Genomic DNA, 135,120 nt, shown 5'->3' with positions numbered 1-135,120 from the left:
TTTTTTAGGATGGATATATTTTTAGAATTTTGGTAACATTTTGGTGTTTTGTTGGGAGAAAATGTCTCCTTTGCAAACTTGCTTCATGTAAGGAAGGTACTTTAAATGTAGTAGCCACTGACATTATCTTATATTCTGACATCCACTGCCTCTTAACTTTTTTTAACTTTCTTGGGCTTTGGTTAAAAAAAAGAAATTAATGTCTATTGTATTCTCCATCTCCTGAGAAGGAATGTGAATAAAAGGAGAAAGTCTAATAGGTACTTTTGGACATTAAAGTAAAATGATAAATTTTATACAGGAATTAAAGTATCATCACGATCATTTTGTTAGAGGCCCATTTTAATCAGAAATAGCATGAAGACGAGTATAATCCAGCATTTTGGTTTGCATTCAGAAATCCAGTTTGTTTCTGATATTGTCTAATTGAATAGTATATGATCAAGTGAAGTTTTTTGACAGCAAAAGAAGTTGTTTTAATGTCTACTTGATATTTTTCAAAATGGAAAAGATGTATATATAAATTAGAAAATAATCAAATTAACATTTTTATTTTTAAAATTTACATAATATGAAGAGTTAACAAAGAAAATAAAATCCTCCATAATTATACCACTGTTGCCATTTTGATCAAGGTATCTGTATACATAGCTTTTCTTTTTATAAAAATGGGATCATGCTATATCTACTATTGTATAATTCGATTTTTTTAATTTAACATTATATTATGAGTAACTTTACATGTCAATAAACAATTCTACATTATCATACTTTTACATGGCTGCATAGTATTCTAATACATGCATTTATTATATATTTAAATATTCTACTGTATACCAAGCATGATGCTAAGTACAGGGCATGCAATGCCTGCATTCATGGTCCCTGCTCTCACTGGGCTTACAGTCTAGTGGAGGGAACAGATATTAAATAATCACAAAAATAAAAATACAATCATATCTCTAAGTAGAAAAAAAAAAAAAACCTGAGTCCTCTGAGAACCTATAATAGCAGTTACTGCTCCTGTCTGGGAGGATCAGAAGAGAATATGCCATAATTTAACCAATTCCCTGTTGATAGCATTTACAAAACTTGAAATGAAGAATGACATGATCAGTAAAATTTTCACCCTCACTTAAAGAATATGAAAACCGGGAGAATAGGAGCCTTGAAATGAGTGTGTAATCTATTCCCCTGATGGTCCAGCATCACCTGGTCAAGATGTTCTTTACATTTCTCAAAACAATCTTTGAGCTCTCTGTTCTATTCTAAATATCTGCCATTACCACTTTCTCTTTTGTCTTATTGAGAATTTTAAGGTTTTGCCTCTCGATGGGTGTAGGGCCTTTAGGAAAGGAGGATTCCCAGAGGGCCAGGAGTGCAGGCCTAGCAGGAGTGTTGATCCATAGGGCTCTACACATTGTTGGGTAGGTAATGGGTAGAAAAAGGCCTTTGCTGTATTCCTAAAGGTTGAAATTAAGGGGGAGAAACCAGAAAATTATAGTCCTTCACTAATGTGTCTGGAGGTTGAAAAGTACTATGTGTCCATGGGGGAGAAGCCAAAGTTACTGGTTCAAAATTATCATTGAGTGTGGCCAACAAGAAAATGAAGCTTCCACTCACTATGTAGAGCATTCCACCCATTTTGAAAAGGAAGCCCAGGAAGAAAGGAAGTTTGAAGAACAGAAGCCAAAATTGGAGTTAATTTCCACTGTATAGATCAAAATGTACCTTATCTTGGAAGATTCCAAGAAGTGGTTATGTAGGGATATAGCCCACAGGCCTGTTTAGGTATTTCCTGTGGTGTTCCAATCCCAAAGAGCACTAAATGGATTTCTTTGCTGACTTCTGGGTAAACTTGGGTTTGAGAAAGAGGTCATGGTGCTCAGCACTAGTCCACAATACCAGAAGTACAAACCTTTCCTCAAAATTGTCAAAGGCTTTTAAAACATTCACCCTGTAATTGATTAGCTAGTTCATTCTGCACATATTTAATTGAGTGTGTATTCAGATCCAGGCCCTGGGATAGATACAGTGGCTAGAGAAGAAGAAGACAGGTGAGATCTCTGCCCTCATGGCAGAACTTCAGTGACCAAGCCTTCACCAGAAGTGGGTCTGTGCCAACAATGTGGAGAAGAGTAGGGCGTTTAGAGCTGACCTATATTTCCAGTCAGTTCTTGGTGGGTTTGCTCCTTCCCTAAACTCTTTTCTTGCTGAGGCTGGATCATGTGTCTTTCTTTAACACTCTAGTCCTGCCTCATAAATCCTGCCTCACAAGCCATAAGATAGACTCCATCCTCTGGTCACACAAACCCAAGCCATTCAAGTTCTTGAAAATGTTATGTTCAGGAGTTGGTTTCATGGGACAAGAAACATAGACTACACCTGGATGACCCTGGACCATTTAGGGAGCAATCTGGGAAGACTGTACTGTCTGAGCATAATATTTTCAGAATGCACCTAAAAGAGCTTTTGATTACTATCAACGAGTATCTGTCCTCTGTGCTCACCATACAGTGGTAAGGAGGGAAAAATTGAGAAAAATAGAGACAATAATTACATGTGTCAGACATCATTAATGCACATGTTTTAATTCATTTAATGTCCTCAGCACCCCTACGAGGTGTGGTTATTATTATCCCTAATTTTAAAGATGAGGAAACTGAATCACAGATGTGGGGAAGTTGGGGTTCCTATCGCCAGGATCCTCACTGAAGTTAAACCACCTGATGATGTAACTGGCCTGTTGCTGGGCTGCCGCTTCCACACCTTAAGGCAATAAGCTATTATTGAGCTATCTAGAAAGCTTGGCCCATTGCTCTGGGCAGAGGCAGAGAGCTAGTGCTTGACCTACTGCCGGAGAACAAGCGGAGTACGGAGTAATAAACCCTTTCACCCCAAAGAATGTTTTGCTATCAGTTTCTTTGGTCACACTGAATCCATAGCGAACTTGCCTGGGGCTGAAACCCATTGGCAAGACAATTGGCGAAAGTCGGTAGGGCTCACTGTTGACCAAGGAAAAAGGCTGCCCTTATGGGAGGAGTGCTTCAGCGGGCTGCCTCTGTGAATGGGGAGACAGTGGATCGTCCCCAATGGGAATATGGTCTGAGGTGGCTTGCCTCCTAGAGGACTGGGCCCCACCCCAGGACTGGAAGCAAGTGGAGGTGACACCTGAGGCTGTAGGGGTGGCTCTTGGTACAGTAAGCAGATCCTTTGAGAAGCAGAGTGCCTGGAAGGCAGCGGGGACTGTGGGTTGGCTGCTTCTCACAGTCTTGAAAAGGTCTACAGAGGAGACCCAAGAAATGGTGCAAGAACATGAGCTGCAAACTTAAGTAGATTCCCTGAGGAGGGAAATGGCATTGTTGCAAGAGGCAGCATGAGAACACAAGCTGCAGACTTCTGTGGATGCCATGAGGAGGGAAATGGTATTGATGTGGGAGGAGGCAGCACAAGAGAACCGGCAGCAAGGTGCCATTGGAGACGAGAAGGCAGGGCTGCCAGGAGTTCTGAAGGAGGAAGAGGCCGTCAAGAAAAAGGATGAACTCCTGAGGGAAGCACAGGCGGAGGTGGCATGAAAACATCGGCTGCAAAGCATTGAGCTGAAGGTAAGAGACCTGAAGACAGACGTAGCATTGCTGCGAGGCACAGTAGAAAAGGTGAAGATTGTAGAAGAGGAGGCACTCGGGGGAGGGGAGAGAAAGGTGCCATCAGCCCCAGAAATTGAGGAGCTGGGGAAGGATGAAGGGGTGGTGCTGGAGGCACTGGACCCTCCTGTATTGAAAGCATGCCCAGTGGTTGTAAAGAAAATAAAGACCCAGCAGCTGAAAGTTCCCCAAGGAGAGGAGCAGCCCCTCCCCAGGTCGCGGAGCACTCTATGATCCACCCCTATACTCAGGCTGAGCTGGTGGATTTGGGCTCCCAGGTTAGGCAGAAGCCCTCCAAGTCAGTATCAGCTTGGCTCCTGCGTCTGTGGGATTTAGGGGCAGATGGAATTGCTCTGTCAGGATTGGAGATGGGAAAGCTGGCTTCCCTGACAATGCAGCTTTCCTTGAGGCAGCGATTACAAAATGCACATCAGACCCCAGGGAGTCACTCCCTCCTCAATTGGCTTATGGCTGCACTTCGTGCTGTGTGGCCCAATCTGGGTGATCTGCCATCCTCTCCTGTTAGACTGCAGACATATGCTGAACTCCAGCAGGTGCTACGAGAGCTAGGCATAAGAAATGTCATCTATAGTCCAGAGAATTGTAACCCAGATGAAGAGATTTTCACTACTGGGATGAGAAATATTGTACTTCAAATGGCTCCTACATCCCTCTTTGGGTCTCTAGTGGCCATTCTTTCCCCTCACTTAGGGCATCCCATAAGCAAGGTGACACGTACAGTAGCAGACTTAGGAGAGGCAGAAGCAACAAGAATCCAGAAAGAAATAAGACCTGTTACTCACAAGAAGAATTTACAGGGCCCCATGAAGGTTATGAGGACCCAGATGTGAGTTGATTTAATACGGGCAGGAGCAGATGTAAGGAAATTAGATGGAAAGCCCAATAGGATCTTACTAGAGCTATGGCAACAGCTGAAACCAGAGCAGCAGTTCCAGCCACTAAGACCAAAGAGGCAGAGGTCAGAGACAGAGCCACGAGTCTGGCTTGTGTGTTTGCAAGACTTCCTGCTGGAGGATGAGCCAACCTCACCTGAGCCCACACAGGAAGGTGATTGGGGAACATGGTTTGACTGAGGGAAAGGTCAAGGTACCTGCCCTGAGGGACCAGGGGGGAACCAGAGGCCACATGTTGAAATAGCTCTCCATTGGTCCCCAGTGAACCTACAACATGTCCTGGCTCTGGTGGACACTGGGGCTGAATGTTCACTGATTCATGGTAACCCTGAGCGGTTCACCAGGATCCCCACTATCATAGATGGATATGGGGGGAAGGCTATCAGAGTTAAAAAAGCCCAAATCCCTTTGGGAATAGGGCATCTACCCCCAAAAGAGTATGCTGTGTATATATCTCCTATTCCTGAGTATATTTTGGGGACTGATATCCTGCAGGGACTATGGGTGCAGACCACTGCAGGTGAGTTCAGACTGAGAGTACATGTGGTAAAGGCAGTTCTGCGGGGACATGCTAGGCACGCACCCATAGCTTTGCCTGTGCCTCAGCGGGTGACTAATACCAAATAATACAAACTGCCTGGAGGGCATAAAGAGATTGGAGAAACTCTCCAGGAGCTGGAAAAGGTGGATATTATAAAGCCCACCCATAGTCCTTTCAATTCCCCAGTGTGGCCAGTAAAAAAGCCAGATGGCTCCTGGCATATGACTGTGGATTACAGAGAACTGAATAAAGTCATACCCCCTATGCATGCTGCTGTCCCCTCTATTGCAGCCTTGATGGGCACCCTCAGCCATGAACTAGGAACATACCATTATGTGGTAGATCTTGCTAATGCCTTATTTTCCATGGACATTGAGCAGGAAAGTCAAGAACGAACAGTTTGCCTTCATGTGGGAAGGATGGCAATGGACTTTCACCATCCTCCCACAGGGATACCTCCACAGCCCCACCATCTGTCACGGACTTGTAGCCCAGGACTTAGCTATATGGGAGAAACCACCAATGGTGTGGCTGTACCATTATATTGATGATGTCATGCTCACGTCTGATTCTCTTTCAGATCTAGAAGGTGCAGTACCTAAACTGCTGCTACATTTACAGGAGAAAGGATGGGCTGTGAACAGCACCAAGGTTCAGGGACCTAGTTTGTCTGTTAAATTCTTGGGGGTCATCTCTGGTCGGGTAAGACCAAAGTTATACCAGAAGCAGTTATAGACAAAGTCCAGGCCTTTCCTACCCTCACAACTATAGCATTGCTACAGGAGTTTCTGGGTCTTCTAGGCTACTTTACAGTGTTTATACTGCACTTGGTGCAAATTCTGAAGCCCTTATACCAGTTGGAATGAAAGGGTGTCAGTTGGGACTGGGATGAGACATGTGCAACTGCCTTTCCATCAGCAAAACAGGCAGTCAAGGCTGTGCAGACCTTGAATGTGATAGACCCATCAAAGCCCTGTGAGCTGGATGTTCATGTTACTGAAGATGGTTACTGAAGATGGTTATGGCTGGGGTCTCTGGCAGCGGCTTGAATGAACTCGCCAACCTGTTGGATTCTGGTCACAACTCTGGAAAGGGGCAGAGGTACAATACACTTTGATAGAAAAACAACTAGCTGCCGTGTATCACGCCTTGCTGGCTACAGAACCCATCACTGGAATGGCCCTGATAAAGGTAATAACCACCTATCCCATCTTGGGGTGGGTACAAGACTGGACCCAAAAGCCAAGGAGTGGTGTGGCACAAACACCCACACTAGCCAAGTGGGGTGCTTACCTACAGCAGTGTAGTGCTCTCTCTAGTAGCCCCTTGAGTGAAGAACTCCCAACACTTGTTGGGGCCGGTGACATATACTAGTGAAAAGCAGGAAGAACTTGCTTTTGAACCATTAGTAGCAGAGAGTCCCTATCAGGAGGGAAGAGCCCCTATACCTGAAGATGCATGGTACACAGATGGCCCCAGACATGGACAGACCCCAAAATGGAGGGCCATAGCTTTCCATCCTAAGACTGAGACAATATGGATGGAAGATGGTGAGGGGAAGAGCAGCCAATGGGCAGAGTTGCGGGCTGTGTGACTTGTGATCAGCAAGGAGCCCTCCCCTATAGTTGTCTGCACTGACAGCTGGGCTGTCTATTGGGGCTTAACCCTGTGGCTACCAACCTTTTACCATACCAACTGGCTGGTTGGTCACCGACCCCTTTGGGGGCAAGAATTATGGCAAGACTTATGGGCCTGTGGTCAGACTAAAATAATTACAGTATACCATGTGATAGGTCATTTGCCACTGGCATCCCCAGGAAATGATGAGGCAGATAAATTGGCCCAGATACGTTGGTTAGAAGGAAAGCCTGCCTCTGATGTAGCCCAATGGCTACGTCAGCATTTATTGCATGCAGGGGAAAAAACAATGTGGGCTGTAGCCCATCAGTGGGGCTTGCCTTTGACCTTCGAAGAAGTTAGTAGAGCCTGGCAGGAGTGTGTTGTGTGCTCCAAAAGGGACTTACACTGAGTTCCACAGCAACATGGGACAATAGCTAAGGGGCCTATACCCCTCGTCAGGTGGCAGATAGACTATATTGGGCCTCTACCTGTGTCAGCAGGGTATCGGTATGTGATGACTTGTGTAGACACAGCTACTGGACTTCTGATTGCTTTTCCTACCCATTGTGCAGACGAGCACGTGACCAAAAGAGGCCTGGAGCATCTCTCTGCTGCCTATGGCCGACCACAGGTGATTGAGAATGAGCAGGGCACCCATTTTACTGGATATACACTGCAGGAATGGGTGTGACAGCTGGGAATCAAATGGAAGTTTCATGTGCCATACAATCCTACTGCAGCAGGCATGATAGAGAGGCACAATGGCTTGTTAAAATCTGGACTAATGTCACATACCAATAGTCTGCGGGGATAGTCAGTACACTTATGGACCGTGCTATGGCATTTGAATGAGAGACCCCGAAAGGGAGCTCTGAGCCCCGTAGACATATTAACACATATGGCTGCCTTCCCTGTACAACTGCAAGTACAAACCAAGGAAGAATCACTGAAGCTGAGGTTCAGCTACCAGAATAACATCTTGCTGCCAGCACCAACTGCACTGAACCCCGGAGACTCCATTGAATGGATGTGGCCTTGGACCTTTCGACACATGGACCAACGATGGCTGGCTCTCCTGGCACCTTGGGGACAAAGCCTGGAAGCTGGTCTCCTGTGTATTCCTGGAGTGGCCGCCAAAGGTTACAGTAGTATATCCTGAACGGCCAGAAGGTAAGAGGATCTTACCGGGAGTTTTGTTTTATCATTGTGGCCAGTGCATGCACCTCCAGTAGCACTTTATATAGACCCTTCAGTAACCCCCACAGGGAAAGGAGTAAAAGTATGGTATACTAGACCTGGAAGGGACCCCCTTCCTGTTACTGTCCTATCAGAGGACCACTCTCTTGCATGCATCCTACCTGAGGGACAAGATTTACCTATGTTGGTGACATTAAAATGTGTCCTATCACCCCCTAAAGTCTTTGTGGATTTGGAACCTTCTCTGGCTTGAGGATTATTATAATTTTTGTATCCAAATCTTGCTGTATCTTAATTTTTATTATCTCTAAGTTGTTGTTATCTTCTGTTGCTATTGTGGAATGTGGTTCCAGTGCTCCAGCTTTCTCACACAGGGACCATTGTGGAAGATTGAAAGCATGTAGACTGTAAGGCGAGAATCCTGGAGGGTGGAGGGTGGGGAAGTTGGGGTTCCTATGGCCAGGATCCTCACTGAACTTAAACCACCTGATGATGTAACTGGCCTGCTGCTGGGCTGCCGCTTCCACACCTGTAGGCAATACTCTATTATTGCGCTATATAGAGAGCTCGGCCCATTGCTCTGGGCAGAGGCAGAGACACTAGTGCTTGACCTACCACTGGAGAACAAGCCGGGTAATAAACCCTTTCACCCCAAAGAACGTTTTGCTGTCAATTTCTTTGGTCACACTGAATCCATAGCGAACTTTCCTGGGGCTGAAACCTACTCGCAAGACAACAGAGTTTAAACAATTAAATGTACATAGTTAACATACTCTGAAGATGTGTAAAACCTAAGCTAGTATGTCACACCTCATGCTCTATATGACCAGATTGTCCATAATTTTGTGCTGTTGGAGGACTAGGCTTAAAGTAAGAGAGTTTGTGTATGTCTAAGAGGCCTTAGCATTGAAATGTCCCTGAAGGCCCTGTATTGGTCTGGATAGGAAGGGCTTTTGGTGTTATAAACTCTCCAAAGCAGTGGTTTATTAAAGCAACATGATAATTCACAGTCAACCTCTTCAGCACTGCGTTATACCCTTGCCCAGGCCATTACTATGGATGTTGTGTAATAAGGTCTCTCCCAAAGCTCATACCTCTCCATATTTCCCTAATTTTGTATTTAAGTCAATCCATTAATTTGTTTTTTTTTCTGGGTTGCAGAGGACAAGGGAAAATGGAAGAAGGGCTTCTCTGGGTCTCAATTTATGCTAGAAAAAATAGGTCCTATAACTTTGCTCTAATATTGGTAGTGAGAAGCAAATCTGATAGCAGATCATGAGCAGGTTGCTGTGCCCTATTTAGGTACAAAAATACTAGGAAACCTGTATTACTGAGTGTCTGCTATATACCAGGCACCATGCCTAACACTTAACTGTGTCTCACTTTATTCTTTTGACAATGTTTCAGAGTAAGTACATCACTTAGGATTAAGTTAGGCTGCACCTAACAGGAACCCAAACCAATGGTGGCTTAAGTAACAACATCTATATATCTCTCATGTAATTGTCCTCAGTTGTAGGTGGCTCTGCCCCATTCAGTCCTTATGAATCTAGGTGCCTTCTGGTTCAGCTTTCTGTTCTGTCCCTGTGATATCACACCTGTTCTCACCATCCAGAACAGTGTTTGAGCCAGCACACCCACACTCCATACAGCAGGATGGATGGAAAAGGGGAAAGCTCTTCATTAAGGAAGATTCCCAGAAGCTGCTCTGGACACTGCCCCTTTCATCCCATTGACTATAACTTAGTCACATGGCCACAACTAGCTGCAAGATAAGCTGGGAAAAGACAGGCCATGTGTTTAGTTGAATATTTTGTTACTATGGGTGAAGGAAAGAATGGCTGTCAGGGGACAATTGCTAGTCTGTGCCATAGAAGATATCTTCTCCATTTCAGGTTAGAAAAGAATATATAAGAACTAAAGCAATTTCTTAATGTCACATTGCCACTGAAGTACAAGCTACGACTCAACCCAGGAAGGCCACTTCCTACTACATCGCATTACCTCTTAGCAACACAGCTGCTCTGACCAGCTTCTCTGACTTAAGCTAATTGTTTATTATTAGAGAGTAGATGGGTTAAAACAAATTAAATGCCTAAAGAAGCCCAGATTTTACTTTATCCTTCTCTAGGTCTCCTGTACATGGAGAAGGCTGACTTTTTTTTTCCCCCACTTATTTATTTATTTTTTTTGAGAGGGCATCTCTCATATTTATTGATCAAATGGTTGTTAACAACAATAAAATTCTGTGTAGGGGACTCAGTGCTCAATTCACAATCATTAATCCACCCCAAGCCTAATTCTCATCAGTCTCCAATCTTCTGGAGCATAACGAACAAGTTCTTACATGGTGAACAAATTCTTACATAGTGAATAAGTTCTTATATGGTGAACAGTACAAAGGCAGTCATTACAGAAACTTTCGGTTTTGATCATGCATTATGAACTATAAACAATCAGGTCAAATATGAATATTCGTTTGATTTTTATACTTGATTTATATGTGAATCCCACATTTCTCCCTTATTATTATTATTATTATTTTTTTAAATAAAATGCTGATGTGGTAGGCAGATGCAAGATAAAGGTAGAAAACATAGTTTAGTGCTGTAAGAGAGCAAATGTAGATGATCAGGTGTGTGCCTGTAGAGTAAGTGTTAATCTAAGCTAGACAAAGGCAATAAAACATCCACAGATGCAGAAGATTTCTCTCAAAACAGGGAGGGTGAGGTTCTAAGCCTCACCTCTGTTGATCCCCAATTTCTCACCTGATGGCCCCCCTGCGACTGTGCCTGTCTTAGGTTGTTCCTCCCTTGAGGAATCTTACCCGTCTCTGGCTAACCAGTCATCTTCCGGGGCCATACAGGGAAATGTAAAGTTGGTAAGTGAGAGAGAGGCAATATTGTTTGAAAAGGTTAGCTTTTTACTTCTTTGCAGATTTATGCCCTGTGGCTTTTATGCCCAGTATATGTCTTGAGGTATCTTTACCACTTGGAAGAATTATGATACTCTCTGACTCTCTGTAAGTTCGATATGAGGCACGAATTCTATTTAAGGGTTGTAATTAGGAAGGAAGAAGAAAAGCTATAGGAGTAGCAGATGGAAGAAAACATGGGAAGATTGATTATTTCTTTGACATATCTTCTTGTAGAGTAACTTAAGCATGTGTAGGTTTTAAACTATTAATTAAATTGCGTACACACATTAACATAATAGGAATACAGTTACATAACCAAAGCAGACCTACAATTACCAGCCATTTCCAGTGAAACCAAGAAAACCAGTTAGGTACCCTAGGCATTTGTGAAAACTTATCTATGATATGGTGGATATTGTGTTTATACAGAGGATCAAAGTTATTAAATGCCTAAAGAAGCCCAGATTTTACTTTACAGATTGAACTTGAACAGTCTTGAGAGAAATCAGACAAATTAAAACAACCCATTCCTGGGGACTGTTCACATCCCATATGTTCTTTTAACAGTAGATAGTCTGTAGTCGTAAGATTTTGGAGCGCTACAACTTGCACTTCTCCTAATTCTTGGTTGAGTTCCAACAGTATAGATCCAGTCAAATTTGTTGTTTTACTGTATGCACAGGCCAGCTTAGATATCTCCTTCTTCATTCCCATGGAAAGTCCAGGAACTGGTGGGATGAGTGCAGCTACAACTGCAGCATCGCCTGGATCTTTGTTGAGGTTATTTGATGATCATCTTCTGGTATGACTCTTCCAGAGAGTGCTGATGTTGGAAGTTCTTCTTCATAGCGTATCTTAGTTCATTTTCTGGGTAGCCGAATTAGGCTTTGATCCTCTGTATAAACACAAACAGACCCTTTGCCCACACTTTGACATGCCCTTTATACCATTGTATAGAACTCATTGGAGGTCACCACACAGGAATTGCTTCTTTTTTTTTTTAAGAGAAAGGAATATTATCAGAAAAATGTACCTCCATAGCCGATCATCTGACACCCTTTAAGTGATCAAAATTAAGGATATTTAAAGCATGCATTAATCATTGATTTACAGTTAGTTTTATCCAATGAGGGAGTAACCCCCCTTTTCTTTCTTTTTTTTTTGTTGTTATCATTAATCTACACTTACATGAAGAATATTATGTTTACTAGGCTCTCCCCTTTACCAGGTCCCCCCTATAAGCCCCTTTACAGTCACTGTCCATTAGCATAGCAAAATGTTGTAGAATCACTACTTGTCTTCTCTGTGTTGTATAGCCCTCCCCTTTCTCCCACCCCCCCATGTATGTTAATCTTAATACCCCCCTTCTTCATCACCCCCTTATCCCTCCCTACCCACCCATCCTCCCCAGTCCCTTTCCCTTTGGTACCTGTTAGTCCATTCTTGGGTTCTGTGATTCCACTGCTGTTTTGTTCCTTCAGTTTTTCCTTTGTTCTTATATTCCACAGATGAGTGAGATCATTTAGTATTTCTCTTTCTCTGCTTGGCTTATTTCACTGAGCATAATACCCTCCAGCTCCATCCATGTTGCTGCAAATGGTAGGATTTGCCCTCTTCTTATGGCTGAGTAATGTTCCATTGTGTATATGTACCACATCTTCTTTATCCATTCATCTACCGATGGACATTTAGGTTGCTTCCAATTCTTGGCTATTGTAAATAGTGCTGCGATAAACATAGGGGTGCACCTGTCTTTTTCAAACTTGATTGCTGCGTTCTTAGGGTAAATTCCTAGATGTGGAATTCCTGGGTCAAATGGTAAGTCTGTTTTGAGCATTTTGATGAACCTCCATACTGCTTTCCACAATGGTTGAACTAATTTACATTCTCACCAGCAGTGTAGGAGGGTTCCCCTTTCTCCACAGCCTTGCCAACATTTGTTGTTGTTTGTCTTTTGGATGGCAGAGAAGGCTTACTTTTATCTGTTTGTTTTTCTTTCTACTCTTGTCCTCTTTGGAATGCCATCAGTACCACTGCCTAAAAGGTCAAAATTTGGGGGATATGAAAATGCTGGTACTACCTGTTGCCTTCATTGTTCAAGTTTCTCTCCTCTTCAGCCTGAACCTGTACTTTAAAGTGTGACAGTCAGGACTCTTTTTCTTATAACTGACAAAAGCCTAATTCTCACTGGGCTGGGTTGTACACCATGGGAACTCGGTCCATCTATCTGCTCAGGTATATCCATTTCAGGTATGGCTGGATGCGGGCCTTAATACAGTTAAGACAAACTCTATTTCTTTTTCTCTCTCATTTGCTCTCTCCCCATATCTGCCTCTACCTCTGTCACTACCTCTCTCTCTATCATCTCTATCACTCTCTCTGTCATCTCTCTCCATCACTATCTGATCTCTCTGCACCACTTGGAACTCTGTTCGTCTGTGCTGATTTCATCTCAGGCAGGCTCTGCCAACATGCTGACAAAGATGCCTACCACCACCCAGGTTTACATTTCTCAGAACCCATGTTGTTTCCACTCAAAATCCCACAGAGTTTTCACTGGCCTGGCTTGGTTCTGATGCCCGTCAGTGTGGGCAGGAGAGTGCAATATTCTAATTGGCCAGGCATGAATCTTACTGTCACCTTCGGAGCCTAGGGGTCAATCAGTCCCATTCGAACACATGAACCAAGAATGGGGAACTGGTAGAATTTCTGAGCAAATAAAAAATAAGAAAGAAAGAAAAAGTGAGATTTCCTGTGCCACCTCATATTAAATAATGAATGTTTTCTAAGAGAGTTCTTTGAGAACTTAAGTAGGGAGGAAGCTGAGAGGTGGAGTAGGGAGAAGGAGGCAGATACAGAAGATGCTACATTGTTTGGTTGTTGTGATTCCAAGATTTTATAGTATCTCTAACAAAGAATATTTGTATTTTCTTCCTAGTTTTAGTTCAGTGTTAATGAGAAGAAATTTTCCTCTCAAACTTCAAATGGTGTAGTGTTGACAATTGTACTGATGTTGTCAAAGTACGAATTACTCATTTTTAAATATTTTCTATTCATCTAATCTTAAAATGTTTGCATGCGAATCTATTCACTAGCTTTTGTGTTTTGCTTTTATACTGGTATGTTAATTAAGGCAGAAGAGAAAAGCCTAACTTACATTTCAAAAGCCAGTCCTATGGTCAAACAGAATATTAACAGAAGCCCATGGTTTATCATAGGGATGTGCATCAAAAGAACAAAAGACCAACATTTGAATTTACTTGACATATTCCCCAAGATATCTTGGTCACCAGGTTAGTCTGAAACAAATCCCTTCCAAATTTTTCAGCAAAATCCCCAGCCATCCTTGTACCTCTTCCATGTGCTTTCTGCTCACTTTAAGCACCTACACAAACATCTGCCCAGCTCTGTCAAAGCGAGCAGATAACTTTTAGAAAAGACAAGGTGATTCAACCTAGGGATCTTTAATTTCTCCCCTTTTCACCTCAAAATCCTTATATTCTCACACTTCCCTTTCTGAGGAAGATGTGGGTCTCCAGCAAAAACCAAACTTCCTGCTTTTTATTATTAATTCCATTTCTCCTTCCTGATCTTTGCTGTTTAATCCCCTTGCCCCATTTTGGTCCTTCAGTTTCTTCCTCACATCCAGAACTGTACCAGCTTCACTCCTTTGGCATATTAGTTAAAATTTGTTTCTAGTTCTGCATGGAGGAGGTATTGGAGTCTGATCCCAAACTCCCTGAAAATTATTTTTAAAAAACTTTTTGTTGATAATCGTGGCAGGGTACTGCTGTGTGTCTAGAAATCCGTTTCTTTCTCCTTCTGGGCACATACTTATTTTCCAGCCTAGCCTGCCACCAGGAAGGGCCATGTCATTTATTTCTAGCCATTAGAATGGGGGCAGAAGTAATGCAGGACATTTCCATATGTGGCCCATAAAACCTCCTAAGAGAAACCTCTGTACTCTCCTCCCCATAGCAACCTTGAAGCCTGCCTGTTGAAGGCAGAAGCCACATGGATGGCAGGAACCAGCATCCTCACAGGGCTCAGTGGAGCCAAACCCTCCCCTCCCCCAGCTGGTAGGTTGGGATGTGATGCAAGTACGAAATAAACTTTTAGTGTTTAAGATATGGCTGTTCTGAGATTAATCTGCTATTCTAGTTAGTAATACCCTAACTGAGCTGTCCAATGAGATAGCCACTAGCCATATGTGGCTATTTGAATTTAAATTTGAATTAGTTTTTATAGCTATTGACCAACTGAAGTGTGGCTAGCATAACTGAAAAGCTGGTTTAATCTTACTTATTTAATTGTAATTAATTTAAATGGACACATGTGGCTCGTGGCTACCATATTGAACACTGCAGATATAGAATATTTCCATCATCACAGAAGATATTATTGGATTTTGCATAACTAACAAAATAAATATAGAGAGAGAACTGTTCTTATTTTTAAAATAATCACCTCCTCCCAAAAAACTCTCTCTTTAATGCTTATTTCCCTCTGTCTAAAAGAAGTCTCAAAACACTCCTTTCTCATGTTGCTCCCTCTACCTACCACCGCATGAAAAAACTTCCTGTCCTGCTCCTCTCTGCCTTTGCCTAACTTCTTAAATGGATGGTCTTGAACTCCTTGCCATCTGGCTTCCTTCCCCACTACTCACCTGTAATTACAGTGTGCTTGGCAAAAGCTTTGGCCACATCTCTCTCCCAGATGTCTTTTAAATAGCTCTCTCTCTATGCCCTTGTTTTCAATCTTTCACTCAGGGTCACTTGGGTGATATCTCATCAGACAGACCAGGTCAACCCTGAATTATTTATGTGAAACCTGAGATGGTTCATGTTATTATTGTTATCCCATCAAAATAACCAAGGGCTTTTTTGTTATAGAAGGTATTACCATTTAGGCAAACACTGAAGGTAACATGAATCCTTGATGTTTGTGAGCTCAGAATTAAATGGAAATGAATTCATTATGCGGCAGTTGCAGTGTTGGCAGAAGGGCTTTCACCATAAACTAATATGTGTGCCAGTCAGATTCTCGTGAGAGAACTCTAGGCCAACTTGCTAAAACTGAGAAGGGGAATTTGGAGACAGTCCAGAGGAGAGCCACACAAGCAACCAAAGCATGACAAGAATAATTGCAGTTCCATCATAAAGAGGCCATTTATATCAGGCTTTTACCAAGTACCATGTGGAATGTTACAATGCCATTTGTGTGTGTGTGTGCATGCCGACATTTATGTGTGCTTTTAAAGAATATAGGCATATTAATCCTTGTTAATTAACAGACCATCTTTGGAAGGGCACACAGTAAACGGCAATAGTGAATCATCGAAGAAAACTAAATGGCTGGAGGCAGAATGGTGGGAGACTCATTATCTTTTGAGTTTCGTTCCAAGTGCTCATATTACCAATACAAAAAATATACACACTTTTTTTAAGTACCTGGAATTAACTCCTATCTATGAACGTTGAGAGTTAAATTTGAAGCCCCGATGCAGCAGAAGCTTGGGGAGCCTCTGTTGCCCAGACCTGTCCACACCTTCTTTTTTCTTTTTTCCTGAAGCATTTGTACCTTTAGTTTAAATATTTACAGACCTTAAAGTTTACTAGGTCGAATTTTTGTTATGCTCATATATAGTCACATTTCCAAATTTCTGCTTGGAACAGATTCATGAAATTCTATTAGATACTCAAAATGTGCAAGTCATGAAAGTGGAAGAACTAACAATAGGAATTACTTTTCAGGAGCATTTAAAGAGTTATGCCTGATAGTTTTGTAATTCCTATAGTGTAGCATTTTTGCAGTGCACAGAATGCACTCACATCCATTATCAAATAATCCTTTGCACAGAAGCTCCATGTGATTCTTTCTATTCTCAGCTTTGTCCATGAACTAAAATTAGAACTAGGCTGACATTACATTTCACTTGGTTACAGTCTGACTGAGGATTTTAATCACTTGGAGCCACACTGGAAACAATTCTCTGCAATCCACTCTTAGCTGATAATCGCTATTTTGGGGCATATCAGCTTCTGCAACCAAGAACAGTGGTAAGTATTTTTCAAAAAGAATTTTTCCCATTCTACGCATGTAAATAGACAGCTGATGATGCCTTTACTGTGTTTGTATTTGCTGGAACATACAACAAACTTGGAATTGAATTTAAAAGTCTCTCTGTGGGTTCTTAGTCACTCATGTGATTGTCATCCTCTCTGGAAGACAGGCTTCCCTACAAGTTAAGAAGCATGCCCTCTAAGATTGTATCTCTCTTGCTTTCTTTTGGCTTTGGGAAGCCAAGTCTCTCAGTCATGTCATCACTATACTTACTTCCCTGTCGTGTTACGTACTTTCTGTTATGATTAATCAAGGTAGAGAACAATATCCTATCCTGGAGGCAGAAATACATACATCATTATTGACTTGTTTATCTCTAAGGAAAATTAGTGGCTGTTATCAGAAAACTAATGGCTGAGCAAAGCTTAATGGCAAATGAGGAAATGAATTAGCACATGAATGGTTATATATGTCTAATAAAATACACATTTACAGGTAGATACTTCGGATTTTAAAAAATAATTTATTATTGATAAATACTTGACATTTGCTAAAATCTGGGACAGTAAATTGACTGTGGTAGACTCAGGAGGCTGGATTATCAGCATACGTATTCTAAGATTTCTTGGTGGCAAAAAGATCTTGTAATTTGTTCCCATGTAAACTCTTGCATGTGTTACTTAAGTCTAGGGACCGTTTTGTAACTATTTTCTGTGGTTGAAAATTATATATCCATCCTGCAATTTTAAACCTTTTTCTTCTGTAATACAGGTTTTCTCCCCCTCTGTCTCTCTGTCACACACCGAGTACTTTTAAAGAAATGAATAATTTGGAGGAGATTGATATGTAAAGCAATGTTCTCTACCCCATTTCTCTCTGAAACCCTAGAAGTAACTATTTTAACTATTTCAGGATTTAGCTTTCAGTGGTTATCTCCCTATTTTTTTATTGAAATATAGTTGATATACAATCATATTGGTTTCAAGTATACAACACAATGATCAACAGTTACACACATTATTAAATCCTCACCCCCTCTAGTGAGGTTACTATCTGTCAACATAGAAAAAGATGTTACAGAATCATTGACTATATTCTCCATGCTGTGCTACCATCCCTGTGACCATTTACATTATGAGATTTTTGTGCTTCGTTATTTCCCTCACTTTCCCCTCTCATCCACCTCTTACCCTTCCCCATGGTAATAATCCTCAGTCACTTCTCAGTGTCTATGAGACTACTGCTGTTTTGTTCATTCTATTTGGTTTGTTTGCAGATCCCATACACAAGTGAAATCAGATGGTACTTGTCTTTCTCCACCTGGCTTATTTCACTCAGCATAATACCCTCTAGGTCCATCGATGTTGTTGCAAATGGTAGGATTTCTTTCTTTTTATGGCTGAATGATATTCCATTGTGTATAAGTACCACATCTTTATCCATTCATCTGTTGATGAACACTGGTTGCTTCCATATATTGGCTCTTTTAAATAATTCATATTTCTATTTTTCTTTTTTCAAACTCAGTTACAAGCTATTTATTAACTTTTGACATTATCTTTGGAGCTTCATTATGAAAGATGTTGCTTAAGCTCACCTACATCTCACAGATTTATATCCCTATTCTCAGTTTTTCTCTTGATTGTAACTTTAAACAAATATTTAAATCTTTCCTTCTCATTCTGTAAAGTACGGACAGTATCCAATGACTCCCCACTTTGAAGATATGAGTACTGTTGTTCCTACCTTCTACTTCTCCACTTCCTTCTTCTGCATTCTATTAAGAATACTTCTATTTTTATATTTTCAAGATGTAATACTTTTATTACATTCTTCCTGGTTTTTTCATAGGTGAACTTATTTCAAAAGTTGATTTTCATCACTCAAGAAAGAAATTTTGCACCCTTAAGCAGTGGTAAAAAAAAATAGACTCCTTATTTCCCCCTCTGCAAAGCCCCTGGAAATCACCAATCTACTTTCTTTCTCTATGGATGTCTATTCTAGACATATCATATAAATAGGATCATGCAATATGTGGTCCTTTGTGTCTGGCTTCTTTCACTTAGCATAATTTTATTCCAAGTTCATCCATGATGTAGTGTGTATCAATACTTCATTCCTTCTTATGACCAAATAGTATTCTATTGTATGAGTATAGCACATTTTGTTTATCCATGTGTCAGTTGATAGCCATTTTAGCTATTTGTTTTCCATTTTTTGGTTATTATCAACATTCATGTACAAGCTTTTCTATGAACATGTTTTCATTTCACTTGGGTATAAATCTAAGAGCAGACCTTTTTCTACTTTGTACTTTCTATTTTTTCCTCTATCTTTGTTTTAGGTGTGCCTTTTATGAACAATGTGCAGGATACTGTCTTTTATTTCATTGAACAATCTTTGTATATTAACTGGGAGCATTTAGTAATCAGAGAAGTATAAATTATGATCATGATGAGATATCATTTTATGCAGTAGTGTGTTGGTAAAGGTCTACATCAATGGGGACCCTTACAGAGTTGTAGCAAGAGTATAAATGGGCATAATCACTGAAAAACAATTTGGCTCTATCTTATAATTTTGATATATGATTTTGAATTTAATTATCCATAATTCACATAGACTATGATCCAGCAATTCTATTCCTAGGTATATACTCAATAGAAATAATGCCACCTGAGCACCAAGAAGATAGAAGAACAGGAATTTTAGAAACATTATTGCTCATAATAGCAAAAATCTGTGACTTAAATGCCCACCTTCATTAGACTGGATAAATAAATTATGGTGTTGTCATACAATTTGGAGATCATGCTTTTCCTTTTTTATGGAGCTATATAGTTTCCCATGATATGCATGTACTATACTGATGGAAAGTTATTTGTATGAAAAACACTGAAGTGGATAATTTTGTAATTTGTCATTTTATAATTGAAAATATTTGAAGTATAAATTCCTACAAGTGTGAATGTGCATTTGTAAATGTGATGGATATTTACCAAATTTCTCTTCATAAAGAATACAACAATATATACAGCCATCTTAAGTGTGTGAGAGTACGTTTCCCTATACTGCTGCAAATTCTACTTCCTCTTTAAACTTTATACCTTTCTGTTTACCTTCCTTGCATTACAGGAATTCCAGTATAATGTTGAATAAAAGTGGCGACTGTGGACATCTTTGACTTCCTGAACTTAGAAGAAAATAATCCAATTAATTGTGAATTAAATTATTTCATTATTGCAAATATTATTTGCTACAAAATCAATGCCAGTATTTGTAAGGCAAAGAATATTCCATAAAATGGATCTACCATAATTTACATAACTTTTCTCTACTATTATTTTCCTCTCATTTCTGAGAGGTCACAATCCTCAATACTACATGTCCATTTGCAACTTATTTTACACAAGAGCAAACAATCCCAATATATTACACTTAACTGAATTCCAGTTTGTGCACATAGCATCTAGATTAGGTAGCTATCCCAAGATGCCTGTCATAATTTATATATCCATTATTTAGCCATTTTCCTATAATTGGGCATGAAAACTAGTTGTGGTTTTTCATTATTGTGAAATATTTAGTAACAAAGGAATTAGACGGCATCAATTCCCACCTCTGCCACATATTAAATATGAAACCCTGAATAAATCACCCATCTTCTTTAACGGTCAGTTTTCTCATCTGTGTATTAGAGACAATAAAAGTACCCATATCATGGTATTTTTATGAGAATTATTATTATATAGCATGTAAAGTGTATAAAATAGTTTTAGGAACATGGAAAGTGCTCAACAAATACAAACTATTTTAATCATTATGATATTCAATGAACGTTCTGACACTGTTTTTTTCCCTCTGGGTATAATTAGATCCTTTCTCAGATGACATCTGTGATTTAGCTATTCAGAACTTAATGAAGTTGGTGAGTCTGTAACAATGTGGAGAAATCATGTCAGACAATGTGGTTTGTACCGGGGCTGTCAATGCTGTAAAGCAAGTCTGGGAAAAAAGAATTAAGAAACTCGATGAAGACCTGAAGCGAGAGAAGGAATTTCAACAGAAGTATGTTATAACATATTTACTCTTTTGCATTATTAAAAATTCATAACATCATCATGACAGAGAAAAGCATTTATTAAACGATGTATTATTGAACTTGACAGAAATTTTTATTTACTGAAAACTCAAAATACACTGAAGGAAGCATCTGACTCAAGTGTGGCTATGTGATGGGTGCCACAAAAAATATAAGCGTCTGTGAAAATAGTAGTGTCTTATGCCTCATAGGAGTCTGCTCAACAGTCATCGAAGTTTGCTTAGTATCATTTAGTCTACTTTTCAGTGATTATTTGTTAAACATTATACTTCCTAGTGTCTAAAACAACATCTGGCAGTAGAAGGCACTGTAGATTTGAATAGCTGTTGAGTTCAACCAGGCCCCCTGGATTACCTAATTCCTTGATTTGGGCTATAGTTAAATAGTTTGCCTCTCATTTCCTCTGCTTTCTTGATATCTGGCTACTCTCCTAGTCGGATGTCTACAAAGTATTGTACATATAACTCCCTCACAGATTCCATATAACTCCCTACAATTCTTGTTCACTGGGTCTCTTTCCAAACATTAAATGTTCTTGTGTCTTACAGTATATAGACAAATACCAAACCATTATGTTCTACACCTGAAATAAATATAAAGTTACATGACATTATATCTCAATTTAAAAAACAGTCTTGTGTCAGCAAATAATGGAAAATCCAACTAAAAATGGCTTAACCAGTAGAGAAGTCTTGAGATAAGGCCATTGCAAAACTTCAACAGCTTTAAAGACTCACTTCTTTTCATCACTTTCTACTGCTAACCTCAGTATGTAAGTTTGGTCCCCAGGCTGGCTTCTCTCAATGTCACAGGATGACTAGTTCACCTCCAGGCATCATTATGTTATCAGGAGGGTGGAAACTATTTATTTTCATTTCTTTAAGAATGAGGAAACCTTCCTCAGGTCTCCTAGTAAACCTCTCCTTTACCTCTCATGGGCCGGAATTGGGTCATTTGTACTCCCTAGCCTAGTTATCTTTGAGGGGATTGAGACTGTATGGCTGCTTCAGACAAATTAAGATTTATATCTAGGTTACTTGGAGGAATAGAAAATATTTGAAAACAACTGGTATTCTCCCAGCAAAGAGGTGGGAGGTGGGGGGATGGTAGTAATTGATAAGCAAGTATTCTTGTCTGCTAACTGTCTGTAAAAACAAAAATATCTGAATGGGGAGGGACCGTTCTTCCCAACCAAAGCTGATAAAGATGATAGTGATATGACAATGATAAAAGTAGCAGCCATTCAATGTGCACTTACTGTTACTAGGCATTCTGCTAGTGCTTTATTTGCACTACCTCGTTTTAAATTCTCTCAACATGCTGAAAACAGTATCATCATAAGGATTAGACTGCATTATGAGAGAAGGAAAACCAAAACAATAGTGCTTTAAACAAGGTATGTTAACTTTCCTGGGAAAGTGATCCAGGGCTGGAATAGCACTTCATTGAGTCAGACACTGAGGCTTTTATCTGGTTGCTCAGCTGTGCCTGGCTTCCATTCCTAGAGTCACCTCATGGCTCCAAGTAGGTACACCAACTGAAGCCATCATATTTGCTTCCATCTAGCAGGAATTTGCACATACTGCTACTTCTGCTAACATCCCATTGGCCAAAGCTTCACACGGCCGTCTGTGGCTGCAAGGGAAGGTGGCTAAATGAAGTCTTGTGCCTAGTTAAGTTTAGAGATCTTATTATTGAGTAAGAAGAGGAATAAGAGTTACTGGGGGACAATAAACAGTATCTGTCAAACATAGGTACTATTATTTTCTCCATTTTAAAGATGGAAAACCTGAGGGATAGGCCTAAGTAACTTGTCAAATATCACACTACTAATAAATGTGGAACTGGTATTCACACTCAAGCAATCTGACTCAGTAAGCATTATATTCACCACAGGTGTTACATTTCCCTAGACTGGATCTCTTTATATAAAACTACTCTTATGAAACCTATTACATTTATATTATATAGTTATGATAAACTTGACTATAGAGGACCCTTAATAAGTCCTATCCATTCTTTTAACAGTGGTTAGGAATTAATTGGTTCTAAACTCCTGTATTTCACCTATTATATTTGTCTAGTTAAGAATCATTTAATTTCGGCAGCTTCAAGTTTTCTCTGTACAAAACAGGCAAGGGGTAAAAAGGGAAAGAATGTATCTAATGCTTCTTTTTTTAGCTACAAGTGGCTAAAGATTTAGCTCAAAAAACTTAAATTTTAAACAGAAATTGCCCTAATTGTCTTTTGATGCCAAGCTACCTTAAAGAAATCTAGCACTTAGGTAGAAGTTGGTGTGACATTTGGGAAAAGCTTTAGACTATAATAAAAGGGTTTTAGAGGAAGTAGAAAATTCCTATCAAAACTTGAAAAAACATCAAGCTTAAAATAAGCAGTGTAAGACTTACGGAATTTTGGAGCGGGAAGAGGCCTTAGCCATTATTTAATCCAAACTCCATATTTTATAGCCAAGACACACAAAGGTGATATGTTTAGCCCATGGTCTCTGAGTTAAGTGATACATTCTGGATTTAGATCATAGATTTTCAGAGCCAAAAAGAATTTAGGAATCATGGAAAAGATGTAAATAGACTTGTCTAATAATAGTTAACTTTACTGTAAACTCACTAAGGGCAGAGCTTTTGTATCCACAATGACCATCACAGTATTTGGCACATGATGAATGTATTATGAATTCTTTAACTGCAGTTGAAGGTTAGGGAATAAGGCACCTAATTGCACTTGTCATTAAATCTTGCTCTGAAATAACTATAGCTTTTAGTGAGCAATAAGTAATTAATAATCATTATGCCTATTGTTTGTATAGTTCTATTATTATAGAAAGTAAATAATTGAATAGATGGCATTATACATTTGTCTTAGTTAACCACACCTATCAGAAGCTTAGCTGTTCAGCCTAGAAGTCCACACAGCCATTGTCACTCTGCACTTGTTAGCAGATTAAATTTCAGACAAGTAGCAGATGAGAACACACAGTCTATAGGAATATTTTGCAAGCACACATATAAACAGCATATATATTTCACTTTTAGAGATCTGTTCACTATAAAATCCTCACTGGAGATCAGTTAATACACTAAAAACATACATTAACTCTCAATGTCAAGAGGTTTTTGGCAAATAAATATTCAAATTAATTAAATCTATATTCTTTGATGACTGCTTCTAAGTTCTTTATTATGTATCATTCTAATAGGTTAAATTATAAAAATTTCAAGTATATAATTATTCTTTCTCTATTTTTCATACAGAAGAAATTTCCTAGTAAAGAAATAGAAAATCTTTTGTAACATTTTGCTAGTCATTTTTATTACTTGGTATTATTCTTACATATATTTGCAATGAACAAAAAAATCAATAGGCATGTGCTACAGAATAACAAAGATTTTGTTCATTTTTATATCTGGAAAACAAAATCTGGATAAAATTGGAATGTGGTAATACAGAATTTAAATCTGAAGTTGAACTGTATTATTTGCAAGGCAGCAAAGAAATTTATTAAATATCTATGATATTTAAATATTTAATAAATGCAAGTCAAAACGAGATACCACTTCACACCCATTAGGATGGCTATGATAAAAAACATGGACAGTAACAAATGTTGGCAAGGCTGTGGAGAAATCAGAATCCTCAAGCACTGCTGTTGGGAAGGTAAAATGGTGCAAGCAATTTGGACACAATTTGGCAGTTCCTGAAAAAGTTAGAGGTATGATACGACCAAGCAATTCCACTCCTAGAAATATATCCAAGAGAAATGAAAACATATGTCTACACTAAACCTTGTATAAAAATTTTCACAGCAGCATTATACATAACAGCCAAAAAATGGAATAAACCCAAATGTCCATCAACTAACGAATGGATAAGCCAAATGTAGTATATCCATAGAGTGGAATGTTATTTTTCTATAAAAAAATAATTTACAGACATACTTTGGAGATACTGTAAGTTCAATTCCAGATACACCACAATAAAGCATATTTTGCAATAATGTGAGCCAAATGAATTTTTTAGTTTCCCAGTACATACAAGTTATGTTTACACTCAAACCTATTAAGTGTGCAGTAGCATTACGTCTAAAAAAAATTTACATACCTAATGAAAAAACGTTAACCATCATCTAAGCTTCCAGGAGTTGTAGTTGCTGATCACACAGACCATAACATATAATAATGAAAAAGTTTTAAATATTGGGAGAATGACCAAAATATGACAGAGACACGAAGTGAGCAAATACAATTGGAAAAATGGTGCCAAATAGACTTGTTTGGCACAAGGTTTCCACAAACCTTTGATCTGTAATAAATGCAGTATTTGCAAAATGCAACAAAATGAAGTTCAGTAAAACGAGGTATGCCTGTATTGATACGTTACAGCATGGGTGAACTTTGAATGATATTCTGCTATGTGAAAGAAGCCAGACACAAAAGACCACTTACTGTATAACACCATTTATATGAAATGTCTAGAACAGGCAAATCCATACACACATAAAGTAGACCAATGGTTGGTAGGGGCAGGGGGAGGGAGAAATGGGGAGTGATTGCTAATGGATATGGAGTTCCTTTTTTGAGTGATCAAAATGTTTTAGATCAGATAGTGGTGATGGTTGCACAACTCTGTGAATATACCAAAAATCACTGAGTTGTATACTTTGAAAGGACTAATTTTATGGTATGTGAATTATATTTCAATAAAGCTGTTACAAAAACCCAATGGAGAGTTACACTCTACAGGAATTTAAAAATAGGGTGATTTATGATACTAATCATATTTATTATTCTTGCAAAATGAATTCCTGTCTGATTTCCAGATACTATTGATCATAAGATTGGTTTTGATGGGTCACATTTTTATGTGAAAGTGAATGCCACCTGTGTCATTACCAATGACCTAAAATGATTTCCTGGTCTCCTAGGCTAGTGCAGATCTGGGAAGAACGAGTAAGCTTAACCAAGCTAAGAGAAAAGGTCACTAGGGAAGATGGAAGAGTTATTTTGAAGATAGAAAAAGAGGAATGGAAGGTAAACTTTATAGAAGTATTTTCTGTATGTATTTTTTTCTATCGCATTCTGTGGGAGAGTTGCGAAAATGATTCTGAGACTGGGTAAGACTGGAACAGTTACAAATTCTAATTACAATAATAGTACCAAATGAATTTGGACAATGTGAACAACTGAAAAGAAACATAACTTCACAATTTACTTTTGCAAAGATTAAATCAATTTGCTTCAACTCTGCTTGAACTTAAGTGGTTTGTAGTATTTCTCCTACTAATCCTTCTGATAGGCAATTTCTCATTTTCCATAAAAATATGGTCACTTGCCTAACAAAAATCATAAAAGCTTTTCCAAAGCAAAGTCTCAGTTAAAACTTCAGAAAATGGAAATGGATATTAATTTTTTTCTCAGGCCCACCACCTGATTCATCTTTCTCTTTCACACACACACACACACACACATACACACACACAAACAGCACATGGTTGCTTAATTACATTAGGTATACTCTAATTTTTACAAAGGCCTCTATCTCTTGAGTCAATATTTGTTTTCATATAATAGGTATATTTAGGTAGAGAGCTAGCTCTTTTATTTTCTCTTTGGGCTATTTTAGGCTGAAAGGGAAAAGGCATAGAGTTCAGAATCGCTGAAACTCTTACAATCCTTAAATTAAAAAATGTTCTCTTTAACTTTTATAAAAACATTTCAAACAGAAGTGGAAGAGTTTGAATTATTGACTAAAATGACTTGGTTCTCTATGATTTCCATTAACCACCATATTCTCATTTTCAAAAACATATGTACTGATAAAACCTGATACAACAGAATTTTTAGGACATAGCTCTTTGCGTGTGCACTATTGACCAAAATGTTATTTTTGTTTATTCTATTATGAAAATATGGAAAAAATATCCCAAAATTCTTTTACAAATAAAATATCTCTACCCTCATTCTTCAGGGTGGCATGATATTAAAATAATTGAAGTAATATAGTAATTCTGTCATTTCTTTTACTTGCATTAGACCCTGCCTTCTTCTCTACTGAAACTGAGTAATCAGTTACAGGAGTGGCAACTTCATAGAACTGGTTTGTTGAAAATTCCTGAATTCATTGGAAGATTCCAGAACCTCATAGTGTTAGATTTATCTCGAAACACAATTTCAGAGATACCCCGAGGAATTGGTAAGGAAAATTGCATTTATATTCCTTTGTTTTTTTGTTGTGAATTTTTTTGGACACGTGTTATAAAGACCTCATCTTTATACAGCCTGAGTCTTGAGAAAATTCTAGACACTTATCTAAACTGAAGCTTCTGGGGAATCCAGATGAGGTTTCAATGCTATAGAAGAAATAATTAAATATTTCTCCTTGGAAATTATTGTTGTGTAGGTTTTGGAAACAATAATGCTTGTTTGGTTACTCCTCCTAGAGGAGAACAGGTTGAAGGCAAGGAAGAAAATTAGATTCTTCAACTGAGAAAAAAAATCCTCAAATGGAAAACTAGTGAGGACATTGTATAGCTAAAACAATGAGAAAAAGAAGCTTTTGCTGTAGCACTGATAAACCTGCTCCTTAACTGAAGGGGCAGGACACATAGCGGGAAAAGAATGGGAAAGGGTGAATTCGCCAATGCAAAACTGGCAAGTAAATTAGCCATAATACTTAATAACTGGAAACACTGTTTTATATCCATCTGCTCTCTACTGTGTTTTATTTTTTGTAGGATTGCTCACTAGACTTCAGGAACTGATTCTTAGTTACAACAAAATCAAGACTGTTCCCAAGGAACTAAGTAACTGTGCCAGCTTAGAGAAACTAGAACTTGCTGTTAACAGAGATATATGTGATCTTCCACAAGAGGTCAGAAAGATATAAATGCTTATGATTTTATCTTCCGTCTGGTACTAGTTCAATTCTAATTGTGTGATTGTTAAAAAATAACACTGATGAAGAAATGCTATCAATTTTATCTCAGGAAATATTTAGTGAAAACCATTTCCTATTATTATAATGCATGTTTTTAATTAGACAAAGATTGATTTAGTGTAAAAGATACTTCTATAACTGTCACGGTACTGACATCATTTGTTGGCTAGACTGAACTCCTTGAAGACCAGAGAGTCTTATTTCTATTCCCAGAATTGAAGGCACAGACTAGGTTGTAGTTGTTACTTAATAAATGCTTAATTAATGAATAAATGATTATCCTAAAGCACAATATGGTGACAGAAAAAGTTTACTAGTTGGTTTTTAGAGTGGTCAGCTTTTGAGGTAAAAGTGTTAGACATGAATTTCTCAGTTTAGGAAAAGCATTTCTTTGCTAGTTTCCTAGGCTTTACCAAGTAAAAGCAAGTCAATGGGCTTGGGAAGACGTCAAACTTTGATTTAGTATGATGCCTTATTATTGGTAAAACCAAACCAATCATAGAGATACAGACATTTGTATGACTTTTCAAATGTATATAATGCTCTTAGAATCAGCAAAGGAAATTTCCAAGGTTTTTTGCCTTGAAAATAACGACTACAAGATAGAGGTTGTGAAAAATAATAAAACTCAAAAGGACTATTCCCTTCTCCTACTGTATCTTGGTGAGGTATGTCAAATAAGTAAACATGTCACCAATAATTGTTGCTCTTGCAAGTGAAACATAGTTTCTAATCTTTTTCTCTTATAATAGTTCAGTTTAATGAAGTGCATGCACTTCTGATAAAAATGAAGACCAGTAGGGACAATTTCTTTATACCTACAAGAGGGCCAGTATTTTATTTCTAATTCTTGTCATTCCATTTCTAGGATTGGTTCTGTCACTAAAAAGCTCTGTGAATTGGGCATTGTCTCTTAATCTGTCTTGATCAAATTAAGGTCACTTTCTTCACTTAAATAAGCAGGTTTTACTGGAACAAACACTGACCTGAGGAAAAGAACAAACTTGTGCCAGGCAGGTTCTGTAAACACTGACACTTGGTTATATAAATTTTCTTCGAAGAGGTAATATTCTATGAGAGTTTATCAGGATGTTATTTAACTTTATTTTTAATTTGTTGTGGACTACTATGACTAAATGAAGCCCAAGGAAAATGTGGACATTCCTTGATGTGAAATATCTCCTTTACCAATGTGAACGTGCTAGTGGTTTACTTTGTGCACATTCATTTTGAAAAATCTTGCTTTTCTCTTCAGCTCAGCCATCTGTTAAAACTTACTCACCTTGATCTGAGTATGAACAACTTTACTACAATCCCTCCTGCTGTGTTGAACATGCCTGCCCTTGAGTGGCTTGACTTGGGAAGCAACAGACTTGAACAACTTCCTGATACTATAGAAAGGTAAAATAAAAAACTTTTATGGTACCAACAGATGTGTTGAAGCTATCTTTGATAAATAAAAAATAAACAAAATAAAGGGACCCCAAGCATAATCACAATAGATTCATTTAGTTCTAAATTTGGCTACTTTGTAGCATCATATTTTCATTTACTCCAAATAAGTAAAGGGGTTTTCGGAGGGGAAAAAACTGACTGACTTCCAACAAATTGTCAAGAATATGCTACAATAACATTGCTTAGTGCATGCCAGGCACTACTGAGCATTTTACTAGTGGATAAGGAAACTAACAGAGGAATATTAGCTAAATTTAGGAAGTTAACTAAATCAAGATCACAGTAGGTGTGAAACCTAGGATTCAAGCCTTGGCAGACTGGCCCCAAAGTCCATGCTGTTAACTATTGTGCATACTTGCCTTGCCATTAGTGGGCATATTAATAATTTTATTTTTCTCTTAAGACTAATTTATTTAGATAATATTTATAGAAGTTCTTTAAAAAATCCTATGAGGATAGCGAAGAATTCTAGAATACACTCCATTTCCACTACCATATGATGAGACCTGTGCTGTTGAGGGTAACTCCCAGATTAATTTCCGTAATAATCAGGTAATGTGAAAGCAGTTAATGCAATAAGGTATACTGGTTAAAGGAGATGCTATCAAAGATGACATCTACTTGATTTTTAGGTTAATAAGATCCAGGATTTTCATACTCTGTAACTAACTGCAGAAACCTTTTCTAATTCTTCAGAATGCAAAATCTACATACACTGTGGCTGCAACGGAATGAAATAACATGCTTGCCAGAAGCAATCAGCAATATGAAAAATCTGGGTACTCTTGTTCTCAGCAACAATAAACTGCAAGATATTCCAATGTGCATGGAAGAAATGACCAATCTGAGGTATAAATTGTAGACACAAGACTGACCTGTGCCTTTCTGGCTGCCTGACAAATATAGAGAAATTATTATTCAGATTTGAAATCTTATTCATGTGAATGAATTCACTTAAAAATCTTTTCCAATTTGAAACTCTTTAACTTATAAATAGGATTAATTTAATACTGGTCTAAAATATTCAATAAAGAATCTTTGAAACTAAAGCAATATTGGGATTTATCAGTTTTAAGAAGTACTCTCTGTTGATGACATTTCCCTGAATGTCATCTTTATAACTGCTAACAAACCTTACCCATGATATAAAAACCAAAATCATAAGTGATTATTTTCATTCTAAATAACAAGTGGATAAGGCAATTATGTTATAGAGAGCAAATGTAACTTAGTTCTAAGTTAACTATCAGAAGTCCCTCAAATGTCTCTTTCCAAAAGTGAGTGTAAGACCTAAGAATTTGCACCAATCCCACTACTTCTGTAACAAAATCATTCATTTATTCAGATTCAGCAACTACTAAACTGTACTAAATCAAGATACACTGAAAGACAGAAGCAAGCCTATGAAATATGCAGAAACTTTATTAATTGTATTAATTATACATTTTAGATGCATTAGGATTGCTCTTAGAAATTAAATTGCACCATATTAAATATATGCTATAGACCAATAGTTGCTTTTACAAGCTTTGAAGTAAGTTGCCTAAAGCTAATATTTTTTTCTTCTAGAAAAGAAATTTAAAAGATTCTTGGGATGTATCACATCTTACCAAAGTGTTATTGAAACTAGTTAAAAAACAGTAATTTAGTATATTACCATTTGAGCTCTCTCCAAGAGGATACACACTACCATGGCACCTATAAAAACACTGTTGTTTGGTGAACTACTAGGTTTGTCAACTTCAGAGACAACCCACTGAAACTGGAAGTAACACTTCCTCCCAGTGAAAGCACAGATGAAGAGGAGGAACGGGAATTATTTGGTCTCCAGTTTATGCACGCGTACATACAGGAATCACGAAGAGCAGGTATGAGATCTGCATATAGCACAGGTTAAACATTTTATTTGGTAGAGTAAGCATATACATATGAATTCCTTTATAGATTTCTTATTCCGTATTAACTTTCCTGTCAAATTCTGTTCTCGTGGTCAATATTGTGGGAGGAAAAATAAGTGATATTTAAATCTGTTCACTATTTTGAGAAAGATAATGAAAGTTGTAAAGATTGAAAGTCTTTCTAATGAAGTCAGGAAACAAGTTTTTTTGGTCATGCCGTTGAAGCACAACCACATGAAGATGTGATTCTTTTTTTTTTTTTTTTTTTGGATGTGATTCTTAAAGCTGAACTAACTCATTCTAATCAGTTTGTCATAGATATCAGTTTACTCATGAGCACTATCTTCCCCATTTCGTTTTTCTACAATCCACAAAAGCAAAAAAATTCTTTGCCAAGGAATGAAAAATATAAAGAGAACATAGATTTTCAACCAACAGTTAAAATGTGATATTTTGATATATAGATTTCAATCACTTAAGTCTCTGATAATTTAGAGATTAAATGCCTTTTTTAAAAAACTAAGGAGTGTTTAACACCAAGATTAGGGGAAGAGGACAAAGAGCACAATTTTATGTTAATAAAAACAATGGAACTATAGAGTAGAAATCATGGTTTTATAATTCACTAAAATGTGAGTTTTTGAGTTAAAAGGTAGAATTTAATTACATCTTCAAATAGTTACTAATAATGCATATAATCTGAACAAACAATGATAGTGTTTCAGCTAGAGGAAATAATTTTTACCTACATCCAATGGAGGATGCTTAGGAAATAGTCATCAGATCTGTGTAGCAAGGTCACAGACACAATAGCAAGGAAGATTGGAGTAAGACAAGTAAAAAAGTTGTAGTAGTTTGGGGCCCGGTTTTTGATAGCAGAATATATCTATTTAAATTTAAGACAAGTAGAACAGAATTGATAACTGAATAGAATTAAAAAGTCAGTCCAGAATGAACTTAGGGCAACTGGATGGATGGTGATGCTGAGATGGGGAATTTAAGCACAGAAGCTGGTTTGGTAAGTGGAAGATGTTGTTCAGTTTTAACATAGTGAATTTGATGTACTCATGGCACATGCAAGAAGAGGTAGTTGTGTAGATAAATCTGAAGTTCAAGAAGGGGCTTGCAAATTCTGTAGGCCAAGAAATAGCTATTTCTCAATGGTATCTTAGGATTGCTCTTAGAAATTAAACTGCACCATATTAAATATATGCTATATATTGTATTTAATATACTGATGTTATTTATCATGATATTCTTAGGTAACTTTTTATCCTGTACGTCTGTGATTACATAAATTATAAATTAGAAGCCTTGCCCATTTTTAGTTCCTGGCCTTTCTACTTCAATCTCACATGTTTTATGAGATATAGCATATATTTAATATGGTGCAGTTTAATTTCTAAGAGCAATCCTAATGCATCTAAAATGTACAATTAATACAATGAATAAGCCATTTTCTCATGGTATCTTAAGGAAAATAAAACAAAGTTGGGGAAAACAATGATCTTGACCTCTAGGTGTCTTGTTGAAAGACAAGCTTATTTTTCCATAAAGTACATGGTAACATTGTCTGATATATATTATTAAGCTAAATGGTCACAGGAGTGTATCAGTGTAATTCTTGACTGTATATATGTATGTGTGTGGATGTTTTGTGAAACATAACTGAGATTATGCCTGTTGTAGAATATTTTTTATTTTGGGGCATATATTGTTTAATGATGCAAAACAGATTATATGACAAAAATTAGGATCAGGTTAATTACTGAATGATACATTATCTTCATTTATGGTCTCTTGATTGGGGGCATGAGCAACATTTTAAAAAATAACCTTACTTTAACTACTTTAATAATATTTGACATAAAACTTATAATAACTTCCTTTATTAACATTTGACATAAAACTTGAGAAAAAAGTTTATGTATTAAAAAATATTAAAACCAAGACTGCTTGGTATTAAAAAGATTCATGAATTAGTATTATTAACAAAAGTTAATATTTTTTGAGTACTCTGTGCTTGGAAATGTTCTAAGCATTTTATATGTATTACCTCGTTTGATACTCACAACCCTGTGAGGCAGGTTTCATTATTGTCTTCATCATCCCCATTGTAAGAAGGGTAAACTGAGGCACTAAGAGATTAAGATGTTTCAAGTTCATACAGCTGAGAGGTGGTAGGTTTGAGATTTGAACCTAGCTAGTCTCATAAAACATGTGAGATTAAAGTAGAAAGGCCAGGAATTAAAAATGGGCAAGGCTTCTAATTTATAATTCATGTAATCAGACATATAGGATAAAATGTTACCTAAGAATATCATGATAAATAACATCAGTAATTCTGGATCTTTGTCTTGGCAAATGTACCAATAACTAAGACAATATTTACAAATAACAGCAGCAATAAATCAAGGATAAGATGAGGAAAAGAGTTAATACTCCTACTGTATGTTTGGTTTAATATTGCTTGTGCATAGAAACCACTTAAGAGTTAAATGAGGTCTAAATATGAGGTTTTTGTTTTCATTATCTAATTTCTACTTTATTGCAAATTATGTTCCCAAACAAGAGAGAATATACTTATATTTGTACTTAAACTTGTAAAAGTGGCCTGTTCTAATTATCAGAAGTTATTTGCAAATTTCAGTTTAACTTGTGAATTAAGTTTGTAAGTATCTTTCTGTAAATTCTAACTAGATAATTATCCAATAAGAAAATGAAGTGAAATAGCATTTTTCCTTGAAAACATCTCTTCAGTTTTTGTGTTTGTCATGGACAATTCTGATACTATATAAATAGTTATGGCTCTGGAAATCTGGAGGTGAACTCGTCGACTGATTTGAACATCTCTGAATTTGTCTGCATTAGAAAAAAATCACAATTGATTATCTTTCCAGATCTGTATGGGCAAAAGAATCCCTAATAAGCCTAATTCTCAGACTCTTGTTACCAACTGACAACTGATCATCCTATTTTGAACTTGAGAAGTAAAAAGTATTAAATAAAATCAAAGGAAAATAATTTCCAAAATAGAAATTTGCATTTTTTTAATGCAAATTGAAAGTTAATGTGCTAGCTATCTGTTGATGTATTGTGTTTGTTTCAGATAACCAAGTCAATTGTTCAACTACTGTATCAATCTCTATAAATACTGATGAATAATATAATTCAAGATGCACTGCTGAAGAGGATTACTTTAAGAATTTGGTGAATTCTCCAATGTTTAGACTTCTAAAGTTAAAAACAAAGCTATTATGAAAAGTTCAATGAGGCCACATTTTTTAAAGTTCATATTACCTGCTATTTGAATTATATTTTCAATATAAAAATACAATTAAATTTTTTTTTTGTGTGTGTAAGACAGATGTTGGTCAAATTACTCTTCCATTAAGTAGTTGTTTCTGGTGATGAAGACTGATTTGGTAAAGCAGTTAACAATACATTTTCCAAAGACACCAGAGGGTCTGTATAATATTGTAAAGCAGGATTGAATCCTTTTTGCTGTAAATACTCGATTCGGCCTTGGTCAATCAACAATTTACAAAGATGCCCTATTTTCTTCTTTTCTTCAACAGTAAGAAACCTAAACCAAATAAACACACATACAATATTGTTAAAATTTTTTAGTTTATAAAAAAACTATTCTAGTCTCTTCTATTTATTGATAAGCTGCTAAATAACCCAAAATATACTAGGAGCTATGTCTCATGCTTCCAAGATGCATTTTGTTTATGCCCAATAAAAGTATATGTATTTTAATTTATTCTAAAATTAGATGGTAAAATTTATTTTCATGAATACATTTTTTGGTAATACTTATCTAAAAAGAAAGTACAACAATAATAAAATATTTCTGCTCTGGTGTTGCATATTTCAATGTAGTCACTTACCCAGACAAACTCTCAGTGCTGGCATCTGTGATTTTGTATCCTCCATCATCGTGCTCTTCACTGTCATCATTCTGATGATCTTTTCTCCTTTGGGTAATATTTGACCCTTCCAAAGACGTTCTTCGCATCCCACAAGTCGCCCAACTACTCATTCGCTGGAAATAGTGGAATTCCACTGCTCCAAGGCCTAGAACCCTGAAATATTCTTTGCCCACATAATGTCTCCAATCACACCTGTGGTGACAACAGAGTGCAATAACAATGCCAGCCACAGGGGTCCACTTCTCTGGGACATTTTTTTCATTTCTTTCCTTGGCCAAAGTGTTAATTTCTTTTTCTGTTTTATCATTCTTTATGCGTTTGGCTAAAGGTTCTTCATTCCTTTCCTCACAACTGGCAGCATAGGTTTCAACCAAACACCGTAATGCAAGATCTGCGAACACAATTATGTGGCCCCCCCAAACCACATCGTCTTTAAAAATAAATATTTTTTACAGTTATTAAGCAGTATGGATTTTAAAATCCCAGCAACAAAAAACTACTTAGCTTTATACTTGCAATAATTCTTCCATGAATTACCAACTTTGTTTTTATTTGCTCCTTTCTCATTAGCATCTCATTTTCTCTAATGATTTAGTCTGCATAAAGTCTACTTCCTAAAAAACTGTTTGAAGCTTAAGATCTACAATTTGTATAGACTTGTAGTTCAAACACCCTTATTGGCTCTTATTTCTCCTACCCTGAGGAAATGACTTGTATAGAAAAAATTATTTACACTCACATGGCAGGAAAATTTTGAGCTTAGGAAACTCAAAGAAAGAAATAAAGAATAAAGGCTTCTGCTTAGATTGGTGTTAGGTGTCAGTTCTGAAATATAAGATGTTCAAAGCAAATAGCAAGCTGAAGAGTAAAGAATGGGGTCAGATTGTGGAAAGCAGGCCTCCCTGAGTAGCTTACAGTATTTAAGCATTCATTCAGCAATTAGTTACTGAATGCCTTTCATGTGCATGGCCTTGTGGATACAATGATGATTATACACATAAACTAAGAGGATGTACTCCATATTAAAATGAAAACCTTATAGTACATTTAAAAAATAAATCGATTTTTGCTGACTATGAGTATTTCTCACAGAAGACTGCTATAATGTTGGCAATATTGGAAAGACTCCAAATGTATGCTGTAAACCCCATATTGTCTGTCTGATTAGATTGGCATGCTATGACTATTCAATCAAAACCTTATGTATTTAAAATTTTTATTACCCTAAGATGTCACCACTGACAATTAAATGATCTGATTTTCACTAGTAAATTTAATTCAATATATGAATTTAAGTCAACAAACATTCTTGGGAACCTATTATTTGGGGAAAGTGATAGTTAATCTATTGTTTCATAAGTTATTATTTTCTAAAAAAATATATATTCAGCACGATTATCATTTAAATATGAAGGAGGGATTAAACGATTCCCAGACAAGCAAAAAAATATATATTCAGTCACTGTTTTATTTATATTGGACTTAAGTAAATGATTTTCAAAAATGTGAATAACCTAAAAAATTATTAAAAGAATGAAGATACATCATAATCAGAAGGAGCTTCAGCAATCTATCTCAATCTCTTCTTTATGGAGAACCTAAGGGACAAAGCCATATACCTGGAAAGGGACTAGGAAACACAGATAATTGGTGGCCAGGATTATTTACTCACTCAAACATTTACTGAGTTTCTATTACATGTCAACCACTGTTTTAGCACACTCCCTGTTCAAAAAATTCACAGCATAGTGGGAGAATTAATATATATAAACAGATAATTAAAATGCAATAAGGTAAAGATACGTAGAGATAATTATGATAAACACTAAGGAGGAGTACCTTATTTGGGAGGCTTCCTGAAAGTGGTGACAGCTGAGCTAAAGGATAAGTATGAATGGACCAGTTTAGAAAATGACACAGCACAGTACATAGGAAAACTACACTGAGTTTGAATTTGCTGACCAGTAAAGCTGGAGGCAGTAAGTGGCAAAGAGAGGAAGGCAGAGGCCAGATCAAGACTAAGATGTCATGATAAAGGGCTTTGACTTTATGCTGTAGGTAACTGGGAGCTCCTGCAGTGTTTTAAGGGGAAAGACATGCTGCATGTAGCAAATAGGTCTCAAAGTTAGTATTTAAAAGATAGGTAGTGAAGGAGCCCATGAGAGAAACAGAGAAAGAATGTCATAGATGTTGGGGAAGAACCAGGAAAGAAGAGTGTCTACAAAAGAGAAGAAAACAATTTCAAGAAAGGTAAGCAGAGATTGATTTCAATAAGGTATGATGATGTAATACAGGTAGAAGGCAGACAGAGTGAATCAAGGAAGGAAAGTATGTGGAACAAACAGAAATGGCCAATATAGATTATACTTCTGAGAAACTTGGGTTAGATGGGTAGGACTAAGGGAGTATGCCTTTTTCCCTCCCCAGGATAGAACTGGCTTAATTCAGAGCCTTTTATGAGGGTTAAATGAAATTAAGGTAGCATGAAAAGTCATCTAAAAACAATGAAGGACATCACAAATACATAATAATCAAAGCCATTTCCAGCCAACTTGAAAAAATGTCTTATGGAGGCTCCAAGTCCCCCATATAGGTAGATAATGAAACTAGCAGGGCCCAGGGAGAAATGTAACAATAGTTAACATCTACTGAGCACTAACATGCTCGACACTTTACATGTAACCTGGTAAAGTATATATTACTATCCCTACTTTACTAATAAGATAACCAAAACTTAGAAAGGTTAAGTATTTGCCAAGGTTACATAGCAGAGCTGAATCCTCGATAATCTAATTTCAAAGCCCACACTCTTTCTACTTTATCACCTGATGGGTTGAAACGCTAAGAGAAGCCATCTTAGATTTTTCTAACATTCTTTTTTTGTTTTCCCTAGAATCCTAATACACAATCATCTTCTAATGAGCGAGATTTCAGAGTCTTCCCAAGCAACTTCTCTAAAAAAATATTCTGGAGTTTAATCATACATTTCCCATGATTCATTTCCTTTTGGTTGAAATATAACCCACAGAACTTTAAGGTCCCATATGATGCAGTATTTACATATAAAACTCTTAATTTATCCTGCAAAATGGCCATAATGAGCAGATAAATAGAAAAGCTCTATATCTGCTGTAAAACATGGCCAGTGTTATTATGAAGATTAACCAAGTTATAAACTTAAGTGATATAAACTACTCAAAAGACATTACTTAAATGGTTGGGACCATGTTAAGCTAAATTTTAATGTACTACTCTAGACATTGTGAGTATATTTACATACCTGTTGCCATACCACACAGATGCTTTCCAATTCCTACCACAGGTAGTTTTTCTTTGCTTAGTAAAGGAATCTTACCTGAAATAAAAGGAAATGAGAACAAAGTTACCTCTCTTATGAGATAGGCACTGATGTCTGTGGCCTACCAAAAGACAGAACTAATTAGAATTTTTGAATTTTATAGCTGAAAGAGACTCAAACAAAAAAATCTCACTTTATGGCTTAGGAGTAAGCAGCTCACAGATGTAGTGACTTGGTAAGTACTACAGATCGCTCCTGACACAGTCAGAATTAAGAGTTAAAGTTTCTTTATTTCTCTTGTCCTTTTCATCCCCCCTTGTCCCAGGCTGGGTTCCTCTTAAGTGTTTCTTGACTCTTAGGCCAATGATACTTCTTCTCTGTTGACTTAGGACTTTCCTTTGTAGAAGACTTATTTTGCTAAATATTATTAAAAGATAAAAGAACTCAACACTTTCCCTACTAAAAGATTTATTCTGTATAAATAATATATTAGATATGAAGAATATAATCAACACATATAAAATACTGTATTCAATATTACAATCAAATTATAATAGAGCTTTTAATATATCTTGATGATCAAGAGTAAGATATTATCTTAGATTTTTACACTGTTCTGAAAAAAAAGAAAACATTCCTAACAGTCCTGCCAATGTAAAAAACAAAGTCCACAAGGTAACGTAGTAAGATGTAGCATATCACAGTTATGGCTTCCTTTTTTTTCCCTATTCATTTTCCTTTTTCTAAGATTCTGAAATGAAAAGTATATTTCTTCCTACAAATCCAGCTACAGCACCTAGCACATGAACTGCCAATGGAGGTACTTGGTAAATATTTCAACTTTTCTGTAGCTTGCTTTCAAATGTTGTTATCTAGTAGGAGAAATCAATACCAAGTAAAATGGTTTGCCTAGTCAAGGAATACAGAGGTTTAAATTAAGGTGGTTCAAGAAACTGAACATCAATTAGCGTAAAAAGAAAGGATGTCTAAGAAAGCCCTTCTGCTTTTCTGCTTGAAAATTACTTCATTTCCTCTCTACTTCTCTGGATTTGAAAAATAGGGAAGATGAACTTCTGGGAAATGATGGAAGATTGAATACAGGCATCTAGTTTACTCCCTTCAAAAACTCCACCAGAATGAGAATAAAAGGATTTTTTTAAAAGGCATAAACTCACAAGATTGGGAAGAAGAGAAAAGGAGACAGAAGTAGAAAAGACTGATAATCAACTAAATTTACTCCACAAATCTCCAAAATACTCAGAAATTGAGGGTATCAGGTACCTCAGAAATAGAGCTGAGGTAGCTATAATAAAAAACACTGGTGGAAAGTCTATTAAAGAAGCATTCAGATCCCCACCTCATAGACACTTGGCTTTCCCACTTGGTAGAAGACTAGGTTTATTCTCTGGAGCAAGTGAACAGGAGGTTAATAGATTGAAGGACAATAATAAGTTGAAAACTGAAAAAACAGCAAAGTTGGTAAAATAGCAGGATTGGGTGAAATGTGCATACTGATCCACCTAGCTCTTGTTCCCCACTGGGTCCCCACTGGTCACCAATGTTGGCAAATAAACCTCTACTCTGTAGGTAGGCAATCAGAAGAGTCTTCTCTAGGGAATCTGACAAGCCCAAGAGGAAAGATCCCATCTCAGACACATCACCCCCAACTGGAGCTCAGCACCAACACCTCCACCAGAAGACCCAGAGCTCTCAGTGTCTCTAAACTATGACCACACCATCAAGGAACACCATGTTTGAGGGCAGCCTCAAAGCTGAAAGAGACACACTAAAACAAATGGAAAAGAGCAACTTGGTGAAAACAGATTATAAAGGGAGAATAATTCTAAAAATACCATTAATTTCTTCAGAAAGGATATTGCAATTATGAAATAAGAGAATAGGATACAATTATAAAGGTAAATTCAGAGAAAACTATCTTAGAAATTAAAACTATGATAGAAGAAATTGAGGATATTTTAGGAAGTATAGAAAAAAGACCAAAAAGATATAAAACAAGAGAAGTCAAGAAAAGTAGAAAATCACCACTCTAGGAGGTCTAATAACTAAAAGTTATTCTATTACAGGAGAAAAGCAAGCAAGATTTCCCAGAAAGCTGAGAGTACTAGAATCTCCAGATCAGGATTTTTCATCCTTGGCATTAGTAACCTTTTGGTCCCAATAATTCTTCATTGGAGGGAGCTGTATTGTACCGTGTTCGATATTTGGCAGGACTGGTTTAGCAGGCTCCCTGGCCTATATTTATTAGATGCTGGCAGCATGACCACTGTTATGACAACCAAAAATGTCTCAGGACGACATTGCCTCTAGCTGAGAACTATAGCTATAAATCAGAGTCCACAAGGTGCCTAGCACAATGGATAAAAATATAAACATGTCAAGGCATGTCACTGTGAAAATTTAGAACACTGAGGACAAGGAAAAGAATGTACTAGGTTCTAGAAAGAGAAAAGCATACCATATGTAAGGGATCAGTACTCAGAATGGCACTAAACTTTTAAGCAATACTAGTGGGGTAAGAACTTCTGAAATTCTGAAGGAAAATGATTTTCAACCTGGAAATAGAATACCCAACCAAATCAAGTGTAAGAGTAAAATAAAAGATTATTTTCACACAATGCAAGGTCTCAAGTTTATCTCTAATGCATTGTTTCTCAGGAAGCTACAGGAGGAGGTGTTCTGTCCAAAGAAAGGAAGATGTGGGATAAGATGTGGAAAAAAATTCCAACCTAGAAGTGAAATCAATAGACAATGCTTGATAAGACAAGAAGCAGTTAATATAAGCCTGTTGCTAGAAACTTTAGGTAAATACATAAGTTCACCCATAAAAGGTGAATTTGGCTGTCTCTTCAGAGAGAGATATGGCAAGGCGGAAATGGCTGCTGCTTGTAGAACTATTTGACTCTAAAGCATATATACGTAACTTTAATAAAGCCAAAAGAGGAAAACAAAAAGGAAAAATAAAAGAGGGGAATGTTTCCAGTGAGCTCATTTATTAGACACTTCCTATTCTCTCCCTTCCCTAAAATGATTAATAGTAAATTCCAACATTGCAACCCAGAGAGGAAGGGAAGTCCTGTAAGGCCCCCTTTTACTCATATTCCAAAACTACCTTTAATCACTCGTAGTATATCATTTAATAAACTTTTATTTTAAACATCAAGAAAAACTGAACTATGGCAGGAGATTATAATCCACATTTTCATTGGTGTTTATATTTTTAGGAAGGTCACATGAAAGAGGGATTTTTCAAAATTAATGCAAATTCTAAATGGCAGTATTGAACTAGATTGTAGGTATGTGCTGCTTTATTAATCTTTCTCATTTTGGTTTAAAAATATGGAATGGGGGCACATAGTAGGCACAGAAAAGTCATATAGAAACTATTCAAGAATTATGGTAGACCACTTTTCAGTATGCTTAGTAAGCATTCAACACATAGCATAAAACCTTGTTTAAGGGTTACAACTTCAGAAAAGTAATATATTCAGTTAAATAACTTCAATGCAGTAGTTTATATATAAATGCTGGGTTGCTTCACAAGGCTTGATTAAAATCAGTGAATGGAAGAAATTGGTGGGATAATATTTGCATTATTTTCACTTTAAATAATATGAAAAACTACAAAAAGGTACAGAAAGGGCACTGAAGAATATGACGGAAGGGAGCATGTGAATATAAAATGTTGAGTTTACCATAGAGATGAGTTATTTGGTACAATTTAAAATTCTACAAATTGTCTAATACATATTAGCTAGGCAGAGACCTATCTTGTTCCTTTAACATTTTAGGTAGAGTCATGTTAACTAGGCAGAATGCTAGTGTTTGGTATGAATGGACTCACTAATTTAAGCAAGACAAAGAAGCACCATATTACCAAAACTCTTTATAAACTCTTCCCTAATAAGATACTTGATTTCCAGTTGATAATGGAAAACAGTTTTTAAAAGTTTTAACCTTAATTCATTTTACATTTGTTTAAATGTTAGACATAATAGTCTATATTAACAATGGATTAATTTTACTTTATTTTCTCTGAAGCACTGTTCTGCATGATTGTATTTCTAAGCAACCCTCAGAGTTTGAATTTCTATGATTTATGGTAGAGCAACTGAAAGTTATGCAACTTACTCAAACACAAGTGTTGAATATCAATTTGAAGTCTCTCAAACATTGAATCTTTCTTTCTGTGTTTGCCATCTACCTGTACAAACGGAACATTATTATAAAAATGGTTTTTTATATTTAAAAAAGCTTTATGAAAATAAAAACATTTCTATTTGTTTTCAAAATTCAGAGCAAATAATTTTCCATCTTATTTTTAATATTTAAACAATAGAACCACTCATTAAAAAATTAAAGATTGTAATATTCTTTGACAAAAACTCCAAAACACTGACACATTTTCATGAAGCTTGAAAATTTCATAAATTATTATGTAAACATTATTTTTTTAACTTGAAAAATTTTCAATTCACTGATGAAGGAACTAAGGTTCACAGATGTTATCTTAACTGAGATTATTTGCCAGCATCCTTATATTTGTCAGCCCCTAATCTAGTATTTTTGGCTTACTCCTCTTACTCTCCCTGAAAGATCACAGCTATCCTAATCTATATCCACATGTCTATGACTTACAAATCTACATTGTGGCCCAGACCTATTTGATATTCAATTGTGAACTGTAAAGTTCTACTTCAACAGCTAACTCATTCAAAACTGAGCTCATTACTTCCCCCTCCAAACCTTCCTCTTCTACCTTCCATATTCCCAACTCAGGGAAAGACACCTCTTCACTTAACAATAAATCACCAAGTCTCATGGCTTCTACCATCTTCACATTTCTCTTACTCTTTCCGTCTTCTCCATCCCACTGCAACAGCTTTAGCTCTTGCCCGTTTCTTACTTGGATTACTGGGTAATAATGATCTTATTATTAATCTCCCTATTTCAAGTTTCAAATTTGGCATAGCTGTAATGGTACTCTTAGGATGAACTTTTAAAGACCCCTTTTTATTTACTTTACCAACCCCTGTATGTTATTTCAAGATCTCTCAGCTGTCACTTCCTCCAAGAAACTTTTGTGACCTACACTAGATTGAGACTGGTGTTCTATTTTCATGCTCCAATAGCATCTGGTACTTACCATTATTTTAAGAGACTTGGCAGACTAAACCAAAATATTTGTAAGTCTGCCCCAATAGATGTAAGCTTGTTGAAGACAAAAATTAAATCTTGTTTCCACTGTATCCCTGGCATATAGCCAGATAAAGTCAAATTCCCTCCTTTACATATATATGAGACCGTCCATAGCCTAGTCCTCCTCTCCTGACTTATAAATGCTGACCTCTACCTCACACCACATATTACTATCACACAGAAATGTTCCTGTGTTTCTCTGTTTCAGGCATTTGGTCACACTATTCTTGCTTCCTAGAGTGCTTCTCAAACCCCCTATTTGGTAAACACTAATTCACTTTTCAAGATATAGCTTAAGCACCATCTTTTCTGTGTATTCATTTGCCATCCCTTCCCTGCAATACAACTTGTCATTCTCTCCTTTGAACCCACACTGTACTTTGTGCAGACTTTTTTGTATTTTAACACTTCTCTATTATCATTTATCTGCCTGTCTCTCCTTTCTAAATAAAAGTAATAAAGCGTAGTAAAACAGAGCATCATAGAATGCTGTCTTATTTGACTTTATCTACCCAATGTCTATCATGGTGCCTCGTGGTATGCTCAATAAATGCTTACTGAATAAATAGTAATTGGCAGAGGAGGGTTTAGGACCCAAGGCTCTTAAGTCCTAGCTTGAGCTTGGCTCTTTCCACATATTTTCTTGTCTCTGCCAATACTTTTAAAAACTCAGATCAGTGGACTATCAGAATTTATATTAAAAAATTTACCCTCAGGTTAAGTTATCAATATAATTAAAGCTCGAATTAAACACACAAAAACTCATTTTCTTTAAGAGACATGTTTCTGAGTATCTTTTTTCTTTCCTTTTGAACAGGAAAAGTGCAAATAAAGTTTGGTTACTAATATACTGCAATGGTTTCACTTACCTTGAATCTTGTGGTCACCTTCTCTACTAGGATGAAGTGAACTTTTTCAGCATCTTTTAAGGCAATATCAACCCAATGAGATAATTTTCCCTTGCCTGCTCCAAACTCAACAAAGCATCTTCTTGGACCAAGTAACTTTAATTTTTCAATGTTACCTAAAATAGAAGCCTGCAAACTTCACGAGATTATTTTATAAACTAGAGCAAACATATTTAGCTCAAATGGGAAAATAGCAAGGTAATTTCTACTACATAAGGAAGCATGTTCACATTAATAATTTTTGTTCGGCTTTAAATTTTTTGTTTTTAAATATTTATCACAAAGTACCAGAACCATATCCATGCCAAAAATTTTTTATATATGTTTATATACATTTTTGAAATGGAAAGATTCTGCACCCTCAAAGATAAACTAAACAAAATCTCATTATTAACTATACATAGAAAGAATAGAATGTTAGCTTTTGACAATGAACATAGGGCCATTTTTAGTAGAGTTACTATGGCCTAAACATACCTGCTGTTTCAGGTGTTTGGTTGCTGAATCACCATTTTTAGGATCACTAAGGGCATCATGCAAGGCTGGATGGGACATAATTTGATCTTTAAGTGTAGAGTTCAAACCTGTGCCAAATATAAGCACAATAGCTTAAGCAACCAAACATGAAACTGTAGGGCTGTGAATAACAGTAGCAACATATCAACTCATATACCACCTAATTACTCTAAAAAAAATTTACCTTGTAACTTTAGGCAGACTCACCTTCACTTGCTTTTCTCAATTTCTTAATTAAGCTTTCCAGTTGCTCTTCAGAGAGAGAAGAAATTGGAACCTATGAACAAAAAACGGGTGTGAGCTGGTCTGGGAACTAACCATCATAAAATGATTCTACAGGAAAATGCATTGTAAATTCAAAACAACTTATTTCAAACAAAAATTGGAACACAGCTTATTCACAGTATGGAATTGGCTCATAAATACCTTTTAAAATTAAATATTAAGTCAAGTACTTACTAGCTGTTCAGGTATTTCTGTTTCATCTTTTAAGCCTGCATTAATATCTTGAATAAAGAAATCCTTAACAAAAACAAAAGAAAATCGTAACAATACTGTTATTAACATGAAGCACTCACAAAAATTAAACTGAAAATCTGATGCTTCCCTTCTTCCCATACTCTGTACCTGCCACCCTCCCATCCCCTTATTCATTAAATAAGTATTGAGCACCTGTTGTGGTCCTTGTTTCATATGCTGAGGATTCACTAAACCAGTGAATATTACAGACAAAAATCTCTGTGTTCATGGATCTTATATTCCAGTTAGCTGGCTATCTGAATCAACATTTATAGTCTAAAGTAATTTCTATTTAAGTTTTTACCTGTCTAGGCACAGACTGAGGACTGTGTCAGTTTTGCTTATGGTGTTAAAGTAGCAACACCAAGTACCAACTATACATGGCTGTCGATCAGACAGGCAGCATAGCCAAAAACAAAGATACAGATATTACAACAGCATAGGTCTAATTTCTTCTATCTAAATAAAAAATAGAAATGTCCTATGACAATATGTTGTTTAAATTAACACAGTGAGATCTTTCTAGCCCATCTTCAGAGAGAGAGATTCTAGAACAGGTTCTAGATTGGCTTTGTCCAATACAACTTCCTGTAATAATGGAAATGTTCTGTATTTGCTCTGACCAACTTGGTAGCAGTAGCCTTGAAATATGTCTAGTGTGACTGAGGAAATGGATTTTCAATTTTCTTTAATTTTAATGAACTCCAATGTAATTATACATGGCTAGTGGCTACCATAATGGACCACGTAGATAGATGAATTAAACAGTACTGTTTCTACAAATCTTGTTTTAAGAGTCCAAACAACTCATGGGAGCTCCTGTTAAACAGATGGCAGAAAGGTAGTATGTTAATTGTGTTGCTATCTTTACCTACATGGATAATAGTGGAAACCAGTGATTAAGCGGAACAGGTGAAGACAGTAAGTATTACAATGTTTTGTTGGATGACTGGCAAAACTGTAATAGGAAATTAGCTATAAATATTATAATTTGATGTGCGCTTAGTTTACGATGGCTGCAAAGAGTGCTCCAGGTAACTTGTGTTGTGGACTAGGCTTTTAAATGTGAAAAGTATATTAGAAAACACCACCAATGTACGTTCATTTGGTAAACAAAATATTAAAAAACTGTAAATGGTTTTACAGAGTACAGCAGAATAGGGATAAGAAATTTTACCTACGTTCCAAGTTTCATATTATACATAGGTGTTGTGTCAATACTGCTCTGCATTTCTTTTCTCTGTCTCATCCCACTGCTTTTCTCTTTCCTTTCCACAGGTGTATTCCAATTTTAATAATTGATCTCTTCTCTCCAACTTTTCCCAGAACACATATTCCACTTGCTTGCTTTAACTGAGACCTGGCACTTAGGTAAGGAAGATAACCTCCATGCACACTTGAAAGTAAAGGCAATATTCTTTGTACTCAGGGGCTAACTGGGGGTGGTCATCATTTTTCTTTTACATATCTTTATGTAAGATTACTTTCAAGCTTATGCCATTTGGCCTAGTGGTTCTCAATTGACAGGCATTTGGAAACATATGGTGATGTTCTGTTACAAAATGACTGAGAGACAAACTCCATGGTTCTCACAATATTCTGCAAGTGCTGCCTGCTTATTGTACAGTATAATAAAGAAAGCTTATTTAAGGAACAAAAGGCAGGTTTCCTTAACTGTCCATTTAAAGGTTCTTTTCTGGACTAGTAGTTCTGAAGCTATAATTTTTTTTTACACATTTTTTTTTTTGCCAACAAATTGATGTCTTCAATCATCTTGTCTCTTCAATAAGAAAAATGCAGCTATCAAATGACAACTTTTTCAACTAATCCTCCAGTCAGCTGAAGTTTGTCTTAATTGTCATCCACCTTACATTCCTTCCCACCTGTGACATATATAATTTTTGCATTTGTCCCCACATACCTTTCAGAATAACTTCCAGGTTCCTAGAAAACCTCATGTGGTCTCTCAGCGTCTACCTTTGTACATATAGTTCTTTTCACCTAGAAAGACTCTTCCATTTCTTTGCCAAATTAAGACTCAGTTCAAGTATTATTCCCTCTGGGAAACCTTTCTTGACCCCTTGGATTTAATTTTAATGCAAGTATGTACTTTTATCACATGTGTACTTCTTACATTGATTTTATAAAATAATACCCATTATTTACCAGTTTACTTAACAGTGTGAGATCCTATTTTATTGAAATAAATTTAGTAGGCACTAAGCAAATTTTTTTGAATAAATAAATTGTGAAATTATTCTCTGAGCAACACTGATGCTGCATAAAAATTCTACTCTCTGAGTTAGGACCACAAATGGATTTTACAGTCTAGTCTGATGTCCTACACACACTCAAATACATTTACCCTATTCAAGCCTTCTGAGGCAAGAACATTAAATATTCATATTTGAAATCTACTAAGTATTTATAAACATTACATATCTCATGGTTCACCATTCCATTTTACTGATTAAACACTTACAGGTTTTGGCTTTTCTCTGGAGTTACATTTTTTCAAATGCTTTGCTAGTTGATCTTCATACACTGTGCTGAATTTAAAGAGAAAATTACTAAAATAAGACTTGTGACAATTACTGTTTCCAGCATAGAAAAATCCTCATCTGACCCATTCTTACTGTTTTGTATCCAAAGGACACAGGATTCTTTTCCGATCATTTTCCTCCTAATAAAGAAAAAGGATGTATTAATTTCAATAAAATACCAAGTTCACTACTTACTAGATATAACTTTGTATAAATGTAAGCTTATACATTCCCCAAACAAGGTAAGGAAACCTTAAAAGGACATTAATAAAACATAGGCAAAATCAGGTCATAGAGTGTAACAAACATCTCCAACGTGGCTAATTTATGTATATATGAGAAAATGCTGCTTTGAACAACAAAGGTCTATAGCTTCAAACTAGTTATAGAGAAGGAATACAGAATTTCATATGCAATTTTGAATCTACGGTAGCATTGACTATAATACTATTATTTTAGGTATCATGAAGAAAGGAAAAATGCTGCCAATTAAAATTATGACATGTCATTGATTTTAAGATGCATTTTGATTTCAGATATTAAAATATGAGAAAAAAGTATCTTAGAAACAACAAAATACGGCACTTCAACCATGTGGAACATGGCCATATTCTATTGGCTTTGCAGCTTTTTAGTAGAGTTACATCCTATTTGTTTCAAAGTTACATGGGTTTAACTACATGCACAAGAAAAACATAAAGGAAAATTAAGTATTGGCAATTCTACCCAACATTTATACAAACCTGTATGTAACAGGATAGTATAATAGTTAAAATGTCTGGTCAGCCAGAGTATCTAGGAATGATTCTCAGCTCTAGCTATCAGCTTCTAACTCTATGACCTGAGGTAGGCTTATTGCCTTATCTGAAAGATGAGAATAATATGCCTTACCTCCTAAGGTTTGCAAAAGTTAAGTTGGCTAATAGTTAAAAAAAAAACCCACTTAGCGCGGTGCTGGCCATATAGTAAATGCTAAGGGTACACTGTTATTAATAACAATTGTTTTTACAGTTTATTTTAGTTCTGATGTGTTTCCAGCACATCTACAAAACTACACACACTAAATTTCATGGAAAAGCTAAGAGACACTTCAATACTTAAAAACAAAATACTGCATATTATTCTTACTTATTTGTTTATTTAAAAAATCTAACCTCCATAAAAGAGCTCCAAAGTCTAACAGTCGACTGGGGAAAAAAGCACTTTTAAAATTTATTATTTGGGTGTAGAAACAGGGTTTCTGAATCTTGGCATTATTGGTAATTCTTTTGTGTGTGTGTGTGTGTGTGTGTGCATGCGGGGGGTGGTTGTCTTGTGCACAGTAGCAGCTTCCCAGGCCTCCATCCACATCCACTAGATACCAAGAACATTCCTCAGCCATGACAACTGAAATGTCTTCAAACATTCTAAGTGTCTTCTGGGGGGTAAAATCATGCCCAGTTAAGAAACACTAGGTAAAAATGAGTACAAGGGGTCTCAGCTACATATACCACTTAAGAAAAAACGATAGAAATGTAACGATTGTATCATAAATTACAGACTTTAGTAGGATGTACACAATTGAAAACCAAATCATGGTCTTGGAAAGTGTTTCCGCTTGTTTTTCTTCAAAGAACTAGTAACAAACAGCATGTCATTCTTCTCTAGAAATACTGATCAGCATATAAGGATCTATTCATATTCTACTATTGTCACCAGTTATAATCACCTTCCAGATTCCAGGTAAGGTGAAGCATAAGTTCTTAGAGTGAGAACAAATACTTCTATCATAAATCTCATTCTTAGATCAAGGGATGTTTCCTGACCCCTCAAAATCTGCCAACACAAACCGTGAGTTTACTTCAGAGAGTTCTTACCTGTAAGTCACAGGTCACCCACATTCCAAAACAGGAATATGCTTGTTTCAGTACCATCCCTCTAGGCAATTATCAGTCAAATCAAAATATGAAGTAGAGCTATGGCTATGATGTATAATAACAGATGAAGGGGCTCTGGGAGCTGATCTGCACTGGCCATTGTCAGAAGGACAAGCCATCTGACTAACAAAAGAAAAATAAATAATACTGGACATTCAGAAGGCACGAAACCAGATGCTTGTGTATTTGGTTTAATCTTTTAAAAAACCTATTAAACATGCTCTTTTTCTACAAACATACTGCTCCTCTTGTTCTAACTTTTCTATCATATACATTCTCAGGAAACATACTATACACACAGACAGTTATATATGTAGTTGGACAGTACAATTAAACATGTAAGTGTATTACTGAACAAAATCGTAGGCTTTTTGTTTTCGATTTTAAAAAGTTAATTCTTACATTTTTAAAAATATTTCCTTCCCTTTTTCAGCAAAGTAGTTATAAGTTGCTTTCAAAAGATTGTACATCCAAATAAAATTTTTAAAAACTTTCTCGAAACTGTATTCACAAAAAGTGGTTATCGTTCACGAAACCATTAGAACACATTTGGGGGATCTCTGACCATTATTCTTTTTAAACTACCACCTCCCATCAGGAAGGCGGAATAGTGGGCAGAGAATAAGAAGTGGTAGTTTGGAGTAAAACTAAAATCTATTATTACCATGAGTTACTTTCAAGATAAACGAAAATTGCTGATACTTAGTACAAGAAAACACTGCACTTAACTAGGGCTCATCACCAGGTAGGGCAGGACTGCGTTTATTACAGGAAAAACTGGAAAATCCAGGCAACAGGAGCAGAAATCTATCAGAGGGTAGGTGCCGGACCAGGAAACTTATTTCCGACTTGGGAGAGGGCAGGGAGATACCAGACCTCCGCGACTCCAGCGTGTTCACCACAGAACCTCTTTCCTGCTGCCGCCACCATCCTGCAGAACCGTTTCTTCTTTTCCACATAGTAACTGCATCGACCCTCAGTTGGGAAGCCAGTGACGGCCGGCGTCGGCGCAGAAGCCGCCATAGTTCGAGGTTCGCTTTGGGTTGCAAGCAAGCATCGGGTGAAGAAAGAAAAAGTTCTCGCGTTCCCTCGGGTCCTTTTCCCTTAACAAGTATGGCTGCCTCGGCTCCCGTCACGTAGGTTAATGTCCGGAATCACCGCCCCATTCTCCGAAAACCCGGAAGAGACTGATAGTGGCTGGCGAGGTCCAAACTTCCTCCGTCTTCGCGCTGTTTTTCTTTCCCCGCCTCCTCAGCGGAAGCCGAGCGCCAAACTCAAATTTTAGCAGGACCCGGACGCCTTTCTGACTAGTTCCGCGGGCAGGGCCTGGGGGACTCTTCCGCACACCGGCAGGGGTAGCGGTCCAACATGAGCCAGGTTCTGTTTCAGCAGCTAGTCCCGTTGCAGGTGAAATGCAAAGACTGCGAGGAGAGGTGAGGCCCGAGTTACCCGGAGCCCGCGGGTGGCGGTTGAAGTCTGGCCAAGGGGGAAAGATGGCGGCTCGGGCCCGTGGGCCGCGGCCTGCGGCGGGGTGTCCCGCTGGCGGCCTCAGGGCGCTGAGAGAGACCCAGCCAGGACCTAACGGTTACCAGGTCTCTCACCACGTCGGCTGTTGCTGCGGGCACTGAAGGGAGCGCGTGAGGAAATAGGAGGATGGCCCGCATCGAGTTAGTTTCAAATTTTTTAGCTCTGAACGGAATCCTGGAGATTATAGCTTTACTTTCACCTTTTGACAGATAAGGTTAAATAATTTACTGGAAGGTTAAATAATTGACGAGTTCACTGCAGGGGCGGCGCTACGATTCAGGTAGTGGCGCCCAGCCTTTTTTCCACACTACCTTTCAATTACATACGAAGTAAATTTTAGCTTCAACTGGAAGAAAATAATGAGTTTTATGGTGTATTGCCTCTCTTCCACATATTACTAAAAATAAAATAGTTACGTTTAACTGACAATAAACAGTAAGGAACACCCATAGATTTCCTTCATTCCTATTCATTCAACATTTGCCTACTTGAAAAACACCTTGCTGGGTAATTGAGATGCCGTGGTCAGGTAACAGTCCTCGTGGTGGTGGAGTTTACAGTCCAGTGAGGAAGGAAGTGAAGGTCAGTCTCACAGATAAAGGTAAAATTACAGCTTGACTAAGAAGATGATGCTCTTGGGGCTTAGAGAGATTTGACTGGAAGTCAGATTTGTTTTGTCTCAGTTCCACTACTGATTAGCTGTTTCTTCTCTGAACCGTAAGTGTCCTCATTTGTAAAACTGATTTAACATGACCAGCCCACATGGTTGGTATGAGGATCAAATGTAAAAATGTATGTGAAAACTAAATGGTGTAAAAATGTGACATATAAAAACATGAGGACATTGATTTATTGAGTTGCCAGTAATGTGGAACTAGTATATAGTTCAGAACAACGTCCAAAATCAGTTGGAAGCCAGGAAAGGAGATAATACCCAAACCAGCAGCTGCAAATGGAAATCTAGGTTCAGTTGGTCATTTTGTGCTGCCCAATGTGGGAGCCACATAGGGTTATTAGACATTTGAAATGGAGCCAATCGGAATTGATGTAAGAGTAAAATGCACATGGGATTTAGAAGATTTTCTATGAAAAAGAAGGAATGTAAAATATCTGAATTTTTATATTGATTATATATTAAATGACAGTGTTTCACATATATTGATTTGAATCAGATATGAAAATGAATTTACCTGTTTTAATTTTTTTTAATGTGGCTTCTACAAAAGTTTAAGATTACATATGTGGCTCGTATTGTGGCCTCAGTTGTATCTCTTGTCGGACAGCACAGTTCTGGAATAATTACAGAAAGACAAAAGAAAGGGGGACATCATTTCTGATTCCATTACTGAAACTCCTAGCTCTTTTCCATCTCATTACATTGTCATCACAGTTCTCTTCTTAAAACCCAGTGTCAACCTTTTCACTTCTCCTGTTTAGAAACCTTTGTTATATTCCTTTCATCTGTAGTAGCCATCAGCAAAGTAAACCTGAAGGGCCAAATGGCCCCAAAACTGCCTGTTTTTATAAAGAAAGTTTTATTGGAACAAAGCCATTCTCATTTGTTTAAGAGTTGTCTGTCCGCTTTTACACCATATGGGCAGACATGAATAATTGTGACAGAGACCTTATGGCTTGCAAAGCCTAAAATATTTACTATCTGGCCCTTTACAGAGAAAGTTTGCTGACCCCTGTCCTATAGGAAAAACCATCCAGACTTTAATTAAGTAAGTATTCAAAGGCCAGTTTAACTGCACAAATGTTTATGAATGCCTACTATGTACCAGGAACTGTCCTAGGTGCTGAGAATATAAAGTGCCCTCCTCTTTACTCCTCACTCTCCGCCAAAAAACAAAAACAGTTTTCATCTGGGCTTCAAGGAATTCATACATTAATAGTGGAAACAAAAAGATCTTGGAGAGGCAGCCCAGCACAGGTTAGGAGTTCAGGCTCTGGAGCCAGATTGGGTGTAAATCCCATTCTGCCACTTACTATTTGATTCTGTACAATTTTTTTTTAAACTTCTCCATGCCTCATTTTTAAGTTGATAATAAAAGTAACCTGTTTCATAGATTTTTGTGAGCATGAAATGAATTAATACATATAAAGTGCTTGGAGTATCAAATAATTAACTAGCTATTAAAGTGTGATTAATGCATGAAATGACATAAATGTGCTAAAGTCACAGAAAGGAAGGACCTTCATTTGAAAAATGGAAATGCTCAGAGAAGTCTGGGGGAAAGTGATGCAAAATTTTGAAGCCTGTGGTTTGACACCAACCTGTTTTTCATTTTTGTTTGCTAAGCTCCTCTCCCCAGTATACTAGTCACATAAGACTATTTGTCCTCTGAATATGCCTGATATTCTCTCAGTACTCCCTTTAGTGCTGCTCTTCCCTCTGTCTCAAATGCTTTTTCTTTCATAAACTTCAAAGTCTGTCTTAAATCCTTTCACTATAAGGACCTTATCAAAGTTGCCCATGTTGAAATTAATGCTCTTACTCCTTTATTAGCTAGCATGGCTTAGGTGAAAGATCTGAGTTGTAATATACGCTCCGTAACGTAACCTTAACCAAATTTGCAACTCTGTGCCTCAAGTTCTTCCTTTGTAATACAGAGATAATATTTACTTAAGATTATTGTTGTTAATGTAAGATGATACATGAAAAGTGCCTGGTAGGTACTAGGTAAGTGTTAGTAACACTTCCTTCCCTTCTCTTAAAGCCCTAAAATAGAATCAGAAGCAAATCTGGAGTAAGTTATTTAATCTGATCTCAATTTGAGGACATGGACCATGTTTATTTCTGTTTGTATCCCTAGCACCCAGCACAGTACCTGGTGTAGAGTAGCTTTTATTTGTTTGAACTGAGAGTTTAAAGTCACAGCTACTAGGTGGCAGAGGTGGGCTAGAATCCAGTTCTGCTAATGCCAAATTTAACTGACTGGGAGGATGTTATGTGTTCAGACATTATTCAGAGTGTGACATTTATTTTGAGAAACCACATTTTAATTGTATTTTTAATTTGTTTTATATTGTTCCTATGACATTAACCATTACAATGGAGACAGTAAGATTTATGAATTCAGATAGTATATCCTGATGTTCACGTTTTTCTACAAATTATTTTGAGGGCAGGAGGGCTTGAAGTAAACTTGGGGAATAGGTTTAATCTTTGGGCTTTTCCCCCTCCTTTTTTCTCAACATCTAATACATACAGGCATTGGACTATATGCAACAATATATTAATATGGTTGTAAGATTATTGTATTAATGTAACCTTCGGTATTGTGTAAAGAATACTTTATTAAATGGTTTCTTGAATTGTTTTTTTTTACAAATTTATCACATATGATAGGACTTTTAAAAGGGTAAATCACCATAAAAAATAATCAACTGCACTGTCATACCACTGTGGTAATATGGTACTATAAAAAACTTCAGAGGACCAAACCAAATACGTTAAGATTGTAGAGATGAAAATGCCCTCACAAACCTAAATCAGTCTATGTATTATACAAATTAGGATATTGAAGGCTTTTTCCCCCCCTCAAGAACGCTTAAATTTAAGTGTAGTTGGAGTAGGAATCTAATCTGTTTTAGATATATTGCTCTAGATGTGAGAACAATAGAAAGAAAACATTCTCATGTTTTAAAGATTCTCCCTATGCGGTGTTCATCAGTGCTGCTTAGTCTTTTTCAAGTAACAGATACAAATTATGGTAACATCATCATCTGAGCTAAGATGTAGCATCCAGTCATACATTCAGTGAGAAATTTAACTAAACTGATATGTTTCAAACCAATATATAATGACAAGTCAGAGCATAAAAAATTGAAACAGTTGAAACTACCTTTGGTGAATTATTACCAAGTTTTTTCCCTCAGTACTCAGTTGCTATGTCTGTGTTTTATGCCTCTATAATAGGTAAGTGGTAGAATGTGGGAAGGGTCTAAAACACATCTTTAGAAGAATAACTTAAACTAGAACAAATTTTATTTGTTAATTTACAAATAAAGAAATTCTGTTTGTTTACCTGTACATCACAGAAAGACCACTGTTACTTAATTCTAGTAGAATAGTGTGAGTACTTGGTTTTTTCACCAGTTTTTCACCTTTGATTTGTTTTCACCAGTTTTTACCTTTGATTCCTGAATTGTTTTAACATTTTTGCTCAATTTTTAGTTTATGAATACCTTTATATGCCTTTTTCTGATCCTGGATTCTCTAAGATGCATTGTAGAAAGTGGAGAGCTTTGGTTTCTTCTTTTTAGGGTTTAGAGTTACTCTAGGATCAGATACATGATATTACTTCTGTGGATATGTTGCATAGAGAGTATATTGAATAGATGTAGTTTGTGGATCTGAAAAAAACCATTTTGTATATGCATAAGGGAAGGGAATATGTTATCTCATTTCCTTGATTCTCAACATTCTGATATTACTCCACATTTTTAGGTTTTCAAATGGAATCTTTCATCAATCAGTTTGATCATTTGAATTGGTAACTTTTTAATGTGAAAAGTAATTAAGTTAATGGTTTGTCTGTCTTTCAATAGGCACCAGTTTAGAATCAGGGCAGTAAGGTTATATACCAGGCTAGTAATAGGCATTCCACATCATTTATCTCATTTAATCCTCACAACGACCTCATTTTACAGGGGAGAAAAATGTAGCCTCTGGTTAAAAACTTGATTACTTAGTAGTGGAAGAACAAACAAACTTCAAACCCAGTGTGCTTTCCAAGCATCAGTTCATAAGTTAGGAAACATTGTGGAAGGTCTTGTAGCTTCAGGTGGAAAACTTTAGCTAGTATAAATGTCAGTGATAACTCATTTCATGTGAATGTTTCTGATAGTTGGGCATATCTTTTCATTACAGGAGAGTAAGTGTTAGAGTAAGCATTGAACTACAATCAGTTTCTAATCCAGTTCATAGAAAGGTCAGTATTTATTTCTTGTGAAATACATGTTTTCACTTTTTTGAAATATTTCTGTACATTATAATTATTTTTTTTCTTTAAAAATGTAAAATCTTTTGTTACACCAATCTTGCTCTTTAATTTTGGGCCATTTTGTAACTTGGAAATCTGGAGTGGTAGAATTTACTGAGACAACAACTGAGAGATTATCATGCCATATGTTTCTAAAGCATACAAGAAAAATTAGAGATTGGGAAAACAGTCTCCTTAGGTTTGCGCAATGTACTTACAAGTTACTAGAACATATATTACTACCCTATAGAATTGTCATTTCTTCATGTAAATGTGAGAACAGAATGAATTGAAACACTGCAGGGAGATACTCTTGAATCTTCTACTTTGCTTTTTGAAGAGAGGCATTTAAAATACCAGTCCTATATGATGTTCAAAGTAAGAGTCATTACAGATATAGACATAGAATAGAGGCCTAAGAAATACAGCATCTGTTTTCTCTGTGTGATAGCTTTCCCTAAACATATTCAAGAACTGGTAGTATTAACAGCAGCTTCAGTTTTTTATAGCATCTTGGAGTGGATTTCAAGATGTACTTGAATGGAAGCTGCTTTAAGAACAAAGCATTGTGAGGCAGAGCTACTACCTAGATTGCTAATTTTTCAGGAAGACATTATGTATTTTACTTCTTATGTGCTATTCCTTATGCCTGCTGTACTTTTACATTTTCTAGCTCTACTTATAAGTGGTTTAGATTTTTTTAGGACCCCAACAGTTCTTAAGTAGCCACAAGTAAATTTTATTTCAAATTAGAAGCTTATTCTTAACCTGAATGCTTATTTCTTTATTAGTCCTTTGTCATCTTGTTTTACTTATGCCTGTTTTACTTATACCAGTACATCTGTGTACTTTTCTGTCAGCTTTAGCTACTGTGATTATCTGTAACAATATAAATTTAACTATCTGGAAAGTGGTCTTTATGAAACGTATTCACTTTGAAACTGAAAACAGATGGGGTTTCACATAGTGGCCACCTGGAGTAGGAGAGAATAGGCCCTTAAGAAGTCCTGTCAGCATGTCACCTGATACCCCTGTCCTCTTCCTCAGAGACAAATGCTCCTTTCTTTTCTAGCGTGGATGTTTGTCTGTCTTTTGTCCTGATGTATTTGCCACTTCTGAAATACAAAAGTTTTAACTTGAGGGAAACTGAAAATATCATTGAATTTGATATGGTCATTGGTAAAGAATATTTTTGTCGTGGGATCACAGTGCAGCAAGGGCTGGGTCTGAATTTTCCTAAGCCTCTGATAGGATGATACTCCTCAACTTTCAACTCCTAGCATTTAATTAACTTTTATAGACCCCCATGTAGCTCTCTAGCTCTCCCTGTTTAAGATCCTAAGTCTCTAAAGACTAACAAAAATTCAGCAGCACCAAAAAGAGAAGCCATCTACAGTATAATGGCGATACATTAATGCATTGGATGATTTCACTTCCAAGAAGCAAGAAATTAAAAGCCAGATCTATTAAAAAACATTAAAAAGTAACAATTTTTCTTTCAGGATTTAGTTATTCGTCTGACTGATGATACTGACCCATTTTTTCTGTATAACCTTGTTATATCTGAGGAAGATTTTCAGAGGTAACTAAAGTTATTTTTCTGTCTTATATTTATTTTAGAAATAAGTAAGTTTTTAAGTTTTATGAATGTATTGCTACTATTCTCTATGAAACACATACCTATTAAGAATATTTAAGTATTTTGGGAACACTTGACCATTCATACTATTATTATTCAGGAAGTTTTTGAAAATAGATGCTTCATAGATTATGAACAGCTCAGAAATTTGGAGATTTAGCTAAATTTATTGATGTCTTCCCACCCATTGAATAAAGTCTATAAAAATCAAAGTTCTTTAACTTATTTTTTTGATTGAAATGGGTATTCAAGAAGTTAAAAAAGAATCTTTCAGGGTGTTAATTATAATTAAACATAGCAATTAAATTTTTAAAAAATCTCCTTTCCTTTTTTCTGTGTAGTTTAAAATTCCAACAAGGTCTTCTGGTGGACTTCTTAGCTTTCCCACAAAAATTTGTAGATCTCCTTCAGCAGTGTACTCAAGAACATGTCAAAGAAATTCCAAGGTAAGTCTTATGAGAGCACTGCATCATTAAACTTCTCTCAACTTTTTAAAGACAAGTTGATGGCAAAATATTTTCTATGTGTTATTAGTATCCCTGTCTATTTTTAGGACTCCAGTAAATCTCAGATATTAAGGAATCATGATTAAAATCAGAAATATTTACCCCTTAATTTTCATGTCTTGACAAAGCCATTAAAGTTACCTGAAATATTTAACAGCCATTAAGAATATGTTTTTATAATGAACTTGGAAAAAACAAAGAGTAAGATTTTGTGTGTGTGTATTCATATTCATGTGTTGCTAATGCCTGATCCTTTCGTTGTCAAGTTCAACCTTTTATCCATTGGTTTCATCAATTGATAATTGTTGTTCGAATCAGTTATTTCATTAGGAACTACAAAATTGTGCTTTTCTAATTCTATCATTCTGTATTTATCAGGTATAATTTTTCTATAAAAACTATAAAAAAACTTAATTAGAGCAATTTGATTACTCTGAAAATTCATGTAGGAAAGGATAAATGCTTAATTCTTCTAAATTGTCAATTTTCAGAATAAGGAGTTGTTACTCTAGTTACTTTCATGGTTTCAGTGGGTTTTTGATTTGTTCTTGTTTTTAGTTTCTCCTTGTCTGTTGGCTCATTGTGAGCCCATGGACATTTATATATTCACTGTATTTCAATCAATCCTTTTTTTTTCTTGCCCAGTTTATCCGTTTTATTATTTACATCAACTTACCCAATATTGCTATTGCTAATCCTTTCATATTGGTCCCTATGATTCCAATATGCCCTCTTTCCTGATCCTTCCAATCATTGATGATCCAGTGGAGCTCATGATTCAATGGGAGCATTTCGCTGTCTCATAAATGTGTTATAATACACTCTTTTTTTTTTTTTTAAATAATTATTTTTTATTGAAGGGTAGTTGACGCACAGTATTACATTATAATACACTCTTTTTTTAAAGGTTTTTGTTACAGTTAGTTTCTCCAGCAACTATTTTGGATAACTCACCTGCCTTTTTAAATGTGGTAGAGACAAATCCTTTCAAGCATCTTACACATCTCTCACTAAAACTTTTACCTGGAAATGATGTGGAAATAAAGAAGTTTCTAGCAAGCTGTTTGAAATGTAGCAAGGTAAGGTTTAAGTTTAAGTAATTCTTTTAAAATAAGGAACAAAGATGCCTAATAAGTCACCAGAAAGCTATGCTGCTATGAGTTTTTGTTTTCTGAGTAATGGATTTTTAAAGACATCTAGTAAATTCGTATAATGTATAATAAAAACTCTTGATGTCATGGTTTCATCAGCTGGTAGTTACCTATGGAAATATCTACCCTATTTAGCCTATCTTAAATGAGGAAAAATCTGAAAAAGTATCTTGAAAATTATAAAGTAGTCTATAACTGTATAAGGTATTTGGCACAAAGAAATAACATTGGGATGCCTCCTAAGAGTTTTCAGAAAGTCTTTTTAGTTATATGCTATAGATGAGTGCATCTCAAAATTTAATGGTACACAAATCTTCTAGGGATCTTACTCAGATTCTGACTCAGGTACGAGGTGGAACCTGAGATTCTTCATTTCTGACAGACTCGAGGTGCTGCTGATGCTCTACGTTGCTGCACTTTGAGCAGCACAGCTACAGATGATTAAATTAAATTATAACCTGCATAATCTTATTTTATAAATAGGAAGAAAAAATATCATTGACGCAATCACTAGATGATGTTACTAGGCAACTAAATTTCACACAAAAGGTAATTCACATTTCATTTTGTCTTCTTAAGTTATCTAAACATTGGCTCTGGATTGCTTTTTGAATCAAATGCATGCTTTTGTTATTCAAAGCATGATATGGAATTCCATCTCCTTTTTGCCACCCTTCCCCTACCAGTTAGTTATCTTAATCTGATGCTTTCTCTCTTTAATATTTTATTCCTTCCAAACATTTCTATTATCCCCAATATTTGACACATTCAAGTCTTCATTAAATAAGATAATGTATAGTATCTATCACATGTTACTACTCTGCTCCTCTTTTATTCACCTCATGTCTCTTATCTAAAATGGCTTTTAACTTCCTGTCTTCTAAACCTTTCCCTTCTTTTCTGTTATGTTTAGAATTAATTCCTCTAATAGACTTATCATTTCAGTCATAGCTGCTACCTTTTTGCCCCTAGACCTTGAAATTGAGGACCCAGAGGAGCAGATAAGCTGCATGGCTTTAGGCAGAAAATTGTCCTGCACAACATGGGCTCATCTTGGGAACCTATGTTACTAGGTTTTTTATGTATAGGTGAACTATTCCTTATGACTGACCTGCTTTACCCTGGGTTGCTTTATTTTTTAATGCCAGAGGGGAGGACTAAGTGGGGAAGAACCAGATTTAATGAAAAGATTAAAGATAGGCTTGACCTGTAGGCCATATTAGCTCTAAAATTGCCTTTATTCTAATATTGATTTCTTCAAATTTAAAAAAATCTATGTAGGAAATGGCTTTGAGTATGTCTTGAATAGCTGTGAGTCCATTTTCTTTAATATTGTTTGTAAATATTGCCATGTTCTAATCTAAAAACATATTCAGGAACCTGTCTTAATATTTTGCTCTGAACTCTAATACAGACATTATCAGAGAAAATCCAAGAATTAGATAAATTACAGAATGAATGGTCATCACACACAGCATCATTGTCAAATAAGCATTCTCAGGAACTGACAAATGAGAAGGAAAAAGCTTTGCAGGTATGAACATTAAAAGAAACTGGAAAAATATCTTGTTATTGCTTTTAGTCATTCCATTAATTATAAAAGTAATATATACTTTATAATTTTCAAACATTACAGAAGTATGTAGAAGTTAAAGGTCTTTTATTAGAAGTTTCACTATCCAGAGATAATTTATAAGCATTTCAATGTGTGTATTTCCAGACTTTTCTCTACATATATTATAAATATTTGTTGATACTTATAAATTCAGAAATATGTAACTTGTATATTATTGTTGATATATATGTCCACACATAGTGGGTTCTTGTTCTGTTCATTGCTAAGTGAGGTCCTGCTGGATATACTGATTGTGACTTATTTCATCTAACATGGCAGCATAGATATCATTCTTGATTAGTTCAGATATTCCTGTTTAGTGGCTGCATAATATTCATTATTTGGACATAACACAAATTCTTTAACTACTTACCCGAGTGGACATTTAAATCCTTCAAAATTTTGGTTATTGTTAGTAATACTGCAGTGACTGTTCTTTGTTTCTAGAAGTGATACTGCAATATACACACATAAAATATTAATGGATATTGCAAGTTTGCCACCCAAAAAGGTTGTACCAAATAGAATCCCAAAGATAGTTTGTGGTAGTACTCATTTTCCCATGCTCTTGATATTATTATTATTACTATCCTTAATATTTGCTACTGAAGAGGTGTTAGAGTAGTATTAGTTGTAATTTATATTTCTTAGACTTTTAGTGAAGATAAGCATCTTTTAATATGACTCAGACATTTTTATCCCATGGATTACTTTTTAATATATTTTGCTTACGTTTTTGTGTGACTATCATTTTCTACTGCTTTGTAGTGTGGATTTTTCACCTTTTATATCATAGCTTCTTCATTAAATTTTGTTTTTGTTTTTATACACTTTACTAGATGTTCACTTTTAAGAGTACATCTTGCCCATATTTTTACATGTAACTTTCACCCAAATTAAGATTCAGAGAGTTGTACCACCCTTCCAGGTTCCCTTGTGTGCCTTTCCAATCCATTATCATCTTCCCACAGGTTATTGCTCTTCTAACTTCCATCAATGGTTAGTTCTATCTGTTCTCGAATTTCATATAAATGGAATTATATAGTATGTACTCATTTGCATGTGGCTTCCTTCACTCAGCATAGTATCTCTGAGATTCAGTTATGTTCTTGTGTGTTTCTTTTTATCATTGTGTCATATTTTTTTATACGAATATGCCATAATTTATCTGTTTGGTAGACATTTGGATTGTTCCTGGTATTTTGCTATTATTCATTAAACTGCTGTGAACATTCTTGTACATGTTTTTTTGTGAACATAGGCACTCATTTTCCTTGGACATATATTTAGGATTGGAATGGCTAGGTTCTAGAGTAGGCATATGTTTAGCTTTAGTAGAAACTGCTAAGCTACCAAAGGGAATATATCAATTTATACTGCCATTCTGCGGTGTATAGTACCTTATAGTTATGGACTCTTTTTCATATGCATATTGACAACTTAAAACTCTTGTAATGTGCCTGTTCTTTAGCCCATTTTAAATCGGTTATTAGTATTTTTCTTACTGATTTGTAGGAATCCTTTGAATACCACGGACATGAGTCCTTTGTCAGATGTATGCATTGCCAATGTTTTCTGACTATGCCTTGCTTCATTTCTTATGGTATAAGGTAAAGGACATACTTTTATCTGTTATGTATGTTATAAGCATCTCTCAGGCTATCATTGCCATATACTAGTATCTTTTGCCATACATAGTTCTTTTTATTTGAATGTCATCAAATCTGTCAGTTTCTGTCATTATCGGTGAAGGCTTTATTTCATGTTTGGAAAGCCTTTGCCTCTCCCAAGATTATGAGAGATACTCTTCAGTATTTTTTTCTGATACTTTTATAATAACTTATATTGTCTTATTTAACTCTTTAATCTGTTTGAAATATATTTTTATGGAGCACATATGAGATAGTTTTGTTTTTTTTTGACATATAGTCAGTCAGTTGTTCTAACACCACATTTCCCAGTGATTTAAAAAGCAACTGTTACTATATACTAAGTTTCTTTTTGTATTTGGGCTTATATCTGGGTTGTTGCAAAGAACTGATACCTTTGGAATTTCCTTATCCAGTAAAGAGAAATATCTTTTCATTTATTCAGGTCTTATTTGTTTAAAACAGGCTTATAGTTTAACTCTTTATTTCCCTCCTTTTTGTCTCCTCCTTTTTTAAAAACAGTATTCTTGTAAAATGTTTTTGCCTAGAGATTTTACAGGACTTTGCTCTATAGATGGTACCATCTACATTCCACTATGATAATTTTCAAATTGTTGATTAATATGTGTATTAATGTTATACCCATTAATTCTTTATTATACCTACATATTTGTGTATTTACATATTCTGATAGTTTTGGAGTTGATTCTTCTAGTTTTTCCTGTAGATCTGCAACTATAAAAAATAGTAATTTATCTCTTCCTAAGATATATGTCCTTTTTTTTTCTTGTACAGAAAAATACTGAATAGTAGAATACTTGTTCCAGTTTTTTTTGGTAAACAACTAAAAGATCTTACCATTAGGTGTGATGTTTGCTCTGCATTTGAGAAAGTTTAATTCTGTTCCAGCTTCCTAAGAGTTTTAATCAGAGTGCCAAGTCTGGTGAAGTAATTTTTTGGTGATTTAATCAAATAATCATATCATTTTTTTCCGCTTTAATGTTGTAATAAATGATAATGATGTATTTTGAAATGTGAAACCATCTTTGAATTCATAGAATACTGCTTAGTCAAAGAGATGTTTAATATCCTGTGAGTCAAGTTGCATATATTTAATATAGGACATTTGTATTGGTACTCATTGGTGAGATTGGTCTGAGACTACCTTTTTTCTGAACTCTGTCCTAGTACGCTAATTAAAAGTATGGGCTATAGACTCTGTTACTAGAATTATGCTATCATCATGAAATGAATGAGAACATTTTCTAGTTTTCTTTATTCTTTGAAAAAGTCAAATAACAAAGAATTATCTATTTCTTGAAAGCCTTTGATCATTTGGGTCTAGTGCCTTTTAGAGGCATTTATCTTTAGGTTCTTTTCCCATTTTCTCCATGATAATTGGTCTCTGGATTTTCTCTTCTTTGCTGAGTTAGTTTTATAATTTATATTTCCTCAAAAAGCCATGTAGTTCATCTAAATATTTAAATATGTTGATACAATATCACATATTGTTTTATGATTTTTAAAATCTTCTTGTCATTTCTCTTGTGTTCATAATTTGTTTTGTCCTTTCTTTTTAAAATGCTACCTGACGGTGTGTCTGTTTTTTAATGTTTTTGGAGGACCGGTTTTTCATATCATTAATTCCACATGGTTTTCTCATTTCATTAATTTCTGTTATTAATTAAATTTTGGAGGAGCTGTATTTCCAAACAAGTTAGGTTCTATAAGTCTTATAGTGCATTTGTTTATAACTTTAAAGTGACCGAAGGATTTGTTTGCATTGCTTAGTGTATTTTCTAATAGGACTGTGAATCAGTCCTTTGAAACTTTAAAACCAGGACACTCTTCTCTTCCTGCTGATAGGTATTCTGTAGAGTAGTGATTGTAAAACTTTAGTGGCATCAGAATCATCTGAAATGAATAAAGTAGAAAATGTAAATTGTAGTCCTAAATGTTAACATTGTAATCCTTTTGCTCACACTTAAAATTATTTTAAACAAAAATTCCAAAATTCTGATAGTTACTGGTATAAAATGAGTTGTTTATTTTTATTGCCTCTGGTCTCTCTTACCTTCAATGTATTTGATTATCCTTTTAATTACAGTTTGCGTATTTACCAGTTTGTTCTTTTTTTTTTCTCCTTTCAGTGTTTTCTCCTAAGGTTGCATTTTCAGATTTATAGGGACTCTCTTCACTGTTTGTCTCTTTCATTTCCTTCTCTCCTTTCCAGTTTTCTAAAAAAGAGGAAATTTCTAAAGAAGTAATATAAAATTCTCAAATAGTTTTAAAAGAAAGACACTCCCATACCCTTGTGGTAGGACTGTTTGAATGGGTACAACTTTCTGGAATGTGTTTTGGAATTTGTATCAAGCTTTGTGTTTGTTTACATTCTCTGACCTATAAATCACCAGGAAGAAATCGGAATTTTGGATGTATGTCTGTGTACAAAAATTTTAATTATAGTTCTATTTGTAATGTGAAAAATTAGAAACTCAGTGTCCATAGTAGGGAGGGGTTAAGTGAGTTATAGTATAGTCATAGGATGGAATATTGTGTGGATATTAAATTATTTTTTATAAAGAGTTTTTTAATGATGTGAAAGCAGGATTAAGTTGTATAAATAGCTTGATCTTAATTTGTTTAATTTAAATATGTATGTTGTGCGTGTATGGATTGATGCCAATGTAAGTATATAAGTGACTGAAAAGGAATATCCCTAAATATTTAGAGTGACTCCCTGAATGAGATTATCAATTATTTGTTTCTTTCCTTATGCCTTTAAGAGCATGTATAACTTTCATAATTACAAAACTATATTTTAAGAAGTATTTAGGATTTAATAGTATTCACCAACAGACATTAAGATAGGTTTGTGGTATGATTCACACAGACACTGAGATTACATGGTAATGTAAGACTGAACTAATGAACAATACCTTGTTGTTTTATAAGTTTAGGTGTTTTTTTTTTTCATTAGGAAGCATTATGAAAATTTTTTACTGGTAAAAAAAACTGAAACAGTATATTGGTGTTTAAAACAAATGCAGAAAGTGCCTTATATAACCACTTTTTTTTTTTTTAACACAAATAGGTTCACACCATATATACTATTTTGTAGTTCGTTTTCTTTATTTAGTCGTACATCATTGTTCCTTTAACTTGACCATTATTCCTAAATATATGAGTTTAGGAGAAACAAATTATGAACAAGATCATAGTGGTAAATTTGTTTTTTTTTACCTTACTTTTGCCTTCATGAAATTCATAATTGAAAATAGATCCTTTTCAAAACAGGGCATCTTATAAAGAAAATTAAGATTGTTTTTTCTTCAAATCTTCCTGTATTTGTATTTGTTTTTTCTCTAAATTTTCATACTACATTTTTATTATATAATAGGCACAGGTTCAGTACCAACAGCAGTGTGAACAACAAAAGAAAGATTTAGAAGTCCTCCATCAACGAAACATCCAGCAGCTACAAAACAGATTGTCTGAGTTAGAAGTGGCTAATAAAGACTTAACTGAAAGGAAATACAAAGGAGACTCTACTGTCAGAGAACTTAAATCAAAACTGTCTGGCGTTGAAGAGGTACTGAACATTGGGGTTGGCTTTTTCCCCCCAATTTAAAATAAGGTTTTAATTTGTTGACTTTAATTTGGTTACTTTATTACTTTAGTGTGTGCTGTTCCTCTGGATACTCTGCAAGGATCTCTTGTGGTGTTAGGGTAATCAGTTCAGACAATGCAAAAAAAATTGAGAATGTGACCTCTGATAAAAAGGGCTGATTCAGAATAGAATGGAGGTAAATGTGGATATTTTTAGTTAAAGTTTTGAGGAGTACACTGAAAAATCGGTGTGCTTTTAATACCAGCACGGTGTCTACAGCTCAACGTTCTCAGAGTTGACGGGTCTGATTCTTTCTCTCAGAATACTCAACATATCAAACAACTGCAGTTGACCCTTGAACAGCACAGTTTTGAACTGTACAGGTTGACTTATATGCATATGTATTTCAGGAATTAATGTACTGTAAATATATTTTCCATATGATTTTCCTAATCTTTTTTCTAGCTTTATTATAGAAATACAGTATAAGAAACAGCATGAAAAATATTTGCTAATCAACTTTTTTATTGGTAAGTCTTCTAGTCAGTAGTAGGCTAGTTAAGTTTTTTGGGGAATCAAAAGTTATACACAGATTTTCAGCTGCACAAGAGGTCAGTGCCCCTAACTCCCATGCTGTTCAAGGGTCAACCAGATAAGAAGCTTACTGGCTAGTAATAATGATGATGATAATAGCTAATGCTTACTGAATACTTGCTGTATGACAGGCACTGTTTTAAGTACTTTACATATATTAATTCCTTTAATTCTTAAAACTGTTATTTTAGAATGGGCCCTATTATTATTCCTATTTTACAGATGATGGAACTAAGGTACAGAGAAGTTAAGTAACTTAACCCAAGGTCACATAGCCAATACATGGAAGAGTGAAGACGAACCCTCTATTAGTTGCCTGTCTTTGATACTACCTTGTTCTTTCAGGCAACAGAGAACTTTGAAAAATCTTGCTATAGTGACACATCTGTTGATATTGTGGCACTGATAGACCCCTTCCTAGCATTATTACATATTATTGTCATATGAATGGTAGAAAACGTAGATTTATTGTCTATCATGTTTAAATACAAAGATCACCAGTGTTACTCCAGCTTGCAAGATTTGCCACTCCATTTCACCAGTCTGTTATGCTTAGAAACTACAGCCTGACTGATTTTATATGTTCAGATCAACATAATCTGCTTCAACAGTGGATTTCTTCAGTTCATCTTCTCTACCCCCATTTCACACCAGTTAGTAAAACCTTTCAGTTTTCACAGTACATTGGGTAGTCTAAATGCTTCATTGTAATAGTATATGATTTCTTTTTAGCTCTCAAACTGGCCAGTGTATAAACAGTGCTTTATTATGTTCACTTTTATATAATCTAATCAAAATATTTATTCTAAGATTTGCATGAAACTTGAAAATTATGAGTCCTGGAAACTGTTTTCTTAGCTGTTGAATATTGTTACCTAATTAGCTAAATTATACTTCTTAGATATTATTGCCCTAAAAATAGTAACTTGCTATACCATTTATTATTTATTATGTGCCAGGCAGTATGCTAAGCAATTTAAAAATAAAGGTTTTTGTGAAGATTAAATGAAATAATTTATGAACTGTTTGTTATTTTCATTTTGCAAATGAGGGAACTGAAGTTTAGGGAGGTTAAGTAGTTCCCTAGATTATACAGAAGAGGTAGGATTTGAATTCATGTCTGTCTAAAAGCAAAATATGTGCTTCTAAAACTGATATAGTACTCAAAAATTACTTTGTGAAAGTTTTCTCATGTGAAAGTTATCTAGGAATACCGTATACTGGGCTTTGTATATTGGCAATATTTGGGTTGGTATTAGCTGATTGGAAAGTGATGTAGTCTAGATTTTTTTTTAAATCTATTTTTATGTAATCATTGTTTGCTTGGTTTTGCTTTAAAGAGTGAACCAAAAGGAAATCCATAAGTGCTAACATATTTGTTGACATGAATATATGAAGAAGGTAGATTATAAAACAGTCCTTTTAAAAAAATGTATATATATATAAACAGAGAAAAAAGTTAATTATAGATTGTGGGTATCCATGAAATAAATTGGAGAGCTCATAAATGTCCACTTGCCCAGATACACCTCATGCTGAGTCAAAATCTCTTGGGGATGGTACCAGACATCAGTAGTTTTTTTTTTTTTTTTTATCATATAGGTAGCATTTTTATTTTTATTTATTTATCGACATATCATTGATATACCGTCTCATATTGGTTGCAAGTGTATAACACAGTGGTGTAACAGTTACCTATATTATTAGGCATCAGTAGTTTTTAAAGCTTTCCAGGTGCTTTCAGTATGCAGACTAGATTGAGAACCACTGCTTAAAAGGTAGAATGATAGAGCTTTTTATTTATTGTCTGTATTTTGAAATTCTATTATGATGAGCATTTATTAAGTGGTTTTTTAAAAATATAAACTTCAAGACATCAAAAAATGGAATTTCTTGTTATTGGTTTATGAAAGTTGTAGTAATTTATTCATAAATCAGGATTGTTTTATTTTCCCTTGTTATGATTGATTAGCTATTAATGTATTTTACAGTTATATTCTAAATATATTTATATGTAATTTACAAATATATATAACTAAGAAGTTATGTATATATACCTTTAGAGAGACTTTCATGTCCTTCAAAAGAAATTGGTACTAGAACTTTAAAATGATTAAACATACTTTTTATATTTTAAACATTGTAATTAAAAATAACCAGACCAGCCAACTTACCTTTTTCATAATTTTTTTCCCCTCCATTAGGAGCTCCAGCGGGCTAAGCAAGAAATCCTCTCTTTGCGAAGAGAGAATTCTACACTAGATGCTGAATGCCATGAAAAAGAAAAGCTTATTAATCAGCTACAAACAAAAGTGGCTGTTTTAGAACAGGAAATCAAGGATAAGGACCAGCTTGTTTTAAGAACAAAAGAAGCATTTGATACAATTCAAGAACAAAAGGTCTATTTAAACATTTTCTAAACAAATTGATGTTCACATTTACAAGTGATACTGTCCCTAAATAACACAAACATCCTAATTATTCACATTTTTAATATTTAAAAACATATATTAGGTGGCTTTAGAAGAAAATGGTGAGAAAAATCAGGTTCAACTAGGAAAACTTGAAGCTACAATAAAATCATTATCAGCAGAACTTCTCAAGGTTTGTTTTTAAAAACAATAGAATATTAATATTTCATTGAATTATGTAGAGATATACATATGAGGCTCTTTTACAGGCAAATGAAATTATCAAGAAGTTACAAGGTAATCTGAAAACTTTAATGAGTAAATTGAAACTGAAGAATACAGTAACAATTCAGCAAGAGAAACTCTTGGCTGAGAAGGAAGAAAAATTACAAAAGGAACAAAAGGAATTACAAGATGTTGGACAGTCTCTCCGAATTAAAGAGCAAGAGGTAGTTAATATTTTATATTTGTGTGTGTGTGACTGTTTGCAAAGTACAACAAATTTCGTGAGATACATTTTTTAATTTTCTACTTTGTTGTATTAGAGAATGGCTTTTTCTCCCCAAGAAGATGACTAGATATCATGATTCAGATACCTTGAGTGTTCAGCTATATGCATGTGTGTGTGTATACCAGTATACATACGTATATATATTTATGTAGCAAGCTAATTTTATTCTTACTTGATAATTATTAGTAATCTCTTATTTATTAGTAATACATTTCTTCAGTTTTTCTTTTAACCTTTAGTATGCTTACTATGAGTATTGACATTTCAGGTATGCAAATTGCAGGAACAATTAGAAGCTACAGTTCAAAAACTAGAAGAAAGCAAACAGCTTCTAAAAAATAACGAAAAATGTAAGTATTTTACCTTTTTGTGTTACTGAGGTTTGTGGTTTTATTATTTACTTTTCTTTATTTCTTTTAAATTGAAATACAGTTGATATATAATATTTTGTTGGTTTAAGGTGTAAAACATAATGATTTGACAATTATATACAGTACTAAAGCTCACAGTTAAATGTAGTGACCATCTGTCAACATACAAAGAAATTACAATATTATTGGCTATATATCCTGTGCTGTACTTCAATCCCTGTGACTAATTTATTTTATTATTTGAAGTTTGTATTTCATTATCCCCTTTACCTATTTCAACCCCACACACCCATGGGAACCATGGGTGTTCCCATGGTCTGTTCTCTGTATTTATGAGTCGGTTTGTTGGTTTGTGTTTTACATTCCACATATAAGTGAAATCATACGGTATTAGTTTTTCTCTGTCTGGCTTCACTCAGCATAATATCCTCTGGGTTCATCCATGTTGCACATGCCAATATTTCCTTCTTTTGTGGATGAGTAGTATTCCATTCTATATATGTACCACTTTTTTGCAGGAACTTTTTTTTATCTATTCATCTACTATTGGACATTTAGGTTGATTCCATATCTTGGCTATCGTAACTAACACGGCAGTAAACATAGAGTTATATGTCTCTTTGAATTAGTGATTTTGTTCTCTTTGGGTGAATTCTGAGAGGTGGAATTACTGGGTTATATGGTGGGTATAATTTTAGTTTTTGAGAAACCTACATACCGCTTTACTACACCAGTTTACATTTCCACCAGTAATGTAAGAGGAGGGTTCCCTTTTCTCCACATCCTTGCCAGCATCTGTAATTTCTTGTCTTTTGGATAGTGGCCATTCTAACTAGGGTGAGGTGATATCTCACTATGGTTTTGATTTGCATTTCCCTGATGATTAGTGAATTTGAGCATCTTTTCATGTACCTGTTGGCCATCTGTATGTCTTCTTTGGAAAAATATCTATTCAGGTCCTCTGCCCATTTTTAAATCAGATTATTTGTTTTTTTGGTGTTGAGTCATATGAGTTCTTTATATATTTTGGGTGTTAACCCCCTATCAGATATATCATTTATGAATATATTCCCATACTGTGGGTCGCCTTTTTGTTTTGTTGATGGCTTCTTTTGCTGTGTAGAAGCTTTTTAGTGTGATGTAGTTCCACTTCTGCTTTTAACTCATTTTTACCTGTGAAGCTCTTTATCTCTTTTTTAATTCTGAATGATAACCTTGCCAGGTAGAGTAGTATTCTTTGTTGTAGGTCTTTTTCCTTTCAGTACTTTGAATATATCATGCCACTTACTTTGGCCTGTGGAGTTTCTGCTAAAATATCAGTTGATGACCTTATGGAGTTTCCCTTGTATGTAATTTGTTGCTTTTCTCTTGCTGCTTTTAAGATTCTCTCTTTATCTTTAATCTTCAACATTTTAATTTTTATGTGTCTTGTTGTGGACATTTTTGGGTTCATCTTGTTAGGGCTCTGTATGCTTCCTGGATCCTGGATGTCTGTATCCTTCCTAGTGTTAGAGAAGTTTTCAGCTATAAGTTTCCCACCCCTTTAACTCTGTCTTCTCCTTCAACTCCTGTAATGCAAATGTTTTGACATTTTATGTTGTCCCAGTGTTCCCTTATCCTCATTTCTTTTTATTCTTTTTCTTTTCTGCTATTGAGCTTGATGGTTCCCGTTGCTGTCTTCCAAGTCACTGATCCATTCTTCTGTGTCCTCTAATATGCTCTTGGTTTCCTCCAGTGTATTTTTCATTTCATTTATTGTATTCTTCATCTCTGATTGGTTCTTTTTTATATTTTTTATTTCTTAAGTTTTTCTTGAGTTCATTCTTCTCTGAAGTCTGTTGAATATCTTTATAACTGTGACTTTGAACTCTTTATATGGTAGGTTGCTTAACTCTGTTTCATTTAGTGTTTTTTTTTCTGAAGTTTTATCTTGTTCTGTCCTTTGGAGCATATTTCTCTGTCTCCTCATTTTGTTTGATGGTCTGTGTTTGTTTCTATTAATTAAGTTAAAAAATTACCTCTCCCAGTCTTAAAGGAGTAGCCTAGTGTAGGGAGATCCTGGGTAGCCTGTGTGTACCTGGTGGTTTTAGCTGGAGACTGGGTGAGGCTGACGGGAGTGGGGGGCTTGTCCTGGTGTGGGGTCTGTGTGTGCACATGAGCTGTGCTGGTGAGGTGGGGGTAGGTGGAGGACATGTTCTGGGGGTTTCCCAGGTGTGTGCCAGCTGGCCACAGTGGCAGGGCAGTGGTGGGCGGGGGGCACAGGTGGGGAAAATTCAGTAAGTGCTACACTAGTGCTGCCTTGGTGGGACTGTTGGGCCTCTGTGGGGCTTGTTTCGGCATGGGCAGGGCGGGAGGCCACCTCTACTGTCTGGATTTGATTTGTGTGCCTGACCCTGCTCCCAGCCACACTGTCAGCATGTGGAGGGGAATGTAAACAGTGGTACTCATCAGCTTTTCCTATCCCAGGGAGAATTCTGCAGTTCCTCGGCTGTTTTGGGTGCGTCAGTTCAGAAAATTGGTTTCTTTCACTCACAGTCTATATGCACTTTAAGCTGTGGCTTTTTCTGTGTACCTGAGGGCAGGCCAGTCTGCCCTCAGTTCCCTCAGTGATATCCGTCCCTACCGCAGGTTGCTGAGTTGAGAGTGGGGTTCCCACAGTTACCATGTCTTTGTCGCTGCTGCTTTAATGGGGGCTCTCTGTCCCTCAGGTGGAAGGTATTCACCTATGCCTCGGGCTTCCTCAGGAGTAATTGCTCTGTATATAGGTATAGATTTGGTGCATAAGGAGAGGTGGGTTCAGGTTCTTTATATGCTATTGTCTTCTCCAACCTCTGGTTGTATTCTTAACCTAGAATTTTTATTTGAATTCATAAAAGCTGAGATTAATCAAGATATTGTTATATGTAAAGAATTTCTGTTTTAAATATGCTCTTAGTTTATTTGCTATAGTAAATTGTATCATCTGCCTTGTAAAAGCAGTTACCATCAGTATAGAGAAACCATATCAGGTGTCAGTAACCCCAAAATTAAAAATGTTGAAAATACTATTATTTACTGCTTAAATTCTTCACTACTTCTTGTTTTAATTTCTGTGTTTACCCAATAGTAATAATAAGAATTATTTGAAACTAAAATACAAGATTAAGCTTTTAACATTTTCTTAGTCTAGTATTGGTTACCAGACATAAGAGTATGAATGTTAAACTGTAAGATACCGTTCTAGAAATGAAAGCTTCAAAGACTTCCTTGACTAGCAGAAATATATGCTTATGAAAAAATAACGAATCCTTTGTGGCAGTTGCTAAAATAAGAATCTTTAATGATAAAAATTTAGGTGAACCTATGATCTGTTATATAAGGTTGTTTTAAAAAACTTAAAATTTAAAAAGTTTCAGTATACTCTTTAAATGTTTTAAATTATTAGAAAAATTAAAATAGTCAAAGTCTTTTTACCTTGTTTCTTATTCTTTTATTTAAGTAATCACATGGTTAAATAAAGAACTAAATGAAAATCAGCTAGTGAGAAAGCCAGATGTGTTGGGATCTTCTACCACTCCGCCTGTACATTCTAGTAGCAACACAGTCAGAAGTGGAATTTCTTCTAATTCTAATGTGGTAAGATTTAAATTAAGATGTGAAGGGTCTTAGTAAATTTCCTCAAACAAAACATATTCCCAGATAGTTTGGAAGTCTCTATGACTTATGGTGCCGGCACTAATAGGACAGGAGTCCTGCAATTAGCACAGAAGTAGAGTTTAACATGTGCTTGGAAGTGGGATTTGCTCATACCAAAGAGGCTGTACTTCAAGGCACGCTGTGTAAAATTTTGATGGATACTTAAATCACTCAGTAGTAACTAAAGCAATGCCAAACCCACTGAGAAGCTGAACATGCACACAGTGTATTTAGGAGGCCTCAAGGAGAGAGAACAGGGTTTAGGCTCAAGTTTGGAACTACAGTAGAAGGAGCTTAAAGTGAATTCTATTTGAAAAAGAAAAGAAGAAAAGCCCTATGATCAGGCATGTCAGCTCTAGATTCTAGAAGAAACCAGTTATGAGATATAGGCTTCTAGCTCCCAGGACCAGGTCTCTTGCCTTTTCCATGCAGGAAATAAGAGGGGAGAAAAAGAAAAGCAGCTCTTTCTTTTGAGTGTGGGAGTCAGCTTGGTCCCATCAGTTAGGCCTAGGTGTCACTTGGAGCTGGCTTAGCTCTCATAGCTAGGCCTGAGGGCTCTCCTGTTGAACTCATCAAATTGCACAGAATATCAACATTGGACGAGGCCACTGTGTGACTGAGATGGTACAAGACAAAAGCAAGACCATCCCATAATTGTGTCTGAACACAGACAAAAATAATTTCCAAATCACACAAATGAGCGAGCATGCTTCTATCCTGCCTAATGTGAGTGACTGCTGTGGCTTCATTACCAGTTACAGCCTTGGCCTTAATACATTCCTCCAACCTCATTAGATAAGATTTATTCAGATAATCCAGTCATACAGTTATCCCCATTTCCTCATAGTGTCCAATTCACAACAAGGTCCCTCTTTCCTAAATGGTCCCTTAAGTCACCTGACATGTATCTAAGCCCAATAAATAAGTCTGTTTTTTAACACCCTCTTACTGAGACTCTCCTCTCTCTAGGTTTTTCATGGTGTGTAGTCTCCCCTATTGCAAGGAACAGCAAACCTCATGGTGTACACCTCTGACAAGTTTCTGGTAGTCTTTGGCTGGAGGGCACTGGCAAAGGATTAAAAATGCAGAATACCTAATTGAATTTTTAATCTACCCTAGTAAATCAGGTAGCATTTGAGGTTTAAAGGATGGAAGGAATTACTGCTAAATTGGAAAAGGAGCAGAAAAAAGTAACTGGTATTGAATTACAACTTGAAAAACTTGTAGGTTTAACCTAAATAACTGATGACAAATAGCTGTGTGAAAGGTATTTTGTCATATGGCCACTGATGTTGCTTCTTAAGATTTGTGTTTCATTCGTCCTCTTACAACAATAAACTGTTTTCATAACATTAGTTAATGCTGATGTCACAATTTGAAAATTAGTGGCAAAGCAAATTATTGTTCTAATTAGTATAAGAGCACAGATTGTTTTTATTCAGTCTGGCAGAAAATTACTTTTATCCCTGATATTGGTCTATGAGTTCAGTGCTCCCAAACACCCTTTTCAGAAATGGGAGTCCTAGAGAGAATCAAGATGGTCCAGAGATCTTTGTTTTAACTTAGTTCAAGGGCAGGTTCAGTGGTTTGTTTTGTCTAAGCTTGCATAACTGCTCTGAAAACCCAAGTGCCCAGCCTCATGCTTTATAATAAAGCAGAGTTTTGTGGGGTCATGGAAAACAAAACTGGTCTCTGAGACTGTGCTCTTAAACTATTAGTTGTTTTATAATAGATGCTGATGTCTCCTGAATCAGTAAGTACTATTTAGAACTAATTTCTCATCCTTACCCTTTTTCATGTTTTTATTTTTAGGTTGATGGTAGACTGACTTACCCAACCTGTGGGATTGGTTATCCTGTCTCCTCTGCATTTGCATTCCAGAATACATTTCCTCATCCTTTATCTGCTAAAAATACTATCCACCCGGTTTCAGGACCAAAGGTAGCCAAATTAACTAATACTTGAAAAAAAAAAATACAGCAACTTACTAACAGACAAATATTTTTCATCTTTTAAAAATTAATTTATTCTTTGATCAGTTGCTAGTATTAGGTAATGTGTTAGATGAATATATTACTGAATATCTAGTACATATGCTTACAGGAGATACATATGCACTACATATAATGTTTTTTTTTTTTTTTTTTTTTTTTTTTTTTTTAATTAATAATTATTTTTTATTGAAGGGTAGTTGACACACAGTATTACATTACATGAGTTTCAAGTGTACAACACAGTGGTAGAACATTTATATACATAATTCTAGGTTCCAGCTATGAACCTACCAGGCTGTTACAATATCTTGACTATATTCCTTATGCTATACATTACATCCCGGTTACTAATTTATTTTACCATTGGAAGTCTGTCCTTTTTTTTTTGTGAGGGCATCTCTCATATTTATTGATCAAATGGTTGTTAACGACAATAAAATTCTGTATAGGGGAGTCAATGCTCAATGCACAATCATTATTCCACCCCAAGCCTAATTTTTGTCAGTCTCCAATCTTCTGAGGCATAACAAACAAGTTTTTACATGTAGAACAAATTCTTACATAATGAATAAGTTACATAGTGAACAGTACAAGGGCAGTCATCACAGAAACTTTCGGTTTTGCTCATGCATTATGAACTATAAACAGTCAGTTCAAATATGAATACTCATTTGGTTTTTATACTTGATTTATATGTGGATACCACATTTCTCTCTTTATTATTATTATTTTTAATAAAATGCTGAAGTGGTAGGTAGATACAAGATAAAGGTAGAAAACATAGTTTAGTGTTGTAAGAGAGCACATGTAGATGATCAGGTGTGTGCCTGTAGACTATGTGTTAATCCAAGCTAGACCAGGGCAATAAAACATCCACGTATGCAGAAGATTTCTCTCAGAACAGGGGGGGTGAGGTTCTAAGCCTCACCTCTGTTGATCCACAATTTCTCACCTGATGGCCCCCCTGCGACTGTGCCTGTCTTAGGTTGTTCCTCCCTTGAGGAATCTTACCCGTCTCTGGCTAACCAGTCATCTTCCGGGGCCATACAGGGAAATGTGAAGTTGGTAAGTGAGAGAGAAGCCTTATTGTTTGAAAAAGTTAGCTTTTTACTTCTTTGCATATTTATGCCCTGTGGCTTCTATGCCCAGCATTTGTCTTGAGGTATCTTTACCACCTGGAAGAATTATGATACTCGGTAAATTTGATATGAGGCACGAATTCTATTTAAGGGTTGTAATTAGGAAGGAAGAAGAAAAGCTATAGAAGTAGCAGGCGGAAGAAAACATGGGAAGATTGATTATTTCTTTGATATATCTTCTTGTAGAGTAACTTCAGCATGTATAGGTTTTAAGCTACTACTTAAATTGCACACACACATTAACATAATAGGAGTATAGTTACATAACCAAAGCATATCTGTAATTACCAGCCATCTGCAGTGAAACCAAGAAAACCAGTTAGGCACCTTAGGCATTTGTGAAAACTTATCTATGATATGGTGGATATTGTCCAACTGAACTTGAACAGTCTGAGAGAAATCAGACAAATTAAAACAACCCATTCCTGGGGACTGTTCACATGCCATATGTTCTTTTAACAATAAATAGTTTGTAGTTGTAAGACTTTGGAGCGCTACAATTTGCACTTCTCCAAATTCTTGGTTGAGTTCCAACAGTATAGATCCAGTCCAATTTTGTTGTTTTACTGTATGCACAGGCCAGCTTAGATATCTCCTTCCTCATTCCCATGGCAGGTCCAGGAACTGGTGGGATGAGTGCATCTACAGCTGTAGCAGTGCGTGGATCTTTGTTGGGGTTTTTTGATGATCATCTTCTGGCATGAGTCTTCCAGAGGGTGCAGATGTTGGAAGTTCTTTTTCATATCGTATCTTAGTTCATTTTCGGGGTAGCCCAATTAGGCTTTGATCCTCTGTATAAACACAAACAGACCCTTTGCCTACACTTTTATATGCCCTTTATACCCTTGTGTAGAACTCGTTGGAGGTTACCACACAGGAACTGCCCTTTTTTTTTTTTTTTTTTTTTCTATCACTAATCTACACTTACATGACGAATATTATGTTTACTAGGCTCTCCCCTATACCAGGTCTCCCCTATAAACCCCTTTACAGTCACTGTCCATCAGCATAGCAAAATGTTGTAGAATCACTACTTGCCTTCTCTGTGTTGTACAGCCCTCCCTTTTCTCCTACCCCCCCATGCATGTTAATCTTAATACCCCCCTACTTCTCCCCCCCTTATCCCTCCCTACCCACCCATCCTCCCCAGTCCCTTTCCCTTTGGTACCTGTTAGTCCCTTCTTGAGTTCTGTGATTCTGCTGCTGTTTTGTTCCTTCAGTTTTTCCTTTGTTCTTATATTCCACAGATAAGTGAAATCATTTGGTATTTCTCTTTCTCCGCTTGGCTTGTTTCACTGAGCATAATACCCTCCAGCTCCATCCATGTTGCTGCAAATGATTGGATTTGCCCTTTTCTTATAGCTGAGTAGTATTCCATTGTGTATATGTACCACATCTTCTTTATCCATTCATCTATTGATGGACATTTAGGTTGCTTCCAATTCTTGGCTATTGTAAATAGTGCTGCAATAAACATAGGGGTGCATCTGTCTTTCTCAAACTTGATTGCTGCATTCTTAGGGTAAATTCCTAGGAGTGCAATTCCTGGGTCAAATGGTAAGTCTGTTTTGAGCATTTTGATGTACCTCCATACTGCTTTCCACAATGGTTGAACTAACTTACATTCCCACCAGCAGTGTAGGAGGGTTCCCCTTTCTCCACAGCCTCGCCAACATTTGTTGTTGTTTGTCTTTTGGATGGCAGCCATCCTTACTGGTGTGAGGTGATACCTCATTGTAGTTTTAATTTGCATTTCTCTGATAATTAGCGATGTGGAGCACCTTTTCATGTGTCTGTTGGCCATCTGTATTTCTTTTTTGGAGAACTGTCTGTTCAGTTCCTCTGCCCATTTTTTAATTGGGTTATTTGTTTTTTGTTTGTTGAGGCGTGAGAGCTCCTTATATATTCTGGACGTCAAGCCTTTATCGGATGTGTCATTTTCAAATATATTCTCCCATACTGTAGGGATCCTTCTTGTTCTATTGATGGTGTCTTTTGCTGTACAGAAGCTTTTCAGCTTAATATAGTCCCACTTACTCATTTTTGCTGTTGTTTTCCTTGCCCGGGGAGATATGTTCAAGAAGAGGTCACTCATGTTTATGTCTAAGAGGTTTTCGCCTATGTTTTCTTCCAGGAGTTTAATGGTTTCATGGCTTACGTTCAGGTCTTTGATCCATTTTGAGTTTACTTTTGTATATGGGGTCAGACAATGGTCCAGTTTCATTCTCCTACATGTAGCTGTCCAGTTTTGCCAGCACCACCTGTTGAAGAGACTGTCATTTCGCCATTGTATGTCCATGGCTCCTTTATCAAATATTAATTGACCATATATGTCTGGGTTAATGTCTGGATTCTCTAGTCTGTTCCATTGGTCTGTGGCTCTGCTCTTGTGCCAGTACCAAATTGTCTTGATTACTATGGCTTTATAGTAGAGCTTGAAGTTGGGGAGTGAGATCCCCCCTACTTTATTCTTCTTTCTCAGGATTGCTTTGGCTATTCGGGGTCTTTGGTGTTTCCATATGAATTTTTGAATTATTTGTTCCAGTTCATTGAAGAATGTTGCTGGTAGTTTCATAGGGATTGCATCAAATCTGTATATTGCTTTGGGCAGGATGGCCATTTTGACGATATTAATTCTTCCTAGCCACGAGCATGGGATGAGTTTCCATCTGTTAGTGTCCCCTTTTATTTCTCTTAAGAGTGACTTGTAGTTTTCAGAGTATAAGTCTTTCACTTCTTTGGTTAGGTTTATTCCTAGGTATTTTATTTTTTTTGATGCAATTGTGAATGGAGTTGTTTTCCTGATTTCTCTCTCTGTTGGTTCATTGTTAGTATATAGGAAAGCCACAGATTTCTGTGTGTTGATTTTGTATCCTGCAACTTTGCTGTATTCCGATATCAGTTCTAGTAGTTTTGGGGTGGAGTCTTTAGGGTTTTTTATGTACAGTATCATGTCATCTGCAAATAGTGACAGTTTAACTTCTTCTTTACCAATCTGGATTCCTTGTATTTCTTTATTTTGTCTGATTGCCGTGGCTAGGACCTCCAGTACTATGTTAAATAGCAGTGGAGAGAGTGGGCATCCCTGTCTAGTTCCCGATCTCAGAGGAAATGCTTTCAGCTTCTCGCTGTTCAATATAATGTTGGCTGTGGGTTTATCATAGATGGCCTTTATTATGTTGAGGTACTTGCCCTCTATTCCCATTTTGCTGAGAGTTTTTAACATGAATGGATGTTGAACTTTGTCAAATGCTTTTTCAGCATCTATTGAGATGATCATGTGGTTTTTGTCTTTCTTTTTGTTGATGTGGTGGATGATGTTGATGGACTTTCGAATGTTGTACCATCCTTGCATCCCTGGAATGAATCCCACTTGGTCATGGTGTATGATCCTTTTGATGTATTTTTGAATTCGGTTTCCTAATATTTTGTTGAGTATTTTTGCATCTACGTTCATCAGGGATATTGGTCTGTAGTTTTCTTTTTTGGTGGGGTCTTTGCCTGGTTTTGGTATTAGGGTGATGTTAGCTTCATAGAATGAGTTTGGGAGTATCCCCTCCTCCTCTATTTTTTGGAAGACTTTAAGGAGAATGGGTATTATGTCTTCCCTGTATGTCTGATAAAATTCCGAGGTAAATCCATCTGGCCCGGGGGTTTTGTTCTTTGGTAGTTTTTTGATTACCTCTTCAATTTCATTGCTGGTAATTGGTCTGTTTAGATTTTCTGTTTCTTCCTGGGTCAATCTTGGAAGGTTATATTTTTCTAGGAAGTTGTCCATTTCTCCTAGGTTTCCCAGCTTGTTAGCATATAGGTTTTCATAGTATTCTCCAATAATTCTTTGCATTTCCGTGGGGTCCGTCGTGATTTTTCCTTTCTCGTTTCTGATACTGTTGATTTGTGTTGACTCTCTTTTCTTCTTAATAAGTCTGGCTAGAGGCTTATCTATTTTGTTTATTTTCTCGAAGAACCAGCTCTTGGTTTCATTGATTTTTGCTATTGTTTTATTCTTCTCAATTTTATTTATTTCTTCTCTGATCTTTATTATGTCCCTCCTTCTGCTGACCTTAGGCCTCATCTGTTCTTCTTTTTCCAATTTCGATAATTGTGACATTAGACCATTCATTTGGGATTGCTCTTCCTTTTTTAAATATGCTTGGATTGCTATATACTTTCCTCTTAAGACTGCTTTTGCTGTGTCCCACAGAAGTTGGGGCTTAGTGTTGTTGTTGTCATTTGTTTCCATATATTGCTGGATCTCCATTTTGATTTGGTCATTGATCCATTGATTATTTAGGAGCATGTTGTTAAGCCTCCATGTGTTCGTGAGCCTCTTTGCTTTCTTTGTACAGTTTATTTCTAGTTTAATGCCTTTGTGGTCTGAAAAGTTGGTTGGTAGGATTTCAATCTTTTGGAATTTTCTGAGGCTCTTTTTGTGGCCTAGTATGTGGTCTATTCTGGAGAATGTTCCATGTGCACTTGAGAAGAATGTATATCCCGCTGCTTTTGGATGTAGAGTTCTATAGATGTCTATTAGGTCCATCTGCTCTACTGTGTTGTTCAGTGCTTCCGTGTCCTTACTTATTTTCTGCCCAGTGGATCTATCCTTTGGGGTGAGTGGTGTGTTGAAGTCTCCTAGAATGAATGCATTGCAGTCTATATCCCCCTTTAGTTCTGTTAGTATTTGTTTCACATATGCTGGTGCTCCTGTGTTGGGTGCATATATATTTAGAATGGTTATATCCTCTTGTTTGACTGAGCCCTTTATCATTATGTAGTGTCCTTCTTTATCTCTTGTTACTTTCTTTGTTTTGAAGTCTATTTTGTCTGATATTAGTACTGCAACCCCTGCTTTCTTCTCACTGTTGTTTGCTTGAAATATGTTTTTCCATCCCTTGACTTTTAGTCTGTACATGTCTTTGGGTTTGAGGTGAGTTTCTTGTAAGCAGCATATAGATGGGTCTTGCTTTTTTATCCATTCTGTTACTCTGTGTCTTTTGATTGGTGCATTCAACCCATTAACATTTAGGGTGACTATTGAAAGATATGTACTTATTGCCATTGCAGGCTTTAAATTCGTGGTTACCAAAGGTTCAAGGTTAGCCTCTTTAGTATCTTACTGCCTAACTTAGCTCGCTTATTGAGCTGTTATATACACTGTCTGGAGATTCTTTTCTTCTCTCCCTTCTTGTTCCTCCTCCTCGATTCTTCATATGTTGGGTGTTTTGTGCTGTGCTCCTTCTAGGAGTGCTCCCGTCTAGAGCAGTCCCTGTAAGATGTTCTGTAGAGGTGGTTTTTGGAAAGCAAATTCCCTCAGCTTTTGTTTGTCTGGGAATTGTTTAATCCCACCGTCATATTTGAATGATAGTCGTGCTGGATACAGTATCCTTGGTTCAAGGCCCTTCTGTTTCATTGTATTAAATATATCATGCCATTCTCTTCTGGCCTGTAGGGTTTCTGTTGAGAAATCTGACGTTAGCCTGATGGGTTTCCCTTTATAGGTGACCTTTTTCTCTCTAGCTGCCTTTAACACTCTTTCCTTGTCCTTGATCTTTGCCATTTTAATTATTATGTGTCTTGGTGTTGCCCTTCTTGGATCCTTTCTGTTGGGGGTTCTGTGTATTTCCGTGGTCTGTTTGATTACTTCCTCCCCCAGTGTGGGGAAGTTTTCAGCAATTATTTCTTCTAAGATACTTTCCATCTCTTTGCCTCTCTCTTCTTCTTCTGGGACCCCTATAATACGGATATTGCTCCTTTTAGATTGGTCACACAGTTCTCTTAATATTGTTTCATTCCTGGAGATCCTTTTGTCTCTCTCTATGTCAGCTTCCATGCGTTCCTGTTCTCTGATTTCAATTCCATCAATGGCCTCTTGCATTCTATCCATTCTGCTTATAAACCCTTCCAGAGTTTGTTTCATTTCTGCAATCTCCTTTCTGGCATCTGTGATCTCTTTCCGGACTTCATCCCATTTTTCTTGCGTATTTCTCTGCATCTCTGTCAGCATGTTTATGATTCTTATTTTGAATTCTTTGTCAGGAAGACTGGTTAGATCTGTCTCCTTCTCTGGTGTTGTCTCTGTGATCTTTGTCTGCCTGTAGCTTTGCCTTTTCATGGTGATAGGAATAGTCTGCAGAACTGGGACGAGTGACGGCTGGAAGGACTTCCTTTCTTGTTGGTTTGTGGCCCTCCTCTCCTGGGAGAACAGCGGCCTCTAGTGGCTTGTCCTGCGCAGCTGCGCGCAGACAGGGTTTCTGCTTCCTGCCCGGCTGCTGTGGAGTTAATCTCCGCTGTTGCTGTGGGCGTGGCCTGGCTCGGGCAGCTACTCCAAAATGGTGGAGTCGCGTTGGAGCAGGAGCTGCTGGGAGGCTATTTATCTCCGTAAGGGGCCTCCCTGCTCCCTGCAGCCCAGGGGTTAGGGTGCCCAGAGGTCCCGGATTCCCTACCTCTGGATTAAGTGGCCCGCCCTGCCCCTTTAAGACTTCCAAAAAGCACCCGCCAAAACAAAACAACGACCACAAAAAAAAACAAGAAAAAAAAATTTTTTTAATTAAAAAAAAAAAAATTTTTTATTTAAAAAAAAAAAAAGGTGGTCGTTCGTTTTTCTTTATTCTCCGGTGCCAGCCTCAGGCCTCTGCTCACCGGTCTTTCTGCCCTGTTTCCCTAATATTGGGGTCCCTGTCCCTTTAAGACTTCCAAACAGCGCTCGCCAAAACAAAGCAGCAAAAAAGCAAAAAAAAAAAATGGTCACGCGCTTTTCTTATGTCCTCTGTCGCCCAGCCTCCAGTGCCTGCTCACTGTTCTTGCTGCCCTGTTTTCCCAGTATCGAGGGCCCTACACTCTGGCCCGGATGGCTGGGGCTGGGTGTTCGGCAGCCCTGGGCTCCGTCTCCCTCCCGCTCTGCCTGCTCTTCTCCCGCCGGGAGCTGGGGGGAGGGGCGCTCGGCTCCCGCGGGGCCGGGGCTTGTATCTTACCCCCTTCGCGAGGCGCTGGGTTCTCTCAGGTGTGGATGTGGTCTGGATATTGTCCTGTGTCCTCTGGTCTTTATTCTAGGAAGGGTTGTCTTTGTTATATTTTCATAGATATATGTTGTTTTGGGAGGAGATTTCCGCTGCTCTACTCACGCCGCCATCTTCCGCCCCTCTCCCCCATATAATGTTTTTTGAGTCACTGTGCTTTATAAAATCTTGGGTATCAGTCTCTTTAAACCTTATTCCTACTCAGTCTCTCCATTTTTATTTATTCTTCTACTTATGTCTCCTACAACTCTCAAACCTAACTGGGATTACTGATTTCATACTATTCTATTAGCTGTGGTGACATGTTTGGATTCCATACTCAGTATTTGAAGTCTGATAGGGCAAGCTTATAGGACATTCCAAAGTGTAGTTCTGGCAACATTGTCTCAAATAGCATATGCCTAGAAATCCCTCCAATCCTTGATTTATTTGCTTTCTTATAAGGCTTTTTTTCTACCCATTTGAGTTCTTTCTCATCATTGTTATTAGATTTTTATATTGTTTTCACATCAGTTGTAATTGTATTTTCACAATAATTTCATCTACTCAGTCCAGCCACTGATTCTATTTTCATTCCAGATTCAGGTCCAAATTGATTTTTTTCTAAATCATAGAGACAAACATTTTTGAGAAGAATACTTTACAAAAGTTAGAAGTAAGGACTTTGAAACCTATTACAAATTCTTTATTAAATTAGTTTTTAGCTGCCCTAATAAAGTAAGTTGCCTGTGTTGCTTAGGCATGTGCTTCTTTTTTAGCCATTGCCTTATTAATTGCCATTTGGAGCTATGGTGAATTCTTGTGAAATGAGAATTAAGCCCAAGTTTTTATGCTTAGAATATCATTATGTAAGAGTATATTTAGATTCATTTAATTGGTTTTTCTGACATTGCTTATTAAGAACTAGATATGTGTATTGAAAGGAATGCTGTTCTTTTCTAATGAATATCGGTATACTCAAGTCTGATTGCAACTTGGGATCCGTTTTTTTCTTGAGAATTATGATTTGAATTCACAATTTCTTCTTTATTTTAAATAGTTTTCCATGTATGATGTCCAAAATGAGGACAAGAACTGCTATAGATGGCTGCTTAGTTGGTGGGATTAAATATGATTTATAAAATAATAAGATTATTTTTCTCATAGCTCTTTTGGAATCAGGAGTCATTATAATAAGGATGTTCTTAGACATAACAGTAAGACTTTCAGTGTTTCTTATATCATGATCTCCATTTTTTATTTATTTTTTATTAAGGTATCATTGATACACAATTTTACAAAGGTTTCATATGAACACTGTGGTTTCAACATTCACCCATATTATCAAGTCCCCCCTACATGCCATTGCAGTCCCTGTCCATCAGCGTAGTAAGATGCCAGAGTCCCTACTTGTCTTCTCTGTGCTACACTGTCTTCCCCATGACCCCATGTGCACTAATCATGATACCCCACAATCCCCTTGTCCCGCCCTCCCCAACCCCTCCCCTTTGGTAACCGCAAGTCTCTTCTTGGATCCTGTGAGTCTGCTGCTGTTTTGTTCCTTCGGTTTTGCTTTGTTTTTATACTCCACAAATGAGTGAAGTCACCTGGTGCTTGTCTTTCTCCGATCTCCATATTGTTTTGATCACGTATTGCCAAGAGTAAACAAAACCTAAAACAATACTCTTCAAACTTGAATCTCAAATGTATAAATATTTGTGAATTTTATGTATATACCATTCAACTACTATGTTATACAATATAGTTTAGTGGTTAAGAAAGTAGAATCTGATGTTATTTAAATCCTGCCTATATCAATGTGAAGTTGGGGCAGCCACTAAAGAACAAAAACAACATCCAACTCTCATGCTTCAGTTTCTCTACTTATAAAATGGAGCATTAATTTTATCTGCTTTACTGGACTATTGTCACAGTTAAGTGAGTTAATGCATTTGCTAGAAATAGTGTCTGATGTGTGATAAGTGCTTCATTAATGTTTCTATTATTAATGATAAAATGTACTCAGAAATTAAAGAATGAAGTTAAAAATGTATGTACTGACCTAGGTATTCTTCGCTAGCAGCTTTGGTGATTAAAATATGGCCTTGTTAGTTGCAGTAAAAAAAAAATCATTTTATTTCATGACATTGATTCTGTGATATACCTGATGTTTAAAAATGTTACTGTTAAGATTAGTGCATTCAAGTAGATATTTAAATTTGGATGCAAAAATATTACATAAGTTAAATGAAGCAACAAACAAAACCATGCTGAAGGAAATAAATGGGAATATTTTTTAAAGTGCCATGCTGACAAAATAGAACAACACTGGATAATTTTAAAGCAAGATAGACAAAATAACTTGTTTCTTTGTTTTTGAAGATAACAATAGCCAAGGATTCATTTATTCAATAAATATTTAATGAATGTCTACTATAGCCAGGTATTATTCTAGTTGCAGGAGATACAGAGTGAACAAGACAAAGGCCCTGTCACTATTGTGCTGCATTTTGTGGTGAAACAACATTATAGTACAGGCATACCTTGTTTTATTTTGGTTTGCTTTATTGTGCTTCACAAATTTTGCATTTTTTTACAAATTGAATGTTTGTGGCAACCTTCAACTCTATCAGTGCCATTTTTCCAAAAGCATTTGCTCACTCCATGTCTCTGTCACATTTTGGTAATTCTTGCAATACTTCAAACTTCTTCATTACTATTGTATGTGTTAATGGTGATCTGTGATCAGTGATTATGACTTGCTTAAAGCTCAGGTGATGGTTAGCATTTTTTTAGCAATGAAATATTTTATTAGGGTGTGTACTTTTTTTAGACATAATGCTGTTGCACACTGAAAAGATTATAGTATAAACATAACTTTTATATCCACTTTGAAACCAAAAAGTTCATTTGACTTGCTTTATTGTCGTACTTTGCTGCAATGGTCTGGAAGTAAACCTGCAAATTTCTGAGATATGCCTATAAACCAGTATCTTTCAAGCTAAACTGTTGTTAAAGAAGAGATGTTATTTGGTGTCAAAAAAGAAATACCTGTGGTAGAATCTCTTAAAACACTTTAGAATATATGATTCTGATTCTCTTTTAGTGGGATAAATGCTCATGGTCAAACATAATCTCATCATGGGGATTATAAGGAATGTGAGGAATTTTCTGCAATGAAAAAGGAGCTGAGATCAGATGACTGATTTATCTTGGTAGTGTTTAGCCTGAGGTGTGAGGTACAGCATTTCTCAGTTTTCCAAAGTGGTTGTACCATTTACCACCAGCAGTTTTAGAGTTCAAGTTGTTCTTAAATCCTTGTTAACAGTTGGTATGGTCAGTTACTTAATTATAGCCTTTTTAATAGGTGAGTAAAAGTTTCTCATTGTGATTTTAATTTACATTTCCCTAAAAACTAATTAGGTTGAGAGTATCTCTTCATGTCCTTATTTGATATCAGCATATCTTCTTTAGTGAAATAATCTGAATCTTTTGCCCATTTTTAAATTATATTTGTCTTATTATTGAGTAATAACTTCTTTGTATATTCAGAGTGCAAATAATTTATCAAATATATGATTTGCAAATATTTTTCCTAGTCTGTGTCTTCTCTTTCATTTTCCCTTTGGAAGCATGGAGATTTTTGATATGATGAAGTCCAGTTTATCAAATCCACCAACTCTTGTTCTTTTTCAAAATTGTTCCATTATTTTAGATTCTTTATATTTCCATATAAGTGTTCAGGTCAGCTTGTCAACTTCTACAAAATATTCTACTTGGATTTTTATAGGAGTACACTGAATTTATAGGTCAATTTGGGAAGAAATGGCATTTTGACAATGTCTTTCAATCCGTGCATGTTATTGTCTCTCCCTTAATCTAATATTCTTTCATTTCTGTTTTGCAGTTTTCAGTGTACAGATAAATACAGATCTTGCATTTATTTTATTTATTCCTAAGTGTTTTATTCTTTCTGATGCTTTACTGAATGTAATAATCTTATTATTTTCTCAGGATATTAATTCATGCTGTATAGAAATGTAATTGATGTTTGTATTTTAATCTTATATCTTGAAACCTGGCTAAACTCATGTATTAAACTCATTATTAATGGCTTTTTCTGCATTAATTGATATGATTATCTGGTTTTTCTTTCATTAGTAGATGTATTGGTTTTCAGTTATGTCAGCCTTGCATTCTTGGGATGAAGTTCACTGATGGAAATATTTGATCCAGTGGGTTGATTTTTTATTTTTTTCAGTTCTTCTATATCCTTGTTGACTGTCTGCTGGTTTTATCAATTACTGAAAGAGGAGTGTTAATATCTCCAATTATTACTGTGGATATATCCATTTGTATCATTTTTCCATTTAATTCTTTCAGTTTTTGATTCATTTATTTTGCAGCTCTTTTGTTAGTTACATACACCATTTGAATTGTTAGAATTGTCGTCTTCTTGATACTTGACCCTTTTATCATAAACATAATTCACTTGTTTATTTTTGGTAATTTCCCATGCTCTGCAGTCTACTTAGATATGAATATAACTACTCAGCCTTCCATCTGAGTGGTGTTTTTGTATGAAACATCTTTTCTGCCCTTTTAATCCTATGTATATCATATTTTAAATGGTTACCTGTTTTTCATTCCTTGGTTTCACCTTTCCTGATTTATTTTAATTAATTGAACATTTTTTGGTATTCCATGTTTTTCTGATGATTTTTATTATAGCTTTTGTATACTTTTTTTTAGTGGTTGCTTCAGGCATTATAATACACATTTTTAGTTTTCCGCAGTGTGTACAGAATTAATATTTTACTGCTTCAAGTGGAATATAAATACCCACCCCTTCATGCTTTGGTATTTCATGTGTATTACACCTGTATAATTGGAAATTTCATCTGATAATCTAATTCTTGCTGTCAACCATTAAATTTGACTGGAGAAGCATAGTCTGTTATATTTATGTGCTATTTACCATTTCTCTTGCTCTCCTTCATTGCTGGTTTTCCATGTTTTTTTTTTCTGGAATAATTTCACTGAATAGTAGAACATTCTTTAGAATTTGTTTTAGAGGCGGTCTTGTGGCAAAGACGTCTCTTTTTTCTTCATCTGGAAATGCCTTTCTTTCACATTCCTAAGTGATACTTTCTCTGGATGTAGAATTTTATATTTATAGGTCTTCAAAAATGTTCTAGTTCCTTCAGAAATCTGCAATTCCAATTGTTTGTTCAACCATATATAATGCATCTTTCTTTTTTCTGGCTGCTTTCAAAATTATTTTTCTTTAGTCTTCAGCAGTTTGGCAGTGATTTGTCTGGGCATGGATTTCTTTGACTTTATGCTTTTGGGGTTTGCTAAGCCTCTGAAAATTAATATCTTTTGCTAAATTTTGGAGGTGTACAACCATTATTTCTTCAAATATTTTTTCTGTACCATACTCTGTCTCCTCTCTGGGATTTAAGCTACATGAATGTTAGACCTTGGTTTATTTTCCCAAAGGTCAGTGGGCTTATTCTTCTTTCTTCTGAAATATATTTTTCTCAGTTTTTCATATTTGATCGATTCTTTTGATCAGTCTGCAAGTTTACTCCTTCTAATCTCCATTCTGCTATGGAGTCCATCCACTGAATTTTTCAGTTCTTAAAATTTCCATTTGTTTCTTTTGCACATCTGTTTTTCTACTGAGACTTTTTTTTTACATTTATTTCAAGAACATTCACTTTTACTTCTTAGAGAATAGTTATAATAGATGCTTGTAAGTGTTTTTTGGATAGTAACAGTATTTTTTGTCATATTCGCATTGACATCTGTTGGTTTGTCTTTTACCTTGTGAATTGCTAAATTTTTCCTGGTTCTTTGTTGAGTGATTTTGTATCCATGTGTCTATATCTTATTTAAATCCTATGGAGAATGTGACGTTTTTTTTTAGCAAACAGTCTTGTTAGGTTCAAGTTGTAAGTTCTGATTTGCTTCAGTAGGCTCTGGTGCCTGTGTCAGTTCAGTCTTTAAAAACTTTGCCATGTTGTTTGGATCTGTCAGTATGTGTGCCATCTAGTGCCTGACCTGCGATCTGGTCATTAGTTTACCCTGTAGTTCTGTTCTCAAAGCCTTTGGTATGCTGATTAGGATTAGATCTTGCCTATCTAGCTTGGAAGTGAGGCTGGAAATTCATACACAACTTTATGGGATATCTTTCTTGAGTTCCTTACTGTGATTTGCCCCAAATTTCCTGAAACCCCAGGGTCCACCTTCCTGGTTTCTAGCCAGAAGCCATGGGCTTAAGTTCCCCTGTTCTGCCATGCAGTTCCTGCAGTTGTGTCTGCATTTGGTGCTATGTTTTGGGAGGGCAGAGAAGGAAAAAAAGTGATAAGAATTTGCCCCATGCTTGTGTGACCATAGTGCCTCTGGTCTGAGGGTTTGATTCCTCTTCGTTTCCCTTCCTTTAGAGTTTTAGGTGTTGTCTAGTCATTGCTGCTGTCACCACTTCACTATTGTGTCCTGTCTTCCTTACTGTCACTTCTGCTTCCACAGAATTGCCTGAGGGTTGGGGCAGAAGAGAACTATGAAAAAAGGGGGATTTCTTCACTCTGTTTGACCCGGAGGAGTTCCTTTTTTCATTTCTCAGCAGAAAGAAGAATCTACCTTGATACTAATATCAAGTTAGGTTCTAAGAGTCATCATAAGTGCATTTGTTTATAACTCCAAGTGAAGCATTTGTTTGCATTCTTAAATGCATTTTCTAATAGGATTGCAAATCAGTCCTTTGAAACTTTAAAATCAGGCCACTCTTTTCTTCCTGATGAGATATTCTGTAGGGTAGTGATTGTAAAACTTCACTGGCATCAGAATCATCTGAAATGAATAAAGTAGAAAAATGTAAATGTCGTAATCCTATTGCTCACACATTAATTTTTTTTTTTAAACAAATGCCCTGAAATTCTTATAGTTACTGGGATAAAATGAGTTATTTTTATTGCTTTTGGTTTCTCTTGCCTTCAGTGTGTTTGATTGTCCTCAATTACAGTTCACGTTTATTACTTAACATTTTCTGCCCTTTTACTGTTACCAATCTGTCTTTATGTTTAAATTGGATTTCTTTTAGATATCCTGTAGTTGACTCTTATATTTTTACCCATTCTAACATGCTGTCTTTAACAATTCAAAATTTAATGTATGTATTATTAAAATTTATCAGCTTGCTAAAGCCATTCTTTCTTTGTCTCTTTTCTGCTCTATTCCTGTTTTCTATTAAATTGTTCATTTTGTTTTGCATTTCATTTTATCTCTACTGTTGGTTTTATTTTCTTCTTGTTCTCATAATATACATTGTCATCATTCATTTTAGATATTGAATTTGTCATCTCTAGAAGTTCCATTTCATTCTCTTTTATGTGGCCCATTTTTCTCATACTTCTGATTTCCACCAAACTCTTGTTAATATTTATAATTACCTTAATTATAAATTATTGTGCCTTTGTTTTATCATTTCCGAATCCATTTCTATTAACTGATTTGTGTTGGTATAACTATTTTCTAGTAATTTTTGATGGAGCATAGAACATTGTCAGTGTTACATTGTTGATTGTATGGATTTTGTTATCTTCCTTTTAAGAGTGGTAGGTACGTAAGTTACTCGTGGATCATCTTGATCTCTTGAGGCTTTCTGCTTTTTTTCTTATAGCTTTAGTAATGTGCATCTAAAGTAGCTTTTACTCAAGAGATAGTTCAGTCCTATTACAAAGCCCCTCACAGCCCTCCACTGAATGCCCTAAATGGTTACCAAGGACTGTCCACTTTGTCTGTATGGGTATGAATGTTGGGATTGTTCAATGTGAAACTCTCCTTTATTTGCCCAGCCTTGTTGAGTTTTACCCTGTGCATGTACCTAGTACTCAGCAAAAACTCAAGAGGACCCACGTGCAGATTTCCTTAGCTTGTTCCTCATTGTAGCTCCTGTTTCATCATAATTCTGCCCTGTGGACTCATCACTCCAAATTCCCTGAACTCTGATCTTGATCTCTATATAGCAATTATATTCGCCCTGTGTACCTGCAATCAGGAGATGCCTGTAGTTAGAAAGCTGGGTTGATGGTAGAGATTACACTTCTCTGAGAGTTCACAGTCCTGTACTTCTGTTGTCCAGAAACCATTCTTTTTGTTATTTTGTCCAGTTTTCAATTTATGGTTGGTGTTCAGAAACTTTATTATATATAAATATTTGATACTTTTTCTTAATTTTCCTTAATCTTCATGGGTTTGTTTTTATATAAGGAGTAGTAGAATCAGTGTGTCTTAAGTTTAAGAAAAAATACTATTTTTGTTTAATGTTATATCATGTTAAATGTGTCGATAAATATAGGGAGAACTGTTAACTTTTAGAATTTTGACCTTGATATCCAAGTACAGAAGCATAAACCTTTCTAATGTACAGTTCTATCATTTTAAGCTAGTATGCTAGTTTCCCTGTTTCAAGGATTTTTACCAAAAATAGATACTGTTTATTCATGCCCTATTTCTATGCAAGTTGTCACATTTTTTTCTTTTATCTATCAGTGTGGTGATTTTTATTTATAGATTTCCTAATAGATAACCCATTACACATTCCTGGTATGAAGCCCACTCAATCATAGTCATTATTACTTTAAATAAATTGTATCTTACATGTTGGTATTTCAATTTGGATTTGTGCATAGATTCTTGGATTACTTTTGACTATTTCAAAATTCAAATTCCTAGCCCTCATTAGACTTCAAAAGTTCTTATAAAGGGAAGAATTGTATCATTGTGGTTACTTTTAGCACTATACTTACTAAATGTATTAGTGTTCTTGTTTTTTTTTCAAAATAATGAAGAGAACCATTTCTGATTGATCCTGTATTATTCATCTTGGTTATATTATAGGAATTTTTTTGGTAAGGAGAAATAGAATTCTTTTTATTAAATCTTCTCTAAAATGTACTTGTTTATAAAATATAGGTTGAACCTGTACTTCTGTGATCTAGAATTATAGAAAAAAATTTAACCATTTATTCACCATGTAGAACTCTCAGTTCTCACTAGTTCAGTTACATGAATGTTTTCTCTCTTTACAGGTTCAGTTTAACTTGCAATTTACAAAACCAAACACATCACTAGGAGATACTCACTCAGGAACAACTAGTAATGTGCCTTGCTCAACTGATAAGGAAAAGTAAGTACTTGCTGGTAAAATTTAATGTTTGCAATTTTGTAAGTCTTCGTAAAGAATTTTTAAGCATTTGAAAGCTATGATGCCCACTTACTTATCTATGATATTTCAAGTTGACGAGCATAATTTTTTTTTGGTATCATTAATCTACAATTACACGAGGAACATTATGTTTACTAGACTCCCCCCTTCACCAAGTCCCCCCCACAAGCCCCATTACAGTTACTGTCCATCAGCATAGTAAGATGCTATAGAGTCACTACTTGTCATTTCTGTGTTGCACGCCCTCTCCATGCCTCCCCGCACATTACACATGCTAATTTGTAATGCCCCCTTTCCCCCCAATCCATGTCCCTCCCTTCCCACCCATCCTCCCCAGTCTCTTTCCCTTTGGTACCTGTTAATCCATTCTAGGGTTCTGTGATTCTGCTGCCGTTTTGTTCCTTCAGTTTTTCTTTGTTCTTATACTTCACATATCATTTAGTACTTGGCTTTCCCCACCTGGCTTATTTCACTGAGCATAATACCCTCTAGCTCCATCCATGTTGTTGCAAATGGTAGGATGTTTTCTTCTTATGGCTGATGAGTATAATTTGAGTTACTCTTAACTATAAGAAAGATTTCTCCTATTTTTTAAGCTATAAGATACAATTAGACATATACTAAAATTTTACTTTTTAAAAGAGATTTCCTACATAATTGAAGATCACTCTTCAAATGTTCTGGGCAATTATATAGAAATCTGTTTTAATTCCTCCTATCAGCTGCTTTTGTTTTTTGTTTTCCTGCATTGGTAGGTCTGCCTGTGGAAGTGCTGCATTTTTCTGAATGAATTGCTTCCACTGTTAAATAATCTGAGAAACCAGCTAATTAAACTGCTAGAATTCTTTGGTAATAAGAGTAAAAAGGTTTGTGAGATTGTTCCATAGCTAACATAAATAAGCTTTACTGCTTACTTATGACTTCTTCACAAATTATTTATTGAAGTTTGTTGCATCAGTGAGTTTTGGCTAAATTAAACAACTCATATATGCTAACTTGTATCTGGATAGTCCCCATTTTTACAGTATTGTTTTCTTAAGACTATGCTTCCTTATTGACTTAAAATCTTAATTCCTTTAAGGCCTGGCTGCTGGCAGTCATTATCATGAGCTATCATCATTCCAGTGTATTGCAAACTAAATTACTAACGTGGGTCAAAGAAGCTTCTTTTCCCAGGTTTCTTTCCTTTATTTATTGGTTCCTCTAAAATTGGCAACAAGATGAGCATTAACATAGTTTGTGAGCCTCCTTTATTAAAAAAGGTCAGATTTCTTTTAAGTCCTGAAATGAATGTATTTGTTGTATTTAATCTCTCTTGTTCAAGAGGCAGAGCATGTGGAATTCATATTAATGGTAGAATACCATAATGTTTATATATTTAATTGCATCATACACACCAATTTTACTTGCAGAAAATATATCTGAGCTACAAAATCAAATGTAATCATGTATCCATAACATTAGGACTGCTCATTTTGAATTTTTTCCTGCGTAGAGTTGGTTTGTTCCTTTATTTGTTGTCAGCAAATAAAAAGTGGCAATGGGTATCAAAGGTTAAAGAAAAAAAGTTAAAACTGAAAAAAATGCCTACTCACACACAGTTCTTTTCTGAAAATTGGGAAGAAACATTGTTTAATATAGTAAGGGATATAATGTCATTGCTTTGCAAGTACCTTTGACTTCTTGTTACAAGTGAACTATTAGAGAAACTAACACCAGACAGCTTTTGAAAGAAGGATATGGTGGTAGAAAGGGGAAAAATAGAACTGCAGAATTCTCCCCTTTTTTTTCAAAATTTTGTTTGTATTCATCTGATAGAATCACTGTACAGTGTACATTACTACTAATTACAACTTTGAAGCATACAAAATTCTGAAGAGTTTGGCCAAAGGAAAATGAAATTCATTTTAAATACAGGATGAGATAGGAAGTACTAAAAATATTCTAAAGTCTCAAGGCATGAACATGTGTATTTTTCTTTCATCATGTATCATGCACTAGTTTAAAATTTTATAGTACTAGAATATTCATTCCCCCTACATTCTTTATCCCACCTGTTAAGGAATTTTTAATGTTGTTATAATTTACTCTTTACTGGAAGAAAGGTACTTTGGCTTATAAATAAGTTATTTGCTTAAGAAACCAGTGAAAATTTTGGTTTGTTTTGAATAAAGCCATAAATATAGTTATATTATGTATGGTGTATGTATATCTATAGATAAATCTTAAAACTGTTAAACCATCAAAATTAACTACTAAAAAGAAAATAAGACTGTTAAATTAAGTAAATAATTGCTATTTTCCTTTTAAGTGGTGAAAATTTAGGGCTGGAATCCAAATATCTGAAGAAAAGGGAAGATAGCATTCCTTTACGTGGACTCAGCCAAAATCTATTTAATAATGCAGGTGAGAAGACATTCCTGAAATGGATTATACACTGTGGTTTAATTAAATGTATTTTATAAAGACTTAGGGAATAATTTTTTTTCTCATTTGCAGACCATCAAAAAGATGGCATTTTAGGAGCATCACAGACATCTTCAAAACCCACAGTCCTCCCTTCTGCATCTTCAGCTTATTTCCCTGGGCAGTTATCAAACAGTTAAGCTTAGTGTCATCTTTTACTTCTTATTGAAATTGTTGAAATTCACATGGTTTAAAAATATATTAGCAGCATAGATCAAATCCTAAACAAGTTTCAAAGTTTACATGAGTTACTCTTACTAGATTGTTTGGATCCTATCAGTACTGCTATACTTTATGGCAGTTTAGAGGAACAAATTTATATTGGGGATTGGTGAAGATTCTGAGTAAATGATGCTTTTTAGCTTGTGAACCTGGTGTTTTACAGAATAATGGTATGAATGTTATTAAACTAATCCTTAGAAATTCTCAGAAGTTCTAAGGGAAGAGTTAATCCTTGTAAGGGACGTTCTAATCATATTGAATATCTGGGTCCATCAAAACCTCAGCCATAGTTATATCAAACCAAAGAATGCTAATGATTCATATTATCACTTTCATTGGTATAATGTTTTAAATTTGCCACCTGAGAATTATGAGGGAAAATGATTATCTCTAGTTATCTATATTGTTGATATTTACAGTAAAGGGAAAAGTGCTGAAACTACCTTGAATGAAATGATTTAATATTTCATTGTGAGTATTTTCCTTGAAACCTTTAAAATTAACTGTTGAGCAAGTCTACTAAGTCAATTTGATAATTTGGACAGTGTATTTACATGACCAGATTAGGTATAAGTGCTTTAATTTAAGTCACTTGAGCTGCAAAGTTTATAGGATTTCATTGCTTCCTGGAAGTCTTACTCTCATCCACTTATTTCTCTTTCATTTGTTGTTTTATTGTTTATGCAGATCTGTATTAGTGGAATTTTGTTTTAAAAATTAATACTATACAGAATCAAAGAGCATCATGAATATTCACTGTATTTGCTTTTTATAGTATCAAAGTGGGCCTATCTTAATGTCTGCCTAATAAAACAGGCAAAATAAATGTTAGAAGTTTTAACTTTCTCCTCTTCCCTGTAACTAAGTTTTAAGTAAGAATTGTTCCTTGGACAAAATGTTAGGTGATTTTAAAAAATTCATATAGAATCACAGTGTCCCCTTTTTCTTGTTGGACAACCATCCAGTAGAGTAGCATTCTCTCAAGAAACCTTCAAATCAGTTTTTGTTTGCAAAGATTGCTAGTGTTCACTTGGTATTTAAAAAGTATTTTCAAGGACCTTATTACACAGATGAAAGAGACATTTCAAGATAATAATGACATACCAGTAATACTGGATTCCATGGTAAGACAAAGAATCTTTGCTAATTTTTTTATGAAGGCACAATATTGTGTATTATGACACTTTGCAACTCTGCTGGCAGTTGCAAGCTGTCTTAAACCAGGGATCTAATTTAAAAGACTTAGTAAGTGTAGGTAGTGACTTTTTATATACAGCTTTCATTATTTAGATATACTATATTAGTAAGAACACTTGGTTACAATAACTTGAAAACACCTATTAATAATGTGGAAAGATGCCTCTTGGTGATATTAGAATCTTTCTTGTAAATACTATGTAATATATATGTAACACGGTCACAGTTTGTTGAGGGATGTATGGCATTACAGGTAGCTCTTTTTTTAAAAAATTGCAGTTAATCCTCCTCCATATCCACACATGGAAAACTGAATTTCCAAAAGATAGGTTAGAGATCATTTTGATATGAACTTGCTAAAGATTTTTTTATATTAACAGACTTCTGAGTGTGCTAATTCTTTACCTCTTAAACTTATTTGAAATTGTGTTGTACAATTGTATATGTGTTAATAATCAAAATGCTGCATTTAATGTATTTCTGTAAACTGTGAGCTTTGTTAATAAAGTTATTATTTTGGGAGTACTGACATGTAAAATAGTATGTAAAAACAGAAGCAGAATTGATCTACAATGTCTGTGCTTAGAAAATTAAGTACTTCCAGTTAATTTATGGACTAAATTTTCATTTCCTTTGTCTTTCTACAAGAATATTTTAGAGAGAGGGAAAAGAAATAGATTCAAAGGGAGAAAGCTTAAAGCTTTGTTACTATAAAAGTGATTATGGTAAAAAAAAAAAAAGCCAAAACAGGCCTAGTAGGGAATCACAGATCAAGACTTCCTTTAAAAAAAAAAAAATCATTAAAATATTTAATTTTATTAACAGAATATTTACATTTCTTTTAAGACCTTATTTAACCATAGTGAATGTTCCAAGTTTAAAAAGCATTAAGCAGTAACCACACACAAGATGAAAACTGTGTAAACTATACAATACTTTATATACAATTTTTACAAAGTAACACTTTTTTAAATAATATAACCTGACACAAAAATATACACTTTAGAGAAATTCACATCAGTAATTGTATAAAGCTCTCTTCTAGGGTCCTGAAAATTTAGGACAAACATTAGCTCTGTAAATAAAGTGTTACTGTGACAGTCCTGAAAGGCCACTATATATATATTTATCTACATATAGATATCACATTGACAATTTCAAGGCTACCAGCTTTACTAATATAATTTTTAGATTATGTATTCAAGTGTTGAGGTTCTTAGGATTATGCAAACATTAAAAGAATAGTGGTACAAGTAGCTGAGGAACAAATTTGAGCCAGCATTTAGATTTACAGGCTCTAAACACCCCAATTTAAATTCTAAATGGCTGATATTTTGTCATTTCAAAAATGTGAATGTTTAAAATTAAAAAGAATACAAAAAAGGTTGAACATGATTCAGATTTAGTATAATTTTCTTTTTTTTGTTAATACAAACAATTCATCTACCATTTCTTTACTTTAGTGCATCTGCATTAAGGCTTTGAATTATTTGACCCAAGATTTTACAATATTAAAATCCGACTCAAGATTTTACAATGTTAAAATGAACAGGTCTACACCCATACTACCTACTCTGTCTCACTGTGAGTCAGCATAAATAGAGTTAAAGCTCAACACCTGAAGGAAATGGTAGCAGAGACATTGCTAGTATCTAGGAAGTTACATATATAGTTTTTAATTTTAATTAAAGGATGTATAATAAAACAAATAGCTTAGTGGCAAGAAATCGGTGCTAATCAACCAAAGGTTTCTTTTCAAAAGAAACTGTAACATCTTTGGAAAACTGTTCTGTTCTTTCTTTAGTTCCCACAGAGTTCATGCAGATACATTTCTTAAGACATCTTAAAGTACATTGTAGATGGAAATGGAATGTACATCCAGAACTACAGGTGAAAACTAAGACCTGGGTGCTGATAGTAACCTCTTCCTGATTTCGATCATCACACATTTGTGTCCTGGAGTAAAGGTTCTTTGGCCTCTCCTGGCGCTTGTGTACTATGAGGATGGCTGTGACTGCCACAGTGTTTTCTCCAACTGCTGGGCCGTAAGCTTAAATTGGTATGTTCCGGAATAAACAAGGCAACAAGCAGAGCCAGCAGGACTGAACAGGCTCCGAAGAGGAAGGGGGGGCCAGGGATAATGGAATTCTGAGGCAGAAAAAGACAATGAGGATTTTAATTTTAGCACAGACATCTTTGCTCCTAAGTAGAAACTGCCTATCTTTTAGTACTAACTGATTGCTATGAATTATAAGCCAATGGCTTCTCTCTTTCTCCATTAAAGCCAGTGTTAGAAAACATACTTGCTTTTTAGGAGAAAAGGGACACTATCATACTCTCAGTATAAATTGCTGGGGATAACAAATGAACCAAGAAAAAGCCAAAAGATTTTTTTAAAACAGCCTGTGTAAAAGTACCATACTGTTGCTTGCAGCACAAAATCTGAACATATTTTGTGAGCCTTCACTTGTTTGTTCAAGAGGAAAACAGGAAGATGTCAAAAGTAAGATCAAGTAGCATACAATACTAACTACAGGAGCAGAATCAGTGATCATTTTCTGTGTTTAAAAAAGTAACTGTTAAATTCTCCAGTGACTGAAAGTGGGGAAAACACTGATAACGCTGTTCCCATGAGAAGCAAACAGCCTTTGTTTCAGCCCCAAATCACATTCATCATTAGCAAAAGCCTGTCTTACCAGTTTCACCTGTGTATAAGCCACAAACAAACATTCTTTATTTAAAAGCAGCCTTAGCTGGTTAGAAGATTAGTGTAGAACTCTGCTAAATAAGGAAACTGGTGAGCTGTTTGTATTGGCGAAGATGACAATGTTTGCTGGTAATATTTTCAGTTGTAATGAGGGAAATATGGCAAACAAGTGGTGAACAAAGATGTTTACCAGCACTTAACTGACTCTTCATACAGAAGGTAGGTTTAATATAGGGAACTTAATATATTAGGTGTATATGACAAATTAATTTAAAATATTTCATTTTTAATTCTCCAGAGAAAAAAGCCAATTTCACAAAGAACTGTACAGGAGAACATAGTCCCTTAGGCTTTGTTTTTTAAGTGTTTAATTCAATCTAAAATAATATAAATCTTAATAAAAGCTTTAATGCCCAAAAAACCCTTATCATCCTTCAATCAAGCCAAATAAACTGTTTTTATCATGTGAGCAAAGAGTCACCTGTTCCAAGTGGTGCTGTGGGCTGGTGTTTGTCCCCAGGTCTGCTCCTGTCATTGGCAGTTCTTTCAGTTCCACATGGAATATATAGAAAATGAATCCATAAAGAGCTGGCCCCAGACCATTGCACAATCCCCGGATTCCTGTTATCATTCCTTGAACGACACCTAAATTGTTTAAACAGATTATTTAGTTATGTAAGTGTATATAAATAAGTGCATTTTTTTCCTATCCTAGAACCAGAACAAATGTGAAATCACTTAAAGACCAAAAGTTTCTATCAGACACTAGCAATCTTCTGTGATGCCATTAAAAATTACTTAGAAGCCATCACCTCTACAAAGTGTAGTAATAAGGTACCAGATGCAGATGTGAGCTCATGTATATCTGTACATAGGTCTCATGCAGAAACAAGTGGCAAAAGCACTGTATTTCCCTTTAAAACATTCCCTGGTTAACAATTAGGCATGAATCCAGAAGCATAACTGTTTTTAAAAAAGTCTGTTTCCAAGTAGCTTCCTAAGTCAAATGTAGGCAAATGGTAAAATTTTTATCTCTGGGATCTGATCTTCTCTCAAATTTAAAGTGCAATTTGCTTTGGTCTTACTTGCTTTGGCCAAAGGCCTTTCTCTCCCTATTTATCAACCAAGTGACCGCTGCCACTCTTATAACATTCCTTTTTCCCTTAGACTATGTAAAACATATCCCTTTCAAAAAGTTACTCTGTTAGCATGTCAAACATTTAAATGTTCTGGCCACAAAAGTCCAAGACAAAAGTATGTTTTTCATATCTTTAGATAACTGGAGCCATCAGATTTTAGTAAGAGGGATGTGAGTGTATCCCAAGGGGTCTAGCACATCATAGTGAAATAAATAGTGAATATGAAGTGGCCAATCTTCATCATCAAATTTTCTAGCAGAATAACAGACAAGACCACATACTGAAAGTGAGAGGCCAGGATATATATATGTATCCATCCAGTTACCAATTCCTCTCAACTCACCTTGTTGATCAGCATCAGCAGTTCGTGAAACAAGTGCACTGACAGCTGGGAAGGTAATGCTGGACATGGCTGCCACCGCCCCTGCAGCCCACATCATCCTGTAACCAATGCCAGCACAACAAAGCCGGTTAAAGTCACTCTCCACCATATGGTCAAAGTTGAAATATATACTAAAATAACTCTTACTGCAAAATGACAAGTACAGGGAAAAGGGAGAACCGTTCTTGCTCTTTGCCTTCCCATGTGCCTCTGGGCAAGACACTTAGTCTGTCCCTGTTTATTCTTGAAAGCAGAAATTCAACCACTAATTCTCAAGAATGGTGTGTTTTAATGTAGAACTGGGATACCACATTCCTGTTTAGAATGTTGGGGGTTATTTCAGTGGGAGTGGGGGTATGTTGAGAATAATGTATAAAACACATAAAAGAAAACATCATTAAATGTTTCCCAACATGTAAAGCCAGTAACTCTCTGGCAAGGTTCCCACATACTTGTGATTCAGTGTGAAGATATCACTGACCTGATCTAACTCAGAAGATGCTCCTGGCTTGATGTTTAAAAAACATGTTTTAGATAATTTAAATGGTGAGCACCTCTTTGTAAAAGTTAGACTGGAAAAAAAAAAATCCAGCAGAACATACTCTTGGTGCTCAAGTCCAAAGAGTGATGTTTGCAGTTGAATGAAACATCAGTGCAAACTGTGGAGTCTGGTTTTGTAATACCTTAGCGCAAGGTGTGAGGTGGGTAGCCTGACATCATCATCCCCGTTACCATAACCCCCCTGCAGGAAACCAGACTGGCTTTTCAAGAAAAAGTGGAGACTTTTCTCAGCATGAAGGTGGGACAAAAACAATTGGACTTTTCTCAATTATTTCTTGTTTGCCGTTATTAATGATCACTGGTATTAGTCAAATTATTTTTCTAACCAGAAAAGCAAAAAAGTTAACTAAAGCTAACTTTCAGGGCCCTGTTGCTTTGGGATTACATGCTTTTTTCTAGTGACAGACTGATCTAGATTAAATGCTTATTAGAGATCAAAAATTAAACAATCTCATTTTAAAAATCCAACCTGTCATTTAGATATAAAATGTCACCTTTCATCAAGCCATTCTAGAATATACAAACTGCACAAGAAATTTGTATTATATATACCTTGATAGGAAAACAAGTGTTAAGAGACAGATTAAAGTCTAAGCCTTAGTTGAGAAGCAAAGAAAAAAAACCCTGTCAGTTATACCCCAACAAAGGTGAAAAACACCAAAATTAAGAAAATAAAAATATCTATACCTACCAAGGTTCTGAACCGAAGCCATACCAGGCCAGCTGTAATATTTGAAATCCCAGACCTAATAAAATGGTGTTCTTATTTCCAATTGACCTCATAAGTAAACTCAAGACTATGGTCTGGAAAATAAGAAAAATCAAAATGGTTCACCAGAATAAAATAAACTTTTTAAAATTAACAAGAAAAAATATTTGGTGACTTCTAGGACTATTGCCACTTCTCTACATTTTGCCTTTTCAGCAACAGTTACCCTCCTGAGACCATTACTCCAGGTCATATAAGCAGATCAAAGAAAGGTCTCTATTAACACAGATCCAGATTCTGGGAAAAAGTCAGAAAACTGAAAATAGGTTAGCTTTCTATTCAGTAAATTTTTATGGGAGACTACTTAAAACAGAAGTTGGAAACAGTGAAGTCAAAAGGTTCTAACAATTTATAGATTCCTGTTAAGTAACAGCTTTAAAAAAGTTTTTATAGGTCCAAGTTAATCCAAAATGCTATTCTCCCAACTAAAGAAAAATCGAAATAGTATGATTACTCATATTCTTCACCTAGATAAACCTATTGCTGAAATCATGGTGCTTTTATGAATAGTAATCAGTTTAACAAGTGTGATTTGGGTGAAATATAATAACTAAGAACACAGCCTTTGGAAAACCGTCCTGGATCATAATCTTGGCTCTAACTGAGCTACTTCACTCTGTTTTGTCTCTTACCAAATGGTGATAATAGTACGTACTTCAAAACTTTGTCCTCTTAGATGAAATATATGTAAATATACATAAAATGCTCAGCACTGTACCTGGCATGTAGTAAGCATGCAATAAACAATATTATGACTTGCTGGGTTTTCTTGCTCTTCCTTTTCTTTCAAAGCTAACACAAACTTGGCAATGACTCAGGGACATTAGAAATTATTTTTTGCTATTCTAATTAAAGTACGAAATACATTAAAGAGAGCTAGTATGTCCACAGAGTGGTGACAATAATTCAGGAAATCACTAATGACTGGATGATACTCTACACTCACAATTATCAATTTAAGTTCAAAATTCTTTAAATTGGGACAATTACTTAAGAGTTTAATCAGATTTAAACACAAGCCAGTGGAAAGCAAATGAAGACTCTTAGGAATTCCCGAACAATTAAGACTCACAGCATTCTCTGAGATTTTCCCTTGGATCAGGTGAGCATGAGACTGAGTTCCACAGGGCATGGAACTGTGCTGGTTACATTTTACAGTGACAGCCACAAAAGGGAAGTAACCCATAGGAAGCAGCAAAGAAAAACTTCTTGTATACCTGACACTAACTGGGGACATTTTCTCTCTGAGGGCCAGGGACATTTATCTTTGTACTCCTAGCAACTAGCATAAGTTCTTAAGTGTTTATAAAAAGCATGCATGATTTAAAATGTGTCAAAATATTCTCAACAATAATAATGGAAATTACTTACACTATATATAGTGTACCAGACAAAAAAACTTTAGTGTAACTCACTTAGAAAGTAGGAGAAGTAAATCCCAAAGGTAAAATGACTTATGATTTAATTAAGATATATACAACTAGTCAACAGTTAACTGTCATCGGCTTTGCTCAGTCAACCGATACTTGCCAAGTTCCTACTCTATCCAGCTGCTATTCTAGGTCTGACGGCACTGACCCAGGGGTTAGTGAACAGGTCAAAGTACTGGTCAGCAAAGATTTTGCTGGAAGGAAGACAGACATAAGTACTTACTTAAGATAATTCCACGTTGAACTGGCTATGAAGAAAATAGGGTGGTACGATAGAGGGGCTACTTGAACCAAGATGGGCAGAGAAGGCCTTTCTAAGGCAATACTTGAGAAGATGGCTGAATAAGGAGGTAGTTATGTGACTAGGGGAACAGGGCACTCAGGGTGAGAGCAAGTACAAAGGTGTGACTGGAATGTAATCAACTTATGGAGAAAGGAGGAAAATGAGGTCATAACAAGAGTCTAGATTTTACTCTGGTTGCAATGGAAAGTGAATAAGCTGTAGGGGGCCAAGTATGGAAGCAAGAGAACAGATGGAAGCTCCTGCCATGACTTAGATTGGGCTCCTAGTACTGTAAATTGTGAGAAATGCTCTAATTTGAAATATATTTTAGAAAGAGGGGTGTCAGGAGATACCTTCTGATGGACTTGATGTGGGGTGAGGAGAAAGAAAGGAATCAAGAGTGACACCAAGGTTTCTGGCCCCAACCACGAGAGTGGTACTGAAAGATGAACAGCAGTGCGTGTAGAGGAGTCCAGACTTAAGTTTTTCTCATGTCATGTTTGAGATGCCCAGCTAACGTGTCAAACAGGTGCTCAGGTACATGGAGGTATTAATCTGGGAGTCACCGCAGCTAGAGAACTACATAAGAGCACAGAGGAAGAGATGTATAGTTCAACACACACACATCAACATTTATTGAGAGTAAATGTTATGAACACACCTACTGGTGCCAAGGAAGTGGTGGGGCCTAAAGGCCTCAGAGCGGGCAGTAACTCTCTCACTGGAAAGTGGTTCTGTCCATGTTACCAGAGCTCATGATTTTGGGGGAGACTACATAACCTATATCTTCATGTAACACTCCCCCATTTTTAAATGCTAACTTTTCAAGGTTTTGAAAACACTATGGAAAAAAACTAATGACCTCTAATTTAGCATTACTGGTTTACAGTGCAGGGTGCTACAGTGGCCAGGACGAATGTGATATAATCCTGACTCGACTCGTGATCTCCTCAGAGCTCTACTAGAACCCATGCTCTACTGGGGCGAATACAATCAGAAATAAACAGAGGTAAAGTCTCTAGTACACGGTACTCTGTACAGTGATAAGAGAGAAGCCAAAGGTAATCTGGGAACTCAGAAAGGACCCTAAGGGCAGAGGCAGGGAGGGCAGCATTGCAGGCAACAAGCGAGCACCGTGGGGGGCCGCGAGCCGCTCCTCTGCTAGACAAGGGCCAAAGGCCTGGGTCTCTCACGGGCTTGAGAGGTCAAAGGGCACAAATCATTCTCAATAAACAAGAACACAAGAAAATTCTACCTTTGGAGCTATTGATACACCTGACATTTTAGTTGCTATAGTGACATAAAAATGTAATTACCCATATTTATATGCAGACTACATATTCCCTTCACCCATTTTTGATGTCCAACTAATTTCCTCACTTTTTAAAATATGATTTTTCATCTCAACCTTATTTTTACTTAGGCCTCAAAAGCTAAACCATTTTCCTTACAGACCATGTTTCTGCCTAGAATGTCTGCTGACCAACAATGCTGACTGGGTCACGACTCATGCTTCCTGGACTCTCAGTACCACGTGCCTCCCCAACCCATCTTCCCCTCCTCCTGCTGTACGTGCTCTTTCCAACCACACCCCTTCTACATTCACATGTCTGCCTATGAGATTCTCAGCTCTTAGGGACTGCCCCATGTTACATCCTTTGTGACAGATGCCATCTGCTAAGCAGAGGGAAAATTTCCTCTAAATTTCATCTATCACTCAATTCATCACTCAAGTAGTCTGCAATGTTACTGTCCTAATTTATTAGATGCCTACAGATTCCATGCCAGTAAAGTATCTTAAGATCTTACAGCTATAAATCTCTTAAGTGTCATTACAGTAACTGTAATAGTAGTAAATGTTTAGTAATGTATAGTAAGTGGTAGCCTGTTCTTGTTACCTAGATCTTAAACAAAATATTAGCAAATCCAATCTGAGCAATATATGAAAAAGATATCATGACCAAGTTGGATTTATTCCAGATTTCAAGATCAGTTTAACTGATAATTCATTAAGCTTTACTCTATTTGTACATTTTCCTTTGTGTTAAGTTTCAGAAAGGTGTTTTTAAAAAGCTATTCTTATACACAGGCAACAATATATTTTCCTCCAAAGTTGAAGAGCACTTTTTTGATAGCCAGGAATGAATATTTAAATGCAATGTTTTTCCAGATCAAGGCTTTTCAGGATAAAATGGAAAATAGCAATCCTAATACTCAATGCCATGTGTATTCTCACATGTGAGGCCATGGGGGAAGTATAACAGACCTACCAAAGATTTGTAAATGATGAGATCTGCAGAAGGAATCCTACCTAAGAGATGGTGAAACATCCGGGAGTCCTATTAAATAGACCCTACCTTTTGTTCTCTTAAGAATAGAATAAGAGAAAACTGCAATCTAGTAGACTGGATATAAGGTGGGAAACAGTGTTACAGTAGATCATCCACAGTCTAGAAAAAGCAAAGCCAAGTAGGAAGAAATGGGTAAGGCTTCTACACAGAAAGGAAAGACTCTGAGTGAGAAAATTCTAGTCACTGGAGAAGAACTGTACTTGACTGTGGAACGGACATAGTTTGGAGGCCAGGATGAAATACCTCCTAAGAAAATTCAAATTCCTGTATTGATTAATATCTTACTCATCAAACAACCACTGGATACCAACTGGGTTTCTAAGACACATACTCTCATGTCATTCCTCTGCTCAGAACCTTCCAAAGGCTTCCTATCTTCCTGTCAAGTCTTATGACAACCTGCAAGGCCTCTGGTCCCTCTCCACATCTTGGTCTTTGCTTCCTGATACATTTCCCTTGTTCACTCGACCAGAGGCCTACAGGCCCCTGGTCGTTAAACATGCCAGCTACAGTCCCTCCTTAGAACTGTATTCCTCTTCCCGCTGCTTAGAATTCTCTTCCTCCAGATATTCCCATGGCTTGTTCATCATTTCTCTGGGTCTCTGCTCAAATGTCACCTTTTCCCACAGGCCCTCCCAACCCTTCCAGATCAAATAACACCCTACATCACCCATACCCTACTTCTTTATAGTTTTCATTATACCTGTTATGTTTACACTGACATATTTATTTTCTTACCCACAAGAATGCCAACTCTACAAGAGCAGGGATTTATTAGTTCAGTTCACTGCCGTATCTCCCTCCAGTGGGTACTCAGTATGTGCTGAATGAATGAATCCATAGAGGGACAGGACTAATATAAAATTCGACTTCATTACTCTAGCATAATTCAATAAACTGTCTTTCTGGTTTATACATCATATATTAATATCTGTCAGTCTCAAGAATCAGATCAATGCTAGTTACAAAACTGAAGTTTCTAAAACTGTAAGTCTTCAGATTCCTGACATTGGTGACTTCACCATGATACCATCACTTGAGAATCACTTGAGGCCCCATGGAGATGATCAGCCAGGGTTGAGCCTCTATAACATCACTCTAACTGGAAAGAAACTCACCTGTGCAATAATGGAAAGAATGCCAAGGACTGCTATAAATGCTGCAACACTTTCTGGTGAAAATTTCATTATCTAGAAGTTTTCCAGAAAAAGTAACATTAATGAATTAAAAAGTACAATAAATACCATACTAATACAACTACTTATATATGAAATTAAATAGACCACAAGAAGAAAACGCAACCCAATAAAACCCAAATAATTCTTCAGAGGAAAAATCCGGCTTTGACAGGGAGCCAAATTATAACAAGTGTTAACATACCAAAAGCAATAATTAACTAAGTAAATTTAAATCCTTTAATTTAAATTTAGATGTACTAAATTGGATACATTGGAGACATCTATCAAATATTCAGAATCCATTTTACAAATAAATATTGCACCATTGTGTGCTTTTTAGAGGTATTGATAAAGGCTCAATGTCTGCCTAGTAAGATCAACGTCAAGGGGGAAAAAAACTAATGCTTTTATTTTGGCTAGGTGCTTTACTTATAGATGCTCTCAATCAAAAAAAAGACTGCCGTCTGGAGCAGGTGAATATTACACCACCCATCACCTCTGTAAGCAACACATACAAACTCAAACCACATGTGTATTGACAGGAAAATTATCTTTTTGCCTATGCTAAATGTCTTAAATGGAATGTGTAAGAAATAGTGGCCACCCTAAAAAGGAAGTTAATTCTAGGGAGCCATTATTTATAAAATGCGAGTCATTTAAAAAAGTCTGCTATTATAGCTCCCTTAAGATAAATATTTTTGTTACTGTGGCACTAAGTATGAAAGACAAGTTCACCTTTGTAGAATAGGACCTTACCTGTCTGAGGTATAAAAAAAAGCTGGAATATTGGCCTGCCTCTGGTAGGTAGGAAAGAAACACCGTGATGCAGATTAGCAGCACTATGGAATCTTGGCCCACTTTTTTTAAGGACTAGAACAAGAAAAAGACTGATGTAAGGTTTTTGTGTCAAAAGACCAAACTACTGTTAAGAATATGTAGAGATATTTCCTGGCAGAGTACATATAGACACTTTGTTGTCTTTGGATTTTTTTTTTTTTTTTTTAGTTTATTTCATCCTCCCCAAACAATTCTGAAAAGTATTTCAAAATATTTTTAAAATTCCAGCAAGATGTTTTCCCCAAAGAAATATCCACAATGAGATATTAATGCTGCACTAAATCATACATTCACTTTTTTGCCAAAGAGAAGGAAAAAGTATAAACTTACCGCGAAGGGGTCAGCCTGTTCCCAGGATATGGGAGCTCCCCACGATGCCGGCCGCATCTTCTCAGGCAACGATTCTGGCACAGCAACAAGGATGAAACAAATATCTAGCAAAGCTATCGCTGTGGCCAGAACCACTACCAGGCTGTCCCCATACACACGCCCAAGGTAAGCGCCTATCGCAGGGCTGGTTACCAAACTAGCAGCAAATGTTGCTGACACCTGCAACAAACCAAGGTCAACAGGAAGGGATTAGTCAGAACTCCCCGACCCCTATACTTCACCACAGAATGTTCTGACTCAGCTCTGTCCTCCTGCTGCACCCTCCCCTGCCTCCCCCTACCTGTGCCAGTATTTATACCCTCTTCTTTTGCAGAAATAGTAAAAAATTAGATGCTTAACTAAAAAATATGTAAGACAATTGCTCCAAAGTTTTAGTCTCAGAAAAACAACAAATCATATTAGCTGAGGAAGGGCTGGGGCATGGAGCACTGTTCACATGCTCCCTCCCTGACTTGTGGTCAGTCCCTGGGGCACTTGCACACACCCTTCGTGCTTGGTGAAAGGAGTCTCAGCAATGCTCTAAGGAAACCCAATGTCATTGTTTTTTTCCCAGTATTAAAATTAAAACTAAAATGAATTTTGACATTGATACACAAGGCTAGTTGAAAAAAAGCTTAAAGACTTCAGAGTAGTGTTAAGTCCTAGTTCAAAACTGAATTTGATAACCTTTTTAGGGTGGCAGGGTTAAGAAGAATGAGATGACACATCCTTGGCACTGAGCACATCTCTAACCATCTCTCTCTAAAACTGTGAGGAAGTCCACACACATCTGGTAAAGATACAGATTAAAGAGGATACAAATGGAGAAAGACTTATAATCCCAGATATATCTGGCCGAGTGGACAAAATGGCCTACAAATTAGCAGATGTGACAGCAGATAATACCTGACAGAGACTACACTCTTCAGAGGATAATCAGAAATTAATGTTGAAATTAAGAGCTTCTACTCCCTAACCTGTATTTTATTCTGTTTCTGTGCCATTTCTGACTTTTGTAAGAAGGATTTAAACTTCAAAGGAGTGCTTATGTTTAGCTATTTATTAATAACTGCCCCAAATAAGCAGTTCTATTTCCAAAGGTCAATTACTTGACAAGTACATAAAATTCTAATAACTGTAAACATCTAGCTATCAACCCAAATGTCCATCCACTGGTGAATGGATAAACAAAATGCAGCATATTCCATACAATGGAATATTACACAGCAATCTAAAGGAACAAACTACTAATGAATGTATCAACATGGATGAACCTCAAAAGATTAGGCTAAGTGGAGACACAAAAGACTACATATTGTATTCATTATGTAATATAATTCATATAAACTTAATTCATATGAAATTTCTGTTAAAAGCAAAGCTACAGAGGTACAAAATAGACTGGTGGTTGTCTGAGGTCAGGGATAAAATGGAGATGGATGGCAGATGGGCTTTTGGGCTAATGGAAATGTCTAAAGTTGGACTGTGGTGATATTTTGTTGTGGTAGCTCTGACAAACTTAACAGTAGGCTGTGGTCTCAGAGGGAGGCTTGGTATCAGCAGAGCTCTGACACTTGAGTGGGGAGAAGGGGCAGTGGTTCTCACTGCAAAGGCCAGTGAGGTATTCAGAGAAATCATAAGCAAAGGTCCAATCAGAGTGGCATTTCACATCATTTCCCTCCTCCTTTGTTCTTCCCACCCAATGGCCATTTCTTTCTCACCAGAGAGAAAGAGGACCACAAACATCACCTCCACCCTTTATCTGCATCCACATTATTTCTATAACATCTAAATAGTGTTTTGCTAGACTATGCCTTTAACACATAAAGCTTCTAGGCAGAAAATTATTAATTTCAAAGAGTTGGCTATAACAAAACTAATTACTTCAGCAAAAACAAAAGTAACCTGGATTGTGGTCATGATTACACAACTATATAAATTTACTAAAATTTACTGAGACATAAAATGTATGAATTTTATGGTATGTAAATTATATCTCAATAAAACTGTTAAAAAAATCCTATCATGAACTTCGTATCACTTAATGTTCTAAATTTCCAACTGAAATTATTAGTTCATTTTGTCAGTTTCTCACTATAGTTATTTCCCCCCAAAACCTCTTAATTCTATGATTCTTTGTTATGGTGTTCTCTGAATCAAGACAGTTTCTTATAAAACTAAGATTCAGCCTTATTTACAAAAGATGCTTGTCCCATATTTGCTGAAACTCATCACTGTCCTATTTCTGGCCCTCTAATGATCTGTATGCCACTGTGCCATTGTTAATTATTTTATTCCTATATTTGATAGACAACAATCATACTGTCATTGAATATTTAGTTTACCAAAACAATGTTGAGAGGTTGGCTGGCAAACTACTGCCTATGGACCAAATCTAGCTAAAAATGTTGCTTATATTTTTAAAGAGTTAAACACACACACATAAAGGCAATAAAAAAAGACTATGAGAGGGACTATGTGTGGCCCACAAAGCCACAGAAAGGTTTGCTGATTCCTGAACTAGATGTTAACCCTTTGTATTTTAGGTAAGCCACTAAATATTAGTAATTTTCAACTCATGACATATTAAATAATTACTTATTTTTAGTATTTGGGTAAAAAGAACTTCTATAAGGTAAAAATATTCTACTGTAATTTTAAATCTGGTATATATGACTAATACTGAATGAATGTATCAAAACTTAAATGGCTTTGTACTGAAAATTATTTTAATAAAGTTTAATTTAATATATGATTTTATTATGAAATGCATTTTATGCAAAAATAATTCTTGTAATGCAATGCCTTATACTCCTTTAATATGAAATAATTAAAAAGCAAACTGTTTTTCAGCAGATACAAAGGTACACAATAAACATACCAGTCCATACGCCATACTTCTTTCATGTTCTTGGGTTATATCTGCTACATATGCAAATACCACAGAAAAAGTCACTGCAAAAACCCCAGAAACAGAGATAACAGCAAAGTACCACCTAGGATTGAAAGGCAAATGATAAGAAATGGTTAGAACAAATACCATTACCTTAACCTTCCTTCATGTCTGTAAGTGAATTCAAGTAAGAATAGCTAATTTCAGTCAACAGCTTCCTAGGACAGTTTATGATTAATTCTGATATTATGGAAACACAGAGCTAGAAGTGGCCCTTAAACAGCAACTCAGCTACTACACAGGAATACTTAAAATTACATAATGCACTCAGGTCTATCTTTTACCAACTGTGGAATTGTTAAATGGCTTTGTTCTTGTTTCTACTATGAAAGCAACAAACTGCAGTCTATTATAATTCATCCATTATTACTATTTCTCACCAAAGTACTACAAAAAACAAAATTCAATAAATAAAACTGAGGAGCTAGTTATTCTGTATTTATTTCATGCCTATATACAGAAACTAAATGTTTTCTCATTAAGTTATCTTTAGCTCTTCAAATGTTGGCAAAACAACTCAGTCATCACACAGAAGAAACCTGTATGGCACTGTTCATAAATAAAACTGAGAATGGATAAATATTATAAAGAGTGAGCAAAAGCTATTTTAAAAAGCAAACTACATTTTGCTATACATGATTCCAAAGTTTCTGGCTGGGAATAAGAATGCCAATGTTTAGTTTTTAAAATCATGTGAAATCATGAACTTCCAATCATTCTGTCAGGGTTTTATTGCTTACTATATTTTTTTTCTAACACACTGCTCTCCATACCAAATTCTTTATTCATTCCATAGATTTATTTGGTGAGACTTCATTTGCATGATTAGCATTTATCAAGGGTTTGGCCTTTAGAGTTTTATCTAACCTATGAGAGGAAAGCTCCTGCCCCTGGTCTAGAAATACATAGAAATACAGCCCACTTACAATGTAGAATTGACATTCATACTTAGTAGACTATAAAATTAGTCATAGAATTAATAAATCTACAACTAAACCGGGCTCTGTTACCTTGGAAAAATCATTCTATTTGTGAGCTTTCCTTCCCTGTCTCCTCAGTGAAAGAATCCTGATTTTAATCAGGGGGGCCATAAATTCAGCCTCTTGTAACTAGGAACAGCATGTGCCTGAAATCTGACCAAGCAGATGAATGCAAACGTTGGGTGGGAATTTTTTATAGTTTTCTTAAAGGAAGGCGGTATGCTCTTCTTAGCCACTCCTATCTTGCTGCCTGAAATGCGCATGAGCGGCAGTTCAAGCAGCCATCTTGGACAGTGAGGTATAGTGGGGGATGGGCAGGACAGATAGAAGAATGTTTGATTCCCTGGAACTGCCAAGCTAGCTCTAATTGCTCAACTCCAGACCTCTTTTATATGGAAAGAAAAGAAAGTTTCCTTGATTTTAAGCTACTGCTATTTTGGGTTGTGGAAGCCAAAAACAGGTGAGCCAGTAGTCTACATACTTCCTACAGTAGAATCTGTTCTAAAACTTAAGGACTATTATATTACTTAGCTCCTATATTTTTAAGGTCCCCCTTATCTGTGTCAAATAATAAATGTATTGGAAGAATAAAATTAAAACCTACATTGATAAGATGGCAAGAAAGTGAAATAAATAAAGGCATATTCAGAAAACAACAGAAAGTGATATTTCATTGCTGTAATCTGCTTACACACATACCATGGGCTGATCTTCATTAAAGGAATTGGGGCACACGTGAAAAATACTGTTAGCAGCAAGAAGGATTTCCGGCCCCAAACATCAGAAAGAGCACCAATAAGTGGGGCACTGAGGAATGACAACAAACCCTAAAAAGAAGTAGATGAAAAAAGTGTATACAGTATGTCGATCAATGAGTTAAAAAGAAATGTTACTACTACAGAAGAATTTCAAACAAGATGATTTCCAAAACAAGTATACCGCTGAACTTTAGAAAAACAACTAATTTCTTATCCATATATAACTTAAAAATTTCCCATTGTCTAGAATCATCTGTTAGGGATCTGGTTGTACATTAAATATAAAGTTCTCTAATGAATATGTAGAATAACCAAGACTTTATTTACCACACTGATAGAATTTTATAATTATGCATTATTTTTTAAATAGCTCTAAAATTTCCATCTATGTTTTTGTTGGTTTACAAAAGCATCAGATCTCTAGAATAAAAATGCCAACACATGCTCATGTGAAACCTGAGCATAAGATTGTATAGCAATGATACCTTAATAAAAGAAAAATGCCAACACATAAGAGGCAGGGGAAATCTGTTGGGATGTGGTTTACCATTATACACAGTTTGCTATATTTAAGTCAAATCATATTTAAAACCCACTTAGTCTGAAAAGTGTTAAGTAATTTCCCAAGATATACTCCAATTATAAAAATCAACACTCAGTGGAGTGGTCAATGAACTAACTTAATTGGCAGAATTATACATACATTAGTGTGTGTGCATGTGTATGTATACATATATACATGTGTATCATTGATTTTACCTTTACTCCTTGAATTAGGCCATTCATCAGAAATGTATGTTTAGGGAAGGTTTCATGTAATACCTAAAGAATAAAAACAAAATAAAAATTTTACACTTCATTTTTTAGTCTTAGGAAAACTTCTATATTTACATTTTAAAACATCCCTTAACAATTCAATCTAATTTTATCTCATATAAAAAGTCAGATTTGTATGACACCATGCACACGAGTAAATACTAATAATGTCGAACAATTATATGACATTTACTATGTCACAAGGCATTAAATTGGGTACTTCCCATATACTGTCTCTTTTAATTCCTCATAATAACCTTATAAGAGAACTGATACAGAGGTCTTGTTGATGACTACATAGCTAGTAAGTGGCAAAACTGACACTGAACACAGGGAGTCAGGCTTGAAAGTCCATGCTTTTAATCAATCACTCTGCTACACTGCTTCCCACATATGACTAACTTATAACTCCTTTATAGACAGGTATATTATCTCAGATAGGAGACTGCGAGGACAATTGCCAAAAAGTGAATGTAGAAAGATTCCATAAACTAAGAAAAAGAAATCTCAACCTATTAAGATGTGTAGCAAGTTATTCTGTTCTTTTCAAGGCCTGGTCTCAAACCACATGCTATCAATTCATTCAATGGGTGACAGGTGAACCACTGGGAACCCACTGGTTGAAAAAGTAAATTGGAGAGAAATGTAACTGAAAAAATAAAAAGGAGCAGCTACCATTTTTACAGCCAGCCTGTGTGTCAGAGGCTTTATATACACTCTTTTATTTAATCCTAACAACATTTTGAATTAGATAATATTACACTTTACAAATGAGGCAACTGAGTTCTTGCTTGACTTAGAAGCCAGTGCTTCTTCTGTTATACCACAGTATCTCTCTGTGAAAACAAGAGAGAATGAAAACATGGGGAATAAGAAAGGTGGGGAATTCTCTTTAGGATGAAAAACTATGCTGAGTACTTTCTGACATCCTGGAAGAAAAACCTTTAGAAGGATCAGAATGCTTCCACTTTTCTAACTGGAAAGTCAACAAAAATTAATTCATATGTAAAAAAATAAAGAGCACTAAAAGTGATAGTAGTCAAAGAAAATCATTAACATGGAAAAAACCACACATTTATGATATTAATGTATTTTGTCTAAATCAGTGATCCTCAACCAAAGCTAATTTTGACCTATGAGGGCACTTGGCAATGTCTAGAGATATTTTTGACTGCCAAACTTTGAGGGGTGCAGGGGAAGCTGCATCTAATAGGGAGAGGTCAGGGATGGTGCTGAACACCCTCCAATACACAAGTCAGCCCCCACAACAAATAACCATCTCGCCCAAAATGTCAACAGTGCTGAGGTTGAGAAACTCTGTTACTATTCATAATAAAGACCTATGGATCTAAAGAAGGGGTCTGCAAACTCTCTGTACAGAACGATATAGTAAACAACGTCAGCTTTTTCTAGCTTTGCAGGCCACACAGTAGTCTGGCACAAGCAGTCAATAAAAACTGCCATAAACTATATGTAAATGAATAGGCATGTCTGTGTTCCAATAAAACATTTACAAAAAAGAGGCTATAACAACGAACAGGATTTGCTCTGACCATAGTTTACCAGTCCTTTCGCTAAAGGAAAGATTTAAACTCCTTAAACTGGTACGCTAAAACCTTTCACAACAACTCAAATCTAGTGTTCTTCCAATAATTACTAAGGGCCAAATTTCTCTGGGGACAAACACGGGCTTAGTGTTACAAAGAATGAAGCACATAATGAATGCCTACAAGAAGCTTTATAATATGCTAGATCTTATTGCTTAAGATTCGCTGTGCCAACCTATCTTCCATTCCAATCAGTCTTGTCTCTTCACTGTTTTAAATATTCCTGTGCTTTCCAATATTCACACTTTAATATATGACATCCTCTCCGTTTTGAATGTTTGGTTCCCCTTCTTTAACTAGTTGATTCCCAAGCCTTCCAAATTGCTCCTTTGCTACCAACCAAACTTTCTTGTTCAAAGCAATTGATTTCTCTTTTACAGCCATATAACAGGTGCTTACAGCACTCACTTAGCACATATGTTTGTGATACGTCTTATATTACAGTACTGAGTTACTTAGCTCTTTCATTTTTCAGCTTTTCATGTATTTAATTAAGTATTTTTCAGGTACATTTCAAATTTCTTAAGGATAGGCAATATATCTGCTATACTTTGCATTTAATATATCCTCATTAGTGCCTCATAGTATACCTTTATTTCATGTAGTAACTGTACACTAAATGTTCCTAATTAATTGATAATAAATTCTGCTTTCAAAATGACTTAACAAAACAATCATGCAAATTAATTTAGCTAATGTTATAAAATAAACACCTTCATAACCCCTCAAAGGAGTATATAATTAAGATAAACCCCCACATTTGATTTCTTAACAAAATTTTAAGAAAGACAGATACAGTAATACACATGTTGTAAAGATTTTTGATCTGAGAATCCTTTGGCACTGGAATTTAAGGCTGAATAGGAAATATGTAACATTTCACAAGAAATTTCATGGATCTTAAAATGTTAGGAACTTAAAAATTTTTTAGAGTAAATAGTCCTTAAAATATTAAATGCCTCATAACTATCTCTGTAGCAAAGGATGCTAAGCCATTTACACAGAAGAGATACTGGAAGACCTGAGGGTAGGATCTTGCTCCAGTAACTTGCACTGTGTATCCAGCAGCTTGAACCACCGAACACTGGCCTAGTATCTCCAGAACCATAGGTCAAAAGTGAAGCCACTTCTTAGCATTACAGACCCTCAGACCCACTGTCATTAATTCTCTTTATCTAACAGGTTATTCAGTTGATCAGTAATCACTGTTTAAATATCCACTATGAACCAATCATATAGTCATAACCTCTCTAAGTGTTAAACGTCTGTCCTTAGAAGTATTTAGCAGTATAAACTTCTTTGTAGTTAACATAAATCCCCTTGTTGGTCGATACTTCACCATCCTCCCCCGGGTAGGCCCTCCACAGGGAACACAGCCTTTGTTCTAGAACAGTGTTGTATAAGCCCTATGAGCTCAAAACTAAAAGATAATCATAACCACATAAAATTTTTTTTAATTCTTTAATTTCACATTAATTTTTAAAATGAAGGCTATCATAAACCTAAAACAAAACACTACAATTCATGTGTTTTAAGAGTGGCTATCTATTAAATGAATTCAAACAATATCTTTGAAATCTGAAATGCCGAAACTTTGTAATGTTATAGAGTAATGTTTGGAAAGAGAAATATTGACTTAAAATACAAATAAACTGAATTATATCTTCATCCTCATTTTCCCTTTTTAAATAAATGTTATGAGCTGTGACTTTCTGGAGGCTCCATTTTATAATCAGTTTCAAAGCATATAAGACAGAAATAAAATGTTTATGGGTTAATGGGCTTTTTTACAAAGGCAGCAAGCAAAGTACCATGACTTGGTGCCACCTTCTACCCCCACACCCACTTCTCCACACACCACAACATGGAGTGCAGGAGTCCCCAGCAAAAACTTCAGCAAAGTCAACAACAAAAATCTGTAAGCAAAAAGCATCAAAATGAGCAAAACCTTTTTTAAAGAATATATTGGTTCTTAAGTAGTGATATATTCTATTACATGAGAATCACTTCTAAGAAATGCACATGCCCTTGAAGATTCTGATTTCTGCAAGACAGGTATATTGAAAAAGGGCTAGGTATTTTGAAAAAAACTCCCCAGGTATCACTGGTATTTACCTCTTGATTCAAAAACCACTGAATAATAGCGCACTCTCACTGCTGAAGATATTCATCTCTGGTTGGCCAATCTTTCCTAGTGGAGAAGGTAAAGTATACCCTGAAGCCAAGATCTCTTATCAAATTATTGATAGTTAACTGGAGGGGTGCGTAGGATTGCAGAACTTTCACATCTGTACACATTTCTCTATTGCTTAATATTTTACAACAGGCATATACCGTATCTTTAATTATAAAAATAAGCAATAATATACAGCATCTGTATAAGGAGAGCAATATAGAGATTTATATGTGTGCTTCCATGTACAATTTTCTTTAGTGATTGTTCAGATTCTTGATGTTCTAATGCCCAAAGGCCAAAGAACCTGAAGGTCCATGGAGTATAACTAATGTTAGCATTTTGATACAATTTAATCTCTACAACTCAAGCCTTGTTTTGTCTAGGTTTCTGACCCCCACACACCGAGGTTTTCCCATTGCACAAGAGAAAAATGTAGAACACAAGAAATGCAATTACTTAAAAACATGTACATTACAGAGGAGAAAAGAATAAGAGAAATAAAACTCTGAGCTTAATAATTATTTAAACCTTTTTTTCTGAGAGAATGCTTTATTTCAAAAAATATAATGAAGTAAAAGTTGAAAAAGAGAAAGAATTATGACTATTGTAGTATTACAGAAAACTACCCCTGGTAACCAGAACTCATCATTTAGCCATTTAAAATTTAAGTATTAAGAGCAAACAGGCAATTAAGAGTAACTTTTATAACCATCACAGGGAAGAAAACTCTTGCTTTAAATAAAATAATTGGCAATAATGTTATAGCAATTATTCCAAGAAAAGAAGTCATGCAGACAAAAAAAAAAATCATGTTCTCCCAAATTAGTACCTTTCACTTTCCTGACCAAAATTTAATTCAGTATTAAAAAAAAATGTTTAAGTACTATATTTAACTAACAGAAATAGTTAATATACTAAACACAAAGTTAGTTCTCCCATAATTACAAAAAATGAACCAATACACAAGCCTTAAAACCAACTGGATTCCTTCCTTGTTCTTAATTCCTTTGTCCAAATAGAAAAAAAAAGTTAGACAAAAAGTTCACATGTCTACAAAATATAAACCACAAGCAAATTTTAAAAATAGCTATAAATGCTTTAAATCTTATAACAAATTATGGAAAAATCACAGAAAACTTTTTTGATGGCTTGCTAACAGTTTACCCAACATCTTAATCTATTTAGCTAGTGGTTGAACTGTCAAATAACCTCAATGACCTAAAATATGGGTATGAACCACTTACTGCCAGGATACTCCAAGACTGAGCACTGGAACAAAGCAAGCCTCAGCTCAAATATCAATACTTCAGTTTACTGTCACCATAGTAATCAAGTTGCTTAACTTTTCTTAGTATTAATTTTCTCATCTGTATTATGAGGCTAATACCTCACTCAAGGTGGTTTTAAGGATTAAAAGTCATAATGTATTTAAAGTGTTTACCACCGTGCCTGGACCCACCATAATATAAATATACAAAGACTGTTTACTTATATATTTATTTTACTTATATATTACAAAGCTCAAACACTTTAAACCATAAGACTGATGATCCACCAGACATATTTATATGTTACATTGTAGTAGCTTATAAACAAGCACACTGGAACATTAGGAATGCTAACATAAAGGTGTGAGATCACAATAGTTATTACAGCACTTCAGCGGCCCTTGAAATTAGGTTATTACAATATAATGAAGTTACAAACATCATAATGAACTTGCATCATCTGATGAAGTTCCAAATCAGTGTATATTAATTATGAAGGCAGGAAATGTGTAAATTAATATTTCAAAAAAGTCCACCAGAAATTTTTAAACTAAAAAAAAAAAGCCAGATATTTCAAAAGTTCACATTTCAATTATTTTTAATATTCATTTATGCAAAACTGATGACCGATTTTGGGTAAATGAGCTTTTTCCTTCTTGAAAAGGAAAGCATTCAATCAAAACATATTCAATCAGCATTCTTATAATTATATGCCAGAGAAGTTATTAATGAACAACTATTCTAACTTGCAATGCATGGTTTATTACAAAAGGAACTGTATTTGAGATTTTTTTCTTCCAAACCTTATTTTAGCAGTACTCACAAATATACCCTGTATATTCAAAATAACTTAAGACATCTGTATTTCATGTAGATAATGATTATGTAGTCATATAATAAATATGCCATGAAATATGGAATGTAACTTTTCTTAGACAATCTACTTACATGACCATCCAATTTAATTATTAGTAATCTTTTTGTAAAAACCTTTTTTGTGTAACAGTGAACAAGCTCAAGAAATATAAGGAAGTATATCTCTTTAAAATTCGATTCTGCTGGGATTTTGTAAGTTGTACATTTATCCTAATTATATCTTTCAAGATATTATAGACTTCTACCTACAAATACTCCTTTCTTTATTCTGTTCCCCTGTTTACACCAATAGGAGGTAAGTAGTTATCATCTGAGTTGTTCAATCTGGCAAGGCGGTCTTTCCGAAGGTTCCAAATCTGGGTATTTCTGGGCAAAATCATTTTAGGCTATGAAAAGATTCACCTTCCTAGATGGTTACACCTAGATCTACATCCTCAGCCTAAACTAAGAAAACTTGTATTTGGAAAATGCACTGCATGAATGAATCTCAATAATGCTGAGTGATTCAGGTCATAGACATCATGTTTCCTAAGCCTGTCGGTTTAAGAATCCTTTCCACCTTATCCAAACAGAGTAGTGGGTTTAGCTCCTGCTTAAATACATCCAATGTTCACCAGAAAATCATACCCGTCCAAGCCCACCCCTCAAAATGAAGAAGGTTGTTGAAGACAACTAAACCGGTAAAATACACTACTGAAGGTTGACAATATTGGTAGAAGAATTAACCATAGAACTAATAGCTATCTCTTCCTCTGAAACTGAAGAAAAAGATTTTGAAGTTGGTGATAAATAAGTTAAAAGATTACTTACCACCAAGGTGGGTGCTGTCAATAATCCCCAGGCAAAGAACTCCAAAAAGATGACGATAACCGCATGGTAAACACTAGGAGAACCTATTCCTTGAGGCTATAAAAAACAGACATTTTAAAAGTTAATAGTGCATTCCAGAATTACTAACAATGATGGAATAGTTGATATTTATTTACTGAGAACATACATGCATTGGATTCCGTGTCCAACTTTCTGGACACTCACTGTCCCTACCGTCAAGATGATCAGGGACAGACAAGGAAACAAACAAATACATAAGCACAGCCTGCAATGGGAACACACAGAGTCCAGGTTGGGGATAGGAATATCAGACTTCCAGGAGGAAGGCTGAAAAGATATAAAGGAGTTAGGCAGGGGTGGGAGGTGGGAAGGAGAAGGTTAAGGTGCAGGCTGCACAAAAGTTCTAAGGCTTGAAAGCAGGACTCATATAGTTTGGCACAACTACAGCATGGGCTGCACGTTACAAGTACTGAAAGACGAGCTAGGGCCCACAGGACTAACTTCCATATTAAGGAGTCTGTATTTAATTCTGAAGGCAATGGGGTGCCACTAAAGGATGTTAAGGAAAACTCATGTAGTCAGATAAAAGATTTAAGGAAGATCATTCTGGCCAAGGTGTAGCAGATGGATTAAAAGGTGGCAAAATTAAGGAAAGTTAACAAACAGTTTGGAGGTTACTGCACTAACCCCAAAACATAAATGAAACATGTGGCAAGAGTCATAACAAATATTAACATGGCTAGAACAGTCCCCATAGTAGAATGTGAGTGATCTGTGATTTGATATATACAAGAAAGAAAATGAAAAATTAAGTCTGTACTGTTGCTAAATATGTCTTAAGAATTGTTTCAGTTGTTGAATTTCATATTCTAAGGGCAATATTAAACTGGCTTTGTCCCTAATCTCAAGGAGTTCACAGTCTAGAGAGAAAAAAACCTCATTATAATCACTTGCTTATGTGAAAATGCAATAAAAGAGATACACAAGTCAGGAAGCAAGGAAAGAATATTTCAAGAAAAGGACGTAGTGTGGACAATCACATTAGAGAAAACCAGAATGAAGTAGACAAAGGCCATGGCAGTTTAAGGCTGATGGAGAATAGAGTTCTAATCACAGAGTAAAGAAAGGAAGGCAGAGAGGTAGGCTCTAAGCTTTAAGGACTTTCTCATCTTTATTCTAGAGACACAGGAAACCACTGAAGGGTTCCACGCAAGAGAATGGAACAGTCAGACCTGTACTTTTGAAACCTCATGGTGATTTCCAAGTTTGAAACTAAGGAGCAAACTGCACACCAAAGGAGGTTATTTGACTTCTTCAAACAAAAAAATGATGAGGGCATGAAACAGGGGAGTGGTACGGGCACTGGAGTGGAGGAAACGGGTATTAGTGCAGTTGGCCCTTGACCAACACAGGTTTGAATCATGTGAGTCCACTTATATGCAGATTTTTTTCAATAAAGATACTGCAGTCAAAATTTGTGTATCACTTTTGACTCCTCCACCACCACTTAACTACTAATAGCCTGTTGACCAGAAACTTTACTGATAACACAGTCGATTAACACATATTTTTATGTAACATGTATTATATACTGTATTCTTACATAAAGTAAGCTAGAAAAATAGGCAGCAGCAGTATAAACTTGAAATGTTTTAAGAGAGTAACATCACATGACAGGATTGTCTTTCTAGAACAGTAACTTTCACAGCAGTGTGGCAAACGGGCCGAAAAACAAGGAAGACTACTGAAGAGAACAGGTGAGAAGAAAGAGTAACCTGAATACGACAGAGGTAGGAGAGAATGAAACAAAATGAATGGATATGAAAACATTTAGGAGGTAGAATCAACAGGACTTAGTGGTTGACTAGATTAGCAGAGAAGGGTAGAGGAAGACCAAAGATGAGGAGATTTTATTTCAGTTTTTGGCTTGGTCAGCTGGACAGCGAGGAACAGGAAAAGAACAAAAGATTAGCTTGCTTTAGACATACTGGTTTGAGAAAAACATGTACATTAGCTGAATTTAAAGGCAACAAATTGAGGAATATATGCAAGAAACAGCAAAAGATTAATATCTTAACTAGGTAAAGCACTCATAAAAACCACTACAAAAGCACGCAGATACCATAAAAATATAAAGGCTATAAACAAATAATTTCAAAAATAGCTAATGACATTATATCCTATGGATAACCAAACATTCAGGAAAAGCTCTTCTGCAAAGGTATTCACAGCACCATCATTTATGGGTGGAAATACAGAAACCTAAATGTTCAACCTTTTGCTAACACCCCATAATCACAAGTCACAGGAAGTAAATCAGAGTAAGATGCAGCCAAAAATTGTTTATGGATAATCTTTAATGACAAGTAAAAATGCTTATAGCAATGTTAAATCTAAAAAAAATCAAAGCAGGATATATATGTAATTTCAATTATGAAAAACAAAATAAAAATTCACCTTAATCTTAAGTGTTTCTATTAGGTAGAGATATTAAGTGACATAAATTTTTATTATGTTGTTTTGAATTTCCTAAATCTTTTCTATTAGGCATGCTTATACTTTAAATTAAGAGTTTTGTTTATTCATTATTTAGGAGGAAAGCTATGTAAAACTAGAATGGAAAAAGACAAGAAGTTTTATATGCTCGTCCCTCCTGAGCCATTCTCTCCTATTTCCCAGAAATGGAAGGAAAAAGTATATATACATGTTTGCTATCCTAAAGTACTGGTATTTTGAAAGCTATATTATATTCATACTCATTTCTTCTGTTCTAAATAAGTTCAAAAGTAATACAAGACCTTAATAAAATTGATAAATTTTAACACTATTTTACTGATTTGGAATTACAGAAATTTCTAGGTAGGACTTTTGACATAAGGGCTGGTTGGTTTTAGGAATACCTTTTCATAAACAAAATTCCAGGACAATTAGGGAAAGAATACAAGGGTTATGGCCGGGCAGAAAGACCAGGGAAAGAGGGTTAATAGACAAACAGGGGGCAAATATTTAGACACTGAGTGGCTTATGGCATCAAGAGTAAAGATTCAAATCCTAATGAGAACATAGCAACAGATGATGTTTGAGGGTGTATAAGAGGATTCAAGAGATACAAAGTGAAAAATCATGAGAAACAAATCTGAACATAACACATACCCAACCTCAAATGCCAAGCTATGCTGCCTAAAACAGTAATAATTATTATACCAGAAGTCCATTCAGCTGAGTTAATTCTCTCTTATGGAGGCACAAGAGATAGTCAGCTCTAACATTCAGAAGTTAGTCAATCTCCATTAACCTCACCTCCAATCTCAATCAATTCCCATTTCCCAAATCTTAGTTTCCACTGATAATAGATTATGGTTTCTTCACCTAGACATTTGGCTAAGCCTTTTTAAATCTACTATTTATTCTTCTATCCTGTAACACTAACTTCTTCAGTTACATTTTGCTATGTAAAGTACTTATTTCATTTTAACTTAAACTTACCTTTTTTAAGCTTGTTCTGAGACAGGCCCTATGCTTTATTTTACTATGATCTGGAGCATATGGTACATGTATAACACAAAGGTACTTAATGAATTATTCTGTAAGCCTCTTCTACCTACCACAATATGTATTCAGTATAATTACTGTATCTAAACACCATTAAAAGGGCAGTATACTTATTAAATTTGTAATTTACCCTATTAATGCCCTCCTCTATATTCTGACATCCCACTGCTACTCTACCATCACATGGATTTACTATACACATACACTAGATTAAAATAGTAAGAGTATTAATGAAGATATATAATGGTTTACATTCACAATCTTATTTATTCTTCCTAACATCTTTTCAAGTTAGATTCCATTATCTCCATTTTACAGTCCAATATAACAAGTAAGAGATGAGTGGAGTCTATCCAAGCAGCTCCAAGCCCGAGTCCAGAGTTAATGCTGGTTGCAGTGGTTACACTGCATGCACTGCCACAGGCTCTTACTCTTTAGTTCAGGGATCCAGTTTTTCCATTTTCGTATCCAATGCATAGCCCACAGCCTGGTTATGGAAGGGTATTTAATACCCATGGATTGATTGGTAGCCCTAATCATTACAGTCGCTAAACTGGTGTCTGACCTAAGTAGTCACTCTCTCAGCAGTAATACAGGTAAACTATTAATCTCTCACGTAAGTCTTCACTGAGCTCTCAAATTCCGAGTCTGATTCCCCAATGTGAGTTTATGAATCCAGTAGCTATTCTGGAGGATATTGACCTTAATAATTTATGTTGTATCCCGATCAGTGAACCACAGGTTCATGTGGACTGCTGGCCAGAAGACAGAAGTAATTTCACCAGTAACTGGGCATCCTTATTAAATAAGATGTTATCAAGTAAGGAAACAATGAGAATAGGCTAAATTGAGGCTCATTTTTCAAAACAACTGGGTTATTCAAAAATGTCAGTATCATAAATAATGTAAAAAGTTATTCTAGAATGAAGGGACATGGCAACTAAATGTAAGGATGAAATTCTGCATCCAAAAAAGACACTATAAAGGAGGTTACTGGCACAACTGGGGAAATGTGACTATGCACTATATATTACAAAACAGTACTGTATTAATGTTAAATTTTCTGAATGTGATTATACTCTGCTCATATAGGAGAATATCCTTTTTCTTAGTTACATCCTGAATCTTTTAGGGTTAAAATGTTACGAAATGTAGTACAACTAGATCTGAAATGGTTCAGAAAAAAAATGTGAGTAAATATATAAAGATAGAGTGAAAGGAAAAACAAATGTGGCAAAATGTTATCAATTTTTGAATTGTGAATCTACGGGATGGGCAAATGAATATTCATTATGCTATTCTTACAACTTTTCTGTCATTTTGAAATCAAGATAAAAATTGGGAAAAATTAAAAACATGACAAAAACCAAAATAAGGTATGAAGGAGAATAATTTTGAACTTAGAATTTAATACTAACAGGTTTTCAGTTCAGAATGAAGGTAAAATATATCTTCAGAAACAAACAGTGAATTTTCTCTGAATAATATATAACTAAGCTAAAATAATTTAATGCAAAAGTCTTACAAAAAGACAACAAAGATGCTTAGTTATTGGCATCTAAGAATTGGAGTTTTCATGGAAGAACTTTTTAAAGTTTCTATAGAAAATACTGTAATTACAAAGCTGCTTTCATGAGATCCTGACACATTATGGCATAAATGGGGAAAATGTAAGGTTCTACTGCTAGTCTCTGTTATTGTGCGCCCTTTTTCACAAAGTTAATTGGTATTTTTCTTATTTTCTCTAAGTTTAATCAAGCAAGGGAAGGTTTACTACAATTGTAGAGCAAAAAGAAAACCAAGTCTCAATTTCCTGAAAATATGAATCACTATAAACATGTACTGACACTCTTATACTTATTAAGCCAATCTGTCTTAATTTGCAGTAATACTTTAGAATTACTTAATTTTAAATCAGGTATCTAGCATTGTATATCTTCACCAAAGTGAAGAGGTATTGGATAGACTGTCCCTAAATAGAATGAAATACATTTCTTAAAAATATTCAACAAGAGTATAGTGAGATCAAGTTTTACTCTCCAAAAAAAAAGGCCTAGAGCTTAAGATTATATTACTTTGTGGTAAATTCTGAAAAGATAAGCAACATGACAATCTATCACATCCCCTCTGTTCTTAGGAGAAATGATTCATGACTATTAAGTGAAGTTAAGCCATCATTACGGTAAGTGCTTAACCATATGAACACCTACTGGGTTACATAGACCAAATGACTACAAACTAAACTCTGTAACAAATAAAATGAAGTTAAAAATAAAAAATCACCATCAATGGAACCACAAGAGACCCTGAACAGCCAAAATAATCTTGAGAAAGAAGAACAAAGCCAGGGGTATTACACTTCCTGACTTCAAGCCATACTAAAAAGTAACAGTAATCAAAACATTTTGTTCGTGGCATAAGAACAGACCCATAGATCAATGGAACAGAATAGAGAATCCAGATATAAACACAGACATATATGGTCAATTAATATATGATAAATGAGCCATGAGTATACAGTGGGAAAAAGACAGTCTCTTCAATAACTGGTGTTGTGAAAACTGGACAGCTACATGTAAAAGAATGAAACTGGATTACTGCCTAATGCCATACATTAAAGTAAATTCGAAATGGATTGAAGACCTGAATGTAAGTCATGAAACCATAAAACTCTTAGAAGAAAACATAGGTAAAAATCTCTTGAACATAAGCATAAGCAATTTTTTTCTGGGCTCATCTCCCAGGGCAAGGGAAACAAAACCGAAAATGAACATGTGGGACTACATCATACTAAAAAGCTTCTGTACAGCAAAGGACACCATCAGCAGAACAAAAAAGCATCCTACAGTATGGGAGAATATATGATTCATCTTATAAGGGGTTAACATCCAAAATATATAAAGAGCTCACATGCCTCAACACCAAAAAAACAAATAACGTGACTAAAAAATGGGCAGAGGACCTGAACAGACATTTTTCCAAAGATGACATACAGATGGCTAACAGCACATGAAAGATGCTCCACATCACTGATCACCAGGGAAATACAAATCCAAACCACAATGAGCTATTACCTCACATCAGTCAGAAGAAATAAGTGTTGGTGAGGATGTGGAGAAAAAGGAACCCTCCTACACTGTTGGTGGGAATATAAATTGTTGCAACCACTGTGGAAAGCAGTATGGATGTTCCTCAAAAAAAAAACCCTAAAAACAGAAATATGATATAACCCAGTAATTCTACTTCTAGGAATTTACCCAAAGACATACGCACCCCCATGCTTATCACCGTATTATTTATAATAGCCAAGATATGGAAGCAACCAAAGTCTCCATCAATAGATGAATGGATAAAAAAGAGGTGGTATATATATTCAATGGAATATTACTCAGCCATAAAAAAGAAATCCTGCCATTTTTAGCAACATGGATGGACCTAGAGGGTATTATGCTAAGTGAAGTAAGCCAGGTGGAGAAAGACAAATACCACATGATTAGACTTATTTGTGGAATCTAAAAACAAAATACAATGAACAAAGTAGCAGTAGACTCCTAGACACTAAGAACTGACTGGTGGTTATCATGGGGGAGAGGTTGGGGTGGGTGGGTGGAGAGTGTGAGGGGGATAAAGGGGCACAAAAAACTATCATAATAAAAGTTGATTAAAGGGATGAAAGTGCAGCATGGAAAATACAGCCAGTATAGTCACTAGTTGGGGTTAGTTGTATAACTATTGAACCACTATGTTGCATACTTGAAACCAATATAATACTGTGTATCAGCTATACTTCAAAAAAAAAAAATCATTAACACAAACATCAAAATTGTCACCAGTGTCTAGGATGAAACTGACGTTAGTGTGATCTTTAAGTACTCAATTTATATAGCTAAATGTTGAAATTATTTTATCTACCACCCCTTGTTTGAAAAAAAGGACTCCCTAAGAAGGTAATTATTTCATGTGGTAGAATTCATGATTGTACTTACACATTACTGAGAAAAGTAGACCCATTACTTAGATTTAGCTACTGTATCTGGCCCTCAGAGACAAAACCCATTTCAGAGATCTTGATATACCCTGGCTGAAACTGTCAACTGTTACCTTAATTAACACTTCTAATTCCAAACAATGCTGATAGACAACTTAGGCTTTTAAATAACTGAAAATTTTAAATCATATATACAGTTGTTCCTCAACATGGGTTGGAACTACATGGGTTCACTTACATGCAAATTTTTTTCAGTAAATATATTGGAAAATATTTTGGAGATTTGTGACAATTTGAAAAAAGAAACATTTTCTTTTCTCTAACTTTATTTTAAGACTATAGTATACAATGCTAGTATTAAAAAATATGTGTTGATTGACTGTTCATGTTATCAGTAAGGCTTCTGGTCAACAGTGGGCTATTAGTACTTAAGTTTTTGGGGAGTCAGAAGTTATATGTAGATTTCTGACTGCTGCAGTGGTGGGTGTTGGGGTGTTGGTAACCCTAACACCCAAACCTCAAGTTGTTCAAGTGTCAGCTATACTTGTCAGACTACTTGAAAAAATCTATTCTTTTTACTTAAATTTCAAACTTTGGGTACCTGAAAATGAGTTACTTAACTGTTAAGTGAATTTCTGCAGATACTATGATTATATTGACAATCAGGTCTTCAAACTATATTAAAATGAACTGGATATATAATCTGGGAAAATTATTTACTAATTTATCCCCAAACACAGTACCCTGACCCTAGAGCAAATGTTGAATCATGGAGACAAGGAGGTTAAGTGATTCATGGCACTGCCTGCCACAAGCTTTCCAGAGATGGTACATACATCCTGATGTTTCTGGGCACGGGTAGCTGCTTTTTGAAAGGCACGATACCCTCCTCAAGGCTTGCATGCCAGCAACCAGAGGCTGACTAGCATTTATCTGGGGACTTACAGAGAGCTATCCTGCAATTCCCTCAGCCATCTTGTAGATGAAGAATGCAAAGATCAGAGCTTGGGTCCAGACTTTTGGAATGGTTGCTGACTCCTATTACTATTAAAATCTGAGATACCAGGAATAAAAATATGGTAGTCTGCTTCTCTGGGTATGTTTCATTTTGCAAATATCAGTATCAAATTTTTTTCAGGTATGTCCAGCAAAACAATTCACATATGCCTTGCTTTCTATTTATTCTTAAAGATTCATTTTACCAATTCACTTTTAAAAACCTGCCATTTTTCACTTTGGCAGAGATACAGTCCCACAACTGTATTCACAAAACAACAAAGACCATATAAAAAAATAAGTAAACTTAATTCTATTTTACTAAAAATAGAAAAAATTCTATTTTTCTAATACAAATAACTCCTGGTAATGTGGGATAATGATTTAAAACTGGAAGTGTTCTAAAATGTCAGAATCTACTTTTATTTTAAGTGTCTTAAATAAATATTTACTGACTTAAACCCATGGAACTATTCTTTAGTTACTTATATTGTTTTCAAAAAGAACTACTGTTTTTATACTTTTGGAAAGCAGTGACCCTTTTGGGAATCTACCTAGGAAAATGTATATAGTCAAAGAAAATTCTGCAAACAACTTTAGGATGAACAGGCTCAAATTGAGAACTCCTGATAAAGAATCACACATCTCATGTAATTTACCTTTAGTGTGTACTACACAAACTGGCAAAATAGCCTTCCCTAGCTTCAGAGCCAACTGGAATGTAATTTCCAGAAAAGAAGAACATAATTTATGATTAACCTGGTTGTTTAGAAGGTTTCACTTATTCAGCCACCAAGAACAATAATAAATCTGTTCAAGGTTTTCTGAGAAATCATCAATTCATTACTACTTTTGCTTATAAATATTAAAATTGGCTGATCAGTTTACAAAGACGTCATTAGCAGAAAGACAAAGCAAAATAATTTCATTAACATTGTAGAACACCAGGAAGAAAATGGGAAGGAGACCAGTCAGTACCCCTGGCCCGGGATGTGAAATAGTGTTCAGAACCTTTTATGTATGACCATACAGCATCAAACACCTGACTATGAAAGAAAGAATGCACCCATGGGTGGAAGTTACACACACATACATTAAGGACAGAACAATATCCAATGGCAATTTTATTCCCTTTCTTAAAAAATGTTTCTAAGGATAGTCTGACCAATTCTAAGTAGAGAGGAAAAAAAACAAATGCAATTTTAAAATAATTTCTACAACTATGAGTTATAGTTTTTTATCATTTACAGCTAAAATAGATTAAAATACAAACACTGAAAAAAGTTACCCTGACATTTCTACAAATATAAATATTGCCTTATTATATATAGGAATAAAAATCACAATAAAAAGTCATCTAGGATGGACAGTGACTGTAATGGGCTGTGTGTGGGGGACTTGGTGAAGAGGGGAGTGTAGTAAACATAATGTTCTTCATGTAATTGTAGATTAATGATAACAACAACAACAAAAAGTCACCTAGGAATGCACTAGTACACATTTTTTAATCACTTTAAATTCACACAGTAGGCCCTGCAGGATTTAAAGATGCATAAACAAAGTTTTTATTCTAAAGGGGTGTCTAGTGCTCTTAGAATGGGAAAGTGAAACCTAAGTGTATAAAGATAACAAATGATGATACCCCATGCACAAAGCTTTCATGTGCCCTCTTAAAAGCTTATTACTGGTATAAAAATTGTATTTTGTGTACAAATGCAAGTTATGAATTCATTAAACTTTAATAAATAACTAAGAAAAGAAGTAAAAGATAATCTCTTCCAAATCTCACAGGATTTGGAGTGAAAGGATCTTCTGTAAAGTGAATCAAACCCAGTTCCAAAGAGGTAACACATCTAAAGTTGACCTCAAGAAAAAGGTACGTTTCTTGACCACAAATTCATCTTTACCTTTTGTAAAGAATACTGATCTTAAAATACCACTTGCTTTTAGAAAATATAATCCTTTGTTGCTTCTGTAGATTTTATGAAGAATTATCTTGACGGTATCTTCAAAATATCAAGTCCCTATGGTTAAAGGGCAACCGGGATTCTTTCCAACTATTTCTCTTCGCACATTGTACCTAGTCTAACCAACTTGGTGAAAAGAGCCATGACTACTAATAACTAATCAAAGTAATGTTCTAATTAATCAAGCCCAACAAAAAGATGTGAGGGCTTGAATTCTTAAGTTTCTTTTTCACCAAATGTTAAAGGTATGGATTCTAATAAATTTGACAGTCAACTAAAAGTGTACTCTGAAATTGTTACATATGTCCCAAGCTTTCCAAACTTTAGTGACTGGGCCATGCTGTGAAATGTCAAAAGAAAGTTGTCATTTGTTTCAAATTAAGCAAATCCTCAGTGACGGCCTAGTTACCTATTTAGTAGTGAGTGTACTAGCAGTTGATCAGGGCTCCAACAATATATATGTTGAAATATAAATACGTAACAGAAGGAACCATTTCTGCACACTTATCAGGGAAGTGAAACACGTATTTCACCTTTCCATTCTATTTCAGAACGTGGTTTGAAAGAATGCAACAAAGCCGAGTGTCGCAACGAAATTTCAGCATTAAAAAGGTATAGGCAAATTATTTTCAATTAAAAACCCTACATCCCCTGCTGGTTACAGCACACTGCCTAAGTTTATCGTGATGACAACTGTTTCTAAAAAGCATCATTTTTTTCTTGGCCGTCAAATCTGTCTTCCTTTCAAAGTGTCTTTTAATCCTCAGTCCATGATCAATTCTATTTAGCGTTTCTTTTATTAAAAAAAAGGTGATTTAAAAACAACAGGGTGATTACTGTCCTTTGAAAACCAGCAGATTTAATTCTGGGCCCCGGGTGTCCTCCGTCATGCTCCTGGCTCCGGGAAGGGAAGAGGAGAGCCCACCGACAGCGTTTACCTTCCTGGAAGCAGCTGGGAGCGGGAACGCTCACCCAGAGCCAGCGGGAGAGAGCGAGCGCACCTCGGGGCCCGCGGGGCTGGCGCTGCTCCCGGCCCCCGGCGCGGCGACGGCGTCCTGGGCCTGGCGGCGGAGGCCGGCGCCGAGGCGGGGGGCGCGCGGAAGCACCGGCACCGCCCGAACGCCGCTGGGGGCCGGCAGGCGGGAGAGCCGGCGTCGATGCTCCCCGCAGCAGGGCGCACGCGAGGCTCGAGGCGTCAAGGCCTCCGGGGTCAGACGGCAGGTGCTCGAGAGGCGAGCGGCTTCTCCGAGAGGACGGGCCCCGGAGGCCGCAGGCTAGGGCCGGAAAGGAAAGCCCCCGGAGCCAGGGCACCGCGATGGGGCAGGAGGCGTTCAGGGGTGGCTGCCGCCAAGCGGAGGACAGAAAGGGCCCGGGTTGGGGGACCGAGGGACGCTCCCCGGCGTGGCACCCCTGCTCACCGTGCCTCCGTCCTTAATGATGATCTTCTTGGCCAGCATGATACTACGGTTCGCGGCCCGTTTCTTCTTCTTCCCTTGGGTCATTTTACCATTCTCGACTCCTGGCACTGTTGCAGCCACTCCCGGGGCGGCCGACCCCAGCGGCGAGTGCCGTCTGGCCACTACTGCCCGGCCGAGCCGCTCGGGGCGCCCGCCGCCATCTTGAGGGCCCGGCCTGCCTCCGGCGGCGCGTCACATCGTGCGATCCGCCGCGAAACCCTCGCCGCCCCGCCCCGCCCACGTGACACCGCCCCGCCCGCCCGGGGGTGCCGCGGTCGCCGAGCCCGCAGGTTCGCCGAGGCTGGGCTTTCGGTTCATCGGCTCACAATAGTCCTGGGCGGTAGCAGCCGTCATAGTCCCTCTTCGTAGATGCGGAAATGTGAGCTTCTGAGTTATCTGCTCGTGGAAATAACGGCTGCTAAGTGGTCCTAAACGATTAGCGCTCGCTCCAACTGTGTTGCAACCAAGGGGAAGCGAAGGGAACAGTTAAACAGTTTTCCAGAATTAGCGGGTAACTGGAAGGGAAAAGATAAACTGCTTTTTCAGAAGTATTTTTTTGTCTTGTGGTGCGCAGCGCCCCCAGAGAGCTTAACTGAAACAATTCCAGCAGCTCCCTAGTCCCAAGATCTTTTCTTTATTCCCTACCAGTGAAAACTTAGATGATCTATTTCACATTTCGTCGCCTACTACCTGTTCTACCATATTGCTTAAAAATCAAGTTAATGGGGGAAAGTTGCTAAAAGGACAGGTGGCGCAAGTGAAATAGGGACTGCAGCTTTAAGTATAACAATGTTAAGTCGGACTTTGATAAACTGCCGTGTTATTTAAGAGAGTATCTTTTAAGAAATAATACACTGAAGTCTTAAGGAGTGAAGGGATATGTTGTTGCCTGCTACCTATTCTTAAATGGTTAGGAAATAACATGTATGTATATGTGAGGACTGGGTACGGTAAGAGTGACAAAGCAAAATGGCAAGATGATGAAAAAAGTAGTGAATTGGGGTATGGTGGTTTTAAGGTATGTTTACAAATTTTTCTCCAGAAGAGGTGGAGTCTAATTCCCTTCCCCTGTGGGCTGGACTCAGTGATTCTTTTCTAGTAGGATATAGATGTGACAGAATTGACTTAAGAGGGCAGGTCATAAAAGGACCCACATGTTCCTGCTAGCTCTCTTTGATTCACTCACCCCAGATCTTGGGGAAGCCTGGTGCCATATTATTAAGACATTCAAGCAGCGTGT

At 35.9% G+C, this 135,120-nt stretch overlaps 4 protein-coding genes across 11 annotated transcripts; 2 read left to right on the top strand and 2 right to left on the bottom strand.

Annotated features, from left to right (window-relative positions):
* The first annotated feature begins 16,758 nt into the window (after positions 1–16,758).
* On the top strand, positions 16,759–34,551 carry LRRC39 (leucine rich repeat containing 39). Of its 2 annotated transcripts, none has more exons than XM_036883890.2 (9): positions 16,759–16,892; positions 20,772–20,964; positions 25,941–26,046; positions 27,049–27,208; positions 27,750–27,886; positions 29,208–29,353; positions 30,104–30,256; positions 31,139–31,275; positions 34,415–34,551. In XM_036883890.2, the coding sequence occupies exons 2-9, from the start codon at positions 20,852–20,854 to the stop codon at positions 34,468–34,470; spliced, it is 1,008 nt and encodes a 335-aa protein (XP_036739785.2). In that variant the 5' UTR covers positions 16,759–16,892; positions 20,772–20,851; the 3' UTR covers positions 34,471–34,551. The 2 variants fall into 2 exon arrangements, with proteins under 2 accessions (XP_036739785.2, XP_057356449.1); XM_057500466.1 differs by lacking the exon at positions 16,759–16,892 and adding an exon at positions 18,178–18,272.
* A 117-nt stretch (positions 34,552–34,668) lies between these two features.
* Positions 34,669–51,185, bottom strand: TRMT13 (tRNA methyltransferase 13 homolog). 5 transcript variants are annotated; one of them, XM_036883888.2, is made up of 11 exons: positions 51,034–51,185; positions 48,335–48,381; positions 48,181–48,247; positions 45,639–45,701; positions 45,387–45,456; positions 45,141–45,247; positions 44,625–44,792; positions 42,688–42,760; positions 38,521–38,595; positions 35,199–35,631; positions 34,669–34,891 (listed from the first exon to the last, which is right to left on the bottom strand). In XM_036883888.2, the coding sequence occupies exons 1-11, from the start codon at positions 51,178–51,180 to the stop codon at positions 34,696–34,698; spliced, it is 1,446 nt and encodes a 481-aa protein (XP_036739783.1). In that variant the 5' UTR covers positions 51,181–51,185; the 3' UTR covers positions 34,669–34,695. The 5 variants fall into 5 exon arrangements, with proteins under 5 accessions (XP_036739783.1, XP_036739784.1, XP_057356447.1 ...); XM_036883889.2 differs by lacking the exon at positions 44,625–44,792; XM_057500464.1 differs by lacking the exon at positions 34,669–34,891 and having other exon boundaries at positions 35,199–35,432.
* Positions 51,186–51,457: 272 nt separating this feature from the next.
* SASS6 (SAS-6 centriolar assembly protein) lies at positions 51,458–98,314 on the top strand. Of its 3 annotated transcripts, XR_008997074.1 has the most exons (18): positions 51,458–51,590; positions 56,561–56,621; positions 58,175–58,254; positions 58,653–58,757; positions 59,725–59,896; positions 60,452–60,517; positions 61,383–61,502; positions 66,633–66,824; positions 69,641–69,835; positions 69,951–70,040; positions 70,117–70,296; positions 70,627–70,708; positions 74,208–74,344; positions 76,217–76,345; positions 93,628–93,725; positions 96,076–96,170; positions 96,264–97,279; positions 97,330–98,314. XR_008997074.1 is itself a non-coding variant. In XM_036883884.2 (17 exons), exons 1-17 carry the CDS (start codon positions 51,526–51,528, stop codon positions 96,368–96,370), a joined length of 1,974 nt encoding a protein of 657 aa, XP_036739779.1. In that variant the 5' UTR covers positions 51,458–51,525; the 3' UTR covers positions 96,371–98,314. The 3 variants fall into 3 exon arrangements, 2 of the variants coding, with proteins under 2 accessions (XP_036739779.1, XP_036739780.1); XM_036883884.2 differs by having other exon boundaries at positions 96,264–98,314; XM_036883885.2 differs by lacking the exon at positions 56,561–56,621 and having other exon boundaries at positions 51,480–51,590; positions 96,264–98,314.
* Positions 98,315–98,446: 132 nt separating this feature from the next.
* MFSD14A (major facilitator superfamily domain containing 14A) lies at positions 98,447–134,080 on the bottom strand. Its single transcript, XM_036883886.2, has 12 exons — positions 133,842–134,080; positions 121,900–121,995; positions 115,106–115,168; positions 114,288–114,415; positions 112,537–112,651; positions 109,617–109,835; positions 109,206–109,319; positions 108,390–108,461; positions 103,130–103,242; positions 101,839–101,936; positions 100,838–101,001; positions 98,447–99,797 (listed from the first exon to the last, which is right to left on the bottom strand). The coding sequence occupies exons 1-12, from the start codon at positions 133,923–133,925 to the stop codon at positions 99,591–99,593; spliced, it is 1,473 nt and encodes a 490-aa protein (XP_036739781.1). The 5' UTR covers positions 133,926–134,080; the 3' UTR covers positions 98,447–99,590.
* Positions 134,081–135,120: the final 1,040 nt, after the last annotated feature.

The sequence above is a fragment of the Manis pentadactyla genome, chromosome 4 (genome assembly GCF_030020395.1).
Source record: "Manis pentadactyla isolate mManPen7 chromosome 4, mManPen7.hap1, whole genome shotgun sequence".
NCBI lineage: Eukaryota > Metazoa > Chordata > Mammalia > Pholidota > Manidae > Manis > Manis pentadactyla.
The sequence above is the reverse complement of the archived record's forward strand: the minus strand, read 5'-3'. Positions and strand labels throughout refer to the sequence as shown.

Excerpts from the sequence above, each read along its gene's own strand:
- TRMT13 (XM_036883888.2), bottom strand. The coding sequence starts at position 51,180 with ATGGCGGCTTCTGCGCCGACGCCGGCCGTCACTGGCTTCCCAACTGAG. Across the intron at positions 48,382-51,033 it reads AACACGCTGGAGTCGCGGAG|GAGGAAAATGATCGGAAAAG; the intron begins GTCTGGTATCTC and ends TTTCTTTATTAG. Across the intron at positions 34,892-35,198 it reads AGCACTGAGAGTTTGTCTGG|GTTTCTTACTGTTGAAGAAA; the intron begins GTAAGTGACTAC and ends TATTTGGTTTAG.
- SASS6 (XM_036883884.2), top strand. The coding sequence starts at position 51,526 with ATGAGCCAGGTTCTGTTTCAGCAGCTAGTCCCGTTGCAGGTGAAATGC. Across the intron at positions 60,518-61,382 it reads AACTAAATTTCACACAAAAG|ACATTATCAGAGAAAATCCA; the intron begins GTAATTCACATT and ends ACTCTAATACAG. Across the intron at positions 70,709-74,207 it reads TCTAAAAAATAACGAAAAAT|TAATCACATGGTTAAATAAA; the intron begins GTAAGTATTTTA and ends CTTTTATTTAAG.
- LRRC39 (XM_036883890.2), top strand. The coding sequence starts at position 20,852 with ATGTCAGACAATGTGGTTTGTACCGGGGCTGTCAATGCTGTAAAGCAA. Across the intron at positions 20,965-25,940 it reads GAGAAGGAATTTCAACAGAA|GCTAGTGCAGATCTGGGAAG; the intron begins GTATGTTATAAC and ends CTGGTCTCCTAG. Across the intron at positions 27,209-27,749 it reads AGAGATACCCCGAGGAATTG|GATTGCTCACTAGACTTCAG; the intron begins GTAAGGAAAATT and ends TATTTTTTGTAG.
- MFSD14A (XM_036883886.2), bottom strand. The coding sequence starts at position 133,925 with ATGACCCAAGGGAAGAAGAAGAAACGGGCCGCGAACCGTAGTATCATG. Across the intron at positions 101,937-103,129 it reads GGCTTCGGTTCAGAACCTTG|GATGATGTGGGCTGCAGGGG; the intron begins GTAGGTATAGAT and ends CATTGGTTACAG. Across the intron at positions 101,002-101,838 it reads TGCTGATGCTGATCAACAAG|GTGTCGTTCAAGGAATGATA; the intron begins GTGAGTTGAGAG and ends TAAACAATTTAG.